The following is a 129,514-nucleotide window of genomic DNA, read 5'->3' as shown; positions in this document are numbered from 1 at the left end:
TGGTCGACAGTATCGAACGCTGCAGTGAGGTCTAGCAGGACAAGCACAGAGATGAGTCCACTGTCAGAGGCCATAAGAAGATCATTTGTAACCTTCACTAAAGCTGTTTCTGTGCTGTGATGAGCTCTGAAACCTGACTGAAACTCTTCAAATAAGCCATTCCTCTGCAGATGATCTGTTAGCTGTTTGACAACTACTCTTTCAAGGATGTTTGATATGAAAGGAAGGTTGGAGATTGGCCTATAATTAGCTAAGACAGCTGGGTCTAGCGATGCCGTGGGGACCGTGGCTCAGGGGATTGGGAAGCTCATCTGTAACCGGAAGGTTGCCGGTTCGATTCCCCCTGCTCTCTCTGTCCTGGTCGTTGTGTCCTTGGGCAAGACACTTTACCCTACCGCCTACTGGTGTTGGCCCCTCTGGCCAACACCAGTAGGCGGTTATGGCAGCCTCGCTTCTGTCAGTCTACCCCAGGGCAGCTGTGGCTACAACTGTAGCTTGCCTCCACCAGTGTGTGAGAGTGAATGAATAGTGGAATTGTAAAGTGCTTTGGGTGCCTAGAAAAGCGCTGTATAAATGCAATCCATTATTATTATTATGCTTTTTGAGTAAAGGTTTAACTACAGCCAGCTTGAAGGCCTGTGGTACATAGCTGATTATTAGAGATAGGTTGATCATATTTAAGATTGAAGCATTAATTAATGGCAGGACTTCTTTGAGCAGTTTTGTAGGAATGGGGTCTAAAAGACACGTTGATGGTTTGGAGGAAGTAATTATTGAAGTTAACTCAGAAAGATCAATTGGAGAAAAAGAGTCTAAATGAACACCAATGGTACTGAAAGTAGCTGTAGATAATATTACATCTGTGGGATGATTATTGGTAATTTTTTCTCTAATGATTAAAATTTTATTTGTGAAGAAGTTCATGAAGTCATTACTAGTTAACGTTAAAGGGATGGTTGGCTCAACAGAGCTCTGACTGTTTGTCAGCCTGGCTACAGTGCTGAAGAGAAACCTGGGGTTGTTCTTATTTTCTTCAATCAGTGACGAATAGTAAGATGTTCTGGCTTTGCGGAGGGCTTTCTTATAAAGCAGGGTCGGCAACCTTTCTGATGGCGAGTGCCATTTAAAATTTCCTCAGAAGTCAGAGTGCCATATGATTGTATTAGCAATAAATTTAATAACGCTCTATATGAACAGTTACACACTATATAGAACCACTTTATAGAATTATATTTGTTTGCAGATGTTGGCAGCTGTCAGCGAATAGTTTTCAGCTATTTTGAAACAAAAAAAGACTTTTTATCCATAACAGCAAATGAACTGTACAACAGAAAATACAAATGCTATTTATGGTCTCCTCACAACAATGATAAGAAAAATAAACTAAGCCAATATGGCATGTTTGTTAATACAGAGACATACATGTTAATGTGATCACTGGTCTCCCACTCAGAGACACAGGTCTCCAAGTGTCCAGCATTCAGAGGCTACCTGAGGACACGCATGTGAGAGAAAATCTGCTCACACAGATATGTAGAGCCAAATACTGTCAATAAGGCCTCTGCAATGTTCTGAAGACAGTTAAACTTGTCAGGTAGTGATGTCCAGCAGGTGAACATGCAGCTCCATGAACACGCACAGCTGTGGACTCCAGCTGCTTCGATGTTGCATTAACTGGCATTAACTAAGCCAGCATTTTGACTAAAGACCGGCCCACCAGGTATTAAAGCCATAAAGCCTTTGAATGAAAACAAACGCTGTTGTGACAGTGATGTACAGTCTTGTTGGTATATGTATGATTTCTATACATTTTACATCAGATAAAAACTTTGGTTTTAAGCGAGACATTTTAAATGAGAGTAAGAAAGAAAAGTATTTCTTTGTGCCCCCCTTTCCCTGTTAATGCCCTACCTGGCCCCCTGGCAAAACTTTGCTAGACCCGCCCCTGCACAGTTACCAGCTGTCAGCTACGTAGAAAAGGATCCTGGTGTTATTTGTCTCTCAGAAACAGTTCATAACTTCAACTCATTCATGTCACCTAAAAGGTAAACCTGTTTCTCCATCACCTGTTCAGCTCTGATGATTCAGTAAGGACATCTCCTGGTTTCATCTTCATGTTTCCCTCTCACCACATATCCAAACCGACATCATGACCAGCAGCTTTACAGCTGTGGCTCCAGCAAACATCAGCTGATACTAGAAATTAGTATTAAATAAATTCTAACAACAGGTGATAAAGCTTAAACGTGCTGCTGTTGTTTAGCGCGACACCCGGCGGTTTCCTGTTTCTGGCGCAAAGTGGGCGATAAACAAACAAGAGAGAAAAGCCGATCAGCTGATCATTGATCAGTTTCATGATTGAAGTAGCAACAGGAGAGGGAGGGGGAGAGAATGAGAGGAGAAGAAACAGCTGTGCAGCGTAACGACAGAATAACTCCAGCTTTGTGTCTTTTTGTGTGAAGGACCAAAAAGCTCTCCAGAGAGTGATCCGTACAGCGGAGCGCTGCTGCAGGATTGCTCTCCCCCTGCTTCAGGACACCTACACCAGGAGATGCCGGACTAGAGCAACGCAGATACTGAAGGACCCGTCCCATCCTGGCAACAAACTGTTCCAACTTCTACAATCTGGTAGAAGGTTCCGCATCATCCGGGCAAGGACAGAGAGACTCAAGAGGAGCTTCTATCCTCAAGCCATCCGGGCCCTAAACCAACACCCCCCCCCCCCCCCCCCCCCCCCCCCCACACACACACACACACACCCGCCCTCTCACATCATCTATAATTGACTGAGACTCTCCTCCAGACACTCAATTCCTTTAACTTTAAATATGTTTATATTGTCCATTCTGTAAAATAGTCAGATGTCTATTCATATTAATGTACAGAATTCACCTGCTTGCTGCTTCTACTGCACATTCACCCAATGTATATACTATATATATATATTTATAATGTTATTCCTCTACCCCCCCCCCCCCTTTTTTTGCACATGTTGAGGAGCGTGTCAGCAGTGTTGGGAAGGTTACTTTTAAAATGTATTCCATTACAGAATACCGAATACATGCCCCAAAATGTATTCTGTAACGTATTCCGTTACGTTACTCAATGAAAGTAACGTATTCTGAATACTTTGGATTACTTAATATATTATCATGTTGTTTACAACTACATGAATGTACTATTGCTGTGATTTATTACTGTTACTGAAGGTCCGCGGCTCCGAACCGTAGTAAAGGGACATCTGGCTAATATGTCGGGTTAGTGTCGGGCTGGTAGCTGAAAAATAGCTTTACTTTGTTGTCTGGGTCAACTTTGCTTGCCAGAGACAGAGAGAGGCGTTGAAAGGCTCCAACTGAACTTATTTTTTCCGGAGGAAAACACGAACACAGTGTACAGTCGAGTCTTAATAGCTTACTTACAACTGGGCTCGTCAGGCACTCTTCTTGGCTGCAGTGGTTATTATTATATTTACATGCTTCCAGCTCCCGTTTCTGCTCCGTGACAGCTCGGACTTTTCCTTTCTCTCCCTCCCTCGCTCACAGACACATAACGTGTATGGTAGTCCATTCTCGCTGCAGCACGGACTACACTGCCCATGAGGCTACATTCTTTAGGGCCATGCCTGTAGCATTCTGCCTTTTAGCTTAGCACAACAACAACAAAAAAGCGCTCTCTCACCCAGGAAACACGCAGAGAGAGAGCGTCACCCTGTAACCATGGCAACCGTAACGCTGCCGCCTGGAACAACAGAGCGTAGCTGTCAAACAAACCCAAACAGTCCTGACCCGCGACAATATGAAACAGGAAAGTACCGCCGTGTAATCCATTTATTTCACCAAAGTAACTGTATTCTGAATACCACCTTTTTAAACGGTAACTGTAACGGAATACAGTTACTCATATTTTGTATTCTAAATACGTAACGGCGGTACATGTATTCCGTTACTCCCCAACACTGCGTGTCAGGATACATTTCACTGTGTGTTATACTTGTATAACTATGCATGTGACAAATAAAGAACCTTGAACCTTGAACCTTTTTCCATCCTAGCTGAAGTCCGGGACAAACTGCGTCCCTTCTCAGCTCAACACGAAACGCGTAATAATTTCTCTGAATACGAGACGATTCTGTCTTTTTACGGGGCGGCTGGCAACTCTACTAACTAACCTTATGAATAAAATAAAGTTCACTATCAGTAACATCATAGCACCCACCCAGCTGTATAGAAACTCCGTCATGCTAGCTAGCACGCAGTACGAGTTCTTGTAACTGACTGTAAAAAGTCAGCACAACGAAAATAAACTAAACTTGGTTTATATCTGACCCAGATAGATTGCAGGTCATAACTTCTTACCTGAAGTTCAGTTCACCTGATACTCGGACCGGCCCCGCCTCGGGTCTCTCCTCCTCCTGCCTCCCTTCTCCCTCATCCACCTGCTGGCCTCCACCACTTGCTAATGATACTGAATCTGTGGAAGCTCCGGCTTAGCCACCACCAAACAACTGAGTTATTTTTACACACCGGCCAACATCTGGCCAATCCCCCACCTTTCATTGTTTATACCGTTACAAAAAAAAAAAAAATCATCGGGCCACCGAGCAAATGCCCAGTATGCCCGATGGCCAGTCCAGCTATGGTTGTGCCATCAGTTAGTGCCTAGGGTTGCCGACCCCTGTTATAAAGCAACAAACTATTTCTCCAGTCTAAATGATGATCCTCTAAATTTGTGACACGCCATTTCCTCTCCAGCTTACGAGTTATCTGCTTTAGGCTACGTGTTTGAGAATTATACCACGGAGTCAGGTACTTCTGATTTGAGACCTTAGTTTTCACAGGAGCTACAGTATCCAGAGTCGTACGTAGTGAGGAGGTAAAATTATTAACAAGATGATCGACCTCTGTTGGAGTAGCGTTCAGATAGCTGCTCTGCTCTGTGTTGGTACAGGGCATTGAAGATGATAACAGTGGGTGGATTATATTCTTAAACTTAGTTACAGCCCTTTCAGAAAGACATCTACTGTGATAAAGTCTACTCTCCACTGCTGTGTAATCAATTATTTCTTTCAACCGCAAGAGCTGTGAGAGTGGGTTTCGCCTGCTTGGCTGGAAGACTAATTGAGGTTATGTCAGAAAGCACAAATGGGGCGATAACTGGATTCTTCAGCCAAAGATGGAGGTAAGCTTTCAAGCCAAAAATGCTGAGCTGGTGAGCAGAGTCATAGTACATAGAAATATGTGTCTGTGGTGTTTTGAGCAACTGGCAGACAGTTGGTATGTTGGTATATAAGATAGCCGTTCACAGTGGACATAGATGCTTCTTTTACTCCTCTTTCAAACCTGTCTTCTCTGTCCAACATGTGAACATTTGCATCCTTAAAGCAGTGACCTTTGTCCTTTAGTACAGCCGAGTCTTGTCCCGTGGAGGTGGCTCTTCTATGCTGTGCATTTATAAAGTGGCTGTTTGGTGTCTTCAGTGTAGAGGTCTGAGCACTCCTCCCTGCATTGTTGAGTTTGTGTTTGGGATGAACCAGTTTGTGTCTGAGTGTGTGGCTGGGTACACTGGGATGTCGTGCTTGGAGAAGACTCTCCTGAGTTTCTCTGATAAACCTGTTACATGAGGGATGACAGTTGTTCTGTTTGTCCTTCTGATCCTCCCTAGCTGGTGTCTGACCGTCTTTCCTGTGCATCTTTGTTGATTTGATGAAAGCCCAGCTGGGATAACCACATGTTTATGAGCTTTCTTTTCATGTCTGTTCCTTTTCTTTCCCTTAAATAGGGAACGTTTTCTGCCCGGTGTTGTAGGGTACTGATTACTCCAAGTTTTTGTTCCAGTGGGTGGTGGGAGTCAAAGAGGAGGTACTGGTCCGTGTGTGTGGGCTTCAGGTAAACTTTACTGTTAACATTTCCATTCTCCCCAGTGTGTACACTACAGTCCAAAAACAGCAAACTGTTATCTTTGTGTCTTCCTGGTGAACTTTATGTTTCTATCCACTGAGCTGATGTGAACCATGAAGGTGTCTACTTCTTGGGTTTTAATTTTGTTCCAGGTTTCTTCCACATATCTGTACCAGTGGCTAGGTGCTAGAGAGTTGTTTGAGAGTTTGTGCCTGGGATGAACCAGTTTTTGTTTCACGGTGTTGCTGGGTTGGAAGTGCACTGGGATGTCGTGTTTCAAAAACTTGAAGTCCAGTCATCTTCTTTTCAAGCTCCTTAGACTACCATGAATAAGAACCTCCAGAGAGATGTGGAGGAGTTCCTGTCTATGTTCTCCCTTGGTTCTTCAGCTTTCCTCCACAGTCCAGACACATGCCTGATAGATTAATTTGTGTTTCCATATTGGGCCTAGATGTGAATGATTGTTCCTCTCTTTGTGCTAACCCTCAGATCACCTGTGGAGGTGACCCCACCTCTCTTCCTGTGACAGCTAAACGTACCCTAAATTGGTTAAGCTGTAAAGAAAATGGATGGCGAAAACACGCCGGCGGGTCGAGACAGCCGTCTCCCTCTGTAAGTAATCACTATCATCCAGCTGCTCTTTGTCTGTTACTATGGCAACCTGAGATCATGGCAGAGGAAACAATTATGGGCTGTTAGACACACACACACAGTGCGGCAGTGTATGTGTATGTGAGAACATCCACATGTGGTCAGCCAGATGTAGTATTGAGCAGGTCAAAGAAATCAGGAAACAAAACCCAGCCTCGACATTTTTGTCCTGCTTTGTTCACACGTGATGTGGCCCAACTATCATCACATCTCACGGCCGTGGCACAGCTGAAGACCTGGAGGTGAGAACATGGTCATCACAAACATGATTTCTGAGTGGCGACTCCACCCATGCCAGCCTCAGTACTGACACAAAGAACAGGTCTGAGTCTGAGACGCTGCGGGCTGATATAAAGTCACTGGCCTGAGTCCAGCTGGCCTCTTTCTTTTCTTTCTCCTCCACCTCACACCTGTCAAACCAGTTTGATCGCAAAGGTGTACTTTCCACTTGTTGTGTCCAGGTGAGACAGGTGACATTGTCTATGTGCTGAGCTGTTTAAAGATAGTGTAGCTCCTAAATTACTACACTATTACCGCATTAAACCAAAGTCCTAGTTATTATGAGGCATCATCTATATTACCTTTAATAAAGGACACAACGCCTGTGTGTAAAGAATCACCAGAAAAACCCAATAAAAAAAAGTCTCCCACAGATTTAAGGCCACATCGCTGATGAACTTTGGTGCAGCACTGACACCTGTTGCTTTTTTGACGTGACAGCAGCAGAACATTAAAACAGCTCATTTATTCAAATTTTTAACTTTTTGTTTTTCTGGTAAAGATTTGCAAAGTCCAATTATATCAAACATGGATATTTTTTATTAACCCTTCAGAGCCCATAAACCCCAGAGGTAATAAAAGAAATCCTCCCTGAGATTTCAGATATTTGTCTTTGTCAGCAGGTGGTTTCTGCCTATCTAGTACTGACCATAACAAGAATTTAGAGGAAAAGGGGGTGGGACTCATTTCAGTTCAATTTTATTTATATAGCGCCAAATCACAACAACAGTCGCCTCAAGGAGCTTTATATTGTAAGGTAGATCCTACAATAATACATACAGAGAAAAACCCAACAATCATATGACCCCCTATGAGCAAGCACTTTGGCGACAGTGGGAAGGAAAAACTCCCTTTTAACAGGAAGAAACCTCCAGCAGAACCAGGCTCAGGGAGGGGCGGGGCCATCTGCTGTGATTGGTTGGGGTGAGAGAAGGAAGACAGAATAAAGACATGCTGTGGAAGAGAGACAGAGATTAATAACAGATATGATTCAATGCAGAGAGGTCTATTAACACATAGTGAGTGAAAAAGAAACACCCAGTGCATCATGGGAATCCCCGGCAGCCTACGTCTATTGCAGCATAACTAAGGGAGGATTCAGGGTCACCTGGTCCAGCCCTAACTATATGCTTTAGCAAAAAGGAAAGTTTGAAGCCTAATCTTAAAAGTAGAGATAGTGTCTGTCTCCTGAGTCCAAACTGGAAGCTGGTTCCACAGAAGAGGGGCCTGAAAACTGAAGGCTCTGCCTCCCAGTCTACTTTTAAATACTCTAGGAACAGCAAGTAAGCCTGCAGATCGAGAGAGAAGTGCTCTAATAGGGTGATATGGTACTACAAGGTCATTCAGATAAGAAGATGAAGCCCTCACTAACCTAGGACAGCATACTAGTTGTCATTGATCTTCATAAAAAAGAAACAGCCCCATGCCCCCTGAATCAGAGGTCCGTTGAGCCACACACTGCAACAACCTGAACTAGTAATGACTATATGAATTTTTCTACAAATAAAATTTTAACCATTAGAGGAAAAAAGTATTTACAGCGGTCCCACAAATCTATAATTAAGTGCAGCAACTTTAATGATTTTAATAATCCATCCATTATCTTTGGCTTAAATGAAATTAGGTCATGGTGGTAGCTGGAATACCCTGCTTCTCCCCAACACATCCCAGCTCCTCCTGAGGGATACTGGGGCTCTCACAGGTCAGATGAGAAATGGAATCTCTCTGGTGGGTTCTCGTCTACCCCAGGGTTTTTTCCTGGAACACATCCACAGGGAGGTGCTCTGGAGCCACCTAACTTGCTACTACATCCACCTACCTTGCAGAAGCAGTGGCTCTACTCTAAGGCTGATCCCAGCCACCCTGCAGAATAAGCTCAATTCAGCTGCTTTTATTCGCAACCTTACTCTCTTGGTAAGTACCCAGATTTGATGACCACAAGTAAGGGTTATGATGTAGATAAACTGATAAACCGGAAGCTTTTGCCATGGTCCCCGTGTCACTCTGGCTGGCTCACACTGGCTACAGGTTTTGTTTTCTTTCTTCCCCCCTCCCTCTCCCTCTTCCTCGCTCCTCTCTTCCTGGGTGGAGCTCATTACAGGCTCTTGCTCTTGGCCCACGCACCTGTGTGATTGTCATCACCTGCTGCTGATCTGGCTGATTCCCCAGCTACTATTTAAGGCAGTGGCACAGAGCAGCTCGCCGTTGGAACGCTGAGTCTCCTGAGTTCGTGCTCTCGGCTTCTTCTTCTCCTGGATCAGATTACAGGCCTTTCCTGTGTGTGGCGGCGTGAGTGGAGTTTTGGAGCGAGTGCGGCTGAAAAGGAGTGAGTGTGCGTGGAGGAGCTGTGGTGGTGACTGAGCTGAAGTGGAAGCGTGTGTGTGGATCACCCCCTTCTCCCTGGAGCCCTGGACCCACTCCCAACTCACTGTACATATATAGCACTGAGGTGTTCCATATTGTAAATAAACTGTCTTCGTTTGTGTGCAAAGAACTCTGTCTGCGCTTGAGTCCGTCCAGTAGCCATGACAGCTTTGCCTTCTGGCTCACCTCTGTCTTCATCATTACAGTCCGGTACAATGCCTTTATTACTCTGCACCAATGTGCTGGTCCAACTCCAAAAGGTTTAAGGCTTCTCCTTCACTTGAGCCAACCTCTCTACCCCAACCCATAGGAAGCTTTCGACTGTTTTCCAGCCAATAATCATGGTATCAGTCTTGGAGGTTCCAACCTCACCCCAGTCAATATACACTCTCCAAGTCTACAAAGCAAATGTAGCCTAAATGGTCGAAGTCTCATTATCCTTCCATCCATCCTGGAAGGGTGAAGATCTGGACCACTGTTCCACTGCCAGGTCAGAACCTGCATTTCTACTACTACATCCAGTTTTCAGCAGTTGGCTGGATCTTCTTTCCCTGAGCAGAGCCATGCCCCAGTAATTGAAGCACACCCTCCGGCCCACCTTTTCAAAAATGGGAATCGCAGCCCTGGTCTACCATTCTACAGGCACCAGATGAATACAAATCAAATATAAACATAAAAGAGGCATTACAGTGTTAATACTTACATGCTGATCGCCCTTTTTTGCCAAGCAAACGCTTGGCAAAAAAGCTCCCCCCTGGCCTGGCTCACTGAGAGTTCTGGTTTTGTCAAGGTTCAGCTGTGTGGGAGGTAAGGCAGGACTCAAACCCAGCACTTGGAAACCTAGGGGTTTTCAATTTGGGGGTGAAGTTAAGCAGCTTGAACAGATTCATTCTTTCTCTTCTATTAATCTCTCTAGTGCAGGGTCGGCAACCTTTCTGATGATGAGTGCCATCTAAATTTTCCTCAGAAGTCAGTGTGCCATATGATTGCATTAGCAATAAATTTAATATCGCTCTATATTAACAGTTACACACTATATAGAACAACTTTATAGAATTATATTTGTTCGCAGATGTTTGCAGCTATCAGTGAATAGTTATCAGCTATTTTGAAACAAAAAAAGACTTTTTATCCGTATCAGCAAATGAACTGTACAACAGAAAATGCAAATGCTATTTATGGTCTCCTCACAACAATGGAAAGAGAAATAAACTGGGCCAGTATGGCATGTTTGTTAATACAGAGATACACATGTTAATGTGATCTCTGGTCTCCCACTCAGAGACACAGGTCTCCAAGTGTCCAGCATTCAGATGAGACTTACAAATGTGTGCAATATGATCCAGAAACGTAAAGTTGCCTCTACAAATATGTATGAGTGTGTTACATTTGAAGATTTGACCGCACCTGCTTCCATTTATAAACACGTGAAAGAGTCTCCTGAGACCGAATGATCATGTGGCATGCCCACATAACTTTCCGTTTCCGTGACTTTAATAATGAATGTTTCCTACCTGGAACTTATCTTGAACTTATCTTGAATATCATGTTTTTCCTCTTTTTATTAACATTGTGCTTTTTTTTTCATTTTCTCATTTCAGATCGGTAAAGTACAATCAAACCATAAACAAGATTGTTAGTTTTAACCATTTTAAAAACTAACAACTTAAGGCAAAATAAGCAAAAAACACAATGCAGTGCAATAGTAATGTTTTGTTTTCTCCAAAAGTTGAATCTGTTCATCTGGACGTAGCGTTTTGTGGGAGAAACGTTTCATCACTCATCCAAGTGACTTCTTCAGTCTCGTTTTTGTTTTCTTTTAGACCAAATCCCTTATACAGTTACAGACTCTGATGATGAGCAACCTCCAAAAAAAAGTTTCCTCAGGAAAGTACCAGGTAATAATGTTTAGTGTGTGTGTGTATATGTGTGTGTGTGTGAGAGAGAGAACAGGAACCTTTGTAGACGAGTTGTATGTAATCTTTAATTTTTTAAACATTTTTCTAAACAGCCTCCACCGCTCTGCAGTCTGCCCCCCAACATGATGCTCCGGGCAGCTACCGGCTCTTTTCGCCAACCTACACAGCTATGCAACCCCAGCAAATAGTCTGCGTTCAGTGTCTTCTCTAACACTCAGTTTATTTAAATCCAGGTTGAAGACTCACCTGTTCTCAGCTGCATTTGAATAAAACACCAAATCCACACTTTTAAGCTTAAATTTCAAAACTTACATTTTAACTACTGATTTTATCTACTGTTCTGATTTTATCTACTGTTTTTTTAATCAATTTTAAATCGTGCTTTTTATTTGTTTTTGTTTTTTTAATGTCTCTGTAAAGCACTTTGAATCACCTTGTTGTTGAATTGTGCTATATAAATAAACTTGCCTTGCCTTGCCTAACGACGGTATGCTTTGAAACAATGAGCTGCATCACAATTTCATTGTAATCTTAACTTCAAAACACTAATTTATGCTTTTGAATGTCATCATATTTTGCTTGTTTAGATTTCTGAGGCAAGTTCTAAAATGTTGTACTTTGACATTTTACATAGGATTTAATTTATGTTAAAAGGCTAAATTGTAAACAGTTTTAACAGATTGAACTACTTAAACATGAATGCAAAATGTGAAGCCATTATGGATAGTTATATATTTTTTTGTCATCACAATGCTTATCCAGTTTATCACAAGCCAGTATTTGTTGTGTTATTATTCTTTTCAACAACTTACAATCATGGTGACAGAGCTGATCAGAGAAGTCGGGGACCTCAGTGAGGAGTTCAGAGCCTCCGTTAATCCTGCAGCACTGAACCTCTTGATGCTGGGGTATTGCCTCTGGATTAGCCTTTGCACAACATAGATGACATGAACAACTCTGCAATGACCGGAGGCAAATGGAGCAATGGTCCAAAGGTTATGTGATTATTTTTAACCCAGAAGTTTAAAAATGGTCAAATTTGGTTAAACTGCTTAAAATGGCCTTCTCCTGTATGTTCTGCTTGAATATACAACAGCAGGCTGTCATCGGAAGATCCAACAAACAGGAATAGAAATGCATTTGACTGCAAATAGTTTGGTTTATTCATTTTACCTCTAGAAAATTAGGCTTTGAGCTTTTCAGCTAATGGCTCTTTGAGAATCAAAGTGAGGCAGCAGTTTGCTGATTTCTGCCTGGTGACTTTCATATTAATCAGCCTAGTAGTTTAGATGCTTTCTCCCTGCTGAAGACAATTGACAAGAGGTTATTCATATTTAAGCTCTAATTTGGCCTTTTTTTCTTCTTTTTGTGTTTGTTTGTGTCCTAGATGGCCTGACTCAGCAGGTGGGGGTAAACGCTGTTTCTGAGTTTGCCCAAGCAGAGCAGAAATGTCTCCACTACGCTCCAGATCAGATGGGTGGTGCAGAATGGTCAATATTCAGCCTGATGTCCGAGTAAACTTAAAAAAAAAAACAAAAAACAAAAACGTGACTTGTAACCAATACATGTAACACAACTTTTTTTTTTTAAATATAATAAATTACTTTGGTATTGATACAGAGATGTATTTTTTTGGCCCAGCATATAATGGGTTTCCTGTTTGTGGATCATACACAATTGTCTTTTTTGCAGGTTTAAGTATTGCTGGTAATTTGCAGCGGTTTAGTATTGATAGAAATGCCTATTAAGTACTGTTTTTTAAGTACTGATTTTTAATCATGATTTTATTGTTTCAATAGTAACTAAGGGTGCAAAGTGATGGAAAATCAACATCAGAGTTCAGTGATTCAATATCAGACTCTAACATTGTTTCAACATTAATAGTGTTAGAAAATTTGACATTAAAACAATGTCAGCGTTCAACATTGATTCAATATCAAATTCTGACGTTTCAACATTAACAGAGGGTGCAAAAGTGACATTACATCAATATCAGATTGATTCAATAGAATTTCCTGATATTGATTTAACATTGTTTCAATGGATATTTTCTATCTGCGATTGTTCCCTCATCCACCTGCTGGCCTCTGTGGAAGCTCTGCTATAGCCACCACCAAGCAACTGAGTTATTTTTACACATCTGCCAGCATCTGGGCAATCCACCACTTTTCATTGTTTATACCGTTACCAAAACCCCCCAAAAAAACCCAACAACAAAAAAAACTATCGGCCCATAAAAACGAAAAATCACCATCAGGGTGATTGCCTGATGGCCAGTCCAGCTATGGTTACCTATGGTTAGAGCCCACTCCTATCATATTTTTCAGTAATTAACACTTCAATAGTAAATATGAACAACTCATCTTTATGAACCAGCTATCGTTTTTATTCATTTTCTCCCACTTCCTGTTCTGATCTTTATTCTGCAAACCTGTGTCCAGTTTGCTCATCACCTGTGTGTCTCAAATCACAGTTTTCACGTTGTTCCTGTTTCATGATCATTTTTATCATAAAGACAAAATCCAGCCTTTCATCAGCCATGTGGAGATGAGGAGCAGCAAGAAGAAACAGTGAGGTGTGGTGGAGGTGAGTGACCAGCAGAGGGAGACATAACTCAGAGGGCTCAGCTTCCAGAGTGAGGGATGCTGGGAGGAGGAAGAGGAGGAGGTGACGCCAGCAGAGGCTGCAGAGATGCTAACAGCTCAGACACACAAACACACTCTGACAGGAGCTAACTGCTAACACACACACACACACACAGGCAGAGAGACAGACAGACAGACACACACACACACAGGCAGGGAGACAGACAGACAGACACACACACACAGGCAGACAGGTAGAGGCAGGCTGAAGCTGGCAGCACACACACTTTGACACACACTGAACTAGCTGCTGTTAGCATGCTGTGGAGAGAAGGCTAATCTACTGACACACACACACACACGCACGCACACACGCAAAGCAATGCAGTGTCCAGGGCTTTCAATTGGACGGTGAGTGATTTAGCAGTTAGACCCTTAGGTGTGTGTGTGTGTGTGTGTGTGTGTGTGTGTTAATATGTTGATGACAACTGCAATGTGTTGCTGCTGTTGCCATGGAAACAGTCATGTATTTGTTCTGTCAGAGAAGTCACCTGTCAGACATCGAACATGTGATCAGTGCCAGGTGAGTAAGAAGGTGTGTAGCTGTTCAGCCACACTTGCAGAGTACTACTACCTCTGTGTACTGCTTTGTACAGCAGTATGCAGCTGCGCTACCACACTGGAGTATAGTTCTCCTTTGCCGGTGAAGATCTGTAACCTGCTCATGTTATAAGTTTAACTTCGAGGGAAAAAAGCTTCTTTGACCTTATTTTGGATGATGTCAGACTCTTACAGAGGTTTTCATCAGATTTATCAACCATGATTCTGGTTCTGGTTTCCTGTGCTGGATGAGGTTTTTGTGTAAATTGATTATTTGATTGATTGCTCTCCACTCTTAGTGTAACTACAGCCCATGGCCACCAAACATTAGAATGCCTCAGAAGAGAATCCCTCTCAGTGTGGACGTGAAGCTGAGGATCAGGACGTTTTCACAGTGTGTGATCTAAACCATGCCGCAGCAGATTAATGACTGTCCTCATGTTGTGGATGGATATTCTCAGACATTCTCTTGGCAGACGTGTGGTCCATTTTTTGGTATATTCTTCAGTAGTTTGGGTCACTGATGGTAACTAGGAGTTAATGCAGAGTTTCAAAATAACTACCCAAATAGCTGCCTGGAGAGATTTCAGCATGGTCGCCAGTAGTGTGGTAGTGTGACTTGCTTCTACTTATACTGACTGTGTGTTTTTGGTTGTGTGTGTGAGCACAGGTGCAGATGTAGTCAAACCTCAGATTGACAAACATTTGAGTGGGGAGTGGAGCCTGCAGGTGGTGATGTCAAAGCGAGGAGCAGGAGGGCGGGGTAAGGGGGAGCGACTGGACACCATGGCAACTCTTCAAGCAGCCAATGAGGAGCTCAGAGCAAAACTGACAGAGATCCAGATCGAACTACAACAGGAAAAGAACAAGGTAAGGACTACAAAACCCAGAGTATCCCAAAAAGTTGATCCTGTTCATTTGGACGTTTTCAGTGGGAGAAATGTTTCATCATCATTCAGGTGACTTCTTCAGTCTCTGCTGACTGCAGGTTTCAACCTTATAGACAGTTAATAACTGAAAGTAGCCCACTGACAGAACAATGGGCTGTGAGGTCAGTTTATGATCATTAATATGCAAAGTGACATGACCACTGATCAATGGCCATGAGTCCCATTCACAGAGAGTTGGGGAATGGCTGCAATCACAGCATTGTAAGATGGTGACAGATGAACCCTTAGGCCCCCTCCTCGATTCAGAGATGGTCTTTCCCTTTTCACGTAAATGGCCTCCTTGACTCCGCCCTCAAACCAGCGTTCCTCCCTGTCCAGGATGTGTACATCCTCATCATTGAAAGAGTGTCCACTGGCCTGTAGGTGTAAACAGACTGCAGAGTCCTGGCCTGATGAGGTAGCTCTTCTGTGTTGTGCCATCCTCTTAGCCAGAGGTTGTTTGGTTTCCCTGATGTATAAATCCTGGCAATCCTCCTGCACTTAACAGCGTACACTATGTTACTCTGTGGGGGGAAACTAACCTCACAGCCCATTGTTTATTCAGTGGTGCTAGTTTCAGTCATTATACAAATGTCCTGTTTATAAGGATGTAAACCTGCAGTCAGCTGAGACTGAAGTCACCTGGATGAGTGATAATAATAATAATAATGGATTGGATTTATATAGTGCTTTTCAAGGCACCCAAAGCGCTTTACAATTCCATTATTTATTCACTCTCATGGTGGAGGCAAGCTACAGTTGTAGCCACAGCTGCCCTGGGGCAGACTGACAGAAGCGAGGCTGCCATATCGTGCCATCGGCCCCTCTGGCCAACACCAGTAGGCGGTAGGGTAAAGTGTCTTGCCCAAGGACACAACGACCAGGACAGAGAGCCCGGGGATCGTTTCTCCCACCCAAAACATCCAGATGAACAGAATGAAACTTTGGGATTTTCTTACCTGGATGATTGAGTATGCATCAAGAAAAAACCCAGAGTACCACAAAGATTACTGCAAAAATTTCACAGTACTGAGAGTAATGTAATGATAATACTGAGTACTGTAGGTGAGCCGACTGGAGAGGGAGAAAAGTCAGGAGCTGAAGGCAGAGCATCACCGGGCGGCGGTTGCTGTGACTGAGCTGAGGACCAAACTCCACGAGGAGAAGCAGAAGGAGCTCGCACTCACCCGGGAGACGTTACTACGGCAACATGAGATGGAGCTCATGAGGGTCATAAAGATCAAAGATGGTGAAATCCAACGTCTTAATGGACTGGTGCTCACCTTAAGGGACGGATCCACAGACAAGGTGAACCACCTAAAGCACACCTGTCTGACACCTGTCCGTCACCATCCATCTGTCCATATTGTGTTCACAGCATTAAGCTCCTCCTCCACTGTACACACATATTATATGAACTTGGCCACGGTGATGTTTGTCTCTTGAGACAAATATATTTGGATGAGGGTGGAGTGCTAAGTTATCAGCTAATGCTAGCTAGCTTGGTTAACGAGTTGCACCTATAGTGTATGGGTGCATCACACTGTACAAATGACATAAGAGGTTGGAAAAGAGTGGAATTTAACTCAAGCACGGGACACAGGCAGGCCATGAAGCAGGCCAGCAGATCAGCTGTTCTCAGCTTCTGCACATCCCAGTAATAAATATCATTTACTGCTGCTGCCTCTGCAATTTCACTGTAGAAAAATCTAGTCTGTTATGTTTAATTTCAAACCCTTCTCATTTTAGGCTTAGTAGCTGTTGGAAAATAAAGCTTTAGCTGTTTACTTTGGGTGATCCAAGGCTCTGAGTTCAGTCTGGGTCAATTTCAGCCCTGAATTAGCTGATTAATTAATTAAATAATTAATTGTGATAATTTGGTTAGTTGCTGGTACTAGGGCTGCTCGATTATGGCAAAAATGATAATCACGATTATTTTCACTGAAATTGAGATCTCGATTATTTGACGATATTTATTTAACAATAACAATGTATTGAATAATGGCTTTAAAGATTGTCAAAAAATAATATAAAATAGTGTGCAAATACTGATTACAGTGCAAATGTTTGCAATATCAAAAATAAATGAAAAATGTAAACATCTATGTTTAGTGAACTTCAAAATACTGCACAATATTTGATCCACGTCTGACTCCGCGAACCCATAATGTTTCCACCAATGTTCCCTCAAATATTTCATGTGTCTGAGCGAACACACAAACTCCCTGAGCGGTCCCTTGGACCACTGTGAGCGACATCAGACGTGTGCACTGTGGTCACAGCAGCATCCATCCAAGTTACATGGTTTATTAAAATAATCAAATTACAGCATTTACATTTATGTTAGACTACTTTTAATTAACTGCTTTAGCCCACTTACAATGAAAATTTAAAAAATCCTGTTCATGACCTGTGTAGCATGTTAACACTATTGGAAGTAAAAATAACTTGAACTCCAATTTTGAAAACACAACTTTCTTTCTTTCTTTTTTTTTTTTCATAAAGCTCTGACTTGTATTATGAGTCTGTGGTCTGGGAGAGAGTCCTGTAACTCTGTCTGCAAAATACAGTAAATAATGACCAATGTTGGGCAATTAATTATATAGTTACTACTTCAAAAAAGTAACTGAGTTTGGCAAGCAACAAAGTTTTTTGCAGCTTTTTTTTTTTTTTTAATGCAGCCAAGGCGTTTTTAAATAAACATTTCAAACTATTTACAGAACAATCAGCTGTTCTGCATCAAATTTGATGCCACACAAATTATTTGTGCCACTCCAAAAAATAATTTGTGTCCACTATGAGATAAAGGAGAACAACAGCCTGATACCTGCAGGCCTGACAACAGGAGATGTATCACTGCTGTAACACCTGTAACATTCAGCAGTCGCCTCATTGTTCTGACACACACAACAAAACTATTGACTACACTACACACTAACTACACACTAACTACACAAGATTTGCGCTAAACGTCACAAATCTCTCACATCTCAGAACACCGCCATCACTCCTAAAACTTCCCCCGTTTCTTAACAACTAGATGTCACATTGCCATATCATTTTTTGATTGGTCGACATGGTACATTTTTCGACCAATAGGAAAGGGTGGGGTTTTTTTGGTTTTGTTTTTGCTCACAGGCGGAGAGCGCTTTCCTTATAAAACGCAGTTTTTACCGTTTCTTCCCGCAGTAAATATAAACAACGATAGTATTCAGGAAGAAAACCAAACATTGCAGATATTTTTTATCATAACTCTGGTTTTACGTGGCCTATCAACACAATTTAAAAACTGGTATAAAGTCCACACTTTTCCCGTCAGTTGTTCCGTCTGTCCTGCTCACATCTCCAATGGTTGTACACGTTGTCATTAACGTGGCTTCACTCCACATCAGCCATGCCGCTTTGCTAGCTAAAACACCGGTGTCGGCACATAAGGACGCTGTCATAGCCTGTCAACGACATTGATTGGCTGCGTATATACGAATGTGAATCGCATTATTGGCTGAACTATGGGATAAGGTGGCATCGTTCTAATCCCATACGGGAGCAGCCAGTCACTCACTGACTAACACTGCAAAACAGAATTGTTAAAGTTTTAATTTTAATTTCAATTCAGGTTAGATTTTTTTTGTGCGCAACGCAGATTTTCTGTGCGCAGAGACCGTGCCAACAGTGCGCAATTGCGCACGTGCGTAGCTTAGAGGGAACATTGGTTTCCACAACACTGAAGTTGTTTTACCTCTCTTTTCAACCAACGGCATTCTTTCTTCAGCAGCCATTATCCTCTCCTCTCCAAATAACTTCTGCTTAGCTTTCCGAGTTTTCCGAGCTTCCCTCGGGTCCTCTTAATTGTTGTGACGCGTGTTCGAAACGCAGAGAGGTGCGCTCGATTTGCCACACGGAGCAGCGCGAGAGTAAAGCACGAGGGAGGTGCTAATAATCGGCTCAGTCATTTTTAATGATCGTTGAAAACCCAGATCGTAATCGAGATTAAAATTCGATTAATTGAGCAGCCCTAGCTGGTACTTTCTTTTAGCTTTTGGTCAACGCTGGTAGCTTTTGGTTTGGCTGGTAGGGCAGCTTTTGAGAGGGGTGGGTGGTCTTGTTGCTGGTCTTCCTGCCTCAGGCTCCAAGTTCCAAAAACTGTCAAACATACAACCCCTCAAAATGTATTCCTGGTTAGAGACCATATTTCTAAGATTTTCAGGGCCGAGTACAATAACCTCAGTTTGATCTGAATTAAGAAGCAGAAAGTTAGCGGCCATCCAGGTCTTTATGTCTTTAAGACATTCCTGCAGTTTAACTAATTGGTGTGTGTTACCTGGCTTCATGGATAGATAGAGCTGGGTGTCATCAGCATAGCAGTGTAAATGTATGCTATGTCTTCTAATGATGCTGCCTAAGGGAAGCATGTATAATGTAAACAGAATTGGTCCTAGCACTGAACCCTGTGGAACACCATAATTAACCTCAGTGTGTGAAGACGACCCCTGCAGCACAGTAGCTTTAATACCTGCAACTGGGCTGTATTCATTCTTTACCGCCAGAGGACACCATTGGCTCTTTGTTCTCATGCTATTCAGGTGAGGAGCGCCCTGCTGGGGGAAGTGGAGGAGGCGAGAAGGAGCTGGGAGGCGGAGCGTTGTCGCTTCCAACACGAGATTCTTGAGCTGAGAGGAGCAAAGAGGAATGCCGAGGAGGCACTGACATCGGCTCAGCAGGCCTGCCAGGCCAGAGCAGCCGAGCTGCGATCAGCTCATCATCAACACCAAGAGGAGCTTAACAGGACCAAGAGAGACTGTGAGAGAGAGATTCGCCGCCTGGTAGGAGCCTGTGACGCACACATGACTGTTTACACATTCATGATAGTTACACATAACCAGGCGCTGTATGTTGAGGTGGCCGAGCGGGTCATCTGCTAATCAGAAGGTTGGTGGTTTGAATACTGAAGCGTCTGACATATCACAAACATGGACAGCTTTACTATTAGCAGTACAAATAAAGGTAAACCTAGACTCTGGGAAAATATAAAGAGGTTAAACACAGAGGACAGAATGAAAGAAACACAGCTGCTGCACACAGCATTTGTGTGAGAGTAAAGTGCTGTATGAGCATGTCTTTTGGGTCCTCCTGCGCTGTTCGGCGCATTGGGCGCCAAGTCTTCGCCAGCATAATCGGTCAGCTGCAGCTGCTTCGGCCTCATCCCATGCAACATCTAAGGTGGGTAGATGATCGATGAAAGTCCTCCGCCGTGTTGCTCGGGGGCGGCCTGGTTTGCATCTTCCGTGGACATGACGACCCTGGGCAGTCAGTGCGGGAGTTGGCGTAAAATGTGACCTCCATATGAGCATATGAGCACATGTGTGCTCTAAACACTTTGTTCAGTATAATTGGAGAAGGTCTACTAAAATAATAAAGTTCAGCTCATTTGAATACAGGGGACTAAAAATGGCGACTGTAAGTAAACAGATTTATCAGGATCACAGCTCTGTCTTTAACACATAGTAGAATTTGATGGATTATAATTGAGTGTTTCACTATATTAATGTTTAAAGACAATTTTAGTTGTTTATTCTTCCACTGCAGGTTTGGTGGAGTTGTGTAATGTTCTGATGAAAAAATAAAAACAGAATTTAAATGTAGAATTAGACTTCCTGCAGATTTATGCTTATAAAAAAAATCTAAAATGAAGCCCCGGTTAAGATGAAATTCCCAACTGCTGTGACTCTGGAAACATGGGAATCATCAATCCAGCAGCATTTTTTTAAATAGAAAATGAGCGTGAAGGGTCGTTTTCTGTTTGGATGCAGAGTTTAAACCTGACCAAAGCATTGAGCAAGCACCTGTCGTTGCGCAGTCACTTAAAAATATTAAACCATAGACATCGTGCAACTTGTCTCTGAATTCGATGAAAAACGTGAAACTGGCAGATGAATGAGCCACTAAAACTGGAGTGTTCCTCTGGTGGACTCTGATGAATAAATGCATTATTATGAAAGTGAATACATGAGTAACACGGAGTGGTACGACAGAGCTCAGCAGTGGAACGACACAAACACAGACTGGTGCAGCACAAACAGAGGCTGAACACCGGCTCACTGAAACTCCGCCGGGGACAACGATGAATTCAACCTGAGGGTGTTTGACCTGAGCATGCTTTAATCTTAAGGCAACACAAACTCATACTAAACTCAACAATTTGGACATTTGAACCTGAAGTCATCCAACTGCAATCAAACCAGAAATATTTAACATGTGCCTCGTTCAGTGTGTCATTAGTGCTGATAAACATGACCTTTGAACTTGACTGTAGAAGCCTTTGGGAGTCAGAAAATCCTTTAGGTGGAGAAAGATGGAAGTGCTGAGCGTGTTATAATCAGCTTAGGGGACACTGATGACCTAAGACATTAACCTAAGCTGCTGGCCCAACTTATTTCTCTCAAAGTTAACAACTCTGTGATTTTATCACGTACACATTAGTAACCAGACACCGGTATCACGTACAAGGTTCCATGCCTCTGGCCATGGAACGAAAACTTTTCAAGATTTCATTTTGACCAATGTCCTCGAAACCCGAACCCTCCCTCACATACTTCATTTAAGGTAGAACGGACAAATTCACACCCCACTCCAAGACTTTATGTGGGTGGTTACCAGGTTACACTAATCTCACCTTTTAGGTTAGTGATTGCGTAAGTAAAACGTACTACTCACTTACATATGATGGGGTTGGAAACATATGATTAAGCAAGTGGTGTGCAGCTGGAGTTTGGAGTTCACAGTAAAATCACAGATGCAAACTAGATCCAGCACCAAAGCAGCTGCACTAACATCCTGCAAAAGTTACCTGAGACATCAGCCAAAATAATTTATCATGGGCAGAGTCACAAAACTTTATGACTCTAGCTTGTTTATGAGCGTGTGCACCTCCAGATTTCTCTGGACAAACCCGAAGCTCAGGATACTCAGTGTACTATACACAAGTTATTCAGGTACAAAAATCACCTGCTTCATTTTACATTAGAAAGACTAGAAAGTCTTTTCTGGACCTGACTCTCACCTGTGTGTTTGAAATAACCCAAGCCTCAGTTCTCACCACTCACCTGTCTCTGATAAAACAAAGACATAGCTGACTAACCTTGCGTCCTCTAATCTGTCTCGCTGTCTGTCTCTCACCTGTCCGTCTCACCTGTCCGTGTCTCGCCTGACTGAAGAGAGAGAAAACTGAAGGACGTAGCTGACTAACCCCGCCTCCTCTAACCTGTCTCAATGTCTGTCTCTCACCTGTCTGTGCGCAGATGGATGAGATAAAGCTGAAGGACAGAGCTGTCAGTGTTTTGGACAAAGCCCTCGGTCTGCAGGCTGGACACGCCCACCGCCTCCAGCTGCAGACTCAGGCTGCTGAACAGCAAATTGCAGCCCTGAGAGATGCACAGAGGGCGGGGCTAAACCACCCCACTCTTAACCCCAACCCCTACAACGCTCCTCACATTGTAAGCTCCGCCTCTTCCTGCTTGTTTAAACTGCATGTGAAAAAGCCATCTCATTTGCTTCATGTCCCAGAAGCCCCAGAGCATTACAGTGGGAGTTCCTGTTTGCGTTGTGATACTGATTCATGACTTACATACTGTGTCACCCTCAGCTGTGTGCCAGGCACAAGCCTGCACCAGTGCATTCAGGAAGAAAAGCAGATTCAGCAACTCTCTGCTGACTGTAGCAGGGATTGCCTCTGCTGTACCACTGGGACTGAGCCTGTCGTCATGGCTGCGATTTATGATTGTGACTTTAGTGATACAAGCCTGCTGTAGTCACCGAATACAATATTCACAGCACCACAGACCAAACCGCAGCAGTCAAAGACAGAATAATACCTACAGAGCAGCTGGATGCTGCTAGAGATCAGCTGTTTACAGAGAGTTAAACTGGCACAGCATCTCTCTATTGTGGTGTCTGCAGTGTTTCCCTTCACTGTTCACATAGACCAGAAGGAAGGCAGCAGTTTAGCTAAAAGAAATCCAGCAAACATTCCCCGATGTCAGCTCTCAGGGGCTCTGTGTATTTCTTAACATCCCACGTCATCCTCCTTCTTCATCATCTATCAATATACCCAACATTCACTGAGCCATCCAAAAACCTGTACACAAATAAGATAATGTGTTCAGGTGACTAATACTGTGAAGGACAAACAGCATCAGGGACCACAGCAAGTACCAATACCAAGACAGTGCTCTGGTCTTGTGTTGAGAGAGATTTTTAAAATGTCACAAAACTGAAGCCTAATTTTAAAAGTAGAGTGAGTGTGTACAGAAGAGGGGCCTGAAAACTGAAGGCTCTGCCTCCCATTCTACTTTTAAATACTCTAGGAACAACAAGTAAGCCTGCAGTGTGAGAGCGAAGTGCTCTAATAGGGTGATATGGTACTACAAGGTCATTAAGATAAGATGGGGCCTGATTATTTAAGACCTTGTATGTGAGGAGCAGGATTTTGAATTCTGGATTTAACAGGAAGCCAATGAAGGGAAACCAGTACAGGAGAAATCTGCTCTCTCTTTCTAGTCCCTGTCAGGACTCTTGCTGCAGCATTTTGGATTAACTGAAGGCTTTTCAGGGAGTTTTTAGGACTTCCTGATAATAATGAATTACAGTCGTCCAGCCTGGAAGTAATAAATGCATGAACTAGTTTTTCAGTGTCACTCTGAGACAGGATATTTCTAACTTTAGAGATGTTGCACAAATGGAAGAAAGCAGTCTTACATATTTGTTTAATATGTGCGTTGAAGGACATGTCCTGGTCAAAAATGACTCCAAGGTTCCTCACAGTGTTACTGGAGGCCAAGGTAATGCCATCCAGAGTAAGGATCTGGTTAGATACCATATTTCTAAGATTTTCAGGGCCGAGTACAATAACCTCAGTTTGATCTGAATTAAGAAGCAGAAAGTTAGCGGCCATACAGGTCTTTATGTCTTTAAGACATTCCCTCATGGGTAGATAAAGTTGGGTATTATCCTCATAGCAGTAAAAATGTATGGCAAGCCTTTGAATGACACTGCCATGATACTGATATTTGCCCTAGTGCAGAACCTTGTGGAACTTTATAATTAACTTAAGTGTGTAAAGAAGACTCCCTATTTACATGGAGAAATTGGAGTCTATTATTTAGATATGATTAAAGAAACCACTGCAGTGCATTCTCTAATCGCTGTAACAAAAATGCTCAGCATCATAGAACACTGCACTGAGGTCTACCGGACAGATCATTTGTAACCTTCACTAAAGCTGTTTACTGTGATGAGCTCTGAAACCTGACTGAAACTCTTCAAATATAGTTCATATAAACTGTGTTTGAATGTGTTAACACTAACCCTTTCCAGACTGTTGAGTTGGTATCTTGGTGCATGCTCTATCATCCAGGTAAGTAAACCCCAAAAGGTTGATTCTGTTTATCTGGACGTTTTCAGTGGGAGAACCTTTTTGTCACTCATCCAGGTGACTTCTTCAGTCTGACTGCAAATTTCCAACCTTATAAACAGTACGTTTGCACAATGACTGAAACTAGCACCACTGACGAACAATGGGCTGGGAGGTCAGTTTCATAATCATTGCTGAGATGGTACTTGACCTAATGACTGCTCTGTGACTACTAATATCCATCATGTTTTAAATAACACAGTATAATACCCCCTAATAGTTAGGCTGAGTCACGCTGTACTCCTCTCAAAGTATACCACCAGGGGCACCTTTCTTATAAATAATATCCCAGTTGCCCAGGAGAGTGTTTCAGGGCCTTTCTAGCCATCCTAACAGTCTTGAAGTGTACAGCATGGTAAAGTCCTGAGTTACCATCCAGGCTAATTTGAGACCGGAAATTAAGGCCAATAACAGGTTGACTTCAGCCAAACTTTTTGCTGTGTCACCTCAAGAAATTTGGTGTCTACACAAACTACATGTGCAGTCTTCTTCTACAGACCAGGCTAAAAGGGCTAAGGTAGACAGAGAGAAACAAAGAAAACTTAGGCTTTTAAAACAAACTTGGCCTGAAGCTAACCAGACCTCTGACGTTTTGCACTCTAGCAGAAAGATACACTCAACTTTCTCATGGACCTTTTAAAATAAAGGTGTCTCATTTTACTGACTAGTTATCAGAGAGTGATAGAACACTCCAAGACCCATGGCAATAAAATGGGATGTCTATAATCACTAGTAAAGTCCTCTGTAAAGGTATGTTGACTTTGTGCCAAAGTTCCTTAGAGGTTCACCTTTTAACACCATTTGTACTGTTACTGAATTCTCTTAAGATTTCAGTTTGTTCTGTTTGATTTTCAGTTTGTTTAAAATTATATTTTTAGTAATTCAGTGTTGAAGAACTTCCTATTGTTTGAAAATACAAAAGAAACTTTATATTTTTCATGTGTTTGCATGCTACTATGCTGATGAGGCTTGAATGCAGTTTGCAGTTAGGTATTTGGTTGGTGGCTGACCTTTGACCCTGGCTGTCGTTCTTGTGCTCAGTCTCAGGAGGATCGTGACACTCGGAGGTTTCAGCTGAAGATAGCTGAGCTCAGTGCCGTCGTCAGGAAGTTAGAGGATAGAAACGCTCTACTGTCAGAAGAACGCAACGAATTGGTAAAGCGTGCACACACACACACACACACACACACACACACACACAAAACCTTATATTGGACCCATTGTGCTTGCTCATTTCTTTATTTATCTTTTTACCTGTCATGTGCGGCAGTTTTAGCAAACAGAATCATGGCCTGAATGCTTTGTTGTGCCAAACACATTTGTGAGGAGCACTATGGACTCTCTGTAGGCTCCTATTGTTAATCTTTTTTTTGTTTATATATATATATTTTTTTTTTTTTACATTATTATCAGAGTGGGTGTTGTGCTGAAGCAGACAGGAGGTGGGGTGGGGGGTCTAGGTTGATGCAAACAGGGTCTCCAACTGCTGCATCTGTAACAAAACACATTCAAGAAAAAACACACAAAGCACCTGAAAGACACAACAAAGCAAGATTCTCAAACATACAATTGTGTCATATGTGGGGGAGAGGGAAAGATTGTGAGCGTTTGCATGAGCAGTATGTTTCTTTGTATGTCAGTGCAGTGGTGGCCTGTTGGGTGACTGTGTGAACATTAGACTGCTATTAGAATTGAGGAGACATGAGCAGATGACATCTGGTCAACAGTGCTCATCGCCCCCTCAGCAGCCCACCCACCAACCTCTGGGTATCACATATGCCCCCAGAGGTCCTATGTGTATGGTGATGTGTCCTGAACTGTAATGACTACAGTGTAATTAATGGCTGCGCAGCACAATGAGCAAAGTCCTACCGATTGAGGCCTGTGAGGCATATATTCCCCCTCATGATATTACATGTGTTAGTGTTGTGCTGTCAGAAGAAGCCGGGGAGGAAAAAGCATGTAGTTCTCAGCATGCAAGCCTGCAGGTACTCAAAAGCCCCCAAGGCACAGACCGGACATCTCAGTGTGGGCCTACCCACCCCACCAGGTGAAGCAGCCAAGGGGATGCAGTGCACCCCCACACAAGCACGGTCCCAACCAGAAAATGGGCAACCCCAGCACCAGGGCCCTGGACCATGCACACAAAGAGAAGAAGCCTGGAACTCTCTGGAACACAAGGAATTAAGGTCAGAAACAAACTCAGTTACTCGCCTTCCTCGATGCTACCCAGAGCATCTCCTTCCCCCTCAGAGCCCCACGTGCTCCACCTGGCAAGCTGAAGCATCTACCTCTGGTTCAGCTCCCTTCACTTCCCTTCTAACTATGTTCTCCTTTATTTGCAGTTACTCCACATCCGAACACACCAAATTTCCCTTCCTCATGTTTCAAGTTTATTTTCGTGTTTTTAATAAAGCCTGTGAGAAATCTATCTGCTGTCTCCATGTTTGATCTGCGCTTTGGTCCACGTTCACATACTGGCTTCCGGGCCCCCTTCACACATTGAGGACTATGCGATGTATTTGTTTCCATATCTAATTCACTTACATCAGCTAAGATGCACAGCTTGGCTGAGGTTGGGATATGTCACCTAAACCATGTGGATAGGTCTCTGCCGCAACCTCTGAGGAGGTCTATATGGTCCTGTGTGGATTATCACAAGGTAAATGAGGTATCACAGCTTGATGCTTATCCCATGCCCCGGGTCGATGAGCTCCTAGACTGGTTAGGTACTGGATAGGGCTGCACGATTTTGCATAAAATGCGAATCACGATTTTTTTGCTTAGAATTGAGATCACGATTCTCTCACGATTTTCTTTTCCAATATAAATATTTATTGCACTTATTAACTGCACATCAACTTCGTAACAGTTGAAACTGAACATAAAAACAATAAATAAACATAAAAACAATAAATGCCTCACATTTTGTGGTTGCCGCAAAATGTTGTACTGCTTGAAATTCCGTCTCCACCGTTGCTCGACACTGCGTGTATAGAGCAGGTAGTGCAACAATAGAAAAATAGTTGCGGGACGGCACTGTGTAGCGTTTGTCTAGGGTGTTGATCATTTTCCTAAATCCCTCGTTTTGCACAGTGTTGATATATCTTTGGTCAGGTGATAAGTAATAGCCTCCGTAATTTCTTTGTGCCTGCTGGAGTTCGACGTGTATAGGGAAGCGCTGTATAAGGTTCCCGTTATTGATGTTTGGGTGGTTGACCGGGACGGATTTTCTCCTGTCACTTTCTCGTCATCCCTGACGTGTTCTCCGTTGTTTTTTCCCTGCCAATTTGAGCATCACAGGCACAGCTTCTGTATCACGTGGTATAAGGCTCCGCCCTGGTCATTTGTTGAGCAGGAAGAGTGAGCGCTTGTTTTCATGCAGATTACGTCCCGGATCAAAATGCGGTACAATCGTCGTCGTCTTTTTTTTTTTTTTTTTAAATCGTTGTCATTTGGAAATGAGATCGCACATAAGTATGAATCGAGATCGCGATTTTCTAACGATTAATCGTGCAGCCCTAGTACTGGATATATCCAGGGGATAGGTCCTTGTCTCCAGAGTCTAAGTAAAACAGGCCTTCTCCACTCTGTACGGTTTGCACAAATTCATCACACTTCTGTTGTTCTGAGCCCCAGTCACCTTCCAATGCCTCATGGACCAAGTGCTGCGTCCAAACACTTCATATGCTGCTCCCTTTCTGGATTAGATTATGATCCATAGCAACATCTATGTGAAGCAATTCAATTCAATTCAATTTTATTTATATAGCGCCAAATCACAACAAAAGTCGCCTCAAGGCGCTTTATATTGTACAGTAGATAGCACAATAATAAATACAGAGAAAAACCCAACAATCATATCATATGACCCCCTATGAGCAAGCACTTTGGCGACAGTGGGAAGGAAAAACTCCCTTTTAACAGGAAGAAACCTCCGGCAGAACCAGGCTCAGGGAGGGGCGGCCATCTGCTGCGACCGGTTGGGGTGAAAGAAGGAAAACAGGATGAAAGACATGCTGTGGAAGAGAGACAGAGATTAATAACAGATATGATTCGATGCAGAGAGGTCTATTAACACATAGTGAGTGAGAAGGTGACTGGAAAGGAAAAACTCAATGCATCATGGGAATCCCCGGCAGCCTACGTCTATTGCAGCATAACTAAGGGAGGATTCAGGGTCACCTGGTCCAGCCCTAACTATATGCTTTAGCAAAAAGGAAAGTTTTAAGCCTAACCTTGAAAGTAGAGATAGTGTCTGTCTCCTGAATCCAAACTGGAAGCTGGTTCCACAGAAGAGGGGCCTGAAAACTGAAGGCTCTCCCTCCCATTCTACTTTTAAATACTCTAGGAACAACAAGTAAGCCTGCAGAGCGAGAGCGAAGTGCTCTAATAGGGTGATATGGTACTACAAGGTCATTAAGATAAGATGGGGCCTGATTATTTAAGACCTTGTATGTGAGGAGCAGGATTTTGAATTCAATTCTGGATTTAACAGGAAGCCAATGAAGGGAAGCCAAAACAGGAGAAATATGCTCTCTCTTTCTAGTCCCTGTCAGTACTCTTGCTGCAGCATTTTGGATTAACTGAAGACTTTTCAGGGAGTTTTTAGGACATCCTGATAATAATGAGTTACAGTAGTCCAGCCTGGAAGTAATGAAGGCATGAACTAGTTTTTCAGCATCACTCTGAGACAGGATATTTCTAATTTTAGAGATGTTGCGCAAATGGAAGAAAGCAGTCTTACATATTTGTTTAATATGTGCCTTGAAGGACATGTCCTGGTCAAAAATGACTCCAAGGTTCCTCACAGCATTACTGGAGGCCAAGGTAATGCCATCCAGAGTAAGGATCTGCTTAGATACCATATTTCTAAGATTTTCAGGGCCGAATACAATAACCTCAGTTTTATCTGAATTAAGAAGCAGGAAGTTAGCGGCCATCCAGGTCTTTATGTCTTTAAGACATTCCTGCAGTTTAACTAATTGGTGTGTGTTACCTGGCTTCATGGATAGATAGAGCTGCGTATCATCTGCATAGCAGTGAAAATTTATGCTATGTCTTCTAATGATGCTACCTAGGGGAAGCATGTATAATGTAAATAGAATTGGTCCTAGCACTGAACCCTGTGGAACTCCATAATTAACCTCAGCATGTGAAGAAGACTCTCCATTTACTTGAACAAATTGGAGTCTATTAGATAGATATGATACAAACCACTGCAGTGCAGTACCTGTAATACCTACAGCATGTTCTAATCGCTCTAATAGGATATTATGGTCGACAGTATCAAACGCTGCAGTGAGGTCTAGCAGGACAAGCACAGAGATGAGTCCACTGTCAGAGGCCATAAGAAGATCATTTGTAACCTTCACTAAAGCTGTTTCTGTGCTGTGATGAGCTCTGAAACCTGACTGAAACTCTTCAAATAAGCCATTCCTCTGCAGATGATCTGTTAGCTGTTTGACAACTACTCTTTCAAGGATTTTTGATATGAAAGGAAGGTTGGAGATTGGCCTATAATTAGCTAAGACAGCTGGGTCTAGAGATTGCTTTTTAAGTAAGGGTTTAACTACAGCCACCTTGAAGGCCTGTGGTACATAGCCAATTATTAGAGATAGATTGATCATATTTAAGATTGATAACATGTGCCGGTAGTCCTGGAGTGCCTGAGGCAGGGCTGATGGTCAACCGGAAGAAGTGTGCGGTTGGACAGACAGAGGTACAGTATCTGCAGTACCACCTGGGAGGTGGATAAGTGTGTCCACACAGATGGAGAAAACTACAGCTATAACATCCTGCCTGCGCCTCATGACCAAAAAAGACGTGAGGTGGTTTTTGGGGCTGGCTGTTTGTGTCTGGCTTCATGAAGCTGACCAACACCTTGTCTGATCTCACCTGAGAAGGTGCACCAGTGGATGGGTCAGTGCCAGGCAGCATTTGACCTGGTCAAAGAGGCTTTCTGTGGGGAACCTCTGCTCCACACCCCTAACCTTTCCCTTTCGTTCATTCTGCAGATGGATGCCTCAAACTGGGTTCAGGGCTGTTTTGCCCCAGCAGGTAAGGGGGGTAGACTGCCTTGAGACAGAGGCCATATACAGCACAGTGGAGAAGGAATGTCTGGCAATTTGGTGGGTGGTCAACTGCCTTCGTTATTATCTCTTGTGATGTTCATTCAGACCAAACACTGTTGCAATAGCTCCACCGCATGAAGGATCTCAACATCTGGATCACCCAGCGGTATCTGGCTCTCCAGCCATTTAAGTTAAAGGTACTCTATAGGCTGGAGGCACAGATGGTCATGGAGCAGTTGGGACTGATTGTTTAATCGTGCGCTTTCTATTTTAGTAGACAGCTAGGACCAGAGGAGGTGACCTGAACAGAGTTGATCCAGGTCATCGTAGTCTAAGGAGCTTGGAAAGAAAAGCGTCTGTACTTCTTCAAGTTGCTTGAAGACATTTCACCTCTCATCTGAGAAGTTTCTTCAATTCTAGGGTAGATGGTGGAGAGTCCCAGATTTAATTAATGTCACCTGACCGTACTGGAGTGGTAGAGCAGTTCTGAAAATTACAATTCAAAGGCAGAACTTGCTTCAGCTGATGGAGTAGTATAATATTAAGAGTGTGTCTGTCCTCAGAAAAGAGGTTTGTGAGTTACCACGCATCAGCATATAAGCTTACTGTATGGTCTGTATTTCCAGTTTGAATTCCTCTAATATCTACATTGTGTCTGATTGCTACTGCTGGTGGTTTGATGAAAATGACAAAAGCAACGGGGGAAGCAGACAGCCCAGTCTGGTGCCCCTGTGTAGACTGAAGCTGGGGAGTATGGTCGTTTGTCCTAACTGATGTACTTGGAGAGGTGTGTGAATGAACCAATCCAAATGTGTGTAGAATTAAATTTCCAGTTTACCTGGTTAAATGCTTTCTTTATGTAGGGTCTTTGGCTGGTTTAAGAAGTACACTGACAATGGCAGAGTTCATTCTGAATTTGGTTTACCATTCTGAAAAAAGTGGGTGCCAATGTTGTTTTCAACCAAGATTCTTTGTGAAACTTTGCTGGAAAAGCGTCTCGACCTGGGGCTTTATTGTTTGGGAGATGCTGTAGGGAGGGCAGGAGTGTCGAACTCCAGGCCTCAAGGGCCGGTGTCCTGCAGGTTTCAGATCTCCCCCTGGGTCAACACACCTGAATCAAATGATTAGTTCATTACCAGGAGGTAATTTAGACATTTAAATCAGTTGTGTTGGATCAAGGACACATCTAAAACCTGCAGGGACACCGGCCCTCGAGGCCTGGAGTTTGACACCTGTGCTGTAGGGCTTTGTGAAATTCAGACACTGGAGAGGTGAACACCAGAGCTGTCATTTGTTAGTCATTTAGTTTCAGTTGATTTATATTGTTAAGAAATTCTTCAGTGTCAGCATGGATTAATCTGGGATGAATATACGTTTCATAATTATTTGTTGTGGAGTACTGTTCTCCGTTGAATCCTTATAATGTTTTTTTTTATTTTTTATTTATCTTTAACTGGTTAGTAAGGAATTTTCCAGATTTATTGCCATGTTTAAAGTTCTTCAAACGCAGCATTTGTATCAGAAATTGTGTTCAATTATTATTAATTATTTCGTTTAATTATAGTTTTAGTTTTCTCAGGTTGTTAATTATATGTTATTAGGGAGCTTCTAATGATTACATTTTCGGTTCTATTTTATTTGTGTATTATTTTTCTTGTGACAAGATATTATTTTGTCCCACGTTGCTATCTTTCCTGATTTTCAAAAAACACAGTTATATTGCTGGAAGGTCATTATTATCTTTCCCACTCTGATGTCCACTGATATGAACACCAAACATTGCAAAGACCAAAATCACTCATGTGTTGGTTAAGAATGTCGGTAGACTTCCAGTTCCTTTGACTCATAGCTGTACTGAGCATATCAATTTCTGGATTAAATTCCAGGTTGACGTCTCCTCCTATTATAAGAGTGGTGTCAGAGTGATCTGAAAGTGAAGTGAAGAATGTAATAAAAAGGAGGGCCTATCAACATTCAGTGATACACAGATCCATATTTTGAAAACATAAATTAAGTATTATAAATCTACCTTGTGGATCTGTAATACTGTTGCTAATGGTCAAGTTTATTTTTCTGCTAATTAATATGGCTACATGTCTTTGTTTTAAGCTGTAACAGGCTGGAAACCTGTGAGGGAACTGTTGAGAAGTGAGTGTGTGTGCAAATGTATGTGTCTTTTAGCTGATTAGTAATTTTAAGTCTCTTTTCCCTGGAACCAACATTCTATGTGACAAACCTCAGAGCGTTCATGTTTAAAGTAACTGGTGGGGTGTTGAATGTTCGCTAAATCGCTGTGTGTGTGTGTCTGTCTGCCTTGTGTATGAACCTGTGCTGTATGATTGTGAAGTAAATCACAGCATTGGAGGCAGAGCAAATACAATGAGTTCAGAGAGAGAAGAGAAAAGGTGTGAAAACTGAGATGTGCAGCCACCAAAGAACCATTCGCAAGTGATGTTATATCAACAACAATAACAAACAAATAGAGGGGAATTTTAAAAAAACAACAACACGAGAAAACAGGCTGTGCTCATTAAACCAGCGTGAATTGTTCTGTGTAGACATGTCTATTAAACAGGGGAAAAGGATATGGAAAAGACTGAGAAAGAGGTGTTAGTATAGTTACAGATGGTCTAGTCACGATAAAGCTGCCACTGATGCACAGTTTAAAGACCACGATGACAGCTCGGGAGCCTCCGTGGATGAATTTCTTTCAGATCAGGAACAGGACTTTGCATTGCTCCAGGATCTCTTTAAGAAACTGAAGTTTGTTGCTCTCAGCTCCCAGCCATGGCTCTACACCAGCTCTTTCTGTTTAAAGTTTTCCAATTTGGACACAATTGGTCTGGGTCTGCGTCCATCAGCTTGCTTACGTCCCAGATGATGGACATAATGGAAGTCGATGTTTTTACCATGTGGAGTTTGAGGTGGATCTAGATGTAATGTCTCACTGTAGTTTGCGGGTCCTTTGCTGCCTTCTCTAGGATGCCTCCAGGCCTAGCATGCTGCAGGCCTGGAGCTCGACGACAGTTTCCTTGATTTTTTAAATTTTCGTCTGAGGTCTGGGTCATACCGTTGCTGAGGGATTTCCCCGACTCTCCCCGGCCACAGCAGTGAGTGTGTTCACCTGCGGCTGGCTGAACTCCACGGACTTACACAGCACCTGAAAGTCTTTATGCAAAATTTCCAGTGGGGACAGACATATGTCAAACCTCGATGGTTTTTTATCTATGGACACCAAAATCTCCGTCATGTTGCTAGTATGAGGAGAAGCCCGTTCCAAACATGGCAGCATTCCTTTGCTGCTGGATGGAGTCAGTGCCTTGTTTCCCCATAACAATGGACTTGAAACACTTGTCAGCATACTGCTTAAACTGTCCCGGTCTTCTTTGTGGTCCTCCAGAGTGCTTAAGTTGGTTGAAACAAGCTGTATAGGAGTAAGTTGGCAGAGAACGCTAGTGACTGAAATGTTTTCAATCAGTAGCTCGTGTTACTATAGTATAGCTCCTCCTTCCTTTTATTGTCCTTGTTACCTGTTCCTAACTCTAACCCAGGCTGATCCTAACTAATAAGGCAGCTACACCTGTAAATTCATTGTTACATTCCACCTTATGCAGCTAATGAACCGCAACTCATGCAATGCCTCTCCAGTCCAGGAAACAAAATATGGAGCTTGAAATGAGACAGTAAGCTTAATGGACTCCAATCATAAGAACTACAAACACTGTAGGGCACTGTCACCCTAATGTTATCTTACCTGGGGCTAATGAATTACTTGATAAAATCCTTGTCCTCTTCCTGTCTGTATGTTTTTATTTTTCGTGTGTTCTGTAGTTGAAGCGCCTGAGAGAGGCCGAGAGTCAGTTTCTTCCTCTTCTGGACAAGAACAAGCGTCTGAGCCGCAAAAACGAAGAGCTGGCTCTAGCACTGCGTCGCCTCGATAACAAGCTTCGCTTCGTCACCCAGGAGAATCTGGAGATGGTAACTATGGTAACCTCTGACTCTAACACACCCTATTCTGTGTCAGTCAAACTGGTGATGGTGTTAGAATTGATGTGATGTCCAGCTTCCACACACAGTTACTGCTTTTTACCAGCAGGTGTCAGGATTCACTCACACTTCAGGGTTTAGGTACTTCATTGACAACCCAATGACAAGACTCTGAAGTTTAACTTGTCATTTTATCTTTCACCTCTTACACCAATGATCCAAAAGATTGAATGATCCAGATTATAAACCAGGATGCTGCTGGCAGGTTCTCTGCCATGTTTGACCCTGGCAGGACTCTTGGTGTCTTGTAGAATAGCATAGATCTGTATTGTCACTGTTACAAGAACAATGAAACACAGTTTGGCATCTCTCCGTTGGCAGGATGTAGATTTACATTCAGTTTTTGGATAGGAGAGGAAGATAAGAGAGACACAAGTTTAAGCGTACCTACTTAGGGAGTGTGTGTAACACACAATAGCGTAACATAGGCTACACAGTAACACAGGCATTTACACAAAAAAGATATGTACAAGTTATACATACACAGGAGTACATACGCATACACACATACATACCTACCTATATACACAAACATATACACAGATATATACGCACGTTTTAACAATTAATGTAAATCTATCTTATATACAGGGACTCCTCTGAAACAAAGTGTCGTCCATTCTTCAAATTTCTGTCCCTGGATACATGAAAATATTCTGAATTTTAGGAAATATTGTCGCAAGTTAGAACGTTTATGGAAGGCTTCCAAACTTGAGGTTCATGGGATACATCTGAAGGAATCAATTTCCTCACTTAACGACATGATGAAAAATGTCAGAACTGAATATTTTGGAAATCTAAAAGCTTCAAAAAAGAACAATCCCAAAGTGTTGTTTGATACAATTATGAATGTTGTCTCCCCTGATATTCCTCATGTACCAGTCTATACTAAATCTGATTGTAATGAATTTTTGAATTGTTTTGTAAATAAAGTCGCTCCCCATCATCCTCTCAGTATCACACTGACAATATCAAAATGATAATTTGTGTCAAAGATCTTGGAAAAAAAACAGTCACTGAACAACTTTTTGTAGAAGAACAATGTTCTGGACATTTTCCAGTCTGGTTTCCACAAACTGCACTCCACTCAAACCACTTTACTTAGTGTTTGGTGACATGTTGATGGCAGCAGACTCTGGGGAGTACACCGTACTGGTTGTACTGGTTCTCTCCTCAGCTTTTGATGCTGTTGATCACAGCATCATGATGAATAGGCTGAAGGACTTGTTCAGGATTACTGGTGTTGTTTTAAAATGGTTTATGTCGTATCTATCTGAGAGATCTTTTACTGTCTGTATGAATCATGTGTTGTCTGAAACATCAGTTCTGCCTTCTGGGGAACCTCAAGGATCTGTTTTAGGTCCGATTCTCTTTTTACTTTATATCCTCCCTCTAGGCCAAATTATCAGACGTTACAATAATATTTCTTATCATCTCCATGCTAATGACATTCAGTTATACTGTTAAGCTTCTGAGTTTTATAAATTGCCTTGTTTAAATAATTGTCTGTCAGAAATCAAACAATGATCAAATGACAATTTATACACAACTTTGATTTTTGGTCCTGACCATATAATCTCAGATATTAAGCAGCATATCAGTTTTTTACGCCCTTCTATTCAATCGAGTCTCAGAAACTTGGGCATCATATTTGACAGTACAGTGTGAATCTTTCCAAAAAACTAGTTCAGAACTGTTTTTATCATCTAAGAAACATTTTAAACTGAGACTACTGGTGTCAAAGACAGAACCTGAGATGGTTCTTCATGCTTTTATTTCTTCTCGTTTGGATTATTATAATGGTCTTTGTACTTGTTCCAACAAATCAGCTCTGGATCACCTTCAAACTGTACAGAACGCTGCGGCAAGACTTTTAACTGGCACTGACAAGAGGCCACACATTACTCCAGTTCTGGCTTCTCTTCACAGGTTGCCAATAAATTTTGGGGTTCATTTTAAAATTTTAGTCGTAACTTTTAGAGCTCTGCATGGTGAAGCTCCCCAGTCCATCTGACCTGTTGAAACCTCATGCTCCATCCCGAGCACTTAGGTCTTCCGGTCAGAAGTTACTGTTGGCCCCACGTACTGGGTTCAAAACACATGGGCTTTTCAGGCACCAAGGCTGTGGAACTCTCTTCTGTTGGCTTTACGGTGTTTAAACTCCATTGACTCTTTTAAAAAGCAGCTGAAGGCATTTCTATACAAACAAGCTTTTAATCAGTTTTCTCATTGTTATATATTATTTTATTTAGCACTTTGTGATTTTTATCTGTGAAAAATATATTTTACTTACTTTTACTTACTGTAATGGAAATTACACTAAAACAGAAACTGTTATAGTTAGGGCTGTGCGATATGACCAAAATCCCCATATCCCTATATAAGACATTTATCGTCCCGATAACGATGTACATCACAAAAATGTAACATTTTCTGTAAATTCTGTGAATCTCGGTCCCCTCAACTTGCGTGAAGTGTTTTCAGCTGGGCGTCGTTTACCTGGAGTCGAGTGTTACATAAGTTGAAACGGCCGCAATTTTCTTTATGAGCTCTTTTTTAGCTTCTCGTCCGTAAACACTCTCGTCCGAAATACTTTGCATACTATTTCACGTGATTCAGTTTATTTTGAAAGATCTCAACAGGATCTTCAGCTTTATTGTGAAAGGTTTATGTGGAAAATAAACAAGCGGACGGCAGAGCCACACGATGGTTTTACCATCGTTGTTGCTAATGACAACGCATAAAAACAGTCGTTTGTCCGCTGTAGTGTGAGTTATATTAAATATAAGAGAAAAATAGAACTTTAGGAAATTCTACAGTGACTATCAAAACGATGAAAAAATATTGCCGTAAACAATTTATTTTGCGACACCACGAAACAAACGATAGCGTAAAATGAAACGGTAGACGTTTTCATATCGTTATCCGATATATATCGTTATATCGAACAGCCCTAGTTATAGTATACTTTATTCAAACACAGTGAAACAGTGCTACATCAGCTGCTGAGCATTTCTTCCACGTCTATTCAGTTTAGTTACATTTCTATATGAAAGAAAAGACAACCCATCATGGCCAAGCACTTGGTGACAGTGAGCATGAAAAACCATCAAACATCAATCAAATACTTTAGCGTACCATTGCTATGGTAACAGCCATGCTTTTGTGGTCCACAGAGGAGGCCAAGTTCATTAAATGATCTGGACCGCAGCCACTCCACCAGTTACCATGGTTACAGTCAGGACGAGAGAGAGATGGAGTTTCTGCGGTTACAAGTCCTGGAGCAGCAACACATCATTGATGACCTGTCCAAGGTACCCAATACTACTGATTCAGTTCAATTCAGTTTGTATAGCGCCAAATCACATCAGGAGTTGCCTCAAGGCGCTTTATGTTGTAATGGAAATACCCTACAATAATACAAATAAACCAGAGTAAATCTCAACAATCATATGACTGCCTATGAGCAAGCACTTTGGCGAGAGTGGGAAGAAAACACTCACTTTTGATAGGAAGAAACCTCCAGCAGAACCAGGCTCAGGGAGGGGCGGCCATCTGCTGTCAACAGGAAGAAGCCAAAGATTAATAATAACTAGTAATTAAATGCAGAGAGTTGTATAAACACATAGTGAGTGAAGAAGAAACACCCAGTGCATCATGGGAAGCCCCCGGCAGCCTACGTCTATTGCAGCATAACTAAGGGAGGATTCAGGGTCACCTGGTCCAGCCCTAACTATATGCTTTAGCAAAAAGGAAAGTTTGAAGCCTAATCTTAAAAGTAGAGATAGTGTCTGTCTCCTGAATCCAAACTGGAAGCTGGTTCCACAGAAGAGGGGCCTGAAGACTCTGCCTAACATTCTACTTTTATGTAATCCTGGAACCACAATTAAGTACTGATACTGCTACTACTACACACCACAAACTGATTTGTCCAAAGTACTGGTACTACTACATATGTATGTATAAGATGATGATGATAGCTTGAGGGTCCTGTCCTGCGCAGTATCTTAGCTGTTCCCTGGACTGCGCTCTTCTGGACAGAAATCTCGGCTGTTGTTCCTGGGATCTGCTGGAGCCACTCGCCCAGCTATTTGTGGTCACTGCACCAAGCGCTCTGATTATCATTGGGACCACTGTTGCTTTCACCCTCCACCTCTTCTCTAGCTCTTCTCTCAGCTCTTAGTACTTCTCCAGCTTTTCATTTTCCTTCATTATTTCATTATTGCTTAGCATTATCTACACCTATCACTACAGCTGTCTTCCTATGCTTGTCCACCACCACTATGTCCGGTTGGTTAGCCATCACCAGTTTGTCTGTATGCATCTGGAAGTCCCACAGGATCTTAACTTGATCATTCTCAACCATCCCAGTGGGCGTGTCCCATTTTGACGTCATGACTTCCAGACCATGCTCAGCACAGATGTTCCTGTATACTATGCCAGCCAGTTTGTTATGGCGTCCCATGTAGACCCTGGATCTTGTGCTCAGAGCCTCTTCCTGTGCTGCCATTATTAGTGCCTCTGTGCTGTCTTACAGTCCACCTTTGTACAGCTACTGTTAGGATTTCTGGATGTCAGCCACTTCTTCTATCTGACATTGGTACATACCTTGCAGGAACCTGTCCTTCCATTATGGTTCCTGTTCTTACTCAGGTTTCTGCTGCTGCCTTCCACTTACAGTGCTGGACTTGGGGTGAAACACTTCTATGCATGGTGAGGAGCTCCCTTGTCTTGTCAGTGGCTTCTATCTCCTGCTTTGGCCAACTTATTATCCCAGCAGGACATCTGATGTCCAGTAGGTGTTGATTGCACAGACCTTGTTTTTTCCATTCTGCTGACACCTCAGGACTTGTCTTCCTCTCTGCAGATTTTTGGCAGTTGTGGCCAATGTCTTGTTCTACTCCTGGCATACAGCTTGATGTCATCCTTGTACAGGAGGTGGCTGATGATTGCTCCATTATGTAGTCTGTATCTGTAGCCAGTCTTGGCAATGATCTCACTGAGGGGGTTCAGGCCTGTGCAGAACAGCACTGGGGAGAGGGCATGTCCTCGGTAGATCCCGCAGTTGATGGTGACTTGTGCAATTGGCTGTTTGCCTCTAGTGTTATACGCCACATCCCCATTGAATTCCTGATGAAGGCTCTCGTGGTCCTGTTAATATTGTGCAGTTCTAGGTAGGGCTCTGCGATATGACCAAAATCTCATATCCCAATATAAGACATCTATCGTCCGATAACGATATAAATCACAAAAATTTTAGGGCAGTTCGACTTGCGTGAAGTGTTTCCAGCTGGGCGTTGTGTACATGGAGTCAAGTGTTTTACCCGATGCATGAAACGATACATTTTTAGACATAAGTTGTAACGGCCGCCGTTTTCTTTGTGAGTATTTATTACACGGCGTGCTGCGGGGGAAAGCCTGTTCTAACGTTTGAGTCTATGGTTTATTTTTTTAGCACCTGACGGCTCTTTTTTGCTTCTCATCCATAAATACTCTGCATACTCTTTCACGTGATTCAGTTTATTTTGAAAAGTCTCAACAGGATCTTGAGCTTTATTGTGAAAGGTTAATGTGGAAAATAAACAAGCGGACACGGGCGCTTGTCTGTCCGTAGTGTGGTTATATTAAATATAAGAGAAAGAGAGAACTTTAAGAAATTAATATAGCCACTACAGTGACCATCAAAACCATGAAAAAATATTGTCGTAAACAGTTCATTTTGCGACACCACGAAACAAACGATAGCGTAAATTGAAAAGATAGAAGTTTTTATATCGTCATCTGATATATATCGTTATATCGAACAGCCCCTAGTTCTAGGCATTCCAGGATCCAGGTGTGGGGAATTGAGTCATAGGCTCCTTGTAGTCAATCCAGGCAGTGCACAGGTTGGCCAGTCGCTCATGTATTGAGTCATGTGCCTGTTCATCTTAGCTGTGGTACTGAGGCAGGTTATTGGCTGGTAGTTAGATGGAACTGGTCCTTTCTGGGGATCCTTGTGGATCAGGACCTTCCAGCCTTCAGTCAGCCGTAGCGAGTGTTGAAGTGACTTGATATAAATTGAGCCAGTCCAAGGCTAAGTAGGGAGTACTGCTTACTGTTACTGTAAACAGACCAACAAACGATCCGGCTTCCAAACATTTTCCCTTGAGCATTTATTGCACATTTCAGTAATCCATTTAAATTGCAGCCAAGCCTGAGCACATGCAAACTACTTAAGGCACTCTAAACGAGGCAAGGTGACTGACATGCACAAATGAACACAGTCAACAAAAAATGCACTCTCCCTACTGCCTATGCCGCCAGACTGGTAACCAGGTGAATATATTTCCCACTCACTCATTAAATACCTCCCACCTGACATACATGCAAACCTTAATCCCTGTTATAGACATGCAACACCATACACACACTACCTTATCACCACAAATGTTGCTTCAACATGTTTCTCACGTTGAGTAGCAGCTCTCTTGGTTGTCTGCCACTGTGATTGTTACTCCACCCTGCTCAGGGAAGTTGCTATGGTCTGCTCTCGGTCTACTAGCCACTGAGATTAGCAATTATGAGTTGCGTCCTTCTCAGTATTGCTCTGTGTCCAGCTTTGATGCTTTGTTCTCCTGCCACTGAGAGTATGCCTTGGATGGCTCAGGGAAGGAGAGCTGCTTTATTCTCCTGCCTTCTATCTCTCTGGTATACCTCTTCAAGTGAAAAGACAGTTTGCCGTACTTCTTAGGTCCGCCTTTCTTCATCGTACTTTTCAGCAGCTCCAATAGTTGGCTAAATGGGCTCAGGTGGCGGTGGCTCAGGTGGTAGAGCAGATCAGCCACTGATTGGAAGGTTAGTGGTTTGAATTTTGGCTTCCCCAGTCTGCATGACAAATATTCTTGGCAAGACATTAACCCCAAGTTGCCCTCCGATGCATTCATCGGAGTGTGAATGTTGGTTAGTTTGCACTTGAGTTTAGAAGTGCTTCTATGAGTGGGTGTGAATGAGGCATGTTGTATACAGCGCTTTGAGTACTCTGGGAGAGTAGAAAAGCGCTATAGAAGAAAGAGTCCATTTAAATTCCCTGTGTGCTGCTATGATCTAGTCTCCTTCTCTATGGGAGATACTGCTCCTTGTGGTTGTTCATTTTGTCGCCAAGCAGCTCCGAGATCACTACTTCGCTGCTGTAGATCAGCTGATTAGGTTTGCTGATGGTCGCAGTAGGGATTGTCCATAATGCTGCATTAACATCTTCTAGTAGACCTTCAGAGGGTATTTCACGTAGTCTTGGTAACCAGCTTTGGAGGGTCCAGGATTCCAGCTTCGCCCACATCTCATAATCCATTCTCTCAGGTCAGCTGCTCTTGCACTCAATGCTTCTTCTGTTGTCCTTAGGGCTTGGTAGTCAATCTCAGATGGGGGTGATGATAACTTCCCTTTGACCTGACTACCTTGTGTTGTACCTCATCGATCTCCAGTTGTGATAGCAGTTCCTTCTTCCAAATGTTGGAACACTGAGCTACTAGTGGCTTTGCCGTCAGTCTGAATGCTGGGAATGGAAGGTTCTATAGGTCCCACATGCTCCTTATTCAACCCCTGGGGTTACTTGCGTAGTATCATTCCAAAAGTGCCCTTTTCTCATCTCTTGCCCTCTTATGCCTCCTTGTTCTAGTAGCCCACTTCTCATGAATGCATCCTCAACACCTTATTAATCTGGACGAGCTGGTATGGCTTCAGTTATCTCACTCTCTCTCACATATATATTACCAGTCAAAGGATTGGACACACCTTCTGATTTAATGTTTTTTCTTTATTTTTACTACCTTTTAGCTTGTAGATAATACGCAGAAGGCATCGGATATATGAAGCAAGATATGTGGAATTATGTGGCAAAGAAAAAAATGGGTAAATAATTCTAAATATGTCTTATAGTTTAGATTCCTCAAAGTAGCCGCCCTATGCTTTGTTGACAGCGCTGCAAACCCTCAGCCTTCTCTCAGTGAGCTTCATGATGTAGTCACCTGACATGTTTCACCTCACAGGTGTGCACCATCAGGTGTGATGTGCAGAAGTCAGGTTGGTGCACAGCTGACAGCCCTGTTTGACAACTGTTAGAGTTCATATTATAGCAAGAACCAATCAGCTAAGTAAAGAGAAACCACAGTCCATCATTACTGTAAGAACTGAAGGTCAGTCAGTCCAGAACATTATTAAAACTTTGAATGTGTCCCCAAGTGCAGTCGCAAAAACCATCAAGCGCTACGATGAAACTGGTTCACATGAGGACGCCCCAGGAAAGACCAGGAGTCCCTCTGCTGCTGAGGATACATTCATCACCAGCCTCAGAAATCACAAGTTAACAGCAGCTCAGATCAGAGCCCAGACAGATGCCACACAGAGCTCCAGTAGCAGACACATCTGTGTGAATCAGGCCTTTATGGTCAAACAGCTGCTAAGAATTCGCTAAGTTTTGAGTTATGTCACACTTTTTTGTTTACTGCTTAGGCCCGTAAGGCAGCAAGGTGAAACAGTGGTTACCACGGTTGCCTCACCGCAAAAAGGTCCTGAGTTCAATTCCACCATCAGGCCAGGATCTTTCTGTGTGGACCTTGCATGTTCTCCCCGTGTTTGCATGGTTGTTCTGGGTCTTTGACCCAGCATTCTGAGTTGTGGTGTTGTTTATGTTCTAGCTTGTGTAGTTATTTAGTTGAAGCTTCAGTTAGTTCTATGTTTTTATGTATGTTTCCCTATTTTGTTCTTGGCTGTTCAGGTCCCTCCCATGTCTGTGTCTCCCCACTATGTTTATAGTGTCATGTCTTCAGTGTGTGTCTGCCATGTCCCCTGTGTTTAGTCTCCCTCGACCTTTGTTACATCTTTTCCCCCTCTTGATCCTTCTCTCAAGCTGTTGCCACACTCTCACTCTAACCCGTCTCACTATTTTCCATCTTTCATTCTGACAGTCTTCTGTTCCATGTTCAGTGTGCTTAGTTTTGTCTCCCCTGGCGTCACGTTCATTTATGTCAGCTGTGTTTCCACTTCCCTCATTACCAATCAGTTTTAGTTTCTCCCAGTTTAGGTTTTGTTAATTCTCTTTCTGTTTGTTATTGCATATTTTTTAATGTGTTTCATCGGCCACAATAAAGGCTTGTTTTCTGTTAGATTCAGTTTTGCCTCCTGTGCATTCTGCTTTTCCTACTACACTGCCTATAGGTATGAATGTGAGTGTCAATGGTTCTCTGTCTCTATGTGTTAGCCATGTGACAGACTGTGGACCTGTCCAGGGTCTACCCTGTCTCTTGCCCTAAGACAGCTGTGATAGACTCCAGCCCCCCCACGACCCTGAATTGAATAAGTGGAAGAGAGGGATGGATGGATGGATGGATGGATGGACACACATAAGCCCATATGTGTTCATTCATAGTTTTGATGCCTCCAGTGAGAAACCACAATGTGAAAAAAACCCATTAAGTGAGCAGCTGTGTCCATACAGACTACCAGTAATACTGTTACTGCTACTACTAGTACTACACACACTCACACATTTATACTTGTACTACAGTTCAGTACTTCACTTTAATAAAACTTAGTTTGTGTTTACAGGCTCTGGAGACAGCTGGTTATGTGAAGAATGTGATTGTAAGTATTGAATAGTACCAGTGTTAATACAGTTGTTGGTGTGTCCTGTATGATGGATTGTGAGCTTTGTATCTAACATGCATAGAATCAGTGATAACCCTGAGAGTAAGATCTTTCTATTAATAGTGAAACATGCTGCTGTCTGTCTGTCTGTAGGAGAGAGACATGTTACTGAGGTACCGGCGTCAGGAATCGGTGAGGAGGAAACGGACCTTCAGAGCCTGCAGGGTGAGGCCAGGCCTGTACCCCAGTATTTCTTTGTTTGTGTGTAAGAGATGTGCAGAGAGTTGTATGACGAAGCCAGGTTAATTCTTTAGCGAGTTGTTTACCTATTGAATCTCCATGAAAACCGAGGCTGACCAGCTTACCTGGTCAGAAGCAGGTGACCCTCAGCATTTCTTTCATGTGCAGAATGCTTTCAGTGTGATAGATTTTTTGTGTACAGCTTGTTCCTGAAAGCAGCAAATGAAGCCCTGCTGTAAAGCTCCAGCAGCTCAGACTGAATGTGCATCCCACTACGCAAAGTGAAGTTGGAGCGACGTCTTTTATAAGTCATTTTTGGACCTCCAATTTTGGTCAACTGAGAGGGTGTTTTGTAACGCCAGGTGACAACTTTTTTTTAATGTCTGCTTAATGTTGTCGTCAGTAGAAACGATGTGTAGGGGCTATTTATGGCACATTGAGGAGGATGGAAACCTCAACGTTTACATTTACTGGAAACCCACAAACACAGACCAGTACCTACACCCCACTTGACTTCCACCACCCTCTTGAACACAAATTTGGGGAAATCGGGATCCTGCAACGCTGGGAAAAACATTCCCTCTAAGCCAGAAGGGGAAACAAAGGAACACACATGTAAAGAAAGCTCATAAACATGTGGTTATCCCAGCTGGGCTTTCGTCAAATCAACAAAGATGCACAGGAAAGACGGTCAGACACCAGCTAGGGAGGATCAGAAGGACAAACAGAACAACTGTCATCCCTCATGTAACAGGTTTATCAGAGAAACTCAGGAGAGTCTTCTCCAAGCACGACATCCCAGTGTACCCAGCCACACACTCACACACAAACTGGTTCATCCCAAACACAAACTCAACAACGTAGTGTAGCTGTACAGTGTAGGGAGGAGTGCTCAGACCTCTACACTGGAGACACCAAACAGCCACTTTATAAATGCACAGCATAGAAGAGCCACCTCAACGGGACAAGACTCGGCTGTACTAAAGGACAAAGGTCACTGCTTTAAGAATGCAAATGTTCACATGTTGGACAGAGAAGACAGGTTTGAAAGAGGAGTAAAAGAAGCATCTATGTCCACTGTGAACGGCTATCTTTGAACAGAGGGCGGGGCTTACGACACCAACTGTCTGCCATCTATAGTCCAGTTCTGAGATCCTTCACAGACACCTTAACACCCATTCACATGGGTGAGTTGATCTCAATAGGTCACATGACAGGGTGAGGCAGGGTCTCACGATGGTTCAGCTAAACCTCTGCTGATAGCAACCACACCTTTTTTCACAGTTTGGCTCCTGTGATGAGGGTAATGATCAATATAAGGGACACTCCCACTACCAGGGACTCTCCACTATTTGGTTTTATAACGGAAGAAGCGCCTTGGATGAAACATGAAACATCTTCAAGAAACTTAAACGAGTCCAGTCGCTTGTGTTTTTACAAGCTCCTTAAATTAAGTCACCATGGTAACAGACATTCAGTGTTTTCTGAATAATGATTGAAATATTAAAAGGTCACAAACTAAACAGTGTTCACTAATTCAGAGTCCTCTCCTGTCACAGCTCCATCAGTAATTGGCTTTGACCAATCAGGTTACAGCCCAATCATCAGATTTCGATGATTTCATGTGAACATACTGAGAGCTGGTTGGACCAACTCTGGCCAGCTCTTCTGGACCAGAAATCAGATCTCTGATGATCTGTAAAGCATCCTGAACTGGGTGTGATGTAGAAAAATGAAGGATGTCTTGATGGTGTTATGCCACTTTGTGGTGGGTTTTCAGAACTACGTTGTGTCTCTGTGTGTTGCCTGCAGGTCATTGAGACGTTTTATGGCTATGATGAAGAGGCGTCTGTGGATTCTGATGGCTCGTCTTTGTCCTTTCACACTGACAGAACTCCAGATACTGAACCAGATGAGGTACACACACACACACGTACACACACACACTGTTTCCAAAGGTGAGGACATCCAAACGTGTTCTTAAGTCCAGTGGGATGTAAAAGGAAACAGCTGGTAGTTTCTGACTCTTGGAACAGACAGCGCTTAGCCTTTGATGGGGAGCTGACAGAAAGACAAAACCTTCAAAGATCCACCTTTGCTAGATTTTAAATAATAATTCAAATAGTAACAACAAAACATCCTTCAGGTACTTTTTAAGGTGTAACCTGCTTAAGCTGCCAGTGTCTATAACAGGGGTGTCCAACTCCAGTCCTCGAGAGCTACAGTTCTGCAGCTTTTAGATGCATCCCTACTCCAACACAGCTGAATCAGATGGTTGGATTACCTCTTCAGCATTCCATCAAGTTTGGCAAAGGCCTAGTAACAAGCCATAAATTTGATTCAGGTGTGTCGGACCAAGGATGCGTCTAAATTCTCGAGGACTGGAGTTGGACACCCCTGATCTATAAACAGTTAACTGCATCAGTCCTAATAGAGTCGTTAAATTAAAAAGAGAGCTGATGGAGATGATGACTGAGTTTATTTCTGAAATAGCTTTTAATTCTGAAGTGGTACGATATTAGCCATGTTTTTTATACGTCCAGCAGCGACTTGCAAGTGTCTGATTGGCTGATATGTGTGTAGTTGTGCATGATTGGTTGTGCTATCTGTATTACGTTTCATGATGACAGCAACAATGAGAGCTTGAGACTGTTTCAGTTACTGCTCTGACTCGCTGGTCTGAATTTGGGGTTTTGTGTGTTTTAGGTATGCGTGCGTGAGGAGGCGGAGCTTCGTTACCGTCAGCTGACTCAGGAGTACCAAGCGCTGCAGCGAGCATATGCTCTGTTAGCGGAGACGAGTGGCGGAAACTACGATGCAGAGAAGGAGATCAAGGTGACCCCGGTGGGGGCACAGAGGGCTGCATTCGCTGCAATGAAGCAAGGCACTAACAGGTTGACGGTTGTATTCTTTGTGTTTCAGACCAGAGAGCAGCTGCTGAGTGAGATCAGTCGATACCAGAGCAGAGTTTCAGATCTGGAATCCGCGCTGAAGCAGCAAGGACTGGTAACATGCAAACTGTTGAGTTTCTAAAACGCAGAAAAATTACAGAAGGATAAAACCAAGAGGAGGCAGATGAATGAGAATATTATCTGCATTCTGATTGGTTCTAGGCTAGAATCCTGCAATAAAGGGGTGTGTCTTCAAGCTAATCAAAGAACCAATCAGAGCCATACAGAGGTAGAGTAAACTATATAGTAGAACAGTTGTACTCCATAGAGAGCCAGCAGGAGGCACAGCTGTGATACAGTCTCCACTCACAGTGACAGGCAGGTCGTATCTCCTCCTCGAGCTCTGACCTTAACGTCTGGAGAAAGAGGCAAAACCTTCATGTTGGTGCTTGGTGGGTGTAAAACCTCCACATCCAGCAGTTTGGTGTGTCCAAAACGGTGTTTTTCCTGTAGGTTGAACCTCTACTGCACATGCCCAGAGTTACACAACATTACAGTTTCATCAGCTGGCATTTCTGCTGGTGCAAACGGTTGGAGAGGTAGTTCAGGAGAGCACGCCCTGACTTTTCTTTTTCATTTTCTCTGATAAATACGGATAAAGGTGAGAGGAAATCTTTGAATGCTTGACCAGATCCATGTTCATCCTGAAGATCTGTTAGACCAGGGGCCGGCAACCTTTCTGATGATGAGTGCCATCTAAAATTTCCACAGAAGTCAATGTGCATTAGCAATAAATTTAATAACACTCTATATGAACAGTTACACGCTATATAGAACAACTTTATAGAACTAGAAAAATTTGCATTTCCTGCAAAAATGCTGTGTGGATGCTGTAACACTGAAGCTGTCTGCTGAAAATAGCTGAAAAGTTGCAACAATGGTAATAACTTTGCATAAGCATAGGAACTTAGCAAAAATGTAATTACTTAGCAGAACTGCAATAATGAAGAGGAAAAATAATACTTGGCAGAAATATTTTAACCTAGAAAAAGTTGCATTTCCTGCGAAAATGCTGTGTGAATGCCGTGTAGTGGAATCTGCTGAAAAAAAGCTGAAGAAATAAAACTATGTGCTGAAAGGAGGTGAAGAAACTGAAAATTCTGCTGAAAACAGGTGAAGAAGCAGAAATTTTTGCTGAAAAGAGGTGAAAAGCCAAAAATTCTGCTGAAAAGGGGTAAAGAAGCTGAAATTTGTAGTGAAAAGAGGTGAAAAAGTTGAACTGTCTGCTGAAAAGAAATGTTGCCATGAGCAGGATTCAAACCTGGGCCTCCTGGTCTCAAGGCGGCTACTCATCTCACTGAGCCAAACTGGTTCTCAGGTAACTGAAAAGAGGTGAAAAAGCTGAAAATTCTGCTGAAAAGAGGTAAAGAAACTGAAAATTCTGCTAAAAAAAGGTGAAAAAACTGAAAAGAAGCGGAACGTTGTGCTAAAAAGAGGTAATGAAGCTGAAGTTTCTGTCAAAAAACAGCTGAAGAATCTGGAATTTTTGCTGAAAAGGGATGAAAAAACTAATAATTATGCTGAAAGGGGGTGAAGAAGCTGAAATTTGTGTTGATAAGTTTAACTGTTACCTGAAAAAAATGTTGCCATAAGCGGGATTCGAACACAGGCCTCCCGCTCTGAGAACGGCTACTCATGTCACTGAGCTAAAACAAAAAGTTGCAAAAAATTGTATGGCGGTGAAGAACTGAAAATTCTGCTGAAAACAGGTGAAGAAGCACAAATTTTTGCTGATAAGTGGTGAAAAGCCAAAGATTCTACTGAAAAGGGGTAAAGACGGAGAAATTATTGCTGAAAAGAAATTTTGCCATGAGCAGCATTTGAACCTGGCCTTCCTGGTCTCAAGGCATCTACTCATCTCACTGAGCCAAACTCATTCTCATAAAGAAGAGGTGGATAGACTGACAATTCAGCTGAAATTATCAGAAGCTGCTGAGAATTGTGCTGATAAGAGGCCAAAAGAAAAAAAATTTTGCAGAAAAGAGGTGAATCAGCAGAATTTCTGCCTAAAAGAGGCAAAGAAGCAGAACGTTGCGCTGAAAAGAGGTGAATCAGCAGAGTTTCTGCTGAAAAGACTTTGTTTTTCTGAAAACAGCCAAAAAAGCTGGAATTTGTGCTGAAAAGGGGTGAAAAAAATGAAAATTTTGCTGAAAAGGGGTGAAGAAGCTAAAGTATACCAAATCAAAGTATTTGTGCCAAAACATAGTATTTCTGCCATATTGTGGTATTTGTGCCACAAAAGTTACTACATTACAACATGAATATGGATTAAAGATAAAAGAAACTGGCAACAAATTCCTCCACTACAAACCAGTCTGATACCACTTCTTTGCAGTGTTCACGTTTACTAAGGCACTACCCAAAAGGCGCCACAAGAGGGCACTCCAACACAAGAGATGACCTATGTACACTGATGCACTTAGTAACAGTCAGCCTCCTTGAATTGGCAGAAATACTGTGATTTAGTAGTAATACTATAACATAACAGATATACTGTGATGTTGCAGACATAGTATGTTTTTGCACTACTCATTTGTAGTGAAAAAAAATTAGCAATATAAATTACAGGTCTGTGATAGTGTATAAATTTGTAGTGAAGAAAAAATGTTGACCAAGGTGGGATTGAACCCACGACCTTTGAGCTGCAGAGCCGTGTCATTACTGACTGCGCCACCTGGAAAGGGGGCGGGCGGCTGAAAAACAATCAGCAATCAGAAATAGATCACGGTGAGAGGCAAAATGCGCCGTTTTTTGGAGTTACAAAACGTCGTGTAACTTAAAAACTAGGAGGGTTAGCAGCATAATTCTTGTACTAGGTGAATCAGCGGACTTTGGTGTGACTGCGATTTTCATAGCTCTTTGTACCTCCGTCGCGGAGATATGACGAGAGAAGAAACGGCTTCATTTCCAGAGTTTGAAGACTGAGAGAAGGACAGATTTCCGCCCCTCAAACAAACGTAATTCATTGCTCAACGGTAAGATAATTGTAAAAACTGCTTCCACTGTGAGTGTCAGCAGTGTCTGAAGGTATATTGGCACAAGCCTCATGTCCTAACTTTGCTTTGTTTAAGAGATATGGCGATTTGAAAATGCCTCCCGTTACAGAATTTCAGCTCTGAATTTCAAAACCTCCCCATAGACTTTGAATGGGGAGTAACTAGACCATGTGTCACTTCGAGGCAAATTGCGAAAAAACGGTAAATCTCACAATAAAGATAGTGACATTGTCTGAAAGCCAGCAAAAATACCTACGTTTTGATGTATAATTTGTGGGGGTTGAGTGGAAATTGAGCGAGTAGAAAGAAGTTGTTCGGACATGAAGAGAAAATTCAGAACAGACCAGCACACACTCTGAGTTAATTGCATAGCAACCATAGCAACGCATGTATTTTCTGAAAAATCACAATTTTGGAACTGAAAACTTAAAGAGGTATAAAATTAAAACGGTAGAAGATCTGAAAAAGCTGAATCACACAGGAATAGCCCAATAATCTGAGAACATTTTAAAGTTTGAATGGAGTTTCTAGGTGAAAGTATGAGGAAGCAGTTAAGTTTCAAAACCAAGCAAGTTTTAGCAGAATTGTGGAAGTTTTCTATTCATTTCAATGGGACAAATTAAAGGAAAAAAGTGTAATATTTTAAAAAGTATAATAGTAATAAACACCAAAAGTCATAGCTGGCATTAGCAGAAAGAGCAGGACAGTTTAGAGTTTGAACTGAGAAAATCGGCTGAAAACTGAGGGAGTAGTTAAGTGCCGAAAAACGTACGGAAGCAACCAGAACTAGAAAAATTTGCATTTCCTGCGAAAATGCTGTGTGGATGCCTTAACGCTGAAGCTGTCTGCTGAAAATGACTGAAAACTTTGAAATGCTGCAAAAATTGTATGGCAGTAAAGAAACTGAAAAATTCTGCTGAAAACTGGTGAAAAAACAGAAACCTTTGCTGAAAAGAGGTGGAAAGGCAAAGATTCAGCTTAAAAGGGGTAAAGAAGTTCAAATTTGTACTGAAAAGAGGAGAGGTGAAAAGGTTTCTTCTGAAATTAGCAGAAGATACTGAGATTTGTACTGATAAGAGGTGAAAGGCTGAAAATTCTGCTTAAAATAGGTGAATCAGCAGAATTTCTACTGAAAAGAGGTAAAGAAGTACAACGTGGCACTGAAAACAGGTGAATCAGCAGAATGTCTGCTAAAAAGAGATTTCTGTTGAAAACACCTGAAAAATCTGGGATTTGTGCTGAAAAGGGGTGAAAAAATTCAAAATTATGCTGAAACGGGGTGAAGAAGAGGTGTTGGGCTGTTGAGAAGAGTTGAATAAGTTGAACTGACAAATGCGATGATATGGCACAAATACTATAATTGGGTACAAATACTATAATTTGGCATAAGTACTATGATTTAGTACAAATACTATGATTTGGCAGAAATACTATGCCTTAGTAGTAATACTATAACATAACAGATATATGATGATTTTGCAGACATTCTGGTTTTACACAAATACTATAATGTGGCAGAATGACTATGTTTTAGCACAAATACTATGATTTGCTATAAATACTATGATTTGGCACATATACTATATTCAGCAGAGATACTATAACAAAATAGAGAGTCTACGACTTAGTAGTAATACTATAACATAATAGATATACTATGATTTTGCAGACAGTCTATGTTTTTGCACAACTAGCACAATGTGGCAGACATACTATGATTTGGCACAAGTACTATGATTTAGTAGAAATACTCTTATTGGCAGAAATACTATGTTTCAGTACAAATACTATGATTTGGCAATATTACTGCGTTTCAGCACAACTACTGAGATTTGATTGAAATACTATGATTTAGAAGAAATACTATGACTTCGTACAAATACTATGTTTTGGTTTGAATACTATGATTTGCAAAAAATGCTATGATTTGGCACAAGTACCATGATTTAGTACAAATACTACGAATTGGCAGAAGTACTGTGACTTAGTAGTAATACTTAAACATAACAGATATACTGTGATTTAACAGACAATATGTTTTTGCACGAATACTACGATTTCGCTCAAATACTATGAAATTGCAGTGATACTATGATTTTGAAGGAATACTATGATTTGGTAGAAAAACTATGCCTTAGTAGTAATACTATAACATAACATATATACTGTGATTTTCCAAACATAGTATGTTTTTGCACAAATACTACGATTTCACTCAAATACTATGAAATTGCAGTAATACTATGATTTTGAAGGAATACTATGATTAGGTAGAAATACTATGCCTTAGTAGTAATACTATAACATAACATATATACTGTGATTTTCCAAACATAGTATGTTTTTGCATGAATACTACGATTTCGCTCAAATACTATGAAATTGCAGTAATACTATGATTTTGAAGGAATACTATGATTAGGTAGAAATACTATGCCTTAGTAGTAATACTATAACATAACAGATAGTGTGATTTTGCAGACATAGTATGTTTTTGCACAAATACTACAATTTGGCAGAAATACTATGTTTGGGCAGAAATACTATAATTTGCTATAAATGCTATGATTTGGAACATATCAGCGGATATACTATAACAGAAAAGAAATTCTACGACTTAGTAGTAATACTATAACATAAGAGAAATTTTAATTGGGCACAAATAACATGATTTGGCACAAATACCATGATTTGGCAAAACAAATACCATGATTTGGCACAAATACGATGATATGGCAGAAATACTATGATTGAGTACAAATACTACGATTTGGCACAAGTACTATGACTTAGTACAAATACTATGATTTGGCACAAATACTATGATTTAGCAGAAATACTATGTTTTAACATAAATAATATCTTTTGACAGAAATTTCTGCTAAAAGGTACTATTTCTGCTTTTTAGCAGACATACTGTAATTTTGCATAAATACTATGATTTGGGATAAATACTATGATTTGGCAGATATACTATATTCAGCACATATACTATAACATAACAGAAATACCTCCACCTACTAGTAATACTATAACATATCAGAAATGTCATGATTTGACACAAAAACCATGATTTGGCACAAATACTATGATTTCCCAGAATTACTATGATTGAGCAGAAGTACTAAGATGTAGTAGAAGTACTTTGATTTAGCAGAAATACTATTATGGAGGAGTAATACTTTAACATGGGAGAAATATTGATACACACACACATACACAGAGCCTAAAGGGAACAGTGGCTGTTAAGAGTCTGGGCTTGGTATATCTAGGTCAGCTAAATTGGCTGCACCTGCTGTAATCAGCACTTACACACACAGACAAAGAGAAGTATGAGTCTTCTTTGGTGTATTTCTCACATTCAGGACTCCCCTCGAACAAATGGCCATAATTTCCTAACCGTAGGGGCTAGAACGCTCATTTTGACACCGTTTTGTTCAGAAGAGATGGGGGAATCTGCAGGTCTTCATAATTCAGAGATAAAATATAAATTATTGAAGATATATGACTTGTAATACACTGTAACTGAGTAGAGGCAAAGCAAAACTGCCTTGACTTGCCCTCAAACAACGTTTTGTAACTCTAAATCTATATGGAGCATCAAAATCATTCTTTCACCGTAGGAAACAGCAGGGTTTGGTGAACAGTCATGGAAATTTTCAGGTCTCTGTGGAAATCCATCAAAAAGATATGATGAGAGAAAAAAGTGCTGCATTTCCAGAGTTTGAAATCTGAAGAAATCTGAGCGAATGACGAATTTCCTACCCTCAAAAAAGTGTAACTCATCTCAGAACGGTAATAGGTGAGAAAAAAATTCTTGAATTGTGAGCATCAGGAGTGTCTGAAGATATATTGGCACAAGCCTCATGTCTCCACTTTGTTTCGTTAAGGAGATATGACAATTTGAAAATGCCTCTCATTAGAGAAATCCAGCGCTGATTTTGAACAAACTCTCCATTGACTTTCTATGGAGAGTTTTCAAACTTTGTGTTGCTCTGAAGAGATTTGCAAAAAATCTGTAAATTCCACAAGAATGATAGTGACAATTTCTGAAAGCCAGCAAAAATACCTACGTTTTGATGTATAATTTGTGGGGGTTGAGTGGAAATTGAGCGAGTAGCAAGAAGTTGTTCAGACATGAAGAGAAAATTCAGAAAGGACAAGTGCACACTCTGAGTTAATTGCATAGCAACCATAACAACGCATGTATTTTCTGAAAAATCACAATTTTGCAACTGAAAACATAAAGAGGTAAAGGATTAAAATGGTAGAAGATCTGAAAAAGCTGAATCATACAGGAATAGCCCAATAATCTGAGAACATTTTAAAGTTTGAATGGAGTTTCTACGTGAAAGTATGAGGAAGTAGTTAAGTTTCAAAAACAAGCAAGTTTTAGCAGAATTGTGGAAGTTTTCCATTCATTTCAATGGGACAAATTAAAGGAAAAAAGTGTAATATTTTAAAAAGTATAATAGTAATAAACACCAAAAGTCATAGCAGGAAAGAGCAGAAAGAGCAGAACAGTATAGAGTTTGAACTGAGAAAATCGGCTGAAAACTGAGGAAGTAGTTAAGCGCCGAAAAACGTACGGAAGCAACCAGAATAATAAAGTATAAGAAAGAATAAAGAGAAACAGGAACTCAATAGTGTGGAAGCCCTTTGAGGGCATCCACACAATAATAAAGAATAAAGAGAAACAGGAAAACAATAGTGTGGATGCCTTGAGGCATCCACACAATAAAGAATAAAGAGGAACAGGAACTCAATAGTGTGGATGCCTACAGTTATATTTGTTAGCAGATGTTGGCAGCTATCAGCGAATAGTTATCAGTTATTTTGAAACAAAAAAAACCTCCATAACAGCAAATGAACTGTACAACAGAAAATGCAAATGCTATTTATGGTCTCCTCACAACAATGATAAGAAAAATAAACTGGGCCAATATGGCATGTTTGTTAATACAGAGATACACATGTTAATCTGATCTCTCGTCTCACACTCAGAGACAGAGGTCTCCGAGTGTCCAGCATTCAGACGGCTACCTGAGGACACTCATGTGGGAGAAAATCTGCTCACACAGATATGTAGAGCCAAATACTGTCAATAAGGCCTCTGCAATGTTCTAAAGACAGTTAAACTTGTCAGGTAGTGATGTCCAGCAGGTGAAAATGCAGCTCCATGAACACGCACAGCTGTGGATTCCAGCTGCGTTCATAGTTCTGCAAACTTTCACCCCACAGAGTCGAGCTTTTCAGTTCTATCAGCTGCCACATATCTAAACCGATATGACCAGCAGCTTTTACAGCTGTGGCTCCAGCAAGCATCAGCTGATACTAGTTATTATTAAATAAATTCTAACAACAGGTGATAAAGCTTAAACGTGCTGCTGTTGTTTAGCGCGACATCCGCTGGTTTCCTCTTTCTGGCGCAAAGTGGGCGATAAACAAACAAGAGAGAAAAGCCGATCAGCTGATCATGATCAGTTCCATGATTGAAGTAGCAACAGGGGAGGGAGGGGGAGAGAATGAGAGAAGAGGCAGCTGGCAGCGTAAAGACGCAGAATAACTCCAGCTTTGTGTCTTTTTTCATTCTTGCTGAAGTCCGGGACAAACTGTGTTCCTTCTCAGCTCAATACGAAACGTGTAATATTTTCTCTGAATACGAGACAATTCCATTTTTTACGGGACGGTTGGCAACTCTACTAACTAACCTTTATGAATAAAATAAAGTTCAAGTCAAGACCGCCTAAACCGAGACCAAGTCAAGACCAAGACCAGAGGGTATCGAGAGACCAAGACAAGACCAAGACCAAGTTGAGACGAGACCAAGACCGAGACCGAGACAAAGTTGAGATGAGACCAAGACCGAGACCAAGTTGAGACGAGACCAAGACCGATACAAAGAAGTCTTTAAACTGCAGCCAGATGCTGCTTCGTTTACGGGTGTCGGGCATATTTATGTGTTTTTGCGATGCACTCGCACAGCCATCCTCACCGCTGTCTCACTCACTTACTGAGAGGACAGACGCACGCTCCACTTGACTGTCGCGTCTCTCACCCTCTCTGTTTTTCACACAATGATATTATCCTATATCCTCGCATGTGATTGGCCACAATATGGAGGGATTGGAGCATAGCTGAGCCACTGTGTGAGAGCTGAGCAGCCAAAGGAAATCAAGTGAGGAGCCGGCTCTCGCTCAATGGGAGTTGACTCTTCTGATTCACTACAAAGCACTCTCTAAGCACGGCTCTTAGAGCTGATGCTTTTGCGCATGACACATTATCGAATGTTACGTTGTGTGTCATGGATACTGTTGACTCCAGAGGTGGAGCCAGACATTTTATACACCCGGGGCTTAGCCCTAAAGGGTAGTATGCATGTGGGATGGGGAGGGGGGGTTTAGAAATGACTGAAAGATTTATTAGGCTCTGTTTTCAGTTTTGTTCAGAAAAGAATGACTTCATATAGGAAAAAAATATATATCATATATGCAAGGCAGAACAAATCAGGGCTGTATAAAGACACGAGGACTAAACCTCAATTCAACCAGACCCAGAACTGATCCAGAATTAGATGCTATCAGATGCTGGATACTATCATCTAAAACTAGATGATAGTAGCACTAAAAATCATCATAGACCTGCACTACACTTATTTTTTAATTCTACCAAAGTACACTATATAGACTACGTTCACACTGCAGGCGAAAGCGCATCAAATCCAACTTTTTTGACCCTATGCGACCCATATCCGATCATGGTACGACAGTGTGAACGGCACAAATACGATATTTTCAAATCCGACCTGGGTCACTTTCGTATGTGGTCCTGAATCCGATACACATCTGATGTTTTAGAAAGCGACTGCTGTTTGAATGGTCAAGTTGCGTTAAATCCGTCTTTTACGTCACTGACACAAGACAGACGCCAATTATCAGCGCCGGAGAAGACATCGTGAACGCTTCCTGTCCATCCAGTGTAGATGTTAGTGAAACTGTTGGGAAGACAACGTTGGAGAAACGTGAACATTTTATTTGTACTGTATAATCTGCAGATTCTGACAGAAATCTGCAACTATCCTTTGAAGCACCGCTCCTCTCTAAAACAGCAATAAGGATCATTATTAGGCCATATGTAAATAACACAATAACTTTATAACTTAAAGCAAAATTGGGAAACGTAAAGTCCGAAGTCTTTATATTAAGGCCATCAGTCAAACAATACTGTTTGTTCTGGGTCTAAACAGAGCGCGTTGTGTGTGACGTCTTCTTTTGCGCATGCGGGCCGCTTTGAGGGTTCACACTAGAGCGCGTTTGCTGTCATATTTTATTTGTAGTGTGAACAAGCAGACAGAAAAATCGGATTTGATCAAAAAATGGGAATTGAGCATTAAGACCTGCAGTGTGAACGTAGCCTTAGATTCAGAAAAGTTTATATAATTATTTAGCCTTGTTGTGCAAACAAGCCTGCAAAACTTAATAAATATAGAATTTGAAAAGTAACAAATGGAATCTAAAAAGTTACACTAGGTACTAGATACATGTTCTGATGAGTTTTGGCAAACAACCATGTGGCTAACAGGTGTGTCTCACCTGCTCTTGTTCCATCTCTGTTCTGTCCTTGTTCTCCATCTCTCTCTCTGTTCCTCTCTCTCTCTCTGTTCCTCTCTCTCCATCTCTGTTCCTCTCTCTCTCTCTCTGTTCCTCTCTCTCTCTCTCTGTTCCTCTCTCTCCCTCTCTGTTCCTCTCTCTCCATCTCTGTTCCTCTCTCTCTCTCTCTGTTCCTTTCTCTCCCTCTCTGTTCCTCCCTCTCTCTCTCTCTCTGTTCCTCTCTCTCCATCTCTGTTCCTCTCTCTCTCTCTGCTCCTCTCTCTCTCTCCCTCTCTGTCTCTCCATCTCTGTTCCTCTCTCTCTCTGCTCCTCTCTCTCTCCCTCTCTCTCTCTCTCTCTGTTCCTCTCTCTCCATCTCTGTTCCTCTCTCTCTCTCTCTGTTCCTCTCTCTCCCTCTCTGTTCCTCCCTCTCTCTCTCTCTCTCTGTTCCTCTCTCTCCATCTCTGTTCCTCTCTCTCTCTCTGTTCCTCTCTCTCCATCTCTGTTCCTCTCTCTCTCTCTGCTCCTCTCTCTCTCCCTCTCTCTCTCTCTCTCTCTCTCTGTTCCTCTCTCCCTCTCTCTCTCTCTCTCTCTGTTCCTCTCTCTCCCTCTCTGTTCCTCTCCTTCCTGCACTGCATGCTGGGAGTGTGAGTGAATGTGTGTGGTGAGTGCGTGGAGCTGCTGAGTGAGTTTGGGACGTTTGGACTGTTTCTTCTTTCCAGAAAACTTTGGGCTTTATGGGTGGTTAACAGGTAAGGCACGTTTATTTCATTGTGTTGTGTGGAGTGAAGAATTTTAGTTAATTGGCCGTTTTTTTCCTTGAGTTATGGCGTCCCTCCCCAGTGAGGGTTCGCCTCCCCTGTCTATCAGACATGGGGCCAGGGTGGTAGCACCCCAGCAGTACACCGTGGAGCAGGTTCTGCTAGCTGTTGGTGAACAGGTGGGCCATGAGAACATAACTTATGGCTCTCGGATGAACAAGGCTGTGGTGGCTTTTCTCCGTGAGGAGCGCTTGGTTCACCTGTTGGTTGAAAGGGGGATCATTCTGGATGATTTGTTTGTGGCTGTTTCGCCACTGTTTGTGCCGTCTACGCGGGTCACCGTGTCCGGTGTCCCGCCGTTCATCCCGAATGAACTGCTTGAAAAGGAACTGACCCGCTTTGGCAAGTTTGCTAGCGGGTTCAGGGTTGTTCGTCTTGGCTGCAAAGACGCCAGACTGCAGCACGTTCAGTCACTAAGAAGGCAGGCTTTCATGTACCTGAACGATCCTTCGCAGACACTGGAGGTGTCCTTTAAAGTGAGATATGAAAATGGTTTATATACTGTTTACGCAAGTGCAGGTAGCATGAAGTGCTTTGAGTGTGGTGATGTTGGCCATAAACGCTCATCCTGCCCTCATAAAGAGCAGGAGGTGCGCCGTGAACAAGAGGCTCATGCTAGTGGGGCGAGTGAGCGGGAGCGCGCTGCCGGTACGGGAGAACGGCCGGCTTGTAGCGATGTGGACGAGCGGCCGTCTACGAGCAGCGCTGTCATCGGCGAGCCGCTAGCGGCGCAGGGTGACAGAATGGAGGTCGCAGCCAGTGCTCCACAGGCTGCGCTAGAAGAACAGGGGGTAGTACAGGGGACCAATGAGGTGGAGGATGGCTGTGATGACATACAGGTCAGGGAAAGTGTGGAGGAAAATCAGGACAGTGGGCAGACCAATGCCGCTGCAAGTGAGGTGGGTGTTGCGAATGTAGTTTCGGGTTCTTTGAGTGCAGAAAATGAGGAAGACGACTTGTTGGAAGATGATTCCCTGTCACAATGCTCTGATATTGTTTCACAAGAAGACCATCAGCAGTCGTATTCCTTAGACGATATAAACCGCTTTTTGGATGAGACTTTTGGTATGCAGTCCGTGGAAGTTGCAGAGTTTTTTCCGGATGTTGATCTTTTTATGAAATCTGTTCTGAAACTGAGAAGAGTTGTTGGTTATGAACAATTGAGCAAACAGAAAAGATTCCGTCTTAAAAAGATCTTGACTAAGTTGAGGAGGGAAAAACGAGGAAAAACTCCTTTAAAAGCACAGTAGAATGTTTGGAGCACCAAGGGTGTCTTTCTGGAAGTGTCTCACTGTCTTTTCTCTTTTTCTCCTCCTCTTCTCTCTGTCTTATATGGCGAGCTTGAGAGTAGGTACACTTAACATTAATGGGGGTAGGGATAGGGACAGGCGTGCAGTCTTAGTGGAGCTTAGCAAGAACAAAAACATTGATGTGTTCTTTTTACAGGAAACACATAGCACTGTAGATAATGAGACGGAATGGGGAATGAGTTGGAGTGGGCAGGCTTTTTTAAGTCATAGTACCAACCTCAGTGCGGGTGTAGCAATTTTATTTTCTAGGCACCTTCACCTGTCACATGTTTCTGTCTGTGAGATAGAGCGGGGAAGGGCTCAGGTAGTAAAAGCAACTATCAAGGGAATATCTTTTGCTTTTATGAATGTATACGCCCATAACTCAGCTGCGGGTCGTGTGCGATTATTTCGCAAAATTAGTGATGAGTTATCAAAATTAAACAGTGGTTCAATAATAGTGGTGGGAGGGGACTGGAATTGCACAACCCACCCTTCGGTTGACAGAAACACAGGAGAGCCTCACCCACCTTCGGGCTCACTTTTGTCTACAGTCATTCTTCAGCATGATTTGACTGATGTGTGGAGAAAGCTCCATCCCACAACCAGACAGTATACATATGTGAAAGTCTCTGAGAGCAATGTGAAGGCAGCTAGGCTTGATAGATTATATATCAACCAGACGTACAATAATAGGCTAGTTAAAGCAGAGATTTCACCTGTTGGTTTTTCTGATCATCATTTAGTGACTGCTGATATTTCTTTATTGATGCATTCTAACGTCTGTTCACACTGGCACTTTAGCGTGCAGCTGATTCATGACCAAGAGTTCTGTCGAGCTTTTTCTGACTTCTGGTGCCACTGGAAACTAAGGAAAATGGACTTTTGCAACTTGGCTCAATGGTGGGAGGTGGGGAAAACACAGATAAAGCTTTTTTGTCAACAATACACATCACATGCAACAGCCACTGTTAAAGACTACTTTGAGGACTTAGAACGAGAGCTCAAGAGGCTGGAGACTGAGATTATAAGTGGGACGGACAATACAAATAATACCTGGGACAGTAGGCGAAAGGCTTTGGGTAAGTTTCTTCACGAGAGAGCAAAGGGTGCTCTTATTAGGACTCGGATTTCTACTATTAAGGAAATAGATGCCCCGACAAGGTTCTTTTTTAGGCTGGAGAAAAGGGTTCGAGAGTCACACCAAATGTTGCACCTCAGGCTTCCGGATGGGAAGGTGACATCTGATCCAGCGACAATGAGGAAGCTCGCCATTGACTTTTATGCCAGCCTCTTTAGTGCTGACGCGTGTGACCCTGAATGTGTGACGAAGATGCTGGTGGGGCTGCCACGGCTGGATGTGGCCGAATCGGCTGTGTTGGAGTCTGCTATTTCTTTTGTGGAGATGTCTTCAGCGGTTCGACAACTCAACGGTGGTCGGTCATCAGGAGTTGATGGTCTTCCTGCGGAATTTTACCAAAAGTTCTGGTCGCTGATAGGAGAGGACATTTATGAAGTTTTCACGTACTGTATGACCACTGGGATCTTACCAACAAGTTGCACAAGGGCAGTTTTGACTTTACTGCCAAAGAAAGGGGACCTGGGCTTGCTCAAAAATTGGAGGCCTATCTCTTTGCTTTGTACGGACTACAAAATTCTTGCGAAATGTCTTTCTAATAGGTTGAAGACCTGTATTGACATGATTGTTGATGTGGATCAAGCATACTGTGTCCCTGAAAGAACTATTATGGACAACTTGTTTTTAATTCGAGACATTGTTGATCTGGCCAAGTTCAAGGACTTGGATGTGGGGTTTTTATCTCTGGATCAAGAGAAGGCCTTTGATCGAGTTGATCACCATTATTTGTTTGAAACTTTGGAAGCTTTTGGGTTTGGGAACATTTTTATTTCTTGGATTAAATTGTTGTATTCGAATGCTACTGTCATGTTAAAAGTGGGGGGAGGGTTAAGTCGGCCTGTTCCAGCTCAGAGGGGCATTAGGCAGGGATGCCCTCTTTCTGGTATGTTGTACACACTGGCTATTGAACCCCTTTTACACCATCTTAGGCAGGGACTCTTAGGTTTTACCTTTGACAAAGCAGGAAGTCCAGTAAAGTTGTCAGCTTATGCTGATGATGTTACGGTTTTTATAACCGGTCAATGTGATATTGAAACACTCAGAAAGACACTGGACTTGTATGAGCGAGCAACCTCCGCAAAGGTTAACTGGTCAAAGTGTGAAGTGAAGGTTTTATTTTGGGAGGGTGGGTTGATGAAGGGGAGCCAGTGTTACCGGCAGAATTACAGTGGAACAGGGAGGGGCTGAAGTGTTTGGGAGTTTTTTTGGGAACTGATGCTTTTCAGGGGAAGAACTGGGAGGGTGTAGTTGAAAAGATTGCTGCCCGGTTGTCTCGATGGACTTGGGTCCTGCCACAGTTGTCTTACAGGGGAAGGACTTTGGTTGTTAACAACTTGGCCGCTTCTGTACTCTGGCACCGTGCCACTGTTGTTGAGCCTCCAGCCTCTCTTCTCAAGGAGATACAAAAACGACTGGTTAATTTCCTTTGGGGAGGGTTTCACTGGACCAGGTCTGCTGTGCTGTCTCTACCTGTGTCAGAGGGGGGTCAGGGTTTGATTGACCTTCGCAGCCGGATCACAGCGTTCCGTCTTCAGACAGCACAGCGTTATCTTTATCAAAGACAACAACAACCCTGGTTCAAGACTGCATCTATGCTGCTTCACAGAGTGAAGGACCTAATATATGACAAGCACCTGTTTCTCATAGACCTGACTGGCATGGATCTTTCGCAGACCTCTGTTTTTTACCAGTCTGTTTTGACTGCTTGGAAGACTGTTTTTAAAGTGCAGAGAGACTGTTCTCAATTTTATGGTGATGTTGGTGAGGAGCCTCTTTTTTACAATCCCTTGGTGCCAAGTAGGATGCTCAGCACTGCTAGTGTGCAGAGGTTCCTCGTAAATGCTGGTCTTACCAAGCTGGCGGGCCTGAGGACGGCAGGGCAGTGGAAAACGGCTGCCAAGTTGGCTCAGGAGACTGGGATCAGGTCTCTGCGCTTTCTGGAGAAGCTGGTGGAAGAGGTCATGAGTGTTCTTCCTGGACTCGTGAGGGCTGCGCTGGGGAATCGCTCTGCAGGTAGTCAACCAAGTTCAGCTGACTTCCCTTTGCTGTCTGTTTGTGCTGTAGTTGGGGAGCAGGATGAGGAGGGAGGCTCTCTTCTTTCCTTTCGAACACCTGTTCTGGGTGACCTGTCACGGATTTCAAAGAAGGCTATATACGAGGTGGCTGTAAAGGTGCTGAATAGGGGATTGTTGGCTGGTGTTCTGGAGTCGAAGTGGTCAGGTGTGTTGGCTCCGGGGTCATCTCCGAGGGGCAGCTGGAGGTCCCTGTACAAACCTCCTATAGAGAAACGCAGTGCGGATCTCCAGTGGAGAATAGTGCATGGGGCCGTGGCTACGAACAGACACGTGGCACATATGGATCCACGAACAGGGACCCACTGTCTTTTCTGTCTGACTGGGGAAACACTGCAGCACCTGTGGCTTGGCTGTCCCAGGCTAGCTGGCCTCTTTTCATTGCTGCGGCAGTGGCTTGCTGGCCTTGGGAGTGTTTTGGAGGAGGGTCTCTTTATCCTGGGTCCGAGGTACTCTGCAGCGCAGCGTAGGAAGGTTTGCTTGATTAATTTTTTAATAGGTCAGGCTAAGATGAGCATATGGCTCACGAGGAGGAACAAAATGAAGGAGACAGGATCTGTTAACTTAGAACTTATGTTTAAAGGGTTAGTGGGTGCACGTTTGAAAGTAGAGTTTGTTTATTATAAGATGGTGTCCAACATTGAAGAGTTTGTCTCTATTTGGGGCATTAATGGAGTTTTGTGTAAAATAACTGATGATGATTTAGTTTTGAATTTTTGAAAAGAGGTTTTCTGGTTTTGTTTTGTTTTTTGTGTTTATTGCATTTGAGTGGGGTTGATGGTGGGAGGGGAGGCTTGGTCATATGTTGATTTGGCATGTATTTTCAGTTATGGTTGTGAGTTGAAGTATTGATGTAATAAAGGTGTGTTAAAGGTCTCTCTCTCCTCTCTCTCTCCCTCTCTCTCCCTCTCTCTCCCTCTCTGTTCCTCTCTCTCTCTCTCTGTTCCTCTCTCTCCCTCTCTGTTCCTCTCTCTCCCTCTCTCTCTCTCTCTGTTCCTCTCTCTCTCTCTCTGTTCCTCTCTCTCCCTCTCTCTCCCTCTCTCTCCCTCTCTCTCTCTCTCTGTTCCTCTCTCTCCCTCTCTGTTCCTCTCTCTCTCTCTCTCTCTCTGTTCCTCTCTCTCCATCTCTGTTCCTCTCTCTCTCTCTGCTCCTCTCTCTCTCTCCCTCTCTGTCTCTCTCTCTCTCTGTTCCTCTCTCTCCCTCTGCTCCTCTCTCTCTCTCCCTCTCTGTCTCTCTCTCTCTCTGCTCCTCTCTCTCTCTCCCTCTCTGTCTCTCTCTGTTCCTCTCTCTCCCTCTCTGTTCCCCTCTCTCTCTCTCTCTCTGTTCCTCTCTCCCTCTCTGTTCCTCCCTCTCTCTCTCTCTCTCTGTTCCTCTCTCTCCCTCTCTGTTCCTCTCTCTCTCTCTCTGTTCCTCTCTCTCCATCTCTGTTCCTCCCTCTCTCTCTCTCTCTGTTCCTCTCTCTCTCTCCCCCTCTCTCTCTGCTCCTCTCTCTCCCTCTCTGTTCCTCTCTCTCCCTCTCTCTCCCTCTCTCTCCCTCTCTCTCCCTCTCTCTCCCTCTCTCTCTCTCTCTGTTCCTCTCTCTCCCTCTCTGTTCCCCTCTCTCTCTCTCTCTCTGTTCCTCTCTCCCTCTCTGTTCCTCCCTCTCTCTCTCTCTCTCTGTTCCTCTCTCTCCCTCTCTGTTCCTCTCTCTCTCTCTCTGTTCCTCTCTCTCCATCTCTGTTCCTCCCTCTCTCTCTCTCTCTGTTCCTCTCTCTCTCTCCCCCTCTCTCTCTGCTCCTCTCTCTCCCTCTCTGTTCCTCTCTCTCCCTCTCTGTTCCTCCCTCTCTCTCCCTCTCTGCTCCTCTCTCTCTCTGCTCCTCCCTCTCTCTCCCCCTCTCTCTCTGTTCCTCTCTCTCCCTCTCTCTGTTCCTCTCTCCCTCTCTCTCCCTCTCTGTTCCTCTCTCTCCCTCTCTGTTCCTCCCTCTCCCTCTCTCTCTCTCTCTCTCTCTCTCCCTCTCTGTTCCTCTCTCTCCCTCTCTGTTCCTCTCTCCCCCTCTCTGTTCCTCTCTCCCCCTCTCTGTTCCTCTCTCCCCCTCTCTCTCCCTCTCTGTGCTGACAATCAACCCAAACACCAACATCATCAAATATACAGTTGAAACCAGATATTTACAACCTCTTCAGATAAAAACACTTTTTTAATTGTAACATCAAATCAGACTAAATGTTTATTTTTTTAGATTGATAAATATAAAAACATATTTGTTAACTTTAAGAGTAAAGAGAGAAACTGTCTGTATTTCTTAATTGTAAATGGCACCAAATTGTATTCAAACTTGAGCCACACTTATGGAGCTGCACAATTCTTTTCCTGGTGTTTGGTTGATATTTCTTGATGTTCCCATGTCACAGAAACAGGCTCTGTGTTTTGCCTTATATGAATCCACAGCTGTGCCACCAATTTACTCACATGGACTCTACTAACCAATCAGAAGCTTCTTCAGTTCAGAATGGAATCGTCTGGAGTTTTCTTATTAATGAACAATAAACTTAGTGTATATGTGCTCCTAAATTTGATGAAAGTGATAAAAATAGACAGCTCTGTCTCTCTTTATTCTGACATTTAACTAATTCAAAAGATATTTCAATATTTATTTATCTAAAACAAAACAAGTTTACTCTAAATTGATGTTTAACAGTAAGAAAATGTTCTTGTGTTTTCCATAAAGTGTATGTAAATATCTGGTTTCAGCTGTGAATAAACTGCTGTGTATTGAAATTCCTCTTGTTTTGCATAGAAATATACTGAACAACATACAAAGCATAATATATAAAATAACATCTACCTGAGTTTTTTCATTGAAAGAAGCCCCTTATGTCCATTGTTGTGTTCATCAGTACATAACTGAAACCGGTTTAGAGAGTTTGTTTAGCCGTGGAGGGAAACAACTGAGAATATGAAATAAACACACATGTGAGCTAAGACTCTGTAGCAAACAGCATTGTTGTTGTTCGGCTTTTCATTTCACCTTTTGTTGATTCACTCGAAGAGCAAGTAACATAATATGGGTCAAGTGATCAGTTTGATATCTTTTGTGATACACCGTCATATTTACATTACTTGTACAGTACGAATGATTTGCTTTGGTACCTGCTCAAACGTAAGCTCTCCTCTGTCTGCCTGTCTGCTTCTCCTACAGCAAACTCGCAGGCAGCAGCTTCTCTCCCCTCGCTCACATGCGTAAGTGCTGTGCTCAGTCGCCTAGTGCCTGAGCTCGGATCATACCAAAATTAGTGGGAATTTAGGACTGTGCGCTATGTGCTTCGAATATTGTGTGTAGTTTTTGTTTTATACAGTTGTCAGTCAGGCATCTAACTATAAAACAAATTACACTCCAAAAGACCCCGGGCTTCTGAAAAAATGACCCAGGCTTAAGCCCAGTAAGCTCCGCCGATGGTTGACTCCAAATCTCCCGAACACTATAGCTGTGTCCAAATTCATGGGCTGCATCCTCCTGAGGACCCGGCCTTCGCGGTCTACGTGGGCCGGGTCCTCAGGAGGTCGGGTAGGCCGGAAGTAAACAGCTGTGAAATTGGACGGTCTAGCCTTCAGATTAGCGTCACCGCTGTCTCGGTGGAGTTTAATAAACTCGGCCGTCTGCTCCTTGCTATCTAAAATATAACAGGACACTGGCGTAAACTCTTGACCGTCTCACACTTCTGTTTAATCAGTTTTCTGTTTGACGTTTATTCAGCTGTGTGAAAACCAAGGAGGAACCCACCCGGGGGATTAATAAAGTTTTATTTTATCTAATCTAGTCTAATAACTTTAATCTCAGCCAAACCGATTTACTCATGAACAATTAAACACTGAAAAAAGCCCAACAATAACATTTTTAGGTTGTCTAAGTAACTTATATATTACGTTTAACCTGAGTAGCGAAAGTCCGCGATGATCTGAAAATGATGTGCCGGGAGTTGTGCCTTTCTCTGCGGCTCTAGTGACCCTTGAGCTCCCGGCTAGCTATCGAGCTGGTGGGTGACAGACGTCTCCGAAAACGTCGGCGCACTTTTGCAAATATGCGATATCTTGATAAACCGAGTTGATATTTGAAGTTTACACAGCTACATTGTCACCTGAAAATATGTTAAAAGTTTATTTTGTGACCCAGAAAGATTAATAAGAGTAATTTTAAAACTTAGTAGCGGCCGCCATTAACGGAAACTGGAGTTTGGCTGGGCCGCGCTATGAATTCTGGGATATGGTGGGCCACGAAGGACACACCCGACCCATCCTTCAAATTCGGGGAAAAGGAGGACGCATTTGTCGGCTGCATTCGGAGGAGTCTACGAATTTGGACAGCCTTCGGCGCGTCGCTGTGACGTAATCGGCCTACAAATGCAGGCTCAGGAGGATGCAGCCCATGAATTTGGACACAGCTAAGGTCGATCTGAGAAAGCAAGACCGAGACAGCGAGACCGAGACCAAAGTCCGTCGAGACCAAGACAAGACCAAGTCCACGTAAAAGTGGTCTGAGACCAAGACCGGTTTCGAGACATCCAACTCTACATAGCACCCACCCAGCTGTATAGAAACTCCGTCATGCTAGCTAGTACGCATTACGAGTTATTGTAGCTGACTGTAAAAAGTCAGCACAACGAAAATCAACTCCACCTAAACTTGGTTTATATCTGACCCAGATAGAGTGCAGGTCATAACTTCTTACCTGAAGTTCAGTTCACCTGGTAACAAGGTAAACAAAAATTAAAAAAAATATATATACAAGCATAAAAGCTAAACAAGGTATAAATAGACTAAGACTCATGATGAGAGGTATGCAATCCTGAATAGATGGTTTTAAATATATATCTGAACATATAACAGCAAAACCAGTGGTTCTCTATGGAACACAGCTGAACACGTGTGATGAGAACAGGTCTGAAAACAGATCACACGATCACAACACTGACAGTGCGTTCGCTCTGTCTGTGTCTCAGGACCTGAAGTGGGTGGAGGAGAAGCAGGCGTTGTATCGGAGGAATCAGGAGCTGGTGGAGAAGGTGAATCACATTTGTCAATCGTGACGTCTCAGTAAATATACACACAAATTCTTGCGAATCAAAAAGAACAACTTGCGTTTGGTATATTTGGTATTTGGCTGAGAATAGACTTAATGTCACATGTAACAACGGATGGTTTGCAGGTCAGGCAGATGGAAGGTGAAGAGCTGCGACTGAAAAACGACATTCAGGATGCCAAAGACCAGAACGAGCTGCTGGAGTTCAGGATCCTGGAGTTAGAGGTGAAAACGTTGCAGATGCCAGTAACAGCGTCTCAAACTTCCAGACGTTTACCTGTGATTTCTGTTTGCTGTTCAGGAGAGGGAGCGGCGCTCACCCGCCATCAATTTCCAACAGCTCCATTTCCCAGAAGGCCTCAGTCCTCTACAGGTTTACTGTGAGGCAGAGGGAGTCACTGTGAGTACATCCGTCAGTACACCTGAGTGCACCCGTAAATATCTCTGAGGGGTGCACTGCCAGCATATTTAGCATATCCAGGCTTTCACTGTGTTAGCTGGCTGAACTAAGCTACACTTTCACTGTTAAACTGGGCCTGAAAGGTGTGTTTGACTTGTCATTTCATTCTCTTTACAAATGGATCAGCTGAGCTCCTTTTGCTCTAGTGAGAGGAGTTATTAGAGGAATGCTGACAGATCTATAAAAATATAAAAGAAAATAGAGTGCTGCAAAAAAGATGACAGCAGCGCTGCAGAGGACTATTGAATTTGTGATCAAGCAGCAGTGAGATAAATCTATTATAGCCATCCGTTTTCTTTAGCTTATCCAATTCAGTGTTGTGGGGGCGCTGCAGCACATCCTAGCTGTCATAGGGCGAGGGGCGGGGTACATCTGGACAGGTCACAGGTTTGTCATTGAGTTAATACAGAGACAGACAACCATTCACACCTTTTTATTTCTAGGGTTCACGCTGCATCTGTGAACCCTTAGACGCTGAAGTTTGGTCAGTGTTCAGTCACAGACGTAGAAATTAGTCTGTCACAGATTCGAGGGTCAAACCACCTCCAAACACAAGTCGTTGCATTCACATCAGAGGCCAGTGGAGTCGCAGCGGCAGATCTGGATTAAGAAAAGTTCAGGTTGGAGTTTAGAACAAACATCCCTGTGATGCAAGATAACTAAAAATCATCCTCAACATATCGATCCTGTTTGTGCTGAATACCCCTGAACACACCTTTAACCTGTTTTTTGGTGCACTTTGGCTGAAGTAGTGTCCCATCTGAAGCTTCGACATAGTAAGTCTTTGACACCATTGGACCTGCTGTCCGATTATTAACACCATGCTGTGTACTGGATCAATCCCGGTGCCCGTTGCTCGGTCGGGCCCCTTCCAGGTGTGGGGGGCTCAGTCCCCTCTGCGGGTGGTGGCTGCTGGCGGAGCCTGTGGCTATGTCGCCACAATGGTGATGTGCGCAGCTGCTCCTCCGGTGCTCTGGGGGGCCTCTGGATGTCTGGGGCCTGGATCATCTCCATGCTTCATGGCTCGCAACACCTACTATTACAAACAAACAAGCTTTGTCTGTAATAGTCCGAGCCGCGGACAGGCTGGCCTGGTTTTTAGCATTGGGGGTCTAGTCAGGACCCTTACTGGATACTGGGTGGGAATCGAACTTGCACCTCCCACTCCAAAGTGGGATGTGTAGTCTTACCACCACGCTATCCAGCTGCACTTACATGGAGAAGCCTTATGAATACAAGCGCGCTTGCACACACAGGTGTTCACACCTGAGTACCTGTTTGTCCACACCTGTGTTCACAGACACACACTATCTTCCTTGGCTGCTGCCTCCATGCGTTGTCGTTGCGTGCTGCTCCGTTCAGTTTTTATTATTTACTGTCAGTTCTGCTTATCTAGGTTGTTGCTGTGGTCTCCCTACTGTGTTGTTCTCTTTTTGCTTGTTTTCTTTTTTGCCAGCAGGTGATCCAGCTGATTTTTAATGTCTTTTCTCTCTGTCGCTCTTCCCCTCTGTTTTTCTTTCCCTCTCCTTTTTTGGAAGGTCTCTTGTCTTTGTCTGTGAAGGTTCTCAGTCATCCAGGTCATCGTAGTCTAAGGAGCTTGGAAAGAAAAGCGTCTGGACTTCTTAAAGTTGCTTGAAGACGTTTCACCTCTCATCCGAGAAGCTTCTTCAGTTCTAAGGTCAAATGGCCGAGAGTCCCAGATTTAAACCCAGTGGGAGTATCCCCCCAAAGAGGGACAAAGGACCCCCTGGTGATCCTCTAATCACATGAGCCAAGGTGTGAAAGCGGGTGTGGGACCTAATCAGCCAGGGTTTCGGGTGAGCTCATTGTTAAACCTGGCCCCACCCTATCATGTGAATTCCTGAGGTCAGATGGCCCAGAATGTGAGTGGGCGTTAAGGCGTCTGGGGAGGGAACTCAAAACTGGATTATAGATGGCAGACAATTGGTGTCGTAAACCACCGCCTCTGTTCAAAGATGGTCGCTCACAGTGGACATAGATGGCCTCTTTCACTCCTCTTTCAAACCATCTGTCCTCTCTGTCCAAAATGTGAACATTGGCATCCTCGAAAGAGTGACCTTTATCCTTAAGATGCAGATGGACTGCTGAGTCTTGTCCCGTGGAGGTGGCTCTTCTATGTTGTGCCATGCGCTTGTGAAGTGGCTGTTTGGTCTCTCCAATGTAGAGGTCTGGGCATTCCTCGCTGCACTGTACAGCATACACCACGTTGTTAAGTCTGTGTTTTGGGGTTTTGTCTTTCGGATGAACCAGTTTCTGTCTGAGTGTGTTGCTGGGTCTGAAGTACACTGGGATGTCGTGCTTTGAGAAAACTCTCCTGAGTTTCTCTGATACACCGGCTACATAGGGGATGACAACGTTGTTGCGTCTGTCTTTCTTATCCTCCCTCGCTGGTGTCTGATCTTCTTTTCTGTGCATCTTTGCTGACTTCATGAACGCCCAGTTGGGATAACCGCATGTTTTGAGTGCTTCCTCAAAGAAGACCAGCAGAGAAGCAGAGAAGTGCAGAGTGCTTCCTTCCGGTGAAGTCGGCGAACTCCACCGACTTCACCGACAAGGTCCAGAAACTTACCCTGGATCCAGATGAAACCATGGTGTCCTTTGATGTAGTCTCTCTCTTCACTTGCATACCCACCACGGAAGCAGTGGAGACTGTAGGAAAACGATTACAAGAAGACAGCTCCTTGGAAGACAGGACCAACTTCCCACCCGATCAGATCTGCACACTGTTAGACCTCTGCCTCACCACTACATATTTCAAGTACAACGAGGGTTTCTACAGACAAAAACATGGCTGTGCCATGGGCTCCCCCGTGTCACCTATTGTAGCCAACCTTTACATGGAGGAAGTAGAAAGGAAGGCTCTTGGCTCTTTCAAAGGAAGAGTACCCAGCCACTGGTACAGATATGTAGACGACACCTGGGTCAAAATCAAAACACAAGAAGTGGAATCCTTCACTGCGCACATTAACGCTGTGGATAAAAACATCAAGTTCACCAGGGACCAGGGAAGACACAAAGGACAACTGCTTGCCCTTCCTGGACTGCGCTGTGCACATTGAAGAAAACGGCAACCTCAACATTGAAGTTTACCGGAAGCCCACACACACGGACCAGTACCTCCTCTTTGACTCCCATCACCCTCTGGAACACAAACTTGGAGTAATCAGGACCCTACACCACCGAGCAGAACATGTTCCCTCTAAGCCTGAGGGAAAAAAGAAGGAACACACACACGTAAAGGAAGCACTCAAAACATGCGGTTATCCCAACTGGGCGTTCATGAAGTCAGCAAAGATGCACAGAAAAGAAGATCAGACACCAGCGAGGGAGGATAAGAAAGACAGACGCAACAACGTTGTCATCCCCTATGTAGCCGGTGTATCAGAGAAACTCAGGAGAGTTTTCTCAAAGCACGACATCCCAGTGTACTTCAGACCCAGCAACACACTCAGACACAAACTGGTTCACCCGAAAGACAAAACCCCAAAACACAGACTTAACAACGTGGTGTATGCTGTACAGTGCAGCGAGGAATGCCCAGACCTCTACATTGGAGAGACCAAACAGCCACTTCACAAGCGCATGGCACAACATAGAAGAGCCACCTCCACGGGACAAGACTCAGCAGTCCATCTGCATCTTAAGGATAAAGGTCACTCTTTCGAGGATGCCAATGTTCACATTTTGGACAGAGAGGACAGATGGTTTGAAAGAGGAGTGAAAGAGGCCATCTATGTCCACTGTGAGCGACCATCTTTGAACAGAGGCGGTGGTTTACGACACCAATTGTCTGCCATCTATAATCCAGTTTTGAGATCCCTTCCCAGACGCCTTAACGCCCACTCACATCCTGGGCCATCTGACCTCAGGATAGGGTGGGGCCAGGTTTCACAATGAGCTCACCCGAAACCCAGGCTGATTAGGTCCCACACCCGCTTTCACACCTTGGCTCATGTGATTAGAGGATCACCAGGGGGTCCTTTGTCCCTCTTTGGGGGGATACTCCCACTGGGTTTAAATCTGGGACTCTCGGCCATTTGGCCTTAGAACTGAAGAAGCTTCTCGGATGAGAGGTGAAACGTCTTCAAGCAACTTTAAGAAGTCCAGACGCTTTTCTTTCCAAGCTCCTTAGTCTCTTGTCTTTGTCTTTCCCTTTTCTATCCACTGGTCCTGTCTGTTCCAATTGTAATAACTTAAAAGTTTAAAAAAAAAAATTGATAAAGATCAATCAAGTGGATGAATAATGATCCACTTGGAAAAATAAATCAGGTGGGCATTACCAAATTCCCCTTGTGGGACAATTAAAGGATTATGCTCTTCTATTTCTCTTGGCCTTCAGACAATAATTCAGATTGCTAGAGTGCCAAACAGGACAGGCAAAAAAAACCAATTCTCTAAGCTTCCTTTCGTGTCCAAAGTCCTGGAGAAAATTGTCTGTGTTCAGCTCCAGGCTAAAAGCGCTACACAGCACTGAAACTATACCTTTAAAAGTTTTTAATGATCTTTTATTAATGCCATTTAAGTGCTTTTAGACCTGAGCACTGCATTTGATAAAGTGGGTCATGGTGTTGTAGTGTCCAGACTGGAGAGTGGTGTGGGTATTAAGGGACCTGCCCTTGATTGGTTTAGATTCTATTTAAGCAGCAGAAGTTTTTCTGTCAGGTTTGGTGGCTCTTCACCCACCCCCCTTACATGTGGAGTTCCTCGAGGATCTACCCTTGGCCCAGCATTTTCTCCTTTCGCATGCTCCCATTAGGTTCTATTTTCAGAAAATATGGATTCTCATTTCACTGTTTTGCTGATGATTCACAAATCTACTTTCCTCTTTAAAAGAATTCTACAGACTTTAAAAGTTCTGTCTTGATGATATTAAATCATGGCTGGCATTAAATGTTTTGAATGTGAACAATCAAAAAACTGAGATTGTCCTATTTGGACCTTCTGACCCTCGTTCTTCTCTTAAGGGTGACCTTGACCCTCTGGAAAAAAGCAGAACTGCCTTTGCAAAAATCTGGGAATGTTATTTGATGGCAGGTTCATATTGAGAAACAAGTTCTGCTGTTAAAGGCTTCGAGAGAGTAGCTAATGCGAGTAATGGTAGCAGCTCTGCTCTCTCATCTTCAGCTCCTCTCTCACGTGTTTACGTGTGCTCTTGACAGGCAGGCATAAACGCGACCGTATTTCCCCGGTCTAGGCTCGTTTACATTCTGGCTTCCAGCACGTTATAGAATTGATTTTAAGATGTTATTGCTTGTTTTTAAGTCTCTAAGTGGATAAGCTTCGCCGTACCTCTCTGATCTTTTAACTAAACATGCTATAAACTGAAGGTCAGCTGATAGGTTGCTTCTGACTGAAACACAGGAGACTGGGCCTTTGCGATTGCTGCGTGTAAACTTTGGAACAGTTTGCTTCTTCAAATTAGGGTCTCTCCAACACTCGACGTCTTCAAAACCCATCTGAAGACACATCCTTACTCTCTAGCTTTTAATTGTGACTGAGTTGTTTTGCTTTTGTGTCTTGTCTTCTATTTGTGTGTGTTTATTTTTTCACTGTGTAATGGTTGTTTTTGTGATTTGCCCATCAGGACATTGTGATGAGTGAGCTGATGAAGAAGCTCGACATTCTGGGAGATAACGCCGTAAGTGTATGTTGAATTTATTTTGTACATGTATGTGTCACTGAAACATGTGATCCATGTAATCCGTTTGTGGCTTCACGTGTGTTGAATGTGTGCATTTTGTAAACATGCTGTTTAGCAACCATGGTGACACGTCCCCTGTTTCATTAGTGAGTCCTTTCTGATGATCAGTGAATAAATCTGAGTTTGTCAGGACAACAATAACTTCCATGTTGAGCGTGTTGTTTATATATTGCTGACATGTTGTTTTTCTGTAGAATCTGTCCAATGAAGAGCAGGTGGTGGTAATACATGCCCGGACGGTACTCACTCTAGCAGAAAAGGTGAGCGTCCCACCTGCGTGTCAGTTCTCAGAGAGCTGAGGTTTCTTCTCTCTGACAGGATGCAGATAAAGTTTCTTATTCTTTGCACCTCTCAGAGTTATTGGCACAGGGAAAAAGCAGCTTCGCATAGTGAGATTGAGGACGTGGAATAACTGACGGCTCATCAAAGTTTACATAAGATCAGTCTGATTTCGTAAAGTTGCTGTTGCTCTCAGCAGGTTTCAGGTGAACAGTCAGGCAGTTCATCGCTATTGTTTCACAAAGCTGTTTTATTTGCTCTATCTCTGTGAGGTAACAATATAAAATGTGTGCACATGCAAAAATACCATGTGATTCATGAAACATGAACACCAGCTAAGTTGGCTCTTACCATCATGTGTTTGTTAATGGACTAGAATAAATTCAAACAACAGGTACTTTGCATGTCTGCAGGAAGATACAGAAAAACAGAAAAGTGTCAGAAACATTTAAACACAAGTCTTTAGGTGAGATTTAAAGATGCTGAGTGTTGATGAGGTTCCCAGATTCTCCAGCATCTGTGGGTTAATAAAAGCTTTGAAAAGTAGTACTCAGTAGTATCCGGTGACACAGCCCAGCCCTCATCGTTTGTTCATATGCGTCACCTGAGGCTCCTAAACTGTTTGTTTGGGATGAACGAGTTCAGGTGAGAAACAGAGTTCACACAGATTCGTGTGTGAACTCTGTGAATAAAGCTGAACATACACAGAAATTTAAAGATGAACTTGGATTGATGAGGAGGACAGACAGTGCACAATCAATATCTGCTTTACGACCAGCCTGTCTCTGTCTACCTGTCTGCTCACCTGTCTCTCTTTACCCCCTTTCAGTGGCTGGAGTCCATTGAAGTGACAAAATCGGCTCTGCAGCAGAAAATGTTGGACATCGAGAGTGAGAAGGTGAAAGACAAAGAGTATCTGGTCTCTGTTGGGACTTTTTTCTACTTGCTGAAATCATGTGATCTGATCTGTGGTCTGGTCAATGACACTAGATCCATCTGAATTATCAGGCTAAAATAAGTGCTCTGTGGTGAGTCGGTCCAGTAAGAAGAGCGTGGTGATCGCAAGCTGGACAGGAAGCTTTTAGTTTCAACTCTTTCAGATGTTGGAGTCTGTTTGTACAGAAAACATTAAAAGGCCTTAGCGGTTTGTAAAGTAGCAGTATCCATGTTGGGAAGTTGTTGTCTGAGGTGAATAAATGTGGTGTCAGTGAAGATGCTGTTGTTTTCTAGGAGCTGTTCAGTAAGCAGAAAGGTTACTTGGATGAAGAGCTGGACTACAGGAAGCAGTCGATGGATCAGGCCCATAAGGTCAGTGAATCACCTGTACTGTGGAGAGGTCAACCAAATAACTGAGAGCAAGTCTTTGAGCCTGTTCTGATATCATTGGCCCGTTGATCAGTGGGCTTTGATCAATGGTTGTCAATCAATGGCCATGACAATCTGCATATTAATGATCAAGGAAATGACTTCACGGCCCATTGTTCATTCAGTGGTGCTCGTTTTGGTCATTGTGCAAATGTCCTGTTTATAAAGTTGGGAAATCCTGCACCTGGATGAGTGACGAAACGTTTCTCCCACTGAAAACATCCAGATGAACAGGATCAACATTTTGGGATTTCCTTAGCTGGATGATTGAGCATGCATCAAGACATCATTGACCAACAACAATGACAGCGCTGAACCCTGATCAAAAATGTTTCTTTGATCCAGAGGATCCTGGAGCTGGAGGCCATGTTGTTTGAGGCTCTGCAGCAGGAAGAGGAATCCAGGATAGAGGGATTAAAGCTGGAGGGTCGACTGTCTGAGAGTCTGACAGAGGGAGAGAGAGAGGAGCTGAGGAGAGCCATGGACCAGTGGAAACGAACTGTGATGTGTGAGCTCAGAGAGAGAGATGCCCAAATCCTTCGAGAGCGGATGGAACTACTGCAGCTCACCCAACAGGTAAACCACTGAAATGAGCACAGGTACACTATTATGATTTCTCCTTTGTAGTCTGTAATCAATGATGTTGTGTTTGTCAGAGGAACAAGGAGCTTGAAGAATTTATAGAAGCACAGAAACGACAGATTAAAGAGCTGGAAGAGAAGGTAAAGACAAATAGAACAGAAACATGTATGTAAAAAACTGCTTCCTTTGACATCGACAGATTCTGCACTGCTTTCTTCTTCTTTCAGTTCCTTTTCCTGTTTCTCTTCTTCTCTTTGGCCTTCATCCTATGGTCCTAACAGCAGCAGGTTGGTCATACTTTCCCAGGTGTGCAGAGTTTACCTGTTGGATCTCAGTGTAGTAAAATGTTTGCTCTGCTTTAGTGTGTGCAGACCACCACAGTCCAGCAGCTGAGTAGCCAGGTCAGCTCAGTCTGGATCAGACCAGGAGGACTCGAAAGGATTCCTGGAACCAGCAGCTCACCAACCGAGGGTCTATGGGTTCTCTGTTGCCAGCCAATCAGAGCAGAGCCCAGCTGTCAGCTGGCTCTCAAACTATCCTGTTACACCTTCCTAGAATGCCACTGTGCTGTCTCACAATGACTGATGGCTTCGTTTCAGCTTGCTGATGATCAGCTAAGTAAAAGAGTCTGGCCCAAACTGGTGTTGGACTCTTACTAGCTAATCCAGGTGACACCCTATATGATTAGCTTAGGTCGCTGATTTTGAAGTTGTCAGATGGGGTTGGTTCAGTAACCTGTGACAGATGCGTGAGCTCAGCAGAGTTAGGCTGAAGAGCAAAATCTCTATAAGAACTAGACATAAAAACATCAGAAACCAGCCTGACAGAAGTTTAGTTCAATAATTCTTTGTTCTGATTGGCTGTTCCACCTGAAGAGCAGACAGTGAATTTAGCTCGTCCCGCTTTATTCACAGAGCTAAGGTTACACCTGGTTCTGTCTGCAACAGAAGAAGGACCTCCACAATGTCAGGAGGTCTGTTAGGAGATAAGAGTGAAGTGAAGTGGTCCAGATAAACCAGGTTCAGGAGGTCCAGATAGACCCGGTTAACCAGGTCCACACAAACCAGGTTCATGAGGTCCAGGCAAACCAGGTTCATGAGGTCCAAATAAATCAGGTTCAGGAGGTCCAGATAGACCAGGTTTACTGGGTCCACATAAACCAGATTCATGATGTCCAGGCACACTAGGTTTACCAGGTCCACACAAACCAGGTTCACTGGCTTCCGGTTAAATACCGCATCAATTTCAAGATACTTTTGTACACATTCAAGGCTACCCATCATCTCTCGCCTTCATACCTCTCTGACCTGGTTCAAATCACCATTCCTTCTCCGTATCTCAGATCCTCCTCCTCTCTTTCTCTTTCCATCCCTTCCCCCCGGCTAGCCACCGTGGGGCGCAGGGCTTTCTGTTGCTCTGCCCCCCGTCTTTGGAACTCCCTTCCTCTTGAGATAAGAAACACCACTTCCCTCCCTCTATATAAGTCCAGACTCAAAACTCACCTATTCACATTAGCCTATTCCACATAAATCTTTCCATCCTGCTACTTTAATTTATTTTATTTATTTGCTCAACATTTTATCCTTATTATTTTGTAAATTGTTATGTTTGTTGTTGTTATTGCTTGTGTACAGTGTCCTTGAGTGTTTTGAAAGGCGCTTTCTTAAATAAAATGTATTCATTCATTCATTCATTCATTATTCATGAGGTCCAGATAAACCAGGTTCATGAGGTCCCGATAGACCAGGTTAACCAGGTCCACACAAACCAGGTTCATTAGGTCCAAGCAAACCAGGTTCATGAGGCCCAGATCAGGATCAGGAGGTCAAGATAGACCAGGTTTACTGGGTCCAGACAAACCAGGTTGATGAGGTCCAGGCACACCAGGTTCACCAGTTCCACAGAAACCAGGTTCATGAGGTCCAGATAAACCAGGTTCAGAAGGTCCAGATAGACCAGGTTAACCAGGTCCACACAAACCAGGTTCACCAGGTCCAGGCAAACCAGGTTCATGAGGTCCACACAAACATGAGGTCTGACAAACCAGGTTCAGGAGGTCGAGATAAACCAGTCTCACCGGGTCCAAACAAGCCAGGTTCATAAGGTGCAGGCAAACCAGGTTCATGAGGTCCAGATAAATCAGGTTCAGGAGGTCCAGATAGACCAGGTTCACCGGGTCCAGACAAACCAGGTTCATGAGGTCCAGGCACACAAGGTTCACCAGGTCCAGATAAACTAGGTTCAGGAGGTCTAGATTAACCAGTCTCACCAGGTCCAAACAAGCCAGGTTCATAAGGTGCAGGCAAACCAGGTTCATGAGGTCCAGATAAATCAGGTTCAGGAGGTCAAGATAGACCAGGTTTACCGGGTCCAGACAAACCACGTTCATGAGGTCCAGAGAAACCAGGTTCACCGGGTCCAGACAAACAAGGTTCAGACTGTGTTTAATTTGATGGAGAAAAGCACAGCAGTAGTCTCTGATCTTGAGGTGCTAGATATCCAGGATTTAGGTCCTGGAAATGACTCCCAATATGTTTCTGTTCCTAAATCCATATCTAAATATTGTCACAGAACTAAAACTAAACTATATCACAATATATAATATATGATTGATTAGTATTACATGAAATGATGCACCTTTTCACTTTACACTGAAGTTACCTGATATTGTTAAATAAAAAGTTTAATTATAAAAAAGCTAAAGACTTTGTATTTTGGTTAATACCTACATTACTTTAATATTTTTAAAGCTTTTGTTTCTTTTGGGTTTCTGCCAGCAACCGTATTTGACTTCAAATTCTGCACTTTGTCATTTTGACCATTTACCATTTCTCTGAGTTATCCTCAGTGTTCAAATGAAGCAGGATCAGAATCTGTTGTTTTAAAAGTTGCATCCTGCTGTTGTACTTTTATTATTCCAGATGATATTTTTCTATCCCTGCTGTGAGTCTAAACACTGAACATCTGAAGAGTTGGCGATTAAAAATGGAAACCGAACAAGGAGCAGTCTGTGTTTTGTTGCTTATGTCGGATTATTGAGTCTGAGTGCATTTTCACCAGAATAATCAAATCCAAATCAGTTCAGCATCATTCAAAGACCAGTAACTCACAACAACAGTCAACTAAATATACTTTAATAAGGTAAAGACGACACAAAATTAGTCAGAGCACCTATATAAGCATCAATGGTGACAGTGGGAAGAAAAAACTAGAATAGAATAGAATGCCTTTATTTATTGAAGGGTTATTCTTTCCAAGATTTTGGCCATAAAAGGAAGTTTAGAGATCGGCCTATAGTTTGAAAGAACATTAGGATCAAGGTTACTTTCTTGATAACAGGTTGCACAACAGCATGTTTGAAGGCAGACAGAACGCAGCCTGATAACAGTGAGGAGTTCATTAGGAGTAGGATGCAGGTCCAGTGATGTTCAGAGCATCCTTAATAATACGGGAAGGAAGAATGTTGTGGCAGGAGTTAGAACTTTTCAATTAATTTATTATTTCCTTAAGAGTCAGGAGAGTCACAGGCTCAAACTGTTGAAAGACTGTTGAGCATTCAGAATTGAGATTTTGGTTTGCTGCTGATAGATTTGGGGCCCTTAGTGCTGAGATTTTATCTATAAAATAATTTAGGAATTTTTCACAGAGAGCTGGGGAGGCCTCCGTCAAAGTGGCAGAGGAAGGGTTAATCACTGAATTGGGGTTTGTGGCTATTAGTTGCAATGATTTCCGACAGGAAAGAAGCTTTTGCGACTTTAACAGCCTTCTGATTTTTCAAACGGCAGTTCTGCAAAATGTACAAGGAAATCTGGAGTTTGTCTTTTTTGACAAACTCCAGGCATTCAAACTTTGAGAACCTGAACCGAGGCAGTGGCATTCACGTCTGAGAGTGTGGGTGGATTCATTCAGCCAGGGTTGGCGATTAGGTTTAAAGCGTTTTGTCTTTAAGGGAGCCACAGTGTCCAAGATAGAGGTATATATAGATATAAAGGAATTAGTGAGTTCATTTACCGGTGTAGTTGTCTTACAATTATCATCATAAAATGCAGAGTTAGTCAAGGCCGTGGAAAAATGAACGATTGTTTCAGGATTAATATTGCGTACTTTGTACAGGGAGTCCTCACAGTTCAACTCCACATTACATATTTCGACATTAAACATAACTGGGAAGTGGTCCGAAATTCCAGCATTGCTGATATCCATAATGCAAATGTCCAAGCCATATGACAGTACGAGATCAAGTTTGTGGCCTTTAATGTGCGTTGGTTTGCTTACCCACTGAGTGAGATGAAAAGAGTCAACGAGACCCAGAAAATCCTTGACCAGCGGGTCTGATTCACAACAAACATGAATGTTAAAATCACCGGTAATAAGAATACAGTGGTAACTTAAAAAAAGATTACCTAAAAGATCAGCGAACTCACAAATAAAATTAAATTTTGGCGGTCGGTACACAACAGCACAGAGGATCGAGGGGGCAAAGTTTAACTCCAGTAGCTGCACTTCGAAGCTGGAGGGCAAGGCAGGAGGCAAAAGCCGTGCTCGGAATTTGTTTTTGAAAACTGAGGCTAGCCCTCCACCACTGCCCAAGATTCTAGGAGTGCTAAAAAAAGGCACATTGCGGTGGAAGAAGTTCCGAAAGGGAAAAGGACTCACCAGGGCGAATCCAGGTCTCCGTCAGAAATAAGAAGTCCCTGTGACCTGGTGTTTAGCACAGCCATCTGGATTGTGGTCTTATTGTTTCTTGGAGCACACCTCAGCAGGCGTAGATTGCTGTGGTTCACGCCACCTCCACGGGCCCGCATCCAGCTCCAAGCAGGTAGAAACTCAACCGGTAAGTCAGAGTGGGCATGCTGTCCGACATGGCAGGTGATGGCAAAACAGTCTGAAAGTAGACTGATCCCGGGAGGAAAGTTGGGGGCGTAAGATATCCGAGATGTCGGAGTAGTTAATCACTTCGTGTGGTAGGTAGGCCTTGATACGGGCACGGATGCCGCTCCGTTTACCCCGTCTTCTCGGTCGTTTCTTATGTGGAGGGGAAAAAGGCAAGCGGCGTATGCAAACAGGAATGTCCGTCCAAAATGGGGGAGGGTTCCCTGGTTTCGAGTGCGGGTCCGGTGTTAGATGATTCAGTGGACAGAGGCTCAGCGGAGTTTGACGGTCATAAGCAATTAGTGCAGTAGCATACAGAAAGCAAAATAGCAAACAATAAAGAGAGCTCGGGGAGACGGAGACAGCTTGCCATGCACACTGGCGCCATCTTGTTGCATCCTTGATGTGCTGAAGGACTAGACTCTCAAAGCATTTCATGATCACCGGCATGAGGCCCACAGGGCGGTAATCATTCAGGCTGGTGATGGGAGACTTCTTTGGCACTGGGATGATTGTGGCTGATTTTAGACAGGATGGGATGGCTGCTTGATACAGTGAGAGGTTGAAGATTCTGGTGAAGATGAGGGTGAGCTGGTGGGTACACGCTCTTAGCATCTTGCCAGGTACTCCGTCTGGACCAGCCGCCTTCCTGGGGTTCACTGCTAGGAACACATGTCTGACATTGTGCTCCATTACAGTGAGTGAAGCGGTGCAGGATCCAGGTGAGGATGAGGATGGGAGCAGGGATAAAGCAGATGAGTGCAGCTGTTGTTGTGTTTCAAAGCAGGCGAAGAAGCTGTTTATTTCCTCTGTCAGCTGCACACTCAGGTTTTCTGTTTTCACAGCCTCTGTGGTTGATGATGTCTTGTATTCCCTGCCACACCTCCCGTGTGTTGTTGCTGGACAGGTGGGACTCGATGCTTCTTTTGTGGTCTGTCTTGGCTTTTTCCCCTTTTTAGGTCAGGTCAAGCAGTCCTGTACAGAGCTCTGTTGAAGGCGGCATTGCGGGCTTTGAGGAGTGTGCGGACCTCGTGGGTCATCCAGGGTTTTTGGTTTGGGAAAACCTGAATGCTTTTGTCCACAGTCATATTTCAAATACAGAACTTCATATAGTCCAGTACTGATCCTGTGAAAGTTTCTGGTCCTGGTGTTCAAATCTGTCCCAGTACACACAATATCAGATCCTACTTTCATAAGACATGAAAAGATAACAGCCATGCGGTTTCTAGATATTGAAATGAAAGTGAAGATAGTCATGGCCTATTTTGCAGTCCGAGTCCAACATTTGAGTATCTTGGGGCGGTGTTCATGAGTGAGAGGAGTGGAAGATTAAGTGAGGAAAGGTGGACCCGCCCACTCTGGTTGCATTTCACGCCATCCTGGGAGGATTCTTTCTTAGTTCCGAAGGTTCTCTGTGTTTGTGCAGAAGAGTCAGCATCTTATTTTACATTCTGATGAAGATTTCCAAAGATCCTGCTGAACATTTTCATCAGAAACTTCCACTCACTTTAAACATGAAGTAGTTTCAGCCGTCTCTCCCTCTCTCTTCCTTTTTTCTTTACTGTGTTTGGATCATCCAGTAACCTGATGTTTGTTGTTACAACCTTTGTTTACTTCCTGACTGCGGTCGCCCTGCATTCAGTTTAAGAACTCTGAACAGATACTCTGACTTCATTTTCAAAGATGAGAGCTTCATGTGGACATGAACTACAGACTTTGTTACAGTTCACTGGCTGTGTGTGTGTGTGTGTGTGTGTGTGTGTGTGTGTGTGTGTGTGTGTGTGTGTGTGTGTGTGTGTGTGTGTGTGTGTGTGTGTGTGTGATTAGATGGACTAAATCTGACAGCCAAAGAAATCAAGTTCAAACTGCAGCAACTTCAGAGCATCAGCAGTAATGAGCACTGACTTGAGTGTGTGTGTGTGTGTGTGTGTGTGTGTGTGTGTGTGTGTGTGTGTGTGTGTGTGTGTGTGTGTGTTGGTCCCGACCTTCATCTGATTCAAAGCTGATAAAGTCAGAGATGATCAGTGAGTGAGGAGGTGTGAGTGTATGCTGAGCAATAAAGATGAACTCCTGAGAGAGAAAAGGAGACAAAGGACAAACCTGTGAATCTGATTGGTTGAAGGTTTGTGTTCTCCTCTTCCTCCCTCTTAATCTCAGTTTAGGCCCATGACCTCCTTTCTTTCCTTCTTCCTCCTCCACCTCCTCCTCATCCTGTCGGTTCGTTTATCGTCTGAGATCTTCATCCTCCCCGCCTCCTCCTCCTTTTCTTCTCTTGCTTGTTTCTGATCAGGTCACATCTCTCCAGGATGTCTGAGAGGAGGTGCTCCCCGGAGGACGACTGCTCTTCTCTCCTGTCGAGGCTCGGCTCAGACTCTCCTCGTCCTCGGATGAAGTACGGCGGGATGTTCTGCAATGTCGAGGGAGCGTTCGAGAACAAGACACTGAACTTTGAGTCGTTGGGTCCGCGGCCGCAGCGGTGCCAAGCCGCTCGCACCCACAGCCGAGATGGAGGCCACGCCGCCAGAAGAGGAGGAGGAGAAGGAGGAGGACGGACGGTGGCGTTTCCATCTGGACACACCCGGGAAAATTGTGGCAAGAGAGAGGTTTGTATTATTTCTAGTGAATTGAAAATGTGAGTTCTGTTTAACCTTGTAATGCTCATATCCCGCTGATCTCACCTTTCAACCTTCACACAACTCAGAGTTACCGACCTTCAGATGGTGAGTGTTTATTTTGCTTCAGTCATTTGTTACAGATAAGTGTAGTCATGTAACACATCATTGATAAGACGACTTGGAACAACGTTGTATCGTATTACAAAGTTGGAGTACAAATACTGCCATTCATGGGCATACGGTTAGTGTGACCCCAGGCTGTGGAGACTTCACTTCATTTCCTGTTTTTCTTCCTTCCACTTCAGTTTCTAGTGAAATGTCACAGACAGTTCACGATTCAGTTTCACTTTAAAATAATTATTCAGCAATTCATATCCTCCCCGTGGTCACAGCAGACAGACCCCCCCCACACTACTCTTTGGGGTTCGGACTGAGGTCATCACAAATTTGGTCCTTTGGATTGCAAGTTTAAATGTGGATGCTTCACCTGATCATCATTATCTCTGCGCATTTAAAACACGGCCCACAGATACAGTTGCCTCAGTGTGACTCAGACGACGTCAGCAAACCACCAATAGCTCCTCATATCTGCAACCTCAGATCATAACCACGGCTGGGCATAAAATATACACTTATCTTTACTTTTTAGAAGTAAAATTTTTAAAAAGACATTGCATTACTTATTCCCTTTCTGGGGAACAATGTACAAACAGGACTAAAAACCAGGAAATATTCCTGGGATGTTCAGTCCAAAGATAAACTAAAACTGTTTCGACTGAAAGTGTGACAAACCCGGCGATACAACCGACCATGAGGTCAGACTTGCTGTTCAGGATAAGGAGGACTTTTTTTCTTCCTGCCGTGGTGGCGTCTGATGGTGTACCGACAATAACAAATAAGGAAATTATGGGACGTTTGTGAATCTGCAGGCACACACAGAAGATCCTTGGAGCTTCTTCGTCCTTTATGGAGTCATGTGAACTCGTTAGCTGGACGCATTGCAGATCTTTGAGTTTGATCTGTTACATCACGTTCTCATCCCTCGTGCAGTAAATCACAACGATTAATTGCTCTCAGAAGTTAGAGGCTGATTGTAGATTTGTTTCTTCTATCCGCTCATCACATAAATAATTAAAGACTTCATTCACTGTACTGTGATTACTGAGTGTACTACAGTAACACCTCCCTGGGTAATGCTATATTTTAGTACGATACCGAACTAAATATTAGGGATGGGCATCCTCATGCCGCTCCCTACAGTACTGACTAAAAACTAAAGGAACTGAGAACCTGAAACAAGGCTCAGCAGCAGGTACACTCAGGTGTGGTATATTAAGGTATTAAAGAGGGGTTAGTCTAAGGAGCTTGGAAAGAAAAGCGTCTGGACTTCTTTAAGTTGCTTGAAGACGTTTCACCTCTCATCCGAGAAGCTTCTTCAGTTCTAAGGCCAAATGGCCGAGATTCCCAGATTTAAACCCAGTGGGAGTATCCCCCCAAAGAGGGACAAAGGACCCCCTGGTGATCCTCTAATCACATGAGCCAAGGTGTGAAAGCGGGTGTGGGACCTAATCAGCCAGGGTTTCGGGTGAGCTCATTGTGAAACCTGGCCCCACCCTATCATGTGAATTCCTGAGGTCAGATGGCCCAGAATGTGAGTGGGCGTTAAGGCGTCTGGGAAGGGATCTCAAAACTGGATTATAGATGGCAGACAATTGGTGTCGTAAACCACCGCCTCTGTTCAAAGATGGTCGCTCACAGTGGACATAGATGGCCTCTTTCACTCCTCTTTCAAACCATCTGTCCTCTCTGTCCAAAATGTGAACATTGGCATCCTCGAAAGAGTGACCTTTATCCTTTAGATGCAGATGGTCTGCTGAGTCTTGTCCTGTGGAGGTGGCTCTTCTATGTTGTGCCATGCGCTTGTGAAGTGGCTGTTTGGTCTCTCCAATGTAGAGGTCTGGGCATTCCTCGCTGCACTGTACAGCATACACCACGTTGTTAAGTCTGTGTTTTGGAGTTTTGTCTTTCAGGTGAACCAGTTTGTGTCTGAGTGTGTTGCTGGGTCTGAAGTACACTGGGATGTCGTGCTTGGAGAAAACTCTCCTGAGTTTCTCTGATACACCGGCTACATAGGGGATGACAACGTTGTTGCGTCTGTCTTTCTTATCCTCCCTCGCTGGTGTCTGATCTTCTTTTCTGTGCATCTTTGCTGACTTCATGAACGCCCAGTTAGGATAACCGCATGTTTTGAGTGCTTCCTTTACGTGTGTGTGTTCCTTCTTTTTTCCCTCAGGCTTAGAGGGAACATGTTCTGCTCGGTGGTGTAGGGTCCTGATTACTCCAAGTTTGTGTTCCAGAGGGTGATGGGAGTCAAAGAGGAGGTACTGGTCCGTGTGTGTGGGCTTCCGGTAAACTTCAATGTTGAGGTTGCCGTTTTCTTCAATGTGCACAGCGCAGTCCAGGAAGGGCAAGCAGTTGTCCTTTGTGTCTTCCCTGGTGAACTTGATGTTTTTATCCACGGCGTTAATGTGCGCAGTGAAGGATTCCACTTCTTGTGTTTTGATTTTGACCCAGGTGTCGTCTACATATCTGTACCAGTGGCTGGGTACTCTTCCTTTGAAAGAGCCAAGAGCCTTCCTTTCTACTTCCTCCATGTAAAGGTTGGCTACAATAGGTGACACGGGGGAGCCCATGGCACAGCCATGTTTTTGTCTGTAGAAACCCTCGTTGTACTTGAAATATGTGGTGGTGAGGCAGAGGTCTAACAGTGTGCAGATCTGATCGGGTGTGAAGTTGGTCCTGTCTTCCAAGGAGCTGTCTTCTTGTAGTTGTTTTCTGACAGTCTCCACTGCTTCCGTGGTGGGTATGCAAGTGAAGAGGGAGACTACATCAAAGGACACCATGGTTTCATCTGGATCCAGGGTAAGTTTCTGGACCTTGTCGGTGAAGTCGGTGGAGTTCTTGATGTGGTGTGGGGTGTTCCCCACCAGAGGTGCAAGGATGGTAGCAAGGTGTTTCGCAATGTTATAAGTGGCTGAGTTTATGCTACTGACTATGGGTCTGAGTGGGACCCCTTCCTTGTGGATCTTAGGAAGTCCGTAAATGCAGGGTATGGCATCCCCTGGATAAAGGCGGTGATATGTGAGGCGGTCGATGATTTTGTCCCTTTCAAGGTCTTGAAGGCAAGCTATAACTTTCTTTTTGTAGCTGCTTGTGGGGTCTCGCTTTAAGGCTTCGTAGGTATTGTTGTCACTGAGGAGAGTAGTGATCTTTGTGTGATAATCCGTTGTGTTTAGGACCATGGTGCACCTTCCCTTATCCGCTGGTAATATAGTGATGTTGTGGTCTTTGCTCAGGGAAGCGACGGCCTTCCTTTCTTGTAATGTGAGGTTAGACGGAGGGACTTTGGCACTGGAGAGGGTGGCTGAGACTTTCATCCTGATTTGCTCTGCTTCTGTCTGTGATAATTTGTTGATCCGTATGGCAGTTTCTGTGGCTGTGATGAGGTCCACTATGGGCAACTGTTGCGGAACAATGGCAAAATTGAGTCCTTTGGCTAATACGTTCTTTTCAGGTTCAGTGAGCTTCCGGTCTGAAAAGTTCTTCACCCATTTTTCCTGACTGTCCTCAGGTGTATGTTCTTCTCTGAGTTGTGTAGATTCAGACTGAGGAGTGTGGGTTTTTGAAAGCAAGGTGTGGAATTTCCTGCATTGTCTTTCTTTTCCTTTAGAGTGTTGGGCCCGCTGAGCCTTGTCCACAAACTTGTAAACCTCTTCTAGGATTGGAGAGGGTAGAAGGGGTTCCAGTTCCTGCAGAGTCTGGCTGATCTTGATCTGGAGGGCATCTATAGTGAAATGGACCTGTCTTATCCTTTCACTTAGAAGGTGATTTTGTGCTCTCTGTAGAATCAAGTCTGCTCTGTGTCCCCTAACAGTGGATCCAAGGCACAGGCTCTTAGGAACAACTCTGCTTTGTCTGCATCTCAGGTTGAAACGGAGATGGTTCCTATAATCCGCTAGTTTTCTTGATTCCCTTTCATACTCCCGCACCAGTTGAAGGGTATTCCTCCCAAAATGTACGGCAATATGTCTGTGAAGGTTCTCAGTCATCCAGGTCATCGTAGTCTAAGGAGCTTGGAAAGAAAAGCGTCTGGACTTCTTTAAGTTGATTAGGTCCCACACCCGCTTTCACACCTTGGCTCATGTGATTAGAGGATCACCAGGGGGTCCTTTGTCCCTCTTTGGGGGGATACTCCCACTGGGTTTAAATCTGGGACTCTCGGCCATTTGACCTTAGAACTGAAGAAGCTTCTCGGATGAGAGGTGAAACGTCTTCAAGCAACTTAAAGAAGTCCAGACGCTTTTCTTTCCAAGCTCCTTAGACTAAGATGACCAGGATGACTGAGAACCTTCACAGACATAAAGAGGGGTTACTTGTGCAGAAATACTTTACATGCAAGGAAATATCAGTCTGATATCAGCAGCTCATCAATCACACACACAGATACGGTACCCCGACCACAATCATTAAACCGCACTAATTTACTTCAACAACCATGAAATACCAACCAACAAAATGGTAAATGGCCTGTATTTGTATAGCGTTTTACTTAGTCCCTAAGGACCCCAAAGCGTCCATTCACACACTGGTGATGGCAAGCTACATTGTAACCACAGCTGCCCTGGGGCACACTGACAGAGGCGAGGCTGCCGGACACTGGCGCCACCGGGCCCTCTGACCACCACCAGTAGGCAAACATGGGGTTAGTATCTTGCCCAAGGATATTTGGCACGTAGACAGGAGGAGCCTGGGATGGAACCACCAACCTTCCGGTGAGTAGGTGACCCGCGCTACCACCTGAGCTACAACCACCCCACCCCGACAACCACCCAACCCCAACCAACAACCACCAAACACCAACCAACAACCACAAAACACCAACCAACAATCAACAACCACAAAACACCAACCAACATCCACCAAACACCAGCCAACAACCATGAAACAACCACCAACAACTACGAAATACCAAACACCAACCAACAACCACCCATCACCAACCAACAACCACAAAATACCAACCAACAACCATGAAATACCAACCAACAACCACCAATCACCAAACAACAACCACAAACCAACAACCACCAAACACCAACCAACAACCATGAAACACCCACCAATAACCACGAAATTCCAAACACCAACCAACAACCACCGAACACCAACCAACAACCATGAAATACCCACCGACAACCACCAATCACCAAAAAACAACCCCAAAATACCAACCAACAACCACCAAACACCAACCAACAACCATGAAATACCAACCAACAACCACCAATCACCAAAGAACAACCCCAAAATACCAACCACCAAACACAACCACAAAACCCCAACCAACAACCACCAAACACAACCACAAAACACCAAACCCCAACCAACAAACACCAAACAACAGCCAACCAACCAAAAACCAAATACAAGCTAACAGCTACCAACCAACAACCACCACAATCCAAATGATGGAAGTTTGTGTGTTTGAGCCTGCTGAGCTTATTTTACATTTATTCATTTATCATTTATTTTACATTTATTTATTATGAATTAGTGAACTAACGCAGCAAAGCAGGAACTGCAGGACTGTTTTGACTGCACTGATTGGACTGTTTTTGAAGCTGCAGCTGAGAACCTGGATGAGCTGACAGACACTGTGACATCATATATCAGTTTTTGTGAAGATGTGTGTGTGCCAACCAAGACCTTTTGCACATACAACAACAATAAACCATGGTTCACTCCTAAACTCTAACATCTTCATCGGGCCAAAGAGGACACCTACAGAAGCAGTGACAGGGCCCTGTACAAACAAACCAGGAGCACACGGACCAAAGCAACTAAAAGGATTTACTCCCAGAAGCTGAAAGAACTGCTCTCAGCCAACGACGCTGCATCAGTGTGGAAGGGTCTGCAGGACATCACCAGCTCTTGTTGAATACGTTCTACTGCAGGTTTGAGACGGACAGACTAAGAGTCAGGCTGAGTTCAGGCCTCAGCAGATAAAGGTTCCTTTACTGTCGTTGTACTTACAGAGAAATTGGAGCAGACTAGCACACATGATTCATTCTACAGAATAAAATAACAATATAATAAAAATAGAGAGACTAATAAAACAAAAGTATAAATACAGTTCTACTAAAAGGATTAAAGGACAGTGCAATTGTTGGTAGGTAGCAGCCATGCAGCATGAGTGTTATTGTTCTGTACTGTGTGTAATTATATCCAAATAAAAAATATCCAACTCACATCACGAGATTAATAAATCTGTGACCACTAGTTGACACTAAGAGCCAATCAGAAGCCAAGACGAGAGGTCTAATGATCTCCTTTCAGAATAAAAGGCTGTTAATTTGCTCTAAAACCTGAGTTTAAATATCTGAAAGTTGATGTTGATGAAAAAGTTAAAGCTGAGCTGAACCTGCTCTTTGTTTAGTCACTGGATCTCCTAATTTAATAAAAACACAGCGTTTTGTAATGACAGCAGCATCTGCTCAGTTCATAGACTCGAGATGGACTCGGAGAGAAATCAGTTTAAAGCATTTAAAACATTATAAACAGTTTAAAGCATTTGATCATTTTGACTCGTTGCTGTTAGTCTGAACTAGAACCAGACATCATTCTGAGGAAAATGATGAAATTTGGAGATGACCGTTGTTTCAACGCAAACTGACTGCTGTAGATGAGTCAGTGAACAAATTGAGCCGTGTAGTGATAAGCGTCCGTCCTCTTTACTGCCCGAGGCTGCAAGAACCTGTCATCTGACCAACAATTTCATTTGTACAGATCCACTCCTCCGTGTGACAGATGCAGCTTCCGTGATGTCCGCCCTGTGTTTATGAGCTATGACGCGCCTCAGTGTGTTACAGCAGCCGTTTAACGTCACACTGGATCTCCACATTACCACTCTCATCTCGAAACTTCGACTTTATTCAAAAAAATGGTCAATAATATATATTTTTTCTTAATTTGCCTCCAATACTCGTACTTTTACTCTGATTACTCTCAGAAGACACGTTCGGGAGATTTACTTTGAAGCTCCCACCGGAAGCTGTGTCAGGCTGTGTTGTCGGAAACGTGACGTCAGTGTCGACGGGCGCAACAATAGCTGGCTGTGTCTGTGCGCGTGTGTGAGCGGATCAATCAGCTGATTACAGATCGATCGGGATGTCGTTCCAGGCCAAGAAGAGCAGCGCGAGACACGCGGTAGGTCCACCCGAACCGGGCCGAGCCGGGGAAAACCAACCGGTGATGCTGCGGCTCCGCCGGTCAGTCAGAAGCATACCGAGGCTGGGAAGCGAGCCGAGCCGGGCCGGGCGGGGCGGGGCTGATTAGACACGTCTACCTCGGCCTGGCTCGGCTCGGCTCGGTTTGCAGAGGTCATGGATGCTGACAGGTTTTTTCATGCTGCGTTCAGGGGAGGTCGATAAAAATGCACGGGTTAAAACCTGAGCCAGTTCCAGTCCTGGCACAGCACGGTTCGATTTGTTTCAGTTCACCTGTCAGGTGACAGGATCCACGTTTTACACGTGTTTTTAAAAACAGTTCATCCGTCCTGCTCACCTGTAGCAGTGGGAGGGGCAGCATTTGGCCTATCCAGGTAATTCAGGGTATATCACCATGGTAACTGATGCTGGAGACCTAACCTGCTCCAGAGCAGAGATCAGCAGGTATGAACTCACCAGCACTAACCAATCAGATCTTTCAGAGCTCGGACGGTTGGAGCGTCTGAAGTGTTTTAGTTTAAAACACTAATCTGCTGTGGTTTCATATTTCTCCATACTGGACTTTATTTCTGTAAATGTATTTATTGATATAGTGAAACTGCTGGACCGCGGTTTCACCACTTTGAGCCACGTAGCATATTTTTGTTTTTTGTTTTTATTCTTTCGTCAGGGCGATAAACCCGAGTGAGGCTGCAGGCCACAGAAGAAAATTACAGCTGGCCTAAATGTTCATTTTAATCAAACACTCGATAATCGATAAAACCCACCCATGCTCACCAGTTTACCTCCTTTACTTCCTGCTTCATATAAACTTTATTCACACAGCAGCTTGTTTACAGTCTGACCGCAGTGTTTACAGCACTCACACATGCTTTATCTCCCTTTGTAAGGTCAGGTGTGCAGTCACCATCAGCTAAAAGCTGATTGGCTCTGAATGATGCTAGCATACATTAAAAACATGTAGACAGTGACAGTCGTGACAGCTCGCCGATCACCCAAACGCACAAACCAAGCTAGCTGGTGTCGCCTGATAACTTAGCTCCACCCCGTTGACCAAATTTGGTCACTTCGGGGACAACAAAAACAAACAAAAATGATCTAGAGTCTAGTGGGTGACGTTGGGGTGGCAGCCTCCATCTTTCATACTCTCTGTGTTGTATCACGAGATTGGATTGCACCAAACAGATGTTCAAGTTCAACAAATCCAGGCTTTCTTTGAGCTACTCCTCCAATCAGGGACCTCGTCAGAGGCGATGCACATCTGTAAAACTGTGACTGCAGGTAATCGGCTGAGATTAGTGATCAGAGTTCAGTCCACTCTGAGGTCATCGTCCAGGATTTGCCATGACAACGGGTAAATAAAGAGCACAGCCTCCATTTTAATCTAGAGAAACACCGGCTTCATCTTCAGAACCGGAGACTCGTTTTTACCCGTCTTACATGGATAATAACTGTATATGTGTAATATGACATCATATAATATACATTTTTATATGTTATGAATATTATAAATATTCATTCAGGCTGTTGAGGCGGCCCAGCATAGGGCACTCAGGAGGTGACTGAGGGCAAAGGCATGTTATTCATACACACAGACACACCGAGTGCTAATGAAGGGAAACACCTGTAACATGCAAAGTAAAAATAAATACAAGACATGAGACTATCAAAATAAAACAGGAAAGAACATAAATGCCAAACACAGAGATAAAGACTAGATCAGAAGCTACAAGGGGACGCAAGGAAGGCAGGAAACAACTAAAACATCAGGAATCAAATAAAAACTGTGACCCTGCCTCCTGACCAATGGTAGCTGAAATAGGCCCCACCCCCAACATAATAAGGACAAGTTGAACGAGGATCAGTTTGTGAGGCAGAAGAGTCACGTGACCTGTGAAATGCCTCTTTAAACATGAGCGGGCTCAAATTCTAAAGCAGAGAGTCACCATTACCAGAAAGATGATAATGTGGTGGGAGCTGCTAACTCTGACTTGTAGGTCTTGTGGATCCAGCTAACTCAAAGAAAGCGTTCTCAACTTGGTGGCCACGCCTCTCCTGTCGACCCCGTCTGAATCTGCAGTCAGAAGCTTCTTTCCTATGATCTATGCACCATCCTCTCTGTTTCCAGGGCGACCGTCTGATCATCAAAGGAGGAAAGATTGTCAATGACGACCAGTCGTTCTACGCTGATATCTATGTTGAGGATGGGACCATCAAGTAAATATATTCTCTTTTTTCTCACTGGTGTAATCATTCTGATTTAAAGAGGAACAAACATGTCCTCGTGTTCCACACATGGTAAATGAAACACGCAAATTCACTGAAGAAAAAACATTTTCCTCATCTGAAGAAGAACATAGACCTTCATGTTTAAAACCAAGTGTTCTTTGACTCAAAAAGGTCAATGTTTCAGGTATATATTGGGGTTATTGGTTCCTCTGATGGAGCATTTGCAATGTATTTTCTGTAATTAGTTTTTTTTTTTTTAGTGGGGGACATTTGGTCATTGAGAAGACCAAATTTCGCTGTGATCTTGAAAGTTCATCAATATTTGTTCACGTTTGTACTAATGCTGACACCCTGGATTCAGAGCAGGAGAGGCAGCTTCAGTGGAGTTTCTTGACAAATCATTTCCTCTGCGTCTCTCTGAGCTCTTCCTGAAACGTTTGAATCTTTGTGTCAAACCAGATGTTCTCATCCGAGTCATTGCTCACGTTTGTCTGTGATAGGCAGCACCTCTGACATGATGATAAAACTGTTCTCAGCAGATGTCTGTGGGAGCAGGAAGTGGATGATGGATGCAGACATAGAAACCCTTTTTCTATTCATTGTAAGTTTGTACCTCAGTTCTTAAGAGGCCATGAAAACATCAGAATTTGGATCATACTGACCTTCAGTCTAAAGGCTGCATCTGAAAACTGGTTTCCAGCTGTTTGGACTGCACTGAGTTCTTCACACATATTCTTTATTTCATTTAATTTACTTTTGCATAAAATCTCACTTGTTGGGTGTCAGGTTTCTTCTTGTGGTCGGTGTGAATCGCCTTCACTTTGTCCCTGTGTTTGAGAATCTTCATAATCAACCTTCCCAGTGTGGTCTAAGGATCTCTTCATCCCGTCGTGGTGCTCTCTCCAGAAGAATCAGCTGTCCACACTGAGCAGCTCCTTTGTCCATTTTTATCCAAAAACCAGCACATCTGGTCCTTCAGCCTCTGCCACTTGAGGCGGCTGTAGCTCAGGTGGTGGAGCAGGTCACCTACTAATTGGAAGGTTGGTGGTTTGATACCCATCTGCTCCAGCCTGCATGCTTTAGGCAAGATATCAACCCCCATCTGCTTTCTGATGCATCCACTGGAGTATGAATGTGTGTAAATGTTACATAGAAAAAAGGCTTAAAGTGCTCAGAAAGAGTAGAAAAGTCAATTTACAAGCTTTAGGGTGTTCTTCATGACGTCTTCAAGCAAAAGTTTATCTTCCAAAGTTTTATTCCTAAACTCTCTTTACTTCAGAGAATCAGCATCATCTTGAGCTGTAGACAATCACAGCTCAGTCTCTGACAGAGCAGTCCTTCGTCTGCTTCCTCGTCTTTAAAAAAGTCAGAGATGAAGTGCTGGTTTCTCTTCTTTGGCCATCCCGAGCTCCAGTCGTCTTCTCCCAGGGTGTTCTTAGATCTGCTTCATTGTTTTTAACCTTTTGCTTGCTCATCTTACCAGAAGTGAAAACGAGAAAATCCAAAAGACCAGTTTACTGTAAGTCAGGGGTGTCCAACTCCAGGCCTCGAGGGCCGGTGTCCTGCAGATTTTAGATCTCACCCTGGGTCAACACACCTGAATCAAATGATTAGTTCATTACCAGGCTTCTGGAGAACTTCAACACATGTTGGGGAGGTCATGTAGCCATTTAAATCAGCTGTGTTGGATCAAGGACACATCTAAACCCTGCAGGACACCGGCCCTCGAGGCCTGGCGTTCCCCACCCCTGCTGTAAGTATACTAGTGGTCTTCATCGAGCACCGGTACAACACAGCGAAGTATATTTCATCAGGTTACTCCTATAGTCAGAAGTCGAGTGAACATATTCTAATCGATAATTACACCAATGTTAGCTTGACCATCACACCTCGGACTTCCTGTCGTGTCCTGATCAGACAGATCGGCGAGAACCTGATTGTCCCGTCCGGCGTGAAAACGGTGGACGCATATGGTCAGCTGGTGATCCCCGGAGGAATCGACGCCAACACAAACCTGTACTCACCGCAGAAAGGCCTGAACCCGGCAGATGACTTCTACCAGGGAACTAGAGCCGCCCTGGCCGGAGGAACCACCACCATTAGTCAGTAACCAATACTCGATCAATATCATCTGGCCTCAGTGTGATGTGCTAACGGTAAGCTGGTTGTGTTGGCAGTGGACCACGTGCTGGTGGAGCCGGGGACTAGTTTACTAACGGCATTCGACCAGTGGAAAGATGCGGCAGAGCAAAGGGCGTGCTGCGACTTCTCCCTCCATGTGGACATCACCCGCTGGCACGAGGGGCTGTACGAGGAGCTGGAGACACTTGTCAAGGACAAAGGTCAAGATTGCCAAGCAATAATCAATAAACTCATTATCAATTATAGTCAGATATCACAAGACGCAGAGGGCGAATTGTAGTCTAGCTGAGTATAAACTGCAGTACTCTGTGTTTCAGGTGTGAACTCCTTCCTCTTCTTCATGGCCTACAAAGATAAGTACCAGAGCTCCGACTCTCAGGTGTGCAGACAGAGTAACTTCTCATTAATTGTTTCTTTTTGTTAGTTTTGCTTTCATTTTACCGTTGTCATGGTTTCAGCTCTATGAGGCCTTCAGTGTCCTCCGTGATCTCGGAGCCATCGCGCAGGTCCATGCTGAGAATGGTGACATCATTGATGAGGTAATTGAGCAAAACTCTGATTATTCATTTAATAAAGAGCAGAAAACTGAAAGTTGGTGTTTCACAGTTGGCTTGAATCAGTTAAATTAGTCCAAACTGAGGATGAGCATAATGCAAACAGAAGCTGGAGACATAAAATTGTAACTGTTTGTGCCTTGAGGTGACTGTTGATGTGATTTGGCGATATGTAAATAAAACAAAATTGAACTGAATTAAGTGTTGTAGTCAGAAGCAAAAAAAAGTTTTTTTTTTATTTAAGTATTTATTGAAGTTATGCATAAAATAAAATGTACATTATTTGATGGCTTCCTTTGTTCTAAGACTCATATATGTACAGTAGTCTGGGTGACCGCCATCACTTCAAGTACTTTTTCTTCAAGCAGGTACGAAAAAAGAGAAAGAAAAGAAAAAACACACACAAACAAACATATCTAAAGACAGATACAGTTTGTAACTATATATATCCAGAGAGAGAGCAATTGAAAAGCCAACACACTCAGTAGCAGATGGTGACATAGTGTTAGTACATGTTATTATAACAAACAAAAACAAACAAAAATTTAAACAACCATTCCTTCAGTGATGAATATCAGCGATATCTGGCCTTATAGAACTCACATAGCGGAGCCATTTTCCCCAGTGTTTTACAAATTTCTCATACTCAAAATTCACTAAAAAAGTAAACTTTTCCATCTTATACATCTCAAAAGTTACATCAATCCAGCTGTTTAATGTTGGTGGATCCTATGTTAGCCATCTTTTGTTCGGTGCCTTTTTACTTGCAGCTAGCAGCCTCAGACACTTTATGTCTGAGGCTATGTATCCTAAAAATATAGATTTGAAATCAGGCTAAATATGTACTAAAGATGTTTTGCATCACTTTATGGACGTCTCTCCAGTAGTTCTTAATATTCTTACAATCCCAAAATACAGTGGCTTGCAAAAGTATTCGGCCCCCTTGAACTTTTCCACATTTTGTCACATTACAGCCACAAACATGAATCAGTGTTATTGGAATTCCACGTGAAAGACCAATACAAAGTGGTGTACACGTGAGAAGTGGAACCAAAATCATACATGATTCCAAACATGTTTTACAAATAAATAACTGCAAAGTGGGGTGTGCGTAATTATTCAGCCCCCTGAGTCAATACTTTGTAGAACCACCTTTTGCTGCAATTCCAGCTGCCAGTCTTTTAGGGTCTGTCTCTACCAGCTTTGCACATCTACAGACTGAAATCCTTGCCCATTCTTCTTTGCCAAACAGCTCCAGCTCAGTCAGATTAGATGGACAGCGTTTGTGAACAGCAGTTTTCAGATCTTGCCACAGATTCTGGATTGGATTTAGATCTGGACTTTGACTGGGCCATTCTAACACATGGATATGTTTTGTTTTAAACCATTACATTGTTGCCCTGGCTTTATGTTTAGGGTCGTTGTCCTGCTGGAAGGTGAACCTCCGCCCCAGTCTCAAGTCTTTTGCAGACTCCAAGAGGTTTTCTTCCAAGATTGCCCTGTATTTGGCTCCATCCATCTTCCCATCAACTCTGACCAGCTTCCCTGTCCCTGCTGAAGAGAAGCACCCCCAGAGCATGATGCTGCCACCACCATATTTGACAGTGGGGATGGTGTGTTCAGAGTGATGTGCAGTGTTAGTTTTCCACCACACATAGCGTTTTGCATTTTGGTCTCATCTGACCAGAGCACCTTCTTCCACATGTTTGCTGTGTCCCCCACATGGCTTGTGGCAAACTGCAAACGGGACTTCTTATGGTTTTCTGTTAACAATGGCTTTCTTCTTGCCACTCTTCCATAAAGGCCAACTTTGTGCAGTGCACGACTAATAGTTGTCCTATGGACAGATTCCCCCACCTGAGCTGTAGATCTCTGCAGCTCGTCCAGAGTCACCATGGGCCTCTTGGCTGCATTTCTGATCAGCGCTCTCCTTGTTCGGCCTGTGGGTTTAGGTGGACGGCCTTGTCTTGGTAGGTTTACAGTTGTGCCATACTCCTTCCATTTCTGAATGATGGCTTGAACAGTGCTCCGTGGGATGTTCAAGGCTTGGAAAATCTTTTTGTAGCCTAAGCCTGCTTTAAATTTCTCAATAACTTTATCCCTGACCTGTCTGGTGTGTTCTTTGGACTTCATGGTGTTGTTGCTCCCAATATTCTCTTAGACAACCTCTGAGGCCGTCACAGAGCAGCTGTATTTGTACTGACATTAGATTACACACAGGTGCACTCTATTTAGTCATTAGAACTCATCAGGCAATGTCTATGGGCAACTGACTGCACTCAGATCAAAGGGGGCTGAATAATTACGCACACCCCACTTTGCAGTTATTTATTTGTAAAACATGTTTGGAATCATGTCTGATTTTCGTTCCACTTCTCACGTGTACACCACTTTGTATTGGTCTTTCACGTGGAATTTCAATAAAATTGATTCATGTTTGTGGCTGTAATGTGACAAAATGTGGGAAAGTTCAAGGGGGCCGAATACTTTTGCAACCCAGTGTATATGGTAGTGGTGTGCTGTGTCATAGCCACAGTTCCTCCAACATTCACAGCTTCCATTATCATAATGCGCCTTTAAAGCTGGTGTTAGGTCTAATTGTTGAATGTTGCCATTGTGTTTCTTAAATTTGTACAGTCTTAGTTCAAGCAGTAGGATCAAAGCCATTCCTTTGATCCTAACCACCTCTAACCACTTTGTGCTGGGGGAGGTTTTATTGCAGATACATCCTATCTGGAAGATCTGCTTCTTTTGATGTAAACTTCCTGCGTTTACGACCCTTTGGTCAGCAGGAGGTAACACACACACACACACACACACACACACACACATTCTTACCTACATACAGAAGTTCACACATATACATATAATGCCTTAGAACCATGTGGCCGTTGCTTTGCTGTGTTTTGTGTGAACTGTCTCTCAATAAAAGGCAGCGAGAGGAGGCCGGATTTGGGGTCATTTTCGTGCTGGACACAGATGAGGCCTCCCTTGCGCAAGTAATCGATTGAACGCTGTTGCCTTGTTTTTCTTTCATGATGAATAAGTCTCTAGAACTAGCGGGGTTTGTGGGAACAGACCCAACAGCTGGGGTGCAAAAAAAAGTTTTTCAGAACAGGGGAACAATTCTCTGGTCTGACACCCTGCAGCGAACCACTACTATGGTTTGGGTGTGGTTCACAAATAGCTTGTAGGTACACTGCTGCCTCCTTCCAGAGTGTGACATCCTCTAATGACATGGCAGAGAGAGATTTTAACACAACAAACAGACTCACACCCTTTGATTTTATCATTTGGCTGTTCCTGGAGAATAAGGTTCATGCTCAGTTTCACTGTTTGGTTACCCCAGGCTTTAACTGGTATAAATACGTTTTAACTGGTATAAACTGGTTTGTGTTTCAGGAGCAGAAGAGGCTTCTCTGTCTTGGCATTACTGGACCTGAAGGACATGTTATATCGCACTCAGAAGAGGTACGCACACCTGAGACACACTTCTGTGCAGATTGTGGCTGATGTGTTGGCATGTTGCATATTTCTGATGTGTGTGTGTTTTTGTGTGTGCTTCAGGTAGAGACTGAGGCAGTGTATCGGGCCATCACCATTGCCAAACAGTCCAACTGCCCGCTGTACGTTACCAAGGTGATGAGCAAATCTGCTGCTGATATCATCGCCAAAGCCAGGAAGAAAGGTGAGGGCGTCAGCTTCGTCCTTTTGGCCTTTAATCCAGATTTAACAGGTTTCATTCAGACCCTTATTTGGGGTCCTGAGCCTTCAGAGTCATCGTTTTGTAAGAGGGTGAATGCTGAGCTCAGCTGGTGGTCCTCCTGTTTCCCGGCTCACCCATCTCTACAAGGTCTTAAATAATCAGACCCCATCTTATCTTAATGACCTTGTAGTACCATATCACCCTATTAGAGCACTTCGCTCTCACACTGCAGGCTTACTTGTTGTTCCTAGAGTATTTAAAATCCAGTTTGGATTCAGGAGACAGACACTATCTCTACTTTTAAGATTAGGCTTCAAACTTTCCTTTTTGCTGAACATATTAACAACTATTCGTCAATCCCAGGTCTCTCCTCTGGTTTTAGGACACCCTTGGCTTGCTAAACAGAACCCTCAGATTGACTGGGCATGCTCGGTTTCTGCCTGGAGTAATTTCTATCACAAAAACAGTTTGAATTCTACCACTCCACCCATTCATTCCAGCCTCACACGTGAACCTAGTGAAGCCCCAGATCTGTCATCGGTCCCTCAGGTTTCAGTTGTTCAGTTTTTTCGTAAAGATCTGGCCATTTCACTTCCACCTAATGTGCAATAGACCTTCTTCCCATAGCTTCGCTACCTACAAGTCATAGTTACAGTCTCACCAAACCTGAATGGGATGCCATGGAAAAATATATTACCAAGGGTCTCACAGCTGGCATCATTTGCACTTCCACTTCTCCTGCAGGTGCAGGGTTCTTTTTTGTAGAGAAAAGGACAAGTCTCTTTGTCCATCTATCACTTACCAAGGTCTAAATAATATCACCATCCAAAACAAATATCCACTCCCACCACTGCTGTCTCCCCCTTTTAGATAGATTTTATTTTTTTATTTTATATCGAAGATGCAAATATAACTGAAATAACAAGAGAAAAAACAAAAACAAAACTTAAAAAACGTCAAGTTTGAATGTTGAATTCCTACAGAGCACAACAGTGTTCTTTAAACTGCGAAACACCTAGCATCTCACTCCAAAGAAGAGGATGAGTGGAAGACTGCATTTAATAAAAATTTAGGACATTTTGAATACCTCGTAATGCCTTTTGGTTTAATCAGTGCACCATCTGTGTTTCAATCCCTAATTAATCACGTGGTCCGTGACTTCCTGAACTGTTTCTTCTTTGTCTACCGAGATGATATACTAGATTTCAATCCAGGGGGGCCTTCTTCCCAGGCTTTAATTTCACAATTACTCATCGACCAGGTTCTCGGAATGTAAAGCCCGATTTTCTCTCTCAGTTACACTCACGTCCAAGATGAAGTCACTGATCTGAATTGCCAAAAGGGATAAACTTTATCCAGGTGGCGGTCCACCCAACCGGCTGTATGTTCCATCCAACATCCATTAATGAGTCATCCACTGGCTCCATTCCTCTAAGTTGGCCTGCCATCCCAGTAAGAACCGCGCCATCACTCTTCTTCAACGCTCCTTCTGGTGGCCGTCCTTGATCAAAGAAGCCTGGTAGCAAATCTGTCAGTTCACCTCCAGCCAGCCTCCTGCACCCTCTTACAACCTCGGAACAACCTTGGTCTCACATCCCAGTGGACTTCATCATTGGTCTGCCTCCCTCGGAGGGTAAAACAGTCCTTCTCACCATCATAGACTATTTTTCAAAGGCTGTACATATTTTTGCCCTCTCCAAACTCCAGTCTGCCCTAGAAGCTGCTCAACCCCATGGTGCACCATGTTTTCCGACTTCACGGTATATCTCAACACATTGTGTCATATCGTGGCCCACAATTTACATCTCGAGTCTGGAGAGACGAGCAGGTGAGCTTGTCTTCTGGTTTCCATCCACAGACTAATGGGCAGGTGGAAAGTCAGGAGCTGGAGGCTGCTCTTCAGTGTCTCGCATCCTCCAATAAGGCAACTTGGAGCCAACTGATTTCTTGGATCGAATTTGCTCACAATTCGCTGACTTCTTCTGCTACGGGTTTGTCATCTTTCGAAGTGTCTCTGGGCTATGTCTGTTTCCAACTTTGGAAGGTGAGATTTCCTTCTGTTCAACTTCATGTCCGTCATTGCCGCAGGATCTGGAGGGCCACTCGAGCAGCCCTGTTATGGACAAAAGAACAAAACAAGTTTCCTGACAGCCTTCGGTGTACCGCTGTTGCTACCTATCACCCAGGTCAGAAGGTATGGTTGTCCACTAAACACATTCTTAGATTCTGACATTCTCAGGTCAGAATCTGATTAATACACCTAGCAGTGATTTGGTCGTTAGCCGGTTCCTATTTATACTGGAAGAAGGCAGTCTCTGAACGTTTGTGACGTTGGGCTTCCTCCATATCTGGTCATTTGTCTCCTTCATTTGCCAAACCAGCCACTTACCCTCTGCTCCTGTTCACGCAGGAATCCTGGACTCTGAGAGAGGTCTGAGTGACTGTTCTGGACTGTCAGTAGTTTGGGGCCAATTTCTAGAGTTGTCGCTGGCCACACCTGTGGCTTGGATCAGGAGCCTCTGGATTTCCAGCTGTCCTGAAACACAACATTTACATTTTTCTGGACTGGATGTCGAGCTGTCTGAGCTTTTCCTTTGGTGCACTAACCACCATGTTCAAGTCATACAGAGAAAGGGGTCACCTAAGCCAGGATCAGTTTACTTTGACAGACTCCACACAGGTCTGGGGTAACTTGTTACCATAAACAACATCCCCAGCCTCAGGTACTGTTACTTTAAAAGCAACTTGGTGCCCTAAAGTTGAACCTCTTTGTCCACAGGCATGGTGGTGTACGGGGAACCAATCACAGCTGGCCTGGCTACCGACGGCTCCCATTATTGGTCCAAAGACTGGGCCATAGCTGCTGCCTTCGTCACAAGCCCGCCCCTTAACCCTGATCCTTCGACTCCGCAGTACTTGACCTCCCTGTTAGCATGGTAAGCATTGCTGCCCCTCACCTGAACCATTGAGATGTCACAGGTGACCCTTACAGGTGCTTGCTGTGTGTTTTCCAGTGGAGACCTCCAAGTAACCTCCAGCGCTCAGGCCAGCTTTTCCACCGCTCAGAAAGCTGTCGGTAAAGACAACTTCACTTTGATCCCAGAGGGAACTAATGGCATCGAGGAGAGGATGTCGGTGGTCTGGGACAGAGCAGTGGTAAGAAAACTTGACCTTGGAACCCTGACCCTCAGTCCTATGGTATCATCAGTGTGAATGTGCTGCACGCCCACCCTGATTCTCCTCCTCCATCCCTCTGCTTTTACTGTGAGTTCCAGCATTCATGCTGTTTCCACTGTGTTTCTCAGGCCACTGGAATGATGGATGAGAATGAGTTTGTTGCAGTAACCAGCACCAATGCTGCAAAGCTCTTCAGCATGTATCCACGAAAAGGTATGACGTCAGTCACAGGTAAATGTTGTAAAGGATAAATACTCCAGATAAATACTGGAGACATGTTTCTGGGACAAATTTCAGGGGTGTCAAACATAGGATAGGTCAGGTGAAGACTCCAAGCCACCTCATTGGATGGCACTGAAAAATGTGAATAAATATATATATGAACCTTTTATGAGTGTTAACTGTATTTTCACAAGTCTTACAACTTTTGCTACTAATGAATCATACTAGCTCAAAGTAATTATGTAATAAATAAACAATTCAGTGACAATGGACAACAAGTTACCAGATTTTTTTCACAAGTATGTCTTACAATTTAAGCCCAAAGAGATGTGCTGACAAATTTCTTTCATTTACTACAGCAGCATTTCTTTTTCATCCAGAAAAATTGAGATACACTGCTAAAATTGCTCTTTTTAATAATTCGATATCTCAGAGATTGGCATGGTTAAAACTTCTTTACACTCACAGAAAAGAGAGTTTCTTTGGATCAGTCCACCCAGTGTATGAGTTTGACATACCGGCTTTACATCACAAAACACTCCAGCCGTCCTGAAGAACAATCTTACAAAGTGTTGCAGCCCTTTCTTCCCCAAACATTATCTGTTTTTTAAGGATTGATGCTTCTGTACACTCAGGTCGGATCGCTGTTGGATCTGATGCTGATATTGTCATCTGGAATCCGAAGGAGACACGAATCGTTTCTGCAAACACTCACAACCTGGTAATAACACCGCTATCAATCATTTACATCTAGGGTCAAACCTCTTCAAAACTTCTCATCATGATCAATTTCCTGTGTGAAGAACCTAGAGGTCAACATCTTTGAGGGTTTGGAGTTTCGGGGAGTGGCATCAGTGGTGATCAGCGGCGGACGAGTTCTTCTGGAGGACGGAAAACTCAATGTGACCGAAGGTTCAGGACGCTTCATTCCCAGGAAGGCTTTTCCTGATATCGTGTACAAGAGGATCAAAGCCCGTAGCAAGGTAACCGGCAGTTAGCCGTCGCTGAGAGGTAGTTAGTGACAGATGCATGGTAACAGCCTCCACCTGTCCGATAGGCTAAATGATCCAGTAATCTGGAGGTTTATTTCTTCCCGTTTCAGATGGCCGAAGCTCGCGGTGTCCCCCGTGGAAACTACGATGGTCCAGTCCATGATGTCATCAGCATGACTAAATCAGTCCCACCCACCCCGACCACCAGGGGGCCCCCATGTCCAAAAACCCTGACCGGCCCCCGAAATCTCCACCAGTCGGGATTCACCCTCGCAGGTGGGAAACCAAATCACGTCTGCTGTTTTCTGGTCAATAATCTGACCAGTGTAAGGATAGCAATAAAAAACAAGATAACAGTGACACTGAAATGATCATCTTCTTGTTTTTCTGTCCAGGAACTCAGATTGATGACCACATACCACGGCGCTCTGCTCAGAGGATTGTGGCACCTCCTGGTGGACGATCCAACATTACGTCATTATCCTAAAACTGGAAGAATGAAGCAGTCGCTGTGAGACTGTCCAACAGTCCTTACAATGACTACTAGCGCTTCATAATAGTAATATTTCATCATGAATTCAAATGCAACCCTCCAAACAACCCTACAGCTAGTCTTAAAATCTTAAACTACTAAATCCTAAATTGAAAGCTCCTGACTCATCTAATTGTACTTTTATAAAGCTGTAGTATTTCAGCTAGTAGAAAATGGCAATACAACTCGATAAATACCAGTAAGCCCTGCTTACACTGAACTACTTCACGTTTCTAAGCTAGCAGTACTCCAGCATATAAAAGCATCAAGTACAACTGAGACTGCAAGTTACTAAACAAGTATTACATCAGACAGAGTGGTACTTCTACAAGTACTAAAGCTACCTGACATAAAGGATGGGTTATAAATTCTATGCCATTAGTACTTCAGCTAGTATTTAACCCAATACGAACCCCACAGTTACCACTAAGTACCACATCAGCATTAGAGCTGTTAGTACTCTGCCCTAAAACTACATAACGACTGTTTTACACCATACAGCAAATACTTTATTCTATAATAGTACTTTACCTAGAACTATGACCCTATAATACTTTAGCCTACTGAATCATTCTGCAGTAGAAGCCCAACAGCAACCCCTACAGTGTTAGTGTAACTAGTACTACACCCTAGAAACATGGTACTGAATGTTTTTGGTATTCTCATCTTCATGTCATTATTTGTCACTCCATCTGTTCTATCAGCTCTGGTAAATGCAGTAGTTGTAGTTTCAGTCGTAGTAGCAGAAGTATAACCAAACATTTGTGCTTTCTGTAGTGCTCTTTGATTAGCAGGACATGGTCATGCCACTTCATCATGAGAAAACTGTCGCAGTAGCACCAGTACTCCTTTCAGGTTAGGTTTCTGTTCCAGGTGGAAGCTCCTCTGGTTGTTTTCAGCTGTTGTCTCTGACAGCTGGTTGTGTCAAATGCTTCTGCTTCCTGTTTGTTAGACAGGACTCAGGCCTGTCTGAGTGCCCTTCTAATTCATTCATTTAATGACGTTCTGAAAATCTCCGAATCAGAATTAAACTCCTTCAGATTCACGCAGATGTTCTCTTCTCTGGCTGTGAATGGTGCTAAGAAATCCAGATAGCCTGCAAGTAGCAATCCCTACAAAGCCCACCTCCTAAAGGAGGCTAGCACAGCCACATAATATCATTACAGCAACTACAGCTTGATCTGATCACAGACTGCACATGCTCAGTAGGATTTCTGACTCTTTCATTGGACTTTACATAAAGGTCACTTTTCTCCTTCTTGGACACTGAGTGAAACACCGGGGCGAATGCTGAGCCATCAGTTAGGGTTACTTCCATGATCAGATCCTGCTGTAAGTATCCACCATGACCTCTGACCTTTGTCCTCTGATGACCTCAGATTTTTAACAGTGTGTTAGACTTGTACAAAGTTCATTTTGTATTTTTTACACTTTTTGTATCCTGGAAGTGTTAGCATCAGTGAGCTCACAAGTGTCCACGCAGCCCATGGCAACCATGTTTGTGGCAGGCTGTTGCTATAGTAACAAGATGTTGTTTTTCATCTGCACAGCAGCTGGTTAGTCTAGCATGAAGCCAGGCTCAAAAATGGTATCTGTGTCGTGCAGTGTGTTTCTGTAGCAGTTGAACATGTTTCCGTCCTTACAGGTGCACCGGAGCCAGCATAGAGAGCATGAAGTCCTGGTGCACACAGGTCACCGTGGCAGTGGCGTGTCTGTCATTGTTGTTGTTGTTTCTGTTGGTGAATGAAAAAAATTGTTCCAGATGTGATGAGAGCTGCATGAATAAAGGAGGAAGAGAAAAACTGACCATAGAGATGTCTGTTTCCTGAATGTGATGAAATCTTCATCATTCACACTAAAGTAAGAGCGCTTCAGCGAGCAAACAGCAGAGACACTTAGAGTTTCTATTTTAAGTAGAAATCCAAATGGCACTCGGCCTTCTTCTGGTTTTGGATCCAGGTCCAGGTCCGTTCCTGACACCTTCCATGGTCCAGCTTCTGGGGGGATGTATCGAGTGTGTCGCGGAGTGCGAGGTTTAAGATCAGGTTCATTCTCCTAAAACTGGAGACTCTTTACATCTTACATCTTTTAAACAACAGCTTAAGTTGATTTAGAACAATGTCATTTTGACTATACAAGGAAAAGGGAAATAAAAAGAAGATTGGACTGAGAAGAAGCAGGATTTGGTCTTATCCAGGTAACGGTAAAGCCTGGGGTTTTGTACTACAAGCTCTTTCACCTCTTACTGGGGTAAATAACTATAGCACAGGTGAGGACAAAATTATTAGCCGCACTATGAAATTTGTTGAAGGTGCTTTTTCAGCAGAGCATCAGGAAAAAATAATCAGGGTCCTTAGCACAAGCCGTCGATGGGCTTTACCTTTGTAATACTCAAAGCTGTAAAATCAAAATAGAGTTGACATCCGATTTACACTCAGTTTAAAAACTTCAGCATCATGCCAAGAACTAAAGAAATCAGACTACAGAGAAAGAACTGTTGATGCTCACAAAGATGCATGTAAAAAGTTATTGCAGTGTTGTCGACTGTGAAGAACTAGAGTGAGAAGCATGATCGAGGAATTCAAAAACAGCCACACAGTACAGAAGAAGCCTGGCAGGAAGGTAGGAAGCAAAGAGTTCAACGACACTGGAGAGAAAACTAGTGAGTCTGAAAGTCCCAGAACAACTGCGGAGGCACTCCGCCTCGTCAGGAATCCTAACCTCAAAGACGAGGATAGAGCTTTGCACAATCATTGACTGAGATAAGGAACAATGGGCTGGGCCAGCCCATTGTTCCTTCAGTGGGCTGGTTTCAGTCATTATGCAAATGTACTGTTTATAAGATTGGGGAAACCTGCAGTTAGCTGAGACTGAATAAGTCACCTGGATAATGACGAAACGTTTCTCCCACTGAAAACGCTACGTCCCGATGAACAGAATCAACTTTTGGGGGTTGCTAAAAAAAAAGCATTTCCAGACTCCAACACAGCTCTTAGAAGCTGTTAATGAAATCCAGTACTGTGGCATTTCTACAGATGGAAGTAACCATGGAGCAGAGAAAATATTCCCAAACATAATTCAGTGCTTTGACTGGAAGAATGGTGGCGTGCAAACAAAATGAATTGAGTTTAGAAACACGGCAAATGAGACAGCAGAAACCTTTGCACAATACCTCACTGAAACACAAAAAACAAATTGTCTGAAAAATGTGTTGTTTTTACTGGAGACAAGTGCAACACAATTATGGAGGAATCCAATGAAGGAGGAAATGAAGTAGTGATTAAGGAGGAAAGAATCTGTTCGCCAATTTAAAGAAGTTTCTTCAGAAAAGAATGTGATTGGTGTGGCATGGCCACCACACCTTTTGAATATGTGTTCATCATGCGGTAGGACAATGACGATGAGAACATCATGTTCAAAATCTATCAGTATTTCCACATTTACACAGTTGAATTTGTTGATAATGAATACAGAGCAATGGTTTCTCACAGCAAGACATGGTTGCTGTCATAGCTCCCAGGCATTGAGAGGATGATACAGATGTTTCCAGCTTTAAACACATTCTTTCTCTCTCAGCAAAATTAAAAAACAAGAAAAGCAAAAAAAAAAAAAAAAACCCAAAACAAAACAAAACTTCATGTCTCTTAAAGTTAAGGGACTACTAGCACAAAAGTGTAGAGATGGACTTGGTAAGACCAGTTCTGTGCTGATGTTCAAGGATGTTCAGTACATGTCTGGAGTATCTTGAGAAATGGATGGCTCCCATGGAAGAGTTTTCAACATTTATATGGATGGATCTGAGTGACCCACCAGACTGGGGTTGAAGTCTGCATCAAGTACCTAGGAGAGAAGGGAGTAGCAATTAATGATGTCAAGTGTTTTGACCAGGTCACCGATGAGTGCACAGAGAGGTGCAGCAGTGATGAGGACGTCAGTGTCCACCAGTGAACCAGAAGTGGACCAAATAGTTGAGAAGGCCAAAAGCCACACATGTTGCTCAAAATTACTGAAGATTGCACAGTTTGTCTTTGCACTTCCCTCACACAATGCAAATGTTTTCTCACTAATGCAGAGCCAGTGGACTAAGGAGAGGAACCAGCTTTCTGTCGAGTCACTAAAGGGGATTCTGTTTGTGCAACATAAATTCAAAGATACTTCTTGCAAAGACTTTCATTCTTATTTGTTGAGTGACCAAAAACTGCTGAGAAAGTTCTGCTCCAAAGAAAAATATGGGATGGGCAGAAAAGGAGGATGAAGAAAACAAATGACTTTTCTTGTTAAATAAATGTCATATGACTGCTGCTTTGCATTATTACTTTGAGAAGAAAGAAAAGAATGCTTATGTTGAAAACATATTTCAGATTTTTGTTTGTTCAGTAAAACTTCAAAGGAGACGAAAATATTTTGTTACTGGTAATTTTTCTTGTATAGATGAGGCATTATTTCTATATCATTATTTAATTCCAGAGGTTTTTAAGTTATTTTTTGCACCTGCTGACTTGTAAAAGCCTATATGACATTTTTATTTCACCATTCATTAACCGCACAGAGAAGACATCGTTTAAATATGTTCAGATTTTCTTTAAGCAAACAGAATTATTAGAGTTCTTCGCGACTGGGCCGAGTGTCTCTTTTTTGGAAATCAAAATATGTTCGCTCTAACATGTATTCTGTTTTGGGGGTTTTTTTTGGGGGGGGGGGTTCCATTTTATTTTCGTGCTGTCTTAAATCTTCACTGAGCGTTGCGTGGGGGGGCAAGTTGCGGTGAGGTCACGTGCCCGATTGTTCCTGCATAAACCTGCCTTGCGGAGCTAGACAGGTGAGGGCTTACCAGGCTTAGACTGGGACATTGTGCATTAAATAAAACACTACAGATGATAGGAGAACATGAGACGGGGCGTTGTGGAGTGTACCAGGAGGAGGAGGAGACGGTAGAGCATGTAATACTGCGGTGCAAGAGTGTGTTGGAGGGCAGTAGGGCACAGGTGAGGGAACTGGTGGGGTTTCTGAAGGATATAGGTGTTTATGAAAGAGTGTAGGGTGTTTTTTTGTTTGTTTGTTTTGTTTTTTTTTCTGTTGATTTGTTTGGTTTGGTTTTGTATTGTTTTTTGGATACAGATTGTAAGCTCACTGTCTGACCCATACTCCGGAACAGTAGGAGGCGGTAATGCTCCTTTACGTTGGTTGCCAACCGCCGTTAAACACAAAGAAGAAGAAGAAGAAGACAGGTGAGGGCGGGGTTATTGATCAGTGATAAGAAACAGCTGCTGTGACGTCTGTGGCCACGTTCAGGTGATGTGACTGAAGCCGGTGCACGTGTCCTGGACATGAAACTCTGCGTCACTCAGGTCAGTGTCTCTGTTTCTGCGCTGTGCACATCTAAAACGTTATTTAACCTGCTGCTTTTAATATCCTGGCCGTCCTCCGGTTGTTTTCACGTGTCTGACAGTAAGGTGACGTCACCCTGTCACAAAAATACATAATTAGGGTTAAAATGAAATGTGCAAATCTCGAGTGAAAGAAGACTGAAATCAGCAATTCCATGTTAATGCACAGTAAGTGTGTGCTCTGATGGCATCGGCTCTTATTTCGCATTTAGTAAACAATTAAACAAATACAAATGAACTGCAATAAATTACAGGTAGTAATAAAATAAACTACTAACTCTTTTACGCTGCGTCCGCACCTACACGGGTATTTTTGAAAACGCAGCTGTTTCGTCCACACGTAAACGGCGTTTCGAATCAGCGAAAACGGAGATTTTTTTAAAACTCCTTTTTTTGCGTTTACCTGTGGACGAGGAATACAGAGTTCATCACGCAACATTAAAGGTATGTGCCTTTTTACACGTCACGCTGTGCGCCACGTTATTGTTTACATGAGATGAATGGCAGATAGAGACAAAATACTGTTAATCTGACTATCTGCAGGTTTTACACGCTTACACACACACACAGTTACTGTCCCTCCATTTAGAAAGGCAGAGGCGTCACGGTGTGATTATTTTACGTGTAGTTGTTTTTTTCCTGTGTAATAATATTCAACATTGCTATCAATACATTTTTCAAAAAAATGCCTCTCTGTGCAAAATGGGTTTAAAAACATAAACAGCTGTGGGACACTGTTAGTCCGTGATTTAGACAGGGGGGACAAATCGTGGCAGGATCAGCCTGATGTTATTTGTATCCTGCTGTAACTTTACTGTATAAAGAGCTAACATCTCCAACATGTCAGGAGTAGTTAGTCATTACAACAAGTGTTTGTGAACTAAAAATCAAGAATGTGGGATACTATATGTCCGTGATTTGGAGAGCCCAGCGCGTGCTCCCGACGCAAGAGAAACTAATTCTGTCGCGGAGACCTACGTCTGCACTTGTGCAGGTGAAACCAAAGGGCAGATTTGCTTCACCATATTTTCTAGTCTTTGGCTTAGAATGAAATTGGTTTGGAAACATATTCAGCCATGCTTCATCTCCTGCTTTGCGTTTGTGTGGGAGCCCCGTCAAAAACCTGTCCATTATACTAGCAGTGTCCAAGCATTCTGTTTTTGTTTGTTTTGTTTTTTTTTTGTTTGTTTGTTTTTTCATACCCGCCCCCCCTGCAATGGCTCAGCGGCCCCACAGTCTGAGAAAATCTGAGTTGAAGGAATTTTTCACGTTCTTGATTGGATCTTTTCTTTGTTGTTGTTGTTTTGTTTGTTTTTAAAAATCGGGTTTGGGCTTGGTGCTCTGCAGAAAGCATGCTTAACTTTTAGAATTTTTGGCAGTGGCTACCATATTTTGGGGTGCATCTGTCACCAAGTATCTCACAATTTCCTCATTCTTGTGTCAGCTCCTGTCCAACAGTTGCAATATTTTCTGTGTGACTATCGGGGGGAAAGCGCAGACCCCCACTGAGGTCATCAGCATCAACAAAATAGCAGTTAACAGAAACCTAGGCATCCATATTATCGGAGGTCCAGACATCCTCTGTGAGGTGTGCTCAGTAATGCCACCCTCTCCTTTTCCTCCGCATATCTTTCCACCAGAGCCTCAGCAGCCTTCTTAGAAGGGATGGCTCATGCTACTTGGTTACAAAAATAGAGTAAAATCGATAAATGAGTAAACAATATCTTTTTTTAAATTAATCGCATTTCATGAAATTCTTTTAGCTGACAGAAATAATACAAAGCATCAGATTTTTTGGTAAGATGCTTCAGTCAGATTCACTGACTGTGCTCAGCACTGATGACGTGTTGTTGTCGTTGTACACCAGCGGTTGATGGCAAAGGTCAACAGCACACCTGTAAAACCAACACAACAACGTGCTGTTTCAGCGATACCAACCCATGTTTTGTTTCCACTCGTATACAAACCCACAGTGATGTCATCAGTTTATGACTTTCACCCCACAGTTAATATTCTCTTTATCCTGTTTATCCAAACTTGTAATAAAGCCACCCAGTGTCAGCTGATTTGTTGTAAATGAAGCAGTGAAATGGTTCAGAGGTAATCAGTGGCACTGAACTGAGCGAGCTCAGGCCCACTGCTTCATCATAAATAAGTATGGAGTTCAAAGTGTGAGTGTGGGAGGTGAACACAGACAGATGATCTGAGGTTAGATTCCATCCATCGTGTCCATCGTCAGTGTTTGCTGCTTTTCATGTTGTTTTCTTGTGCTCGGGTTTCTGGGAAAGGTGTCAGTGGGACTTGCTGTAAAATAAGCGAGGGTTCAAGACTTTGCTGTGACCTCCCCTTCTCTGGGAGCCCCAGGCTCTCTTGCTGCTGCGTTACAGCTCCCGCCCTCTCTGACAGGTGGAGGCACATCCGGTCGTCGATGGCGGAGTCTCGGGTAATTGTGGAGGAGCTGCTGGCTCTGTGTCTCCAGAGGATCACTGTGGAGGAAAACAGTATGCGGACTGAGCAGGGTGAGAACAACACTCGACACCAATCAGCTGTCAGTAGATCACATGACATAACCCCTAAACTCACCTCATTCGTGGATAAGTCTGCATGTGGGCGCTCTCTGCTGACCTCTGACCTGTTTTTGTATAAAACACCAAACTAAAATTCGACAGGTAAGACGGGTTTGGTAGTTACACACTTTTAATCGGTCTGCTCTCTCAGAGACGATCGAGCTGGTGAAGAACTTCGAGGAGGTCAGAAAGAAGTGGCTGCATGCCGAGCTGGAGCTGAAGAAGTACAAAGAGCTGCTGGTGAAGTCGGACGTGGCCAAAGCCGCTCTGGAAGTGAAGCTGAAACACGCTCGCAATCAGCTGGACGTTGAGATGAAGAAACGCTACAAGGTGGAGGCCGACTACCAATACCTGGTGAGGCAAGACCTCGAGGTTAGAGGTGGAAATCACGGCTGGCTGGCAGGTTTACATGTTTCTGATGATCCGTGTTTCATGTAACACAGGGACGTTTCTGCAGCTGTTGGATCAGTTGTTGTTTTGGAGCTATTTCACTGTCATTTCTCTGATCAGTTCAACCATGTTAATGAGCTCTGAGAACAGGAAGAAGTTCTTTGGCACTGACAGAAAAACACACAGCCCAGTCAGCCGACACACAAAATCTTGTCTTCTGCCACATAATGCTGCATTTTACTGAAACTCAGAGCAGCAATGACCTTAACCCGGTTGCTTTTTCTCAGTAGTTTACACACAGAGCCACTTCTCTCTGCTAAATCCAGAAGAATACAAGTGAAATGCCATGAAAGTGAATCCCGTGTAAGTGCATTAGATTAATGCCTGAATCTTAATTAAATGGGGATATTAAAAATAAAAAGCGATGCATGTATTTACCCATGTGTCACAGTAACCTGAGTTTTAATCCTCAGAGCTCTTTGCAGTGATTTCTTTCAGCAGAGGTGTTTCTTAAATCAAAGCATATTTATCCTCCATCAGCCTCCTCTCATTGATCTACACTGCCTCGCTGTTTTCAGACTGAAACACAGTAAAATGAGTGCACCATGGTTTATTTTGTTTGTAGGCCTTCATCACTCTCTCCCTCATCAGGTCTGTTTATGAGCTGTTCAGCCTGTGGGGGGAGCTCACAGACCTCTGTCCTGTGCTTCCAGCAGAGGCAGATGCAGCTAATGTGTGACATCCTCGTCCACGACACTAAATCCAGCGCCTGTCTGAACGATGAGCAGAAGTCTCTCTTGGCCACGTTTGAGCACAAAGGGGGGAACATGACACTGCAGAGGAGCACCAGACGGTGAGATGGCAGCCAATCACGGTCCTTGCTGAAGCGTCCGACACTGGGGAAAGTGTTTTCGAGGTTTACAGGTTAAATCGTTGTTGAAATGAATCTGATGATAAAACATCGAGAATAGATTAAGAATAAACCACAGACTGTATAAAGAAGATGGAAGCAGCTACTGTGACATCACCCCCTGATTCATGAAGCTCACTTAAAAAAAAAAATATAAACAAACAAAAAAAAAAATCTTTGAGCTAAGTGTTTTCACCACCAACAAAACCCATTTTTGAAACTAGATTCAACATGCTGTGGGTACACCTGAGGGCACCTGTACGCTCACACAGCAATCACAGGTAGCCCCGCCCATAATCTGCCTCCTGCTCCTCTGACTTTAACAGGACCATGATTTCAACAATCTCAATCAGACCTTAAAGCAGGAAAGAGTTTACTGAGCTCAGGGACCAGTAATCAGGTCAGAGCTGCCACCTGCTGGGCATTAGAGAGAATGCAGGTTAAAGAAGCAGAGTCCTCCTCTGTGAAGTCTGTGGTTGAAACGGAGTGAAGAGTTTTCACTAAAGATCATAAAAAAATCTTTTGTCAGGTTGCCTGTGATCGATGAGTCGTCCTTCCTGTCTCACTCTGACATCAGCTACGATCGCACCGACGACGATGTGGTACGAGCATTAACCCGACACGTGCACCACGCCTGCAGTGTAAGAACACTTTAACGTTCTCTGTCACGGTGTTTCAGGATTTGGACACAACTGTGATCCAACCGCTGAGGTCTCGAGCGAGAGAGAGGAGGGTAACACGGCGTCCTATATTTACTTGTTTGTTCATCCATCAGAATTTTTGCGTGGAAACATTTCACCAGTGGTGCTGGGCACAGCCTCTGTTCCCCTGACTTTCTGATGATATGCTGTTCTCCACAGCGTTCCTCGATGGGTCTGCCTGTTGGTGCTCCGGTCAGGAAACGAAGCAGAGGCAGGAACTTGTCAGCAGAGCTTCTGGAGAGGAAAACTGTGGAGAAGGTGAACAAAAAAACAGAAATGGAAAACCGACTGAGATGTTATGTTCTCACTTGATCTCGCCTTGTTAGTACTAGGCTGGGCCTTTTCTTAATTCTTTATGGGGCAGATTAACAAAGAGCTGGGAGGAACATGGCAGTGATATCATTAGAAATTACAATTGCTAGCTGCCAGGACAGGTGTGGTCTTCTGCGTCTCTGTAAACTCGGAGACGGTTGGTGGAAAAATCCCAGCAGATCAGCAGTTTCTGAAACGCAGACCAACAACCATTTAAGTTCAGACTCACTTAACTCACTTTCTATTCTGAATATAATGATTCACTGCTGTGTGATTGTTAATGCAAGTATCTGATTAACCAATCAGTTGAACAATTGTACCTAATGAAGTGGCTGGTGATTTTCTATGTTTATTATAAATCTACCACAACAAAGTCATTAATGAACCAAAGAATTAAAGTTCTGTTTGTTCCTACTGTACCTGAACGTTTCTGATGCCTCCACTGACTCAAACTATGAAAGTCGTCCTGATTCCCCGAGTGAAAAGTAGCCTCTGCAGAGGAACCTCCATAAAACATGTTTTTAAAGGCTCTCCTGTGGCTCTGATTCTTTGAACTTACTCAGGAGGTGGAGACCGTTGTGAAGGCCTCCATCATTTCTAATGACACTGGAGGCCAGGTCCACATGGTGCTGGGAATCACTCAGGAAACCTCCGAAAACTCTCCCCAGACTATCACCCGGGAGTGTACCGTCTCAGCAGGAGGTCGGCTCTACATTCAAGATACAAGATGTTTATTGTCACGTATGCAGAGCAATGGAATTCTTACTTTGCAGATTCAATTCACACAACTTAAAAAAAAAAGTAATAATAAGTAAAACAGTGCTTTGTAGATCTTGCACTTTAAATTCTGTTTACACCCACATATAAGCTACAAGTAGTTTCAGCATTATCACAGTCATATATACAGAGTATGCAATATTAAGGTGTCTGTGCAGTCTTAAACACAACCCAGTTTGTAGCACCGAAGCAGTCCTGAAGCACCGAATCATACTCTTCACTCCAAACTTTAGTAATTTTACTTACTGTGGGGGCTCGTTTGAGGGGCTGTCTGTATGCTGGATATATAGATAATTCATTTCAGCTTCATGTCCAAATGTGTCCAGATCAGTGACAGATTAATGACAAGACCTCTGGTTTTAAAGAATGAGGATCTACCAGGTTCACTACAGTTGGACTGCTTTGGACAAGATTTCCCATCATGCTTTAGACGACCGATCAGAGAATCAGTCAGAGGTGTTCTGAGTTTCTCTTTGAGCCTCTTTGTTCGTTTGCTTCTTTTAATCTGTCGCTGTCAGAACAGGTGAGAAAACCCGTGAGTGTTTTGGACTCTGTCCTTCAGGCCAGACGTCGGTGTGGTTTCCCTGCAATGACTCAGTCACCGGTCCTGAAGGTGAAGCTCTGGTCGAGGAGAAAGTCGGGAACATTGGCAGAGATCAGAAAGCCTCCAAACACACCTTTGTGTCAAAGACGGTACGACGAGTGTTGGGTAATTTACTTTTTTGTGGAAGTAACTGAGTTAGTAACTTGGTTATGATAATATAAAAGTAACATTTGCGTCACTTTGAAAAAATGTTTAGATATGTAAAACAATTTAAATATACTTGACTATATACATTTTAGTATGTTCAGTTGTTTATTATAAAACTGAATACATTGAAATAAATGAACTTACCATAAGGAAGTAACAGGAAACGCAATCTAAACTGTTCAAATGTCACTGTGACGATATTATAGACACAGATCGGATATCATGTAACTGTTGTGGAATTATTTCCACATGTTGTAATAATAGAACAATAAAAAACAACCTTTTTTTATATTTATTCCACATCAGCAGGCTGCACCTGGTTATGTAATAAGTCTACAATAAAACTATGCTTTTTGAGCTATGTAGTCCAAACTAAATGAGCCAAACTGTCACAACGTCAGATCATCGTGGCCGAACAAGTGTTTTCTTCCACACGAAGGTAAACAGCTGAAGTGATTTCAGTGTAATACTGAAAAAATAGGTTCACTGTATAACAAAACTGAGGAATCAAAATGTAATGTCCATGGCTGTCTTTGACAATCCATCTCAAGTCACATGAGTGCTGTTAGAGGGTTCTGTTTTAAGGTCCTCTGCTTATATTCAAATATAAAGCATTCAATTGGCCACATCCATCCAACCATCCACTGTAGATAAAGCAGCATGCTCTTGATGACATACCTGCCTCTCAGGCTGTTTTAATTCTGTCCGTGTCGCAGATGTTTGTGGAGGAGAGAAATCAAGCTTGGATGGTGTCACCTTGTTGTTCTCAGAGCTCGTGTTAGCCTCATCAGGGCTTGGGCTGCGCCTGCTAGCATCACCGCCCTCATTCTTGGCGACTAGTTTTGTTGAGGCATGTGAGATTCAAATTGCTTACACATTCTTACAGATACAGATTCTTGCCTTTTTATCTCTTTGACAGAAAAGTGATGTCTGTACTTCCACTTAAATGCTTCCTTTGAATTATTGTTGTTTATGTGCTCACAGTCCATATCTGTTTGTACGTGAACACCTAACTAAGTTTAAGTTGGCTGGTTTACCATGGCTACTTTACTCTTTCTCAGCCAATCAGCAGCACTCATGCCCACGCTGCATTTTCATGTTGGTAACAGCATTGCAACAATAGGGTAATGCCGATATTCCCATCATGGGGTGCAACCTCCTTGATGTTTACATTCAAGCTGTGCATGGAGCTCCAACATCACCTCTGATGGAGTAATGTGTCATTTCCCTCCAGGTGATCCGGCCGGAGACCTGCACGCCGTGTGGGAAGAGGATCCGCTTTGGAAAGATGGTGGCGAAGTGCAGGAACTGTCGTGTGGTTGCTCATCCGGAGTGCCGACAGAAGTTCGCTGATGGCTGCACAGCCTTCAATGCCATGGCAGGAAGTACAACTCAAACAGCAGCTAAGGTGTGAGCTGGAGGGAGGGGCTTCACTGTGACATCATAATGTGCATCACAATAAACCTGCAACAGTCATTTCAGTTGGTTGTGTTCATGGACAACAGGGCGACTTTATTGAGCTGGTTTAGTTTCCGTTTGTTTTGCTTCTCATCACTCGATTACTGTTGTATGTTTGGATATTTCTAGAAAAAGGTTCCTGGTGCAGGACTGTTTAAAACTTGTGCATTTAATTATCAATTTACGACAAACTCTGAAAGGCCAGTAGATCATATCTTGAAATTGAACAGGTCTTTTATTTTCAGGGATGGTTCTTTAACTGCTCAGGTGAAATACAATTCAATTTTATTTACATGGCGCCAAATCACAACAGTTTCCTCAAGACTCCTTTTATTGTAAGGCAAAGACACTACAATGATACAGAAAACAATCGGACGACGCCTTGTGAGCAAACACTTGGGGACAGCGGGAAGGAAAAACTCCCCTTACAGGAAGAAACTTCCATCAGAACCGGGCTCAAGGAGGGGAGGCTATCTACTGCGACAGGTTGGGGGTGAGGAACAGAGGTGAAACAGCTGGACAACATCTGTCTAAATGAAAACCTGCTCTTGTACAGCCCCAAGACTTTTAGATCAGTTTGAAATCAGGAAAAACCCGTTGGGCTGGATTGTAGATATTTTAACAAATGGGTCACAAAGACTAACAATAAATGGGGTTCAGTCTGACCAGATATGAAAACAGGGCCATCATTGAATATGCAGGTGACTCTGTTATTGTCAGCTTACTGAAAGAGGGTGAAACTGGCCACGGTCCAGTCATTGATGACTTTGTTCAGTGGTGTGAGGAGTCTTATCTCCAATTAACATATTTAAAACTAAAGATATGGTTATTGATTTTAAGAAACAGCAAAACGGGCACGGAGTCACTTTAAAGGTCAGAAAGTCAAGCAAGTTTAATCATATAAATATCTTGGGACCATAATTAGGGCTGGGCGATATGGCCTAAAATTCATATCGCAATATAATTTGAAGCATGTGCGGTAACGATATATATCGCGATATATTCTTTTCTTCTGTATAACGTATTTTCCGCACTATAAGGCACACTTAAAGTCCTTTAATTTTCTCAAAAATCGAGAGTGTGCCTTATGTATGAATTCTGGTTGTGCTTACTGACCTCGAACCGATTTTGGCGTGCAGAAATCTGTTAAATGTTTTAGTACAACTTTCGTAAGCCGCACTGCTTGATGGATCGTCAGAGCATTACGGCTGCCATAGTGAGGAGTTTTGCCGAGTAATCTGGGTCCAAAACTCCGTCGGCTTTAGGTCCCAAAGTCAAACGAACACTGAGAGTTAAAAACTGTCTAAATTCTTTCATCTTTAATAAAATCATCAGCGTTGCTGCTTTACCAGGTGCAACAATTAAGTGTAACATCCAGGCATCCATAAAAACAGAAGTTATTCAATTTAACGGAGTTAGAAGTTAACAGGAAGTTAGCTCGCTAGTTTCCACCTAAACATGACATACCATGTTCTGCTGAGAGATTTTTGAAACTAATTAAAATGTACAGCTCTGCTACCACTTCCAACATAAATGAAGACAGAAAACTAAACAGCAGTGGCGTTTGCAGGGTTACTGAAGTTGGACTACCTGGTATTTAATGTTGTGCTACGTGATTGCTAGCGACACAGCTATGTTAACATTAGCACAGTGAAGCTGGAGGATGAACGCCAACTTTTTTTCCACTCGATAAAAGTTAACATGAGGGATTCTGGTGGTTGGGGACAAATGCAATCGCATAGCAGGATGCTATACACGGGCCAAACTTCAGTCAGGAAAACAACTGAGATAATCCATCCACAATACGAGGTTAGTCATTAATATACTGCAACAACATGGGAATAGAACAGCTGCGAGAGAATTCAACATTAATGAATCAATGTTACGGAAGTGGAGGAAGCGCAGTTTTTGGCCTTCCCCATATTTCAAAAGTGCTTCATCTCTTTGCTATGACTGTTGCCCGGCATAATTTGCAGATGATAATGGTTGTAGCCGTTGCGATGCTTTTGACCAAAACAGACGCAGCTTGATGACATCATCAACATGCGCTATTGCGATAGAGCTAGTGATGTGCGGCTCGATCCTTAAATATCGATTCCTCCTATACCAGTCATTTATGTTCTAGAATCGATTCTCACATTAAAATATCGATATTTTAGTAATTTAGGGTAAATTTGCAGTTTATCATTAACAGGAACACAGTGGAAAGAAACTATAACATTCGGATTGTCGACATTCAAAGGAACTACTTCCTCTTCCGCCTTTCATAGTCATGTGCAAAATACGGCTATATAAATGTCTCGCAGCCGCTTGCGTGCGCACTCACAACAATGGCTGAGCGTAATTGTGAGGACGTATTTTACCTCCACAAACAGCTGAGACGTGGTTTCGATACATGTGGCAAAAAAGTGAGGTGTTGTGGCCATACTTGCCAACCTTGAGACCTCAGAATTAGGGAGACATTCAAAAGGGCTGTTGGGGGGGGTGATAAATAAATTTTACAGTGTTTATTTATCGGATAAAATACGTTAAATGTCACCGTTATTATTGGCCGGCCCGGAAACAGCGCGGGTGTCCAAATTCAGAGGCTGCTTCCACCTGAGGACCCGGCCTTCGTGGTCTAAAGAAAGCCGGGTAGTACGTCACGAGCTCCCTCGGTGGAGTGAAACTCTGCCGTCTGCTCCTTGCTATCTAAAATATAACCGGGCGCTGGCGTAAACTCGACCGTCTCACACTTCTGTTTAATCAGTTTTCTGTTTGACGTTTATTCAGCTTTGTGAAAACCCCGGAGGAACCCTCCCAAGGGATTAATAAAGTTAAATTTAATTTAATCTAATCTAATAACTTTAATCTCAGCCAAACCGATTTACTCACGAACAAATAAAACACTGAAAAGGCCAAACAATAACATTTTTAAGTTATCAAAGTGACTGATATATCATGTTTAACCCGAGTAGTGAAAGACCGCGGGGGTTTGAAAACGATGTGTCGGTCGGCTCAGATATTTGAAGTTTCCACAGCTACATTCTCACCTGAAAATATGTTAAAGGTTTTTTTGCGACCCAGAAAGAGAAATAAGAGTAATATTAAAACTAAGTAGCTGCCGCCATTGTTGGAAACTGGAATTAGCTGGGCCGCGCTATGAATTCTGCGATATGGTTTTTCAATTTTGTTGTCTGGGTGGAAAATCGGGAGAAATTCGGGAGAATGGTGGCTCCGGGAGATTTTAGGGAGGGGCACTGAAATTTGGGATTCTCCCGGAAAAATCGGGAGGGTTGGCATGTATGGTTGTGGCAACATCACTGACCTCGTCAAACACCTCAGAGTAAATCATATCACAGAATATGACGAGCGTATGCTGAGACGAACTGAAGAGGAGGAGAGGGACAGGTGCTGCTAGGGCAAGACAGACTCTCTCACGGAGTCCTTTAGTGCTGCAGGCAGGCAAAGTGTTCAAATAGAGCACAACTTCAGTTTTTTTATTTCTATATGATGAACTCTGCATTATTAAGTGATAAGAACAAGTAATCTGATGTCCTGTAATCATTATGAAGCTATAATTTGAGATACAATAAATAAGTTTTTGTACAAAGTATCGGATCAGTATCGTCGATACCACCCTGAATATTACTTGGTATCGGATCGGAAAGGAAATCAGTGGTATCGCACATCACTAGATAGAGCGGTATAGTCAAAATCTCTATCGTTGGCCAAATTTATATAGTTTCTACCGTATATCGTTTATATCGCCCACCCCTAACCATAATCAATGAAAAACTGAACTTTGAGAATTGCAAATCAGTTTGTAAAAAGGGTCACAAGCACCTTTATTGCCTCAGGAAACGTGCTAATTTGACACTGACCGAAAATTTTTAACTTTGTTTTATCATTCATGAAAATATCATTCTCAGTCTGTTTTATCCTTTTGTTTGGTGGCATGGTTTGGTCAGACCTCTGTCACAGAGAAAAACTCACTGAATCAGATAGTGAGATGGTCCAGTCGTCTGATAGGTGAGCCACAGTCTTGTTTAGCCATCCCCTGTACTCTAAGCAGGTACAGAGGATGGCTTTATCAATTCTTAAAAATGGTTCCCATCCTCTACGGGGTGAATTTCAGCTTCTTTCCTCAGGACAGAGGTTTTCATTTCCAAGAAGCAGGACAAAGCGTTATAAAAACAGCTTTGTCCCTGTTGCTGTCACTGAATTAAATAAGAACTGTTCTTGTATTCGATTTGAAATGTTTAAAGTACTAGATATGTTTTATAGTGAGGTTTTTATTAGGTATGTGTGTTTTTGAAGGGATGCCAAATGCTATCATTTTTTTTTCTGTAAAGCAAATTTACCTATGGGTATAAATAAAGTAACCTTGCTCAGGACTCGTTGGAGGACTTTGCTCCTCAGACTCATCCCAGAGTGCCTCAGCTGATTGTGGACTGCGTGGCCGAAATCGAGAGGAGGGGCCTGCAGGAGGTGAGCCGTTACTGTTTCGATCATTTGGGTTTATGGATGTATCAATAATAAAGACGGCTGTTTGTTCTGATACTCTGGGAATAAAAGAGGGTTGGATCCTCCTGTAGTAGAACGCTGTGCATGCTAGGATGTGGGTAAAGAAAACTTCCTGGAGTCCTGTCCCCAGCATGTACTTCCTGTATGTCTAACCTGTGTCTGCAGAGAGGCCTGTACAGAGTTCCTGGAGGTGAGCGTCTGGTAAAGGAGCTCAGAGACTGCTTCCTTCAGGGGAAATCTGCTCTGATGCTCAGTAAAGTCCAAGATGTCCATGTGGTCTGCGGACTGCTGAAAGACTTCCTGAGGAAGCTGAATGAACCTATGATCACCTTCAGACTGCACAGGACCTTTATGGAGGCTTCAGGTATGTTCAGACCTTTAAATTCCAGAGCTGAGACCAGCGCCTAACGTCACTTTGTTTCAGAGCTGACTGATGAAGACAACTGCTCAGCTACCATGTATCAGGCCATAGCAGAGCTGCCAAAGGCCAACAGGGACACGCTTGCCTTCCTCATGATTCATTTACACAAGTAAGTCCTTCCACGAAGTCTCCACACAGCATTCAAGTACACCTGAAGAGCTGCAGATCAGCACTTTGGGATTTAAGGCTTTTTCTTTTTCGTGACCCTTTTTGAGCTTTGGTGCTTTCTGGGTCCTTTTTCAGGTGGTGATCACCTCGAGGCAGCTGTTGTGACCTAATGTAATATAAATAAATCACCAAAGTAAAAATAAAAATATAAGAGATAAGATAAGATAACCTTTATTAGTCCCACACGTGGGAAATTTGTTTTGTCACAGCAGGAAGTGGACAGTGCAAAAGTTATGAAGCAAAAATTAGAATAAAATAAAATAAGAATAAATACAGTACACAACTGTACAGAATAGAATAAAATAGAATACTATATACACTAGAATAAAATAGAATAAAATATACAATAAGATAAAAATGCTATATACAACTGAGTAAAAATACAACGGTGCCAGAAAGATTATTGCACATTAGTGTTATTGCACATTTGTGGATGTGTGTGTTTGATCAGTTAAAGTCTTTGTTGTGGAGTCTGACAGCAGTGGGGAGGAAAGACCTGCGAAATCTCTCCGTCCCACACCGTGGGTGCCGCAGTCTCCCACTGAAGGAGCTGCTCAGTGCTGTCACAGTCTCATGCATGGGGTGGGAGATGTTGTCCAACAGGGATGACAGCTTAGCCACCATTCTCCTGTCACTCACCACCTCCACTGGGTCCAGAGGGCATCCTAGAACAGAGCTGGCCCTTCGGATCAGCCTGTTCAGTCTCTTCCTGTCCCCAGAAGAGATGCTGCCGCCCCAGCAGACCACACCATAAAAGATGGCTGAGGCCACCACAGAGTCATAGAAGGTCTTCAGGAGTGGGCCCTCCACTCCAAACGACCTGAGTCTCCGCAGCAGGTACAGTCTGCTCTGCCCTTTCCTGTAGAGGGCGTCTGAGTTATGAGTCCAGTCCAGTTTGCTGTTCAGATGAACACCAAGGTACCTGTAGCTGTCCACAGTCTCAATGTCCATACCTTGGATGTTCAGTGGTTGCAGTGGAGAATGTTTGTGCCTGCGGAAGTCTACCACCAGCTCCTTTGTTTTACTGGCATTGATCTGGAGGTAGTTCAGCTGGCACCAGTCCACAAAGTCCTGAGTCAGTCCTCTGTACTCCTTGTCGTCCCCATCAGTGATGAGGCCGACTATAGCAGAGTCATCAGAGAACTTCTGCAGGAAGCACTGGGTGGAGTTGTGGGAGAAGTCTGCAGTGTAGATGGTGAAGAGGAACGGAGCCAGAACCGTTCCCTGTGGGGCCCCCGTACTGCAGACGACCCTGTCTGACACACAGCCCTGAGTCCTCACATACTGTGGTCGGTCGGTGAGGTAGTCCAAAATCCAGGTAGTGAGGTGATGGTCCACTCCTGAGTTCTCCAGCTTGTCCTTCAGAACCGAGGGAAGAATAGTGTTGAAGGCACTGGAGAAATCAAAGAACATGATTCTCACAGTGCTTCCAGCGGTCTCCAGGTGAGCGAGTGAGCGATGTAGGAGGTGAATGACGGCATCATCCGCTCCAATGCCAGGCTGGTAGGCAAACTGAAGTGGGTCCAGTGATGAGCTCACAAGGCGCCGAAGCTGAGCCAGGACCAGCCGCTCCAGGGTCTTCATCAGGTGGGATGTCAGAGCCACCGGCCTGTAGCTGTTGAGGTCCTTGGGGCGTGAAGTCTTTGGCACTGGTACAACACAGGAGGTTTTCCAGAGCTGTGGGACTCTTCCCAGCCTCAGGCTCAGGTTGAAGAGGTGCTCCATCACCCCACATCACCCCCACATATATATATATGTGTGTGTGTGTGTGTGTGTGTGTGTGTGTGTGTGTTTTAAAAAAACAAAAACAAAAGAGAGATATAGATATCCATCTATTGATAGAGATAGATAGATAGATAGATAGATAGATAGATATATGAGATAGAGATATTTATTTTTTAAAAAACTGTACTTTTGAGTTAAAATATATATTTATAATTTTAATAAATGACAAATTAAAAAAGCATGAACATTTTTTTTTGTATGGAAAAAATATCGAACCGTGACACCAAAGTATCGAACCGAACCGTGAATTTTGTGTATCGTTGCACCCCGTGTGTGTGTGTGTGTGTGTGTGTGTGTGTATGTAGAGAGAGAGAGAGCTCAAAAAATAAATTTAAAAACTAAAAAATTTTATTATTTTTTTTTTATTTATTTTACTGCTCTTAATGTTTCAGGGTGATGAGGAGTCCTCAGTGCCAGATGGACCAGAATAACTTGGCCCGGGTGTTCGGCCCAACCATTGTGGGTCACGGGATGCCTGAGCCATCACCCAGCACCATCTTGAGAGACACCAACACTCAGCTGAAGGTCAGCCTCTCTAAATATCCAGACCGGAAGGGGGGGATAATTGAGTTGAATTTTGGATAATGGTTGGTTTCAGTTACGATAAAGTACAAACAGACTGAACCGGTTACTGCCAGCATTTGATATCTGACCTTATAGCTACTGCAAAGTAAGAAAATATTTCAGTGAAAGGTTGTGCCCCCACCCCCTCGGATCTTCAGGCCTGACACAGTCTCAGCTCCGGGTTTCACAGTCTGCACAGTTAGCAACCTGCCCACTTCTGAACATGTTCACTACATGCTCTGACCCAGCTCTGCATCCATCTGTGATCCGTTCAGTCCAGCAGTGATGTCGTCCATTCTGCCTTGTATTATAGAAGCTTTTGTATCAAAGTTTGTGAAAAGTGTTGCTACGTAACACTGCTTTCAAATGTTTAGCATAGCATCTTTATAGTATTAATTTTTCTATCCTCTGCATCTTCAGAGATCATTTTGAGTGCTCTCGTTGCTCTCACTGCAGGTTGTCTGCCGCCTGTTGTCCCTCCCTGAAGATTACTGGAGGCGTATCCTCATTGGCCAAATCCCCCCCTCTTCCTCCACCAGTAATATGGGCCAGAGTGAAGGGCAAGGTGAGTGTGCACCTTTTTTAATTTTTCGGGAAACCTGAGGCCTCTTTAACCATCACAGTGAATCATCCGACTGCCTCAGCCTCCTTTGTTTTCTTGGATGGGAGAGTTTCATTTCACAGTATAACTGGGCCTCTTAATACAAAGAAGGAAGCACTGACCCTTTTTTTTTTTTTTTTTTTTTTTTAAATATATATAAATGTTTTCCTCTCAGGTCGTTTCTTCCAGCCGCTGACGTCTCCAGAGTTAAACAGTTGCTACCAAGCTACAGCAGGAAGATCTGTGAGAGGGCGAGTCAGGAACCGGGCCAATGCGTAAGACCACGCTGCACCAACGCAACATCCACAAACTCTTGAGCAAATACTGAGGAAGATCATGGGGCTGATGCGTATTAGTAAAATTAACTTTAGTTCTAAGACTGTGGGAGAATTTCTGGGTTTTAGTTTTCCCAGTATATGTGCAGACCTTTAATGCAAGTTAAATATATGAGATATTAGTGTTGTTGTTTCAGTTATCTCATGTCATGGTTTGTTTGTTTTTGTCCTCAGAGGTCGACCAGAGCCAGCGAGGAAATTCTTCACGTCGCCCAGCTGACAGATTTTGAACCTCTGACCTGTTTGAGCACACACTAATGCTGGACCTCGACCTGATGATCATTTTTATAGATTTCATGCTAACCACATGAAGTTTGTTATCGAGGCACTTTAAAAAATTACAAGTTGGAATAAAACGTAATATCCTGTTCTTTGCTGTGGTTTTCATTTCATTTGAAACCGTTGATCTCCTTCCTGTCGAGATCAGCCCTTTTGGTTTTTTACTTCCTGGACACCTTTTTCTCCTTTCCTTCCTAGTCTCTGGTTTTCACATGAAAACTGTTGGACTACTGTAATTCTATTATCAGGATGTCCTAAAAACTCCCTGAAAAGCCATCAGTTAATCCAAAATGCTGCAGCAAGAGTCCTGACAGGGACTAGAAAGAGAGAGCAGATTTCTCCTGTATTGGCTTCCCTTCATTGGCTTCCTGTTAAATCCAGAATTCAAAATCCTGCTCCTCACATACAAGGTCTTAAATAATCAGGCCCCATCTTATCTTAATGACCTTGTAGTACCATATCACCCTATTAGAGCACTTCGCTCTCGCACTGCAGGCCTACTTGTTGTTCCTAGAGTATTTAAAAGTAGAATGGGAGGCAGAGCCCGTATAAATGATGACACTGGACACAGCGCGTTCGGGTGATGTTTACCAATTTGACTTCGTAACCCGGAAGCTCCCCCCCACACAGCCTTATGGGTACAGTAGTCTACCGCTACACCACCTCCTTTTAGCTAAAGACATACTTCATAACGACTCAAACAGCTCACAAGAACAGAAATGCGGAGCATCATCAAACGTAAAGATTATACACATCCCTCATTTGTTCACTTACATTTAAACAAAACACATTATTGTAAACATCTCTAACAGCCTAAGCCAGCTTTGAATAGGGCATGAATGGATAACTTCAGAGAATTACACATCCAATGCCTGCTCACACCTCCCCTCCTCATCTTTATTGCGAAAAGCCTGTACGTCGGGCCACTTTGGCACCAGCTTTGCCGCAGCTTGTGGCAGTGAGGTACGCAGGTGTCTCCCCACAAGCAACTGCGCCGGCGAGAGCCCATGTTCCAGTGGGGTGGCCCCAGGGCTGGACTGGAACAAAAAATCGACCCGGGCATTTTGACAAGAGACCGGCCCACCAGGTGTTATAGGAAAATCCATAAAGCCTTTGAATGAAAACAAACACTGTGGTGACAGTAATTTACACTGTCTTGATGCTATATGTATGATTTCTATACATTTTATGTCAGATAAAAACTTTGGTTGTAAGATTCAGATAATTATTTAATAAAAGCTAGATATTTTAAATGAGAATAAGAAAAAAGTATTTCTTTGTGCCCCCCTTTCCCTGTTAATGCTCTACCTGGCCCCCCTGGCAACACTTTGCTAGACCCGCCCCTGCACAGTTACCAGCTGTCAGCTACTTAGAAAAGGATCCTGGTGTTATTTGTCTCTCAGAAACAGTTCATAACTTCAACTCATTCATGTCTGTGAAGGTTCTCAGTCATCCAGGTCATCGTAGTCTAAGGAGCTTGGAAAGAAAAGCGTCTGGACTTCTTTGAGTTGCTTGAAGACGTTTCACCTCTCATCCGAAAAGCTTCTTCAGTTCTAAGGGTCAATGGTGGAGAGTCCCAGATTTAAACCCAGTGGGAGTTTCCCCCCCAAAGAGGGACAAAGGACCCCCTGATGATCCTCTACCTAATCACATGAGCCAAGGTGTGAAAGTGGGTGTGGGTCCCAATCAGCCCGGGTTTCGGGTGAGCTCATTGTGAAACCTGGCCCCACCCTATCATGTGATTTCCTGAGGTCAGATGGCCCAGGATGTGAGTGGGCGTTAAGGCTTCTGGGAAGGGATCTCAAAACTGGATTATAGATGGCAGACAATTGGTGTCGTAAACCACCGCCTCTGTTCAAAGATGGTCGCTCACAGTGGACATAAATGGCTTCTTTCACTCCTCTTTCAAACCATCTGTCCTCTCTGTCCAAAATGTGAACATTGGCATCCTCGAAAGAGTGACCTTTATCCTTAAGATGCAGATGGACTGCTGAGTCTTGTCCTGTGGAGGTGGCTCTTCTATGTTGTGCCATGCGCTTGTGAAGTGGCTGTTTGGTCTCTCCAATGTAGAGGTCTGGGCATTCCTCGCTGCACTGTACAGCATACACCACATTGTTAAGTCTGTGTTTTAGAGTTTTGTCTTTCAGGTGAACCAGTTTGTGTCTGAGTGTGTTGCTGGGTCTGAAGTACACTGGGATGTCGTGCTTGGAGAAAACTCTCCTGAGTTTCTCTGATACACCGGCTACATAGGGGATGACAACGTTGTTGCGTCTGTCTTT

General features: G+C 43.3%; 3 protein-coding genes across 11 annotated transcripts; all 3 read left to right on the top strand.

Moving 5' to 3' along the window:
* The first annotated feature begins 13,787 nt into the window (after positions 1-13,787).
* Positions 13,788-79,988, top strand: jakmip3 (Janus kinase and microtubule interacting protein 3). Of its 5 annotated transcripts, none has more exons than XM_063482357.1 (24): positions 13,788-14,106; positions 14,966-15,165; positions 16,290-16,532; positions 19,808-20,047; positions 22,523-22,717; positions 25,735-25,848; positions 34,599-34,745; positions 37,991-38,128; positions 44,400-44,435; positions 44,592-44,663; positions 46,491-46,595; positions 47,385-47,513; positions 47,601-47,684; positions 68,509-68,571; positions 68,715-68,813; positions 68,890-68,988; positions 74,654-74,713; positions 74,965-75,030; positions 75,879-75,947; positions 76,280-76,357; positions 76,760-76,990; positions 77,071-77,136; positions 77,224-77,283; positions 77,359-79,988. In XM_063482357.1, the coding sequence occupies exons 2-23, from the start codon at positions 15,031-15,033 to the stop codon at positions 77,272-77,274; spliced, it is 2,520 nt and encodes an 839-aa protein (XP_063338427.1). In that variant the 5' UTR covers positions 13,788-14,106; positions 14,966-15,030; the 3' UTR covers positions 77,275-77,283; positions 77,359-79,988. The 5 variants fall into 5 exon arrangements, with proteins under 5 accessions (XP_063338427.1, XP_063338426.1, XP_063338425.1 ...); XM_063482356.1 differs by having other exon boundaries at positions 34,599-34,754; positions 74,654-74,707; XM_063482355.1 differs by having other exon boundaries at positions 34,599-34,754.
* A 4,162-nt stretch (positions 79,989-84,150) lies between these two features.
* Positions 84,151-107,129, top strand: dpysl4 (dihydropyrimidinase like 4). Of its 2 annotated transcripts, none has more exons than XM_063482314.1 (15): positions 84,151-84,471; positions 93,898-93,986; positions 95,916-96,100; positions 96,176-96,340; positions 96,458-96,519; positions 96,599-96,679; positions 100,097-100,165; positions 100,262-100,382; positions 103,180-103,336; positions 103,415-103,556; positions 103,706-103,790; positions 104,435-104,520; positions 104,603-104,782; positions 104,902-105,067; positions 105,187-107,129. In XM_063482314.1, the coding sequence occupies exons 1-15, from the start codon at positions 84,175-84,177 to the stop codon at positions 105,276-105,278; spliced, it is 1,977 nt and encodes a 658-aa protein (XP_063338384.1). In that variant the 5' UTR covers positions 84,151-84,174; the 3' UTR covers positions 105,279-107,129. The 2 variants fall into 2 exon arrangements, with proteins under 2 accessions (XP_063338384.1, XP_063338385.1); XM_063482315.1 differs by lacking the exon at positions 84,151-84,471 and adding an exon at positions 91,619-91,749.
* Positions 107,130-110,546: 3,417 nt separating this feature from the next.
* si:ch1073-416j23.1 (rac GTPase-activating protein 1) lies at positions 110,547-127,318 on the top strand. 4 transcript variants are annotated; one of them, XM_063482362.1, is made up of 17 exons: positions 110,547-110,671; positions 113,117-113,229; positions 113,429-113,631; positions 114,381-114,520; positions 115,107-115,179; positions 115,257-115,310; positions 115,438-115,536; positions 116,154-116,292; positions 116,930-117,060; positions 118,353-118,526; positions 122,951-123,046; positions 123,248-123,446; positions 123,507-123,612; positions 125,849-125,981; positions 126,477-126,585; positions 126,797-126,896; positions 127,131-127,318. In XM_063482362.1, exons 2-17 carry the CDS (start codon positions 113,139-113,141, stop codon positions 127,174-127,176), a joined length of 1,893 nt encoding a protein of 630 aa, XP_063338432.1. In that variant the 5' UTR covers positions 110,547-110,671; positions 113,117-113,138; the 3' UTR covers positions 127,177-127,318. The 4 variants fall into 4 exon arrangements, with proteins under 4 accessions (XP_063338432.1, XP_063338431.1, XP_063338430.1 ...); XM_063482361.1 differs by having other exon boundaries at positions 116,891-117,060; XM_063482360.1 differs by having other exon boundaries at positions 116,886-117,076.
* The last annotated feature ends 2,196 nt before the right edge of the window (positions 127,319-129,514 follow it).

Source organism: Pelmatolapia mariae, linkage group LG8 (assembly GCF_036321145.2).
Source record: "Pelmatolapia mariae isolate MD_Pm_ZW linkage group LG8, Pm_UMD_F_2, whole genome shotgun sequence".
Lineage (NCBI taxonomy): Eukaryota > Metazoa > Chordata > Actinopteri > Cichliformes > Cichlidae > Pelmatolapia > Pelmatolapia mariae.
Note: the sequence above shows the minus strand (reverse complement) of the source record. Positions and strands in the feature narration are given on the sequence as shown.

Coding starts and splice junctions, on each gene's coding strand:
- si:ch1073-416j23.1 (XM_063482360.1), top strand. CDS start 113,139: ATGGCGGAGTCTCGGGTAATTGTGGAGGAGCTGCTGGCTCTGTGTCTC. Junction 114,521..115,106: donor CTGCAGAGGAGCACCAGACG/GTGAGATGGCAG, acceptor ATCTTTTGTCAG/GTTGCCTGTGATCGATGAGT. Junction 115,537..116,153: donor AGAGGAAAACTGTGGAGAAG/GTGAACAAAAAA, acceptor GAACTTACTCAG/GAGGTGGAGACCGTTGTGAA.
- jakmip3 (XM_063482355.1), top strand. CDS start 15,031: ATGTCAAAGCGAGGAGCAGGAGGGCGGGGTAAGGGGGAGCGACTGGAC. Junction 44,664..46,490: donor GGACCTTCAGAGCCTGCAGG/GTGAGGCCAGGC, acceptor TGTTGCCTGCAG/GTCATTGAGACGTTTTATGG. Junction 68,814..68,889: donor TCAGGATCCTGGAGTTAGAG/GTGAAAACGTTG, acceptor TTTGCTGTTCAG/GAGAGGGAGCGGCGCTCACC.
- dpysl4 (XM_063482314.1), top strand. CDS start 84,175: ATGTCTGAGAGGAGGTGCTCCCCGGAGGACGACTGCTCTTCTCTCCTG. Junction 84,472..93,897: donor AAAATTGTGGCAAGAGAGAG/GTTTGTATTATT, acceptor CTCTGTTTCCAG/GGCGACCGTCTGATCATCAA. Junction 103,337..103,414: donor TTGACCTCCCTGTTAGCATG/GTAAGCATTGCT, acceptor TGTGTTTTCCAG/TGGAGACCTCCAAGTAACCT.